The 133,220-nt window shown below is 33.1% G+C and overlaps 5 protein-coding genes and 3 long non-coding RNA genes across 10 annotated transcripts in view; 7 read left to right on the top strand and 1 right to left on the bottom strand.

The window, feature by feature from the left end:
- LOC127157491 (uncharacterized) overlaps positions 1–2,138 on the top strand; it is a 4,800-nt gene extending 2,662 nt beyond the window's left edge. Inside the window, exon 2 of the long non-coding RNA XR_007825922.1 lies at positions 1,654–2,138. This is a non-coding gene — a long non-coding RNA (uncharacterized LOC127157491). The remainder of the gene's footprint in view (positions 1–1,653) is intronic.
- Positions 2,139–31,306: 29,168 nt separating this feature from the next.
- On the bottom strand, positions 31,307–33,366 carry gpx9 (glutathione peroxidase 9). Its single transcript, XM_051100753.1, has 5 exons — positions 33,216–33,366; positions 32,955–33,048; positions 31,876–32,006; positions 31,659–31,789; positions 31,307–31,484 (listed from the first exon to the last, which is right to left on the bottom strand). The coding sequence occupies exons 2-5, from the start codon at positions 33,037–33,039 to the stop codon at positions 31,409–31,411; spliced, it is 423 nt and encodes a 140-aa protein (XP_050956710.1). The 5' UTR covers positions 33,040–33,048; positions 33,216–33,366; the 3' UTR covers positions 31,307–31,408.
- Positions 33,367–34,163: 797 nt separating this feature from the next.
- On the top strand, positions 34,164–40,249 carry fbxl15 (F-box and leucine-rich repeat protein 15). The gene is made up of 5 exons (XM_051100751.1): positions 34,164–34,270; positions 34,878–35,037; positions 36,511–37,013; positions 38,163–38,383; positions 38,565–40,249. The coding sequence occupies exons 1-4, from the start codon at positions 34,188–34,190 to the stop codon at positions 38,350–38,352; spliced, it is 936 nt and encodes a 311-aa protein (XP_050956708.1). The 5' UTR covers positions 34,164–34,187; the 3' UTR covers positions 38,353–38,383; positions 38,565–40,249.
- Positions 40,250–59,907: 19,658 nt separating this feature from the next.
- Positions 59,908–103,519, top strand: LOC127157484 (PH and SEC7 domain-containing protein 1). Its single transcript, XM_051100748.1, has 16 exons — positions 59,908–61,503; positions 61,664–61,781; positions 62,018–62,534; positions 62,617–63,063; positions 68,638–68,829; positions 71,125–71,205; positions 71,353–71,465; positions 71,552–71,610; positions 75,182–75,271; positions 84,941–84,984; positions 96,193–96,362; positions 96,651–96,721; positions 96,972–97,129; positions 99,049–99,193; positions 99,611–99,754; positions 101,000–103,519. Exons 1-16 carry the CDS (start codon positions 61,249–61,251, stop codon positions 101,330–101,332), a joined length of 2,937 nt encoding a protein of 978 aa, XP_050956705.1. The 5' UTR covers positions 59,908–61,248; the 3' UTR covers positions 101,333–103,519.
- A 2,128-nt stretch (positions 103,520–105,647) lies between these two features.
- LOC127157490 (uncharacterized) lies at positions 105,648–108,141 on the top strand. Its single transcript, XR_007825921.1, has 3 exons — positions 105,648–105,718; positions 107,428–107,718; positions 107,999–108,141. It is a non-coding gene; the product is annotated as an uncharacterized LOC127157490 (long non-coding RNA).
- A 2,044-nt stretch (positions 108,142–110,185) lies between these two features.
- Positions 110,186–112,342, top strand: LOC127157487 (uncharacterized). The gene is made up of 4 exons (XM_051100752.1): positions 110,186–110,482; positions 111,047–111,129; positions 111,387–111,668; positions 111,855–112,342. Exons 2-4 carry the CDS (start codon positions 111,057–111,059, stop codon positions 112,100–112,102), a joined length of 603 nt encoding a protein of 200 aa, XP_050956709.1. The 5' UTR covers positions 110,186–110,482; positions 111,047–111,056; the 3' UTR covers positions 112,103–112,342.
- A 1,912-nt stretch (positions 112,343–114,254) lies between these two features.
- LOC127157493 (uncharacterized) lies at positions 114,255–118,676 on the top strand. Its single transcript, XR_007825923.1, has 7 exons — positions 114,255–114,412; positions 115,105–115,188; positions 115,476–115,772; positions 115,849–115,884; positions 116,977–117,268; positions 117,368–117,403; positions 117,832–118,676. It is a non-coding gene; the product is annotated as an uncharacterized LOC127157493 (long non-coding RNA).
- A 6,006-nt stretch (positions 118,677–124,682) lies between these two features.
- On the top strand, positions 124,683–131,063 carry LOC127157483 (uncharacterized). Of its 3 annotated transcripts, none has more exons than XM_051100746.1 (5): positions 124,683–124,711; positions 129,624–129,706; positions 129,899–130,195; positions 130,292–130,336; positions 130,572–131,063. In XM_051100746.1, exons 2-5 carry the CDS (start codon positions 129,634–129,636, stop codon positions 130,781–130,783), a joined length of 627 nt encoding a protein of 208 aa, XP_050956703.1. In that variant the 5' UTR covers positions 124,683–124,711; positions 129,624–129,633; the 3' UTR covers positions 130,784–131,063. The 3 variants fall into 3 exon arrangements, with proteins under 3 accessions (XP_050956703.1, XP_050956701.1, XP_050956704.1); XM_051100744.1 differs by lacking the exon at positions 124,683–124,711 and adding an exon at positions 128,722–128,842; XM_051100747.1 differs by lacking the exon at positions 124,683–124,711 and adding an exon at positions 128,950–129,147.
- Positions 131,064–133,220: the final 2,157 nt, after the last annotated feature.

Below are 133,220 nucleotides of genomic sequence, written 5' to 3'. Positions count from 1 at the left end.
TGAATCCCAGGGCTCTGAGATGTTGTGAGGGTCACTGGAGGCGGATGATGTTCTGTCTATTACATCCAGACGAGCAGAGCTTTCAAACACACCTCAGGGCACAATGATTTCCTGATCACAATCAAAACGCTCTCCATTCGTTAATTTACATGCCCCATATTTGCCAGATTGGAAGAGTTTTCCAAGCCTGCGTCTCTGCTCTGGGCTGGAGGAAGAGAATAGAGGAAGTTGAAGAGGAGTTTTAGTTTACTATATTTTTCTACTGGTTTAAAAACAATTTTTGGATAAACTAGGCCTACTCCTTTAAAGAAAGAGATGAGATTGTAGATAGAGGTGATCCTGCAGTTAAAGACCTTTGAGACCTGTTTCTCTGAGAAAGACTCTGCTGAGGCCCATGGGACAATTAACTGAGATTTAATGAAGTCCCTTTTGTTTTCCCTCAGATTCCTCTTGCTTTTTTAGTTGACTTGCACTTGTCTTTTCGCCCACTTCTGCTTTGAGCTGAAAGCAGTTGGTTAATAGGCCCTGTGTGATTAGATTGGTCTATTAGGGGAATAATTTGAAAAAGGACTGAGAGAAAGAGACTCTGGAGTCAGTCTACAGGCTATTTAGGGTCAAATTTAAGCTTCACGTAACCGCCAGTGTAGGTCTGTAGCTTGATAGTCTTTTCAGATTTCATATCATATCTTCAGAATCAGAGTCTTTATGCAAAGAGAGACAATAGTAATGATGAAGCATTGGCTAATAACAATGAATCATGCTAAAATTTAGCCCTCTAATATAAAACACAACAGTGACAATTTTCATTTTTAGCACCTTTGATTCTGGAGTATTTTCCCAAAGCTTTGAAACAAATCAAAATAAACATTACAACACATTATTTGCAGCCAAAAAAAAAAATATAGATTTATATTTAATTATTATTTTAAATAATTTTCTGTATTAAAAAATATAAATATAAAAAATATTGCAAATAACATAGACATAACTGATTATATCTATAATATATTTTAATATTTTGCACACAATATACACATATATATACATATTATTATTATATGTATTAAATGAACTAAAACTATATAAACAATAAAAAAGGTAATATCAAAAAGAAAATTTTTAATATTTGTAATGAAAAACAAACAAAGTAAAAAATATACATAAAATAAAAATAAATAAATAAATAAAATAAGCATAATAAAATTAATAAAAATTATTATAAAACAACTTATTGAATTTTATTATTTTTTCATTTTTATTTGAAATTGAAGTATTAAATGAACAAAAACTATATAAAATAAATTAGAAAAAAACACTTATTTTAAACTAATAATTTTTCAGAATTTTTACTGGATAAATTGTAAAAACATTGAAACAAACATACAGTCCCCAAACTTTTATTTATAAATTTATTTATTTTAATTTTTAAGTGAAGTGTTGTCAAAAATTATCTCAATAAATTTTCCTTTTTTTTTTTTTTTTTTTTTTTCTTGTGGAGGAAAAAATACACCAGAATCGAGATCAAGTTCTAAGTGGGAAGATATTGTGGATATTTTTTTTTCTGTATATGGTCAATAAAGTACCATTCAACATGCCATTTGTGGGGGAATCTAATACAGCGCTTATAATAGTTTGTTTTGCTTTCTCACATAGTGGCAGAGCTGCAGAATAGATGATCGTGGTTCCCACAGTTGGCAAACGGCAGAGATTTGCTCCACTCCGTTCAGCCGCACACAGGGAAGCACCATTAGCCGCGATAGACGCCCTCCCTGCGCGAGAAATGAGCAATTGACCCCGGCTGCTACTCTCAAACTGGCGCCTTATCAGAACCTGGGGGAACGTGTTGTCATCTGAATGAGATAAGTTTATTTTCTTCCGTCCGGCATTTGTTCCGATATGCGGGGAGTCTGAACGGGGAGAGGAAGAGCAGCGGGGAACCCGTCACCGACACACGCTGCGAAAAACAAGACACGGCCGTGAAACGTTTGGCCATCACCCAAATCTCTGCCTCCACCTTCTGCGCGGGCTCCCAGCCTCGGAGAGAAACAGGAGGCGGCAATATTGTGGAACAAATTTCCGCTAATGTGAACCTGCTGGTGGGGACTCAAGGGAGGAAGGTGGACTCACATGACTATTCGCAGGCGCGCTTCAAATCCACTTCACTGCTTTTATCTCCGACTATGCGACGGTGGGTTGTTTCTGAGGGACAGAGTTTCTGGCCAATCGCAGCACTATATCTGATACACCAGTCAAACCCCTGCTGTCCATGCCGCATGTCTGGTGCACCTGGCCAAGAAAAGTGTCACACTGCCCTTCTTCCTTGCTTTATTTTGCCCTTGAGGTTTGATAACAAAACCCCACAAGTGTCTGTGTCCATATGCACTAATATTAATATGTTTTTGAAATTTGCATCAAAGCTTAAAGGACAGTTTACCCAAAAATGAAATTTGGTCATCATTTAGGCCTACACTGTAAAAAACAAAAAACACAATTTGTTGAGTCACCTTAAAATAATTTGTTACCCTGCTGCCTTAAAGTTTAAGTTCAGTCTTCAGTGGAGCACAAAATGATTTGCTAGGCATGTCCAAAATGGATGGGAAAAGCTATCTTAAAAGAGTTCATTTACAGTTGTCACAGAATTAACATTTTAATAAAACCTATCTAAGAGTTCATAAGCATTTTCAAAACATTCTGGCAAGGTCCTATCAATGTTATAAACATTTTCTGTTGTTTTTTTGTTTTGTTTTGTTTTGTTTTGTTTTGGGTTTTTTTTTTCCGCTCAGTAATGTTAATAAAAAGTTGTTCTAGAGTTATCTGGTCTTTACAAAAGTTACTAATATTCACAAAAATGGGATTTATAAATCGTTCATGGAACATTTTTTTCTCAAAAGTTTTAGAATGTTCATTTAACATTATTTTTTTTTAAATGTTACTAGTTCAAAGATTCCAGACAGAGAACATTCAAAAATAACATTCCCATAAGGTTTGCATGTTCCATTAACATTCATATAGGACAAAGTAAAAGATGTTTTTTTTAAGCATAAAAATAATAATTTAAAAAATGGACTTTTTTAACATCTGAACATTCAGAAATAAAGTTTTCAAACAATTTTGTTGGCTGGATTTACACAGCATTTTAAAACCCCAATGCTCATGGCAAGCAATAAGTAAATAATTAAATAAATATATCTAGCATGTTTAGATACAACTAATATCACAAAACTGTTCAGACAGATCCATGTTTTAAGAATGAACATATACAAATCATATACAGATTATTTATTTATTTTTATTTTTATTATTATTATTATTATTATTTATTTATTTTTATTTTATTTATTTTTTTGCCATATGGCATTGTTTTGACAATTATGCTCCTTACAATGATATGAAAATATTAAAATGATATAATATGATAATCATAATACAAAATGGCAGCAGTTGTATCATCTAATGCAAAACAAAATACATTTAAAAAAAAATGGTAATGCATCATGAAAATATAAATAAATTTAGCTTAGGCAAAGAAAGACTCTTTTCAATCTGCAATGGCATTGCAGTGCTGAAGAGTCCAAACACTTTCCTTTTAGCAGTAAAAACCTTATAAACACTCCAGACCCACAGTAAAAAGCAGACCTGTTAGCAGTAAAAGAGCCCATGGACCCTTGTGTGCTATTGTTACATGAGCAGGAAGGCGCATTATCAATCTGAAGTGTGTGCGTGTTTGTTTTGGGGGGAATGGAGTTGGCGAATGTCAGTGATTTCCATAGCAACAGTGGGGTCCCCAGCTGTCATGTCTGGGCAGAGATATGTGTCATGAGCCTGGGGACCACTTAACCTAAACGGGAGTTTAACTCCAGGAGTTCAGGGTCTGTCTGCGCAGATTTCTGCTTAAAATGCAAAGATGGAGACCCAAGGGGCCCCGCAGCACCAGGGCCTGTGTCAACCAAGAAACACGGGCGATGCGCACTTGCTCTTTAGATATAATTAAGCCTCAACGGCAGGGAACTGAACTGGAGAGGAAAGGGAAAACAATGAGTTAGAAGAGCATGTCAAAATCAAAAATGTGATTTCTTTAAAAAGTCTCAGCAAGTTGAGACTTTTAATATCAAGATACCAATCAAATCTTATAAAACTGATGAGTTTTAGGAGAAAAATCAGAGTCAATGTAGATTCATAAATAAAACATGAGCTTTTAAAGAGCAACTTTTGAGATATATCATTAAATGCTCACAAGGATTACATTTAAGCATTAACTTACTATCACTTAATAATAATAATAATAATAATTCCTTAAAACATATGAAAAGACACCAAAAGAGTATAAAGATATAAAATCAGGACTTTCTGTCTCACATAACTTGTCAAGAACATGTCCAGATTATATTTAACCACAAAAACAAAAGGAAAAAAAGCAATATTATTTTTTACTTTCAGAACACAGAATATTTTTTCCCAGTTTTTTATCATTTATAATAATAATAATTATTATTATTATTATTATTATTGACATATTATACAATATAAATCTATAAAATTAATTAGAAATATTTAGAAATATTATATATTTAGATTGAGGTCCGAGATTAACTGCATAAATCTGAGCACATTTTAGACCAGTAAAACCGTTTGCATTGACATTGTTGTGACAATTAAGCTCAATACATAAATAAATAAATAAACCTCAATTTCATTACTATAATATAAACAACAATTATTATTATTATTTTGAACATATATAATATAAAGCCATAAAATAAATCTAAACAGCAGCTCATGTCAGAAAAAAATATTTTATATTAATATTGAGATCAGATTTCATAGTGGCAGAAATCCGAGCACAGTTTGAGACCTACAGGAGACACATGAAAATATTTTTTTAGGAGAATAATCTTAATTTATGCAAGCTGATTTGAGCAGCAGTCTCCTTTTGTGCTCTAATTAATCTCACTGCTGTCTAGGAGGAACTATTGAGATATTAAAGAGATCTTATTTATCATTTTTCTTAGCGATGGTAAACGCTTACTAATTCTGATTGATGCTCATATCAATATCCTCTATGTTCCTCATCTCCACTGCTCTCAGATAGATCATTATAAACTTGTGAAAGTGATGTTCAGCTATGCATTATTAATCTGCCTTCATTCTAATTACCAGATCGATAATTTCTTGGATAAGTAGAGTGTTTGGTCGGGTCAGCGGAGGCAACCTCTCTTTGAATGCGCGGAGTGTATTTTTGCTTGACACATTGCCAGCGACAGCTTCGACATAAAGCCGCTGTTGTTTCTGAAAGGGAAAACGCCGCATTGTTCCGGACGGTCCCCTTCTGGACGGGAAGGGCTGGCTAATCAAATGCCTGTTTCTCGCTGCAGCTGGTTTTCAGGAGGTAAAAGAGAGCTGACCTCCACCTCCCCTCCATCCGTATGCTCCATCCCTCTCCCCCCCAGGGACCCTTCAGCCGGCTTTAGGGGCAAAATGAGGTGTAAGTCTATTAAAAGGGTGTTTGTGCCCTAGTCAATGTCCCAGCGGGAGTCCCTGCTTTCTCATTCAGGTGCAGCTAATTTCCCTTATTCTCCTCGTGGCCTGACATACGGCCGCCACGCAGAGACAAGGCATTAATAAACGATTATAGAGATTAGACAGCCAAAGGATGAAGGCCTAGGCCACACTTCAAAAGACGATCAGACAGAGTGCTAAAATCTGCTGATCACTGCTAAACACCCTACCAAGCACCTAAAATACCTTAGCAACTGCATAGCAATGTGCTAAAAACACTCAGAACATCAAAAAAATCCTTTAGTAACAGCATAGAAACCAAGCAACACCATAGCAGCGTGCTAAAACACTTAAAGCATTTAAGAAATCACTTCGCAAACAAGCAGCAGCATAGCAATGGGCTACAGAACATCCAAGCAACCACTTCTAAACAGCATAGCAACATGTTAAAACACTTAAAATTCACCACCTTAGCAACCATTATCCCCCACCAACCACCTTAAACAGTAACCATAATCCCCCATTGACTCCCAGAACACTCAATCAACAGTATAGCAACACATTAAAACAGTAAAAAAAAAAAAAAAAAAAAACAAACAAACAAAAAAAAAGTAATGATAATTCCCTGGCAACCACCAAGAACACCCAAGAAACAACATAGCAACAAATTAAAATCAATAAAAATACCATAGCAGCCACAATCCCCTGGCAACCACCTGGAACACATAAAAACACTGTAGCAACCATAATACCCTGGCATCCAATCATAACACCCAAGCAACACCATAGCAACACATTAAAAACACTCAAAATATCATAGCAACACTAATTCCCCTGCAACAATCAGTAATACACAAGCATTAACATAGCAACACATTAAAACACTCAAAATACCATAGTAACACTAATCCCCTGGCAACCAACTAGAACACCCAAGCAAACAAAACAGTAACATATTAAAACTCTCAAAATTCCACCAGCAACCACCAACAACACCCAAGTAACAACATAGCAACAAATTAAAATCAGTCAAAATGCTATAGCAGCCACAATCCCCTGGCAACCACCTGGAACACATAAAAAAAACTGTAGCAACCATAATACCCTGGCAACCAGTCAGAACATCCAAGCAACACCATAGCAACACATTAAAACACTTAAAATACCATAGCAACACTAATTCCCCCGCAACAATCAGAAATACACAAGCATTAACATAGCAACACATTAAGACACTCGAAATACCATAGCAACACTAACCCCCGGCAACAATCAAGAACACCCAAGCAACACATTAAAACACTCAAAATAGCAACACTAATCCCCCACAACAATCAATAATACACAAGCATTAACATAGCAGCACATTAAAACACTCAAACTATCATAGCAACACCAATCGCCTGGCAACCTAGAACACCCAAGTAACAACATAGCAACATATTAAAACAAAATTCCTTAGCAACCATAATCCTCCCGCAACCATCATAAACACAAAAACAACAACACAGGAAAACATTAAAAACACTCAAAATACTACAGCAATACTAATCCCCCGGCAACAACCAAGAACACCCAAGCAACACATTAAATCTCTCAAACTACCATAGCAACACTAATCCCCCAGGCAACAACCAAGAACACCCAAGCAACACGTTGAAACACTCGAACTACCATAGCATCACTAATCCCATGGCAACCACTTAGAACACCCAATAAACAACATACCAACACATTAAAACACTCCAAATACCATAGCAACACTAATCCCCTGGCAACAATCAGAACACCCAAGCAACAACATAGCACCAAATGAAAACACTCAAACTACCATAGCAACACTAATCCCCCGGCAACAATCAAGAACACGCAAGCAACACATTAAAACTCTCAAACTACCATAGCAACACTAATTCCCCAGCAACACCCAAGCAACACATTGAAACACGCGAACTACCATAGCATCACTAATCACATGGCAACCACTTAGAACACCCAATGAGCAACATACCAACACATTAAAACACTCCAAATACCATAGCAACACTAATCCCCTGGCAACAATCAAGAACACCCAAGCAACACACAAGCAACACATTAAAACACTCAAAGTACAATAGCAACACTAATCCCCCCACAACAATCAATAATACACAAGCATTAACATAGCAACACATGAAAACACTCAAACTATTATAGCAATCACCAATCGCCTGGCAACCTAGAACACCCAAGCAACACCATAGCGACATATTAAAACACTCAAAATACCATAGTAACACTAGTTCCTGACAACCAACTAAAATACCCAAGCAACAACATAGCAACATAATAAAACACTCAAAATTACTTAGCAACCATAATCCCCCCACGCCCCCCAACCACCATAAACACTTAAACAACAACACAGGTAAACATTAAAAACAGTAAAAATACTACAGCAACCATATTACACTAACAACCACCAAGAACACCCAAGTAACAACACAGCAACAAATTAAAATCACTCAAAGTACTATAGCAGCCACAATCTCTAACCACCTGGAACACATAAAAACACTGTAGCAACCATAATACCCTGCAACAATCAGAACACACAAGCAACATCACTGCAACACATTTAGAACATTTAAAACAATATAACAACCTTAATCCCCTGTAAGTGTTTTCTTTAACCTTTTTTTAATGCTGAATAAGTAGAGGAAATCTGGAGCACACTTTCAACTCATGCAATTAACTGTGATTATCGGACCAACATTTCAGACCAACAAATACACAGCAACGCAGCTAGAACAAGAATTTGAAAGAAACATTGAGAAAGCTTTTCTGCAAAGCACCAATATGACCAAAAAGAATTTCAGAGAGATCAGTGTACTTTTTCAGACTAACGTGGTTCTTTGGAAACCATCAATACACATCTTACTAATTCCTATCCATTAAACACTTCATCAGAGATGTGTGCAAGAAGCCAAAAATGGAGGTGAATGCATGCTCAAACCAACCAATATATTCAATAAATACTTGCAAATGACAGTCGCCTTGCTTAATATAAAGATAGTCCTAAAGTAACCAACGTTTCTTTGCTCAAGAACACAACAAAACTCCCATAACTTCTGGATAACTAGTCCAGATCTTTACGCATAACATTAAAAGTTAGTCACGCTCACTCTCTCAAATGAACATGAATGTTACGCACAAGGGCAAACCCACAATTCAGCAGAGCATGTGAAACGTGAGGCTCAAACATACTGATAATATCATTCCATCACTGGTGAAAGGAAGCGGGGGGGGGAGAAAAAAGCGCATTTATCAAGGCGAAAAAGTGTAAATGGAGGCGGTCCTCATTCAGCCTTCGCCCTGAAATGGGATCCTGCTTTATCAAAATGAAACGGCTGCCAAGATTGGGAAAGTAACAATTGCATTCATGGACTCTCTTCTTCACGAAAAGAGCTAATTAAGGGCGGGCAATTTTAGCGTCGCACATTCAGACTCTTTAATTGAAAAGAAAATAAATACGACCAGGAAGGAGAACGTAAGTGACTGTGGAAGGAAGGGTGAATTCAGTTACGGAGGCAGATGGCAACAAATAGCTGAGAATTATAAAGTCAATGGCCGCTCCCAGCATTGTGCGCACTGATGACTTAAGGGCCGACTCCGTATGGTATCAAAAAGCCAATTGAACCTTTTTGAATTTGAGCTCCAATCTGGCAGAAGTTCAACTTTAATTGAAAAGTTTTCTGTAATTCTGGTTTTCAAAGACGTGTGAAGAAAGAATTGCAAAGCCGGTTATGGGCCTCCTTTCTAATGAACGGCAGAATGTTTTCACCCCATCTTTTTTGGCTCCGTCTCGACTGTGTAATTGTTTGATAATTCATCTCGGAGGTCTAATTTACCCCCCGTTGGGTGGGCTGTATGTTGCTCTGTGTTTTCCGCTGACTCTGATATGAACTAGCAGAGAGATGGCTGGGCTCTGTAGGTGGCCATCTATTTAAACACGTAACAGTTTGCATTTCATCCACGTTAACCCTTTAGGCGATCGCCATTTATATGCTAAACGTACAAAGAGTTAGAGGCGGCAGTTTGACAAAGTTTGGAAAACACGGCTTGTCTTTGCGCAACAGCGCATTTTAAAGCAAAATCGTCACTTTTTATGTCTTTTCATGTTGATGCAACTTTGTTTTTTTTCTCCAACAAAATACCAAAAGGGATTTAAAACAGAATATCTGAGCTTCTGTTTCCTCAAAAAACACAAAAAATAGGGGAACATAATCATTACATTTTCAAAAGAAAGGTTCTTAATTGATGAACATCCAGCCTTTCCAATGTGCAAAAGATTCTTTATTAAAAAAAAAAAAAAAAAAAAAAAAAATTATTATTATATTAAAATGTTTTCACAACAAGAAAAAATGGTTCTTTTAAGAACTGTTCACTGAAAGGTTCTTTGGGGAAAAAAGTAGTTCTTACAGCTGTGTAAAATCCACTTTTTATTTAAAGAGTATATAAAGTCCACTTCCAAAACAAAGATTCACATACTCACCCCCCTTGTCGTCCAAGATGTTCATGACTTTCTTTCTTCAGTCATAAAGAAATTATGTTTTTTGAGGAAAACATTTCAGCATTTTTCCCCATATAATGGTCTGATATGGTGCCCTGATTTTGAACTTTCAAAATGCAGTTTAAACACGGCTTCAAACAATCCCAGCCAAGAAAGAAGGGTCTTATCTAGCAAAACGATTGGTTATTTTCATAAAAATTATTATACACTTTTTAATGTCAAACGCTCATCTTGTCTTACTCTGCTTTTTTTCCCGGTTCATGACAGTTAGGGTATGTCAAAAAGTTCTCCCTCAACTTTAAAATCGTCCTATATCGCTGTTTTACCTTTTTTGTTAGGCATGTTTGATCTTCTTTGCATGTTCACTTTGCAAAGACTGGATCGGAACCTCTGCAGCTACATAGGATGAGTTTAAAATGATTTTTGAAGTTGAGGGAGAAAATATGATTGGAGTTTTTCATCATACCCTAACTGCCTTGAGCCAGAACATACAGAGTTCAGGCAGCGCAAAGCAAGACGAGCATTTGAGATTAAAAAGTATTTAAATTGTATTATTTTCATGAAAATAATAATAAATTGTTTCGCTAGATATGACCCTTCTTCCTCAGCTGGGATCGTTTACAACCACATTTGGGATAATTTGAAGCTGCATTTAAACTGCATTTTGGAAGTTCAAACTCAGGGCACCATATCAGTCCATTATATGGAGAAAAATCCTAAAACATTTTCCTCAAAAAACAATTTTTTTACGACTAAAGAAAGGAAAACAAACATCTTGGATGACAAGGGGGTGAGTACATTATATGTGAATCTTTGTTTTGGAAGTGGACTTCTCCTTTAAATTACTTAAAGAAGACATATGATGAAGAAAGAAAACACACAAGATGCATGGACTAATTTAGGATAGTTTTGTGCCATTTGGAGCTTTTCTATAAATCTCTAACCAGTTTAAGTTGCTTTGACATTCTGCCTCAAATCTCATTGTGTTGCACAGAAGATAGTAAACAATTCTGGATCAGAAAAAAATATTTTCCCTTTAAAACAAATTGAAAACACTTCCTACAATAAAAAATTGTCAGATGACATGGCATTTTTACCACTGATTAATTGCATGTTTGGTTTTAGGATTCAGTGTTGCCATTTCACGTTCTAAATTGTCTCTTTTGACTGTAGAACCCTGCTGTTTGCTTTCTTTTACCTGTCAATCAAACTATCACAAATAGGCCACACCCACATTTCCCTTTTTGTCTGAACCACAGGAGGCCTATTAAAGTGAACTGAAGACAACATCATACACTCAAATCACATTCAGCTCTACTGTTAACACTCATTTGATCAATATTATGTCGGTTTTTCTCTGATTCAACAGATAAATTTAGTGTCCACACACACAGGCGCACAGATTGAGGGCATTTCCTCAGCTGGTTCAGTTTGTTAATGATTTCACAGTCAAAATCCAGAATCAACACTGCATGCTGACACTTCTAAGCAAAGATTAGTCTAACTAGGTTTTTAAATTTCATGGATGTTTTATCATCTACCAGGCAAAATGTAACATTTATTTTGATGGAAACACTAAGTGTGCACAAATTGAAATAGCAAGCAGCTAACATGGAGGGATCAAAGCAGCCCGTTTCCTCTTGCAGCCGCTGGCAGATGGGTAAAATCACTCAGCCAAAGTAACAGCTGCCATTTCCTGTAAAGTACTGATTGCTTCAGTAGTTGAGTTTTCAACAGACTCCGATAATGAGAGCATCTCACCAGCTATACGATTGCATACACTTGTCAAAATAGCATTGTGTTATCTGGAATTTACATTATAGGACAATGTAGAGAACATTTCAACAGCTTGTGTCTTGATAAAAATGTGTAATATAATTTCAACAACTGCTAAAACAGGCCATACTGTTGATTTGAGGGAATTAAGTGAACCCATGAAAAATGCATGAAATAAGTATTTTTAGCTTGTGGTAATAACTTCGACCAGTAGGGGCACCATCTGAAACCTGACATTTTGCAATAGTTCTGGGAAAAAATATTTAATTATTTTATATAAAAATGTATATGTCTTTAATCAACATAATCAACAGGCAGAAGTATGGTGAAATCTGTTATTTAATTTTTACCATATTCACTCTATTAAGTTATTTTAATATAACAATTCTGAGTATTTGATTAAATTATATAATATTTTAACAAATGGCAGGTTCTATTTCCTCATAATCAGCACTAGGCCTGTGATCTCTGTGAAAATGGCACTTAGACTCTATCAAAGTGCTTGTGTGGCAAGATGTTGAGCTGAAACATCCTCTCAGGAGGCTTTTCTATGAGCATCAGGCTGCGTCTGTGATGTGACGCTGTATCCGCTAGATTTTCCTCTCAGACAGACATGCAGCGTGTGTGGAGGAACCGGGCAGATTTTCCCATGAGTCTCTTTCACACAGCTCTTCCCATTACAGCCGAGAGGATGAATTCTGAACTCAGTGGAAATGTAACAGGAAGATTCAGTTAATGGAAGTACCATGCTGGGAATAAACTCACATTCACACACAGAGAAATGTGTTTAGTGTTACTATAAACCTGATAATGTAAAGTCAGTTTCAGTATGAAATCTTTTAAAAGGGCCATGTCAGGGAAAACAGGACAATGTGAATCAATGGACAACCTGTCACAATGCAAAATGGTCTTGACTTTATAAGTTGAACCACACAAAAAAAAATAATGCTACATAAAGTGTACTATGTGAAAAACACAGTGATTTTAGGGTCAAAAGGTCAAAGCATGATGTGTCAAAGGAAACACGCAGCCTTGAGTGCCTTATTAAAACTTTTGGAACATTATAAATGTCTTTACTGTCATTTAGAATTATTTATGTGTGTTTTTGAATAAAATAATACATTTATTAAAAAAAAAAAAAAAAAAAATACTGATTCCAAACTTTTGAACATTACTCCCTTTAAGATTTTAGAATCACCAAAATCAAATAATTGATTGGTTTACTTATTTTAAGTCAAAGTCAAACTCTTGAGTTTTTTATTAGTCTCTGTTACCAATAGCATATAGTGAAACCAAACACACTGTCAGTGAAAAACAACAGAAGAGACATCAATCTATTTGGAAAGTGATACAATTCTAATGCCCCCTTGATGAGCATGAAATGGCACCACCTGAAGATGAACTGTGGCTGGAATAAAAGCGTGCGAGTCCCAGAGGGGTGTCCCGTTCGGGCAGCTGTGTGACATTAAACCTGATGTGTTGCTGATCAGCTGCCACTATCAGCATATCTGCGCCTTTTCTACAGAGTAAAAGGGGTCTGGGGCTCAACCTGGGGTTATTGATCCCTCACCAGTTCATTTCAACTTAATTGTGCTTGAAATGAGGTGCACACACACATCTACCTGCATCAGAAACCTTGATGGATGGATTGATTGATTGTTTGTTTTTGTTTTTGGGGTTTTTTTTATCTGCTAATTCATTCATTCATTCAGTCCAAACAGAAATGTGTGGAGCAACTACAGATATTTTCACATGGAAATTAATGCAATTATGCCACAAAAAAAAAATCAAACCAAAACAGAAAAGAACAAGGTACTAACAAGAACACAACAATTCACAGAAGCCTGGAGTTAAAGGAACGGTTCACACAAAGAGAAAATCTTACTAACATCCATGTCATTTCTAGCCATTTTTATTGTATTTTATTTCCTTATTAGATGTTAGGCATTATGTCTGAGCTTCAGTTTTCCATAGAAGCAAAGTGGACACTCCAAAAAGGCCAAAAAGGTACCATAAAAGTGGAACTCATTGAGCTTTGGAATAACAAGGAATAATTATTTTATATTACAGCTGTATATTTTGTGATTTTTCTCAATGCTTTGTAAATGGCTTCAGCCTTGGAAATACAATGCATAAGTAGTAATAAATATAATGGCATAAATTTTCATTTCCATTTAGATGTATTAAAAAACAGAAACTTGGACATCTAATTTTGCATTCATCAGAAGAAATACAGGGTTGGGTCAACAAGATGGTGATAGTGTTGTAAAATGTATTTAGCATTGTCACTAAAAATAAAATAAAAAATGAAAAATTAGAAAACTAAAATGAGAAAGTAACAAAAAAATAAAAAAAAGAAAAATATGAAAATTTTAACAAATAAAAAATATTTTGAAAAATGAAAAAATTTTAAAAAAAAAACTATATGAAATATATAAAAAAAACAAAACAATAAAAACTAATTAAAATGACAAAAGCACACAAAAATATTACAACGAAAATTAAAATGAAAACTAAAAATACAAAACATATTAAAATAAAAGCTAATTCAAAATATGAATAAATACTACAATGTTATATAAATAACAAAACATATCACCGGTAAATTATGGCCAAATTGTCATATTTTAAATATTCCTGTACAGAACAAAATATGGACAGAGTCTGATGTCACAATGACCCACATCTCTTATCTAATCAAACCAACCACATATTCTGTCAAATCTCAGCACTAAACATGTTTCCAACAGCTCAAATATACAAACAAGCAGAAGCAGATACAAACAAACTACAAAGCAACACTTCTCTCTTTCTTCCACATTAGCAGTTCACAATTACATATTGTGAACGTACGTTTTGTGTGATTACGTACACAATCACACATAATTAGGCTAACTACCAGGAACATGACAAGTAGGATATGTTTAAAAGAATGTAAATGAAGCCATTTCTCAGTGATTTTATCAATCAAGATGAAATAGTGTGACCCGATAAAACCACAGAATACATAATATCAATCGCAAACACTTACTGAAGTTTGTGCTGTTTGTGTGTTGCCTCCAAAATGATGTCACTTCCTGGTTCACGATGTCACTAAGGAACTTTAAAGGAATAGGAACTTTGTGTTTCAAAGTAGAATGGATTTCATAATCATTTATTTTCAAAGGTCTAATTGCAGATTGAAAAAAAAAAAAAGTTTCTTTTGATTAGGAAAATAATTATTTAAGATGTTACTCTATGAATATGATGTTAAATCATGGCCTTTCTAACCAAACACACCACTTTTGTATGCCAGGGGCCACATGTACCGCAATAACAGACATAAATAAGTCAAAACGTGTAATAGGGAAATGTTAACACACACTTTACACACACAAGGGGAAAGATTTAATTTGCATGGCAGATTAGGGGCCTTGTGGTGAGTCAGTGCCGCAGGCCGTCCTCTGAAGTAATAGGATCTAGTCTCCTAAAATCCGTTAAAACAATTGAGTAAAACCAAATACGATCTCACAACGTTTGACTGGTATCCCACTGCGTCTCTGGAGAGAGAAACACACACACACACACCGTAATGCCTGAGGTGGTGCACACACACACACAATACTAGACGATTGTGAGGAAAGAGGATGGAAAGACAGAGAAAGAGGGAAGACACACAAGACTGATTAACTACAGACAAAGGTCACATTTCAATATTTTTGAACATTTGTCACATTTCTGATGCCGTTTGACAAGACAAAGTCAAAGTCATCCATATTTACAAGACTAGAGATTGTGCTGTATCTTGTATTATTGGTTTGTTTTGGCAATTGCATGTTTAAAATACCAAGTTCATCTTTAATTTATGTTGAATATGAATATATTTTGGCCTCAAAATGTATTTGGACATTCAAGAAGTTACAAAAAATGTCATTGTATTGGGATGTGATGTTTTCTGTAATGTTCACAGAACCAATTTAAAACAAAAATGGAAATAAATAAATAAATAAAGACTTTTTTTAAAATCAGAATAATAGTCATTGGTTTAAACAGATAGCTCCGCCCAAAAAAATTTTAAAATTAATTTGAAATAAAATGCACTGTATCTACAAACATGTGAAGAAATATAATCTACTATTTAAATAGAATTTTAAATAATTTAAAGAATACATACTTATATTACGTGACATCACATTAAATCTTTTTTACTGTTTAATCTCTACAGTGACCAGTGAATTCAAAAAACACACACACACATCTCTCTGGCTCTTACAGTAGATGGCTGGGATTTAATTTGTAAAAACACCTTCCTCTGAAACTCCACAGCGGGAAGTAATTAGCGAGTTTTCTTTAGCTAGCCGCTAATGCTTCACAATCTCTGTGGGGCCTCCCTTTCAAAAGCAACCAAAAAATCCCTTTCAGAGGATTTAGCCATTTATGTAACTCTCCAATTATCAAAGTTTTCTGACCAGCCTGTGTTTATATGACTCATAAAGATCTGGCACAGAGAAAAGAATAACACCAGCCTCCCCACATGACACACACACACTCACCCAACTGCTTTCTGCACCACTGCGTTGCTTTTGTGGTAGTAGAGAAAGCTGAAAATGTTAGGAAAGGCCAGACTAACAAAGTTTAAAAAAACTGAGAAGCAGAGACAGAGATAAAACGAGAGAAAACTCTTAAATTATGAATTTTAAAAGTTTATTCACTTGAATCTTGAATTTCTCCCCTCCAAAGAATAACTATATGTATGGTTATGGTTAAAATCAAACTGCTGAAAACAGTTGTGCTTCAAGATGTGTTGTGTTGGTGTAAAAAGCCTGTGTAAATGGCAAAAAGTGTGTTTGTGTGTGTAAAACACTTGATCCACCTTCTGTGACTTTCGAATGCCAGACATTCAGCTGTTCCCCACAGAGACATGAGTTACAAAGCTGTGTGTGTGTGTGTGTATATCTACCTGTTTCTGGGTGGTCTAAGATCTCAACTTCTTTGTGTCCTGTAGACTTTAGAGTCTCTAAAGCTGAATATAAGAGGTTCTGCATTACCTTTGAGATACGTGAGGAACACATATCTCCCTCCATCTCTCTTCCTTCCCATTTTCATCTCTCTCATTTTTTAAAAATTAATTTAGTTGAGTTAATTTATTTACAGGACAAATACATTAATGAACATTACTGAACATGACTGTAAAACACTGTAAAATCTTCATAAAAGATGCTTAAAACTCATATGTCTCCATTTCAACCTGTATTCTGTTGATTTATTTATTTATTTATTGTTTGTATAAACAACATTTAAATTGCAAAATTTTCATTAGATTATAGCAAAAATTTTTGTACACTATGGATATTGTTGAATCTGTGACCAATTTCTGATGTTCCTCTCTTGTAATTTGCTTTGGATAAAATCATCCATTAAATAAATGTCAAAAGTATAAATGCATAAATGTGTGTGTGTGTGTGTGTGTGTGTATCTAAATTCATGTTTTGTTTATTGTTATCATGTTTTTATTGTGTTTTATTGTGTTAGTTAGCTGTATTTTTTATTTTTTTATTTTTTTGTTATAAATAACAAAATAACAAAATAACCCAACAGCAGTTTGATTGAGATTAATTGAAAGGCACAATGAAAAACACAACAAACACAATAAAAACATGATAACATAATAAAAAAAAACATGATTTTTGAAAACTGTTACAAATGGAGTTATTATATATATATATATGAAGAAATTAATTCTTCATTATATATATGTATATATATATATATATATATATATGCATATATATATATATATATACACACACACACACACACATATACACGCAACATATATAAAAGCATGTAGTATTCTTATAAGTAAATAAATACATAAATACATAAATAAATGACACAGCAACCTGTGGTTATTTATTTGTTTATTTATTTATTTATTTAGTGCTGTCAAATGATTAATTGCAATTAATCGTATCCAAAAAAAGTTTTTGTTTACATAATATTTGTATGTACTGTGTATATTTATTATGTATATATAAATACACACACATACAGTATATATTTTGAAAATATCTGCATGTATTTACATGTATATTTTTTTATTCATATAATTCAAATTATATGTAAATATATTCAATATATTAACATAACATATTTTTCTATGTCTTAAATTTCTTAATTCCATGCATGTGTGTGTGTATCTATCTATCTATCTATATATATATATATATATACACACACACACACACACACATGCATGTATATATACAGTACACACACATATATTATGAAAACTTTTGTTTTGGATGCGATTAATCTGGATTAATCGTTAGACAACAATCACTACACATTTATTTATTAATTTATTTATTACAATACATAAATATTATTAATTACAAAATATTATTAACAATTATCATACATTTTTTGTAAAAAAAAAAAAAAAAAAAAGTGACTGAATGAAACTTAAGCAGGGGACTTGTGAAATGTTCATGCTTGTGTTTTATTGGATGAATTTCTCTAATGTCCTCATATCTGTACTCATCCTGAGGAAAGCATGTCCTCAACTGGCCACTGTGTGAACTGCATCCTCTTCATACATGGATCACATTCATCTGTTCCTCTTGTTCTATATGTGCAAACAAAACAGACGAAAGTGAAAAAGCTAAAGTATATCATGTCTCAGATCACTGGGATGTTTTACACAGGAACCCAAAGGCCTCAGCTGGAGCCGAATGGAGCCATATGGCAGCGTCCCTGGACAGATCAGATCAGCTGGTGTGGCTATGTGTGTGTGTGTGTGTGTGTGTTGTGCATTCAGACCCTCCTCCAGCCGGAGTCTTTCATATAAAGGATGAATGGGCCCTCTTTTCTGAAGGGCCGCTTCCTGAGAGCCGTTTAGTGTTTTTAATGACTCAACCAGGGTGAGTGTTAAATCTCCTCTCGCTCGGTGTTTGTGAGTAAACCTGTTTGCTTGACTCCTCTCAGCTTGTCGTTGGGATTTTCAGCAGGAAGTTTCAATCCTAATCCGCTGACGTGAGTGCACTCGCTTTGTGTGCTCAAGACAACAAAATATTTAAAGCTAGAGTCACAAAACCCATTCATAATGAAACAAACCCTAAACTGACAGAAGCCAAAGACCACAGTGAGAGAGAAATGTGTGCTTTTAAACAGACTCATAGCTGGGATTCCTCACACAGCGTGATGCCGGGCCGCGTTTTCTGTTTTCACCAACTCAATGATCCCTGTCAGCCTCATTTAAAAGTCAGGTAGATCTTTATCGGACACCTGTCTGCCTGCAAACACATTTAAATAAGAGAGAAGTTACAAAGGACTTACATTTGTAGTTTTTACCACATGCACCTGTGCAGCAAATAATGACATAATCAGTCTTTTGAGTTTTAATGAACCTGTTCACATTTATTTTATTTTATTATTATTTTTTTTTTATTTGCATGTTCAATTTGTAAAAAGAATGTCTGAGAACATGTGATGACAAAAATATTGTGACTTATTGAACTGGTTTATTTAAACAAACTGGGTAATACTTTACAGTAAGTTCCTATTCATTGTTTTTTTTTTTTTTATTATGTACATAATAAATCCTACACCAAATATCTTTCCATTTACAGTATCAGCTGTTCATTATAAGTTCATGTAAGCTCTGATTTTAATAATTTATTAGTAAATGTTAACTTTAAGATTAACTAAGATTAATAAAGGCATTAGAAGTATTTTTTGTTAGTTCATGTTACTAATGTTAGCAAACTGATTCACTGGAATGAGCCGTGATTTTGCAGGTTAATGAAGCCTGGCGTGTTCAGCTTAACACGGATACGGTCATGTGACTTTCCACATGGTCACCTCGGTCGACCTCAAAACTCACCTCTGAGAGAACTTCATAACTCACATCATGACTGAACACCACCACAACATTTAATGTTAGTGGCATACATTGAAAACAACAAATATATAATCATATTTATGTTTTATAAAGTAAAGTCATTTTTGTTTATATTTCGCATACTAATATGTGCATCAGCATACAAAGGTGAGCAATTGTTGGTTAGTGATTTATATTTTTGTGTTGCATTTTTATTTTTATTCAATTATTAATTTATTTCACCTGAGATGCAGAGGCATTTTGCATTTTATAATAAAGATGCAGTTCATCATTGTGTTTTGGACTTATTTTATTTTATTTTATTTTTTATTTTATTATTCCTGTTTTTATTAATTATATATATCATAAATTTCAAGTTAAGTTAAATTACAAGTTAAGTTCTGTCATACAGTATGGGAGTCATATTGTATTTGTGCCAGATAAGCATGGCTTTAATACAATAAAATAAATTTAAAAAAATAATAATAATAAAAAAATAAAATAAAATAAAATAAAATAAAACTATTTTTTTCTCCACATATTTGTATATTTTTGTATGTAGCAATACTATCTTTTGTCTTGTATAGACTAGTGAAAAAAAATTTAATTTTATTTCCATTATACTTCGTACACAGTTCTTGCACGTGCATACATACACACATACATACATACAAATATACAAAATAAGTAACTTGTCCAAGTTTTCTAACCATAAATAAATTCTGAAATATAATTCTAGAAATAACATCAACTGAGGACATGCAAGTAAAATTCAGTGAACCTTAAATAACAAGAAATGTACAGTATCACTGTATTACTGTGAGAATTGCATGCACACACATTGTGCCTGTTTGACTCAATCTCTCTCACACACACACAGTGCTGAGGACAGATGCTTTGGCAGTTGTTGACAGAATTCAGTCGTGTCTGTGTGATTACTGGACTATCACGCTGTACACGCATCACTGTGTATGAATTAATGAGAGAAACTGCCGCCACAGAGACGGTGTGTGTATGTGTAACTCTGCACGTCAGTCTTATATGTGCACAATTTACACATATACACAAACCTATTTATATTAAACCACACAGCTCAGATTATTGTGGGTGTTGAGATTGTGTGTATTTACTTCAGATGAGGGTCAGATTGTGAAGGCAGTGAGTGTAGCATGTAGGTGTGTTGGTTAAACTGCTGGCCCTAATTAAACCAGCATTAATCTGTCATTAACCCAAAGATCAGAATCATTAGCCATTGTGTGCTGGACCTTCATAGTTCACATGCACACAAACACACAAGCAAAATCACAATAGAGATCACACTGAGATACTGTTATAGTTTTTATTAATATTTTGTATTAGTTTTTATTTTTATATAAATATAGAATTTATATAGTTTTTGTTTTAATTTTAGTTAAAGTTTTGCTAAAGTTTTAATTAATGCTTTGTCTATTTTTGTCAGTTTTTCTCATTTTTTGTAATGTCTATATAGTATGTTATTTATTATTTATATACTGTATATATATATATATATATATATTTTTTTTTTTTTTTTTTTTTTTTTCAGATTTAGTTTTAGTACATCAAGGTACACTAAATGAAAGTGAGAACTGTTGCTTTGGCAACTAGCTGAAATAAAACGAGTGTATATACTTTGTTTAATTTTATTAAGAGTTTATTTTAAATAACTTTATTCCTTATCAATAAGGAATTAACAATACTCCTTGTTATAAATATGTTGAGAATAATGGTGGAAATGCCTTTTTATTAGAACACAAAGTGTGACAAATTATCTCTATAATTTTGGAAAGAAAGAAAACGTGTGAAATCGCACTGGAGCCTGCTGCTGACCTTTGACCTTTGCTTGCTGGAGGACACAAGTTCAGGCTAAAACATAAAAGTTGAGGGAATTTGTGACTGGATCACCAAAAAAATATATGTTTCCTGTTCTAAATTTTAGATACTGGACACTAAAGCAAAATGTGGGTGTTTGCATTCTCACATTTACTCATCCTTACTTGCACTGACTGATTTATTTATCAATCAAAGTTTATGTTCCCTTAAACGCATTGAATGTGGATTTTTTCAGAGGTTGTGCTCTGACTGGTGTCATTGATTCCCACTCTGAAAACACACAGTTTTAAGCGTGTCTGAAGCCTGAGGGTTCTTGTTCACACACTTCTAAATGTCAAAATGTTTTGTGCTACTGAACTGCTCTCAAGTGCCATTTACCCAACAGCCCTAAAAGAGAGAGAGAGAGAGAAGAGAGAGAGAGAGAGAGAGAGAGAGAGAGAGAGAGAGAGAGCAGTGTCATGTGAACAACACTAATCCACTTCACAGCCAAAGCCAAACACTGAAATTAAAACAAAAAATTTTGGAATAGTTTATTCACTGTTGCAAAATAAACTGCAGATTTTAGTTTTTTAGACTGATTTAATTATTAGAACCCTGGTCGAAAATAATTAAATAGCCTGCCTTAGAGAAAATAACTTCATCAGAAAGATTAATTAGTTCAACAGAAATAAAATTGCAATCATAATTTCAATCATAAATAAGTATGCATTGTCATTACTGCGTGTTGCATTTTTGGTCAAGTTACCCTGATTGCATTAATATTTAATTAAATTATAAAGTCTTGTAGGATTTAGGTCAGATGTGTTTTTGCAAAATAAGATATTGATTTTGATTAAACTAACATACCAAGAACACAAAGGGCTGAAATGCATCTTGCATTCTGATTACAAAACAAATGAAAAATCTAAAAAGAAAGAAAAATCATAAAAGTATGTGACAGTAGTAGATATAATTTTGCAAAATGAAACAATGTATTTTCTCATTTTTTTGTCCTGATTCTGATGATTTTGCTTAAAGATTAAACACAAAAGACAGGGATGAATCTCATAAAAGCTGTCAAAAACGTACAAAACAATTACTTTTTAAAAATTGCATAAAGAATGGAAATTATAAAAAAAAGCAATTTTGTATTGTGACATTATTTTCATAAGAAAAAAATTACTGTCAATTCTCATGCAAAATTCATCATGCAAAAAATTCTTATTACTGTGCTAAAAATTATATTTTTATATTTGTAATTAATAAATATAATAAAAATATTTTTAGTAAATGTATACATATTCTTCTAAATGTATACATGTATATAGTGATATATATAAAAAAAGAACACTAACACTTAAATGAAAGAACGTAAAATAAATTAAAACAAAATGTATCAAATGCATTACAGTAACAAAAAAATGTTTTACTGTCATTAAAATAAAATTGCAAAAAAGACTCTTTTTTTCTTCTTAGTTTCCTTATGCAAAATAAAATTCTATATATTTTTCATATAATTTTGGGGGTGGATTATAACCTGGACATGTTTTTGTGAGACTCACTCAAAGTTTTACTAAAAGATGGTTTAGGAAAGTTTCTTTTGTGTGTAGACTGACCCCAGACCTGCATGAATCTCATTGCTTAAATAGACCTGCACTAAACACATCATTAGACACTTCAGACAGACAAACGAATGTCACTTTAATTAGACAGAACTGACTGGAGGAGGGTTTGTGTCCCAGTGTCAAACACTTGCTCAAAACCTCTTTATACCAGAAAGACAAAGAGACACAGAAAAAGAAAGAGAGGGAGAGAAGGTCACATGAGGGAAAGCGGACTGCTGTGAGCTCTGTAGATTAAACAAATCACTGATTTAATGAGTAGGACACTTGCTTGAGTTCCTCTTCATCTTCAGAGCCACAAAGGGCAGGATCGTGTCCAAAAAGAGAAAAGGAAACACATTTTGGGGTGAAAACTAAACATTTAAAAAGCCCATGTGCTCATTCACGCATACTGTAGAATCCTAGATTATTTCTTGCTTGGTTAATCCATATCCGGTGGCCTCGTACACAAAGGCGGACTAATGTTGTCATTAGTTCTGCTTCTCTGGTGGCCAAAAGCTGAATCGGAGCGGCGTCCGCTCCTCCCCCGGACTGCAGCGGGTCTGAGCGAGTGCTGTCTGAAGATAAAAACACATCATATGAGCTGCCCATCGACTGAAGACGCTTAGAGGCAGTTAATTAGAAATATGAAAATGGAACAAGCACCTGTGACATTGATCAGTGTGACGGGAGATTTGCTCCTGCACAGTCCTGTGAGCTGCTCAGATTGGATTGGAAACGTTCAACACAACCAGAAGCAAAGCTTCTGGGATTCTGTTTGAAAAACTCTTTGACGTTGTGGATTAAAACACATCTAATACGTGCGGATCTGTGTGTTTTGCATGGGAAAAACTGTAAAACAAATGATGAAAGTAGTTAAACACATCTAAAGCTAGAAAAGTATGTGCAGTGCATACTTTTGTCTTATAAATTGTCAGTTAATGTTTAAACTATCTATCTATCTGTCTGTCTATCTATCTATCTATCTATCTATTCTGATCTGATACTTTTTAGTGAACCAGAAACCTACAGCACAATCAGCATAATCCAGTTTAATCATTAAAAGTCTCACAAACTATTCATCCATCCATCCATCCATCCATGTGTCCATTTATCTATCCATTCACCCATCCTTCCATCCATCCATTCTTAAGACCGTCATCCATCTGTCCATCCACCCATCCATATATCCATCCATATCCATCCTTCTGTCCGTCCATCCATCCTTCTTTAAGTCTGCTATCTGTCCATCCATCCATTCATCCATCCATCAATCCTTCTGTTCATCCATCCATTCTTCTGTTTGTGCATCTATCCATCCTTAAGTCCGTTGTCCATCTATCCATGCATCCATCCATCCTTAAGCCTGTCATCCGTCCATCCATCCATCCATTCATCCATTCATCCATCTACATATATATCCATCAATTCTTCCATCAATTTGACCATCCATCCTTCCATCCTTAGGTCCGTCATCCATCCATCCATGCATCCATCCATTCATCCATATATCCATCCTTCTGTCCGTCCATCCATCCATCAATCCCTCTGTTCATCATCCATCCACGCATCCATCCATCCGTCCACTTATTTATCCATCCATCCATCTATCCATCCATACTTCTGTCCATCAATTCATCCATCCATCCTTAGGTCCGTCGTCTGTCCATCCATCCATTCTTCTGTCCATCCATCCATCCTTAAGTCTGTTGTCCATCCATCCATCTATCCATGCATCCATCCTTCCTTAAGTCTGTCGTCCATCCGTCCATCTATCCATGCATCCATCCATCCTTAAGTCCGTCATCCATCTATCCATCCATCCTTTTGTCGTCCATCCATCCATCCTTAAGTCCGTTGTCCATCCATCCATTCTTCTTTCTGTCCATCCATCCATCCTTAAATCTTTCATCGATCCATCCATCCATCCGTCCATCCTTAAGGCCGTTGTCCATACATCCATCCATTCTTCTGTCTGTCCATCTATCCATCCATCCATTCATCCATCCATCCATCCATTGTCCGTCCATCCATACATTCAACCTTCCTTCTCTCCATCCATTCATCCGTCTACCTTCCATCCGTCTGTCCATCCATCTATCCTTCCATCCATCCATTCATCTATCCAGATGGGGTCTTTCTCATTTCAGACACTAATGTTTTATGCAGATGGAAAATCACAGAGAGATTTGAACTGACAGAAGACAAATGACCGCATGACCTGGGAATGACAGAGAGAGAGAGGGAATATGGTGAGGGAAGATACTCTGGACTCCCTAAAATAATTTATTTAATTATATTTAATAACTTTTCTCATTATTTAAAAAAAAAAAAAAAAAAAACCTGATGTGGATGAATTAGATTTCCGTCTTGAGTTCATATACTGAGATCTCTGACTTTAAATGCTAACTTTGGTATCTTGGCCAGACTAAAAAAAGTTTGAGACATTATTGACCTTGTAAAAGTTTACATTAAATAACAGCCAGAAAAAAAATAAATGGCACAGTTTACTGAAACTTTAGACAAAATATCTTTCTAAAAATCTAAAGAACAATTTTTTTTTGTTGAGTATCATATTTGATCCATCAGGCTTTAATGGCTCATATAGTCTGATATAGTGAGAGGAAAAACAGATCAGTTTAACTCAAAGGCCCAAACTAAACAAAAATATATAATTTGGTGCCAATGCAGATATTTATATAATCAAAAGATGAAATTCTGATGCTTTTTATGCATTTAAGAAATCATTTTTTACTCCTAATAAGTGTAAAATCCAGCTGATTTTGTCAAAGTTTCTGTGACAATGAATGTAAAAACAAGCCTCACAGAAATTATAAAAACATTAGCATCGCTACAGTATGTAAGCTGTGCTTAACAGCCGAAATAAAATGAAAACAAATTAGTCTACACAAACACAGACTGATTAATTTGCACCAAATAAATAATTAAATTATTAAATACACTCAGTCGAGAGCTGACGGCCCACATGCACGCCAGATGTTTCTTCTCATCTGACAGGAATCGCTCCGTGCTTTTCTTCCCAACAGTCACACACTTCAGTGAAAGTTAAAAAAATCAACAAAATTAAACCATTAAATATGACATGGAATAATCACATATATGACTGTTTCAGAAAATGAAAAGTGTCATTTCTACCACATCTCTAATTATGCATTGTGATTGATGACATTCTATGCTTAAAACTATGTGCAAAAATGATTTTTTTTTAAAGATTATTGGAGTATCTTTTATAAGAACTTTTTTTTTTGAAAATTCCATTCAATATGTTTATTTAAATATGTTACTTAGCATTTCTTTATAATTGTGAAATTTACTAGCAACTTATTTTATTTTTTTTTCAGATTGTAAATATTTTAAAGAACATTTTGTAAGTTAAATATAAAAATTATATGATCAAAAATCATTACTTTCATTACTTAAAACTCATCAAAATAATTTTTTTTCTTTTTTTTTTCTAATTATATAAAATTCAACTAGACAAGGTTTTTAAAAAACATTTGATTAAACCTAACATTTACCTAACATTTAAGGCAACTGAACCTAATTTTCAAGTTGAATATAGAAATTGATTACAGTATATCATACATACAATTAAATATTATTTGACAAAATAAAAAAAAAAAAATAAAATAAATAAATAAATAAATAAAAAACTGTTTAAGTGCCATAAAAATATTCTACTGTTTATCCTACATTAAATCATTTGCACACAACAAAAATTGATGCTCACACCCTTTGTTAATATTAGAATAGTTACAACTGCAGTAAGAAATTAACAAATCATATTATTTTATGCAAATAAAAAGCAACTGGAGTCCAAATATCATCTTTAGGGGTCGACTGCATTATGTTCCCAGCTAAAGATCAGTCGTGATTGATCCGTGATTTGCACAAGTGCCATGTTATTGACAGGAAGACGGACTGCGAGCGTGTGACCGCGGCAGGGCAGATGGAGCCTGTACTCCATCACCCCAAAGAAATTGCTTGCTGGGATATAACAATAACAGCATGTTATTTTTATCCTGAGTGTAGATCAATGGTAATGTAAGGAGGAGCGCGGATGATGGATGAACTTCACTGGGTTTTTAGCTCTGGCAGAGATTTGCCTTTACAGGGCCCTTCGGTTTCTGCTGCAGGACTCTTTTAATATGTGTAACGCATTACATGCACATCTACAAATGAGTCTGCAAAACAAATCACTGCAAAATACAACATTTAGATCCTGGAGTCACATTTTTAAAAGTCTGAATGTCATTATATTAAAGTCCCTTATGCAAAGAAAATATTTCTCAACAATCTGCATATTAAAATTATTTATTGTATATGGTAAATATTGAATAATATATATTGAAACACACAATAGTAACAGAACTGGCAGCTGTGGATTCATAAATCCCATGTCAGGCGTGAGGATTGATCATTGGCTGGTGTGTGTGTGTCAGATGTGGTTATAACTCTTTGTAGTGTGTGTTGATGATACAGTGAGGAGCAGGGCTGATGTCCACAACATAAATCTGTCTCCCATCACTGGAACTCAGATAAATTGAGCCTGCTATTGTGGTCACTACAGCCGCTCTGATGGCTTGATAACAGTCTTCCTCCCATGTTTTATTTACTACCTCAGATGACAAATGAAGCACAAAACTGGTAAATAATTGCTAGCAAATTAGTAAGAAAGCATATTTCAGACATGAGGTTAAAGCACAGAAAATAATTTCAATTTATCCCTCAGTTTGTCATGATGAAATATACTTAATAAATGTTCAAATACATACTGTTTTGAATATATAACCACAGGATTTATGTTTAATGTAATAACAGGAGACAAGTGTGTTTTGCACAACTCAAAATAAAATTTTTGTTCACAATAATGAAAATAAGCTTTAAATTTTGCATTTTAATATGTGCAGCACTTTAGTTTTTTGATACACTGATAAACAAATCACAATTATCTGTGGTAATCAACAGCATGTTTTAATTGTATAAAAATGAAAATAATTTATCATAATGAAATAATTGAGTTTAAAATAAATTAATTATAATATATGATCATTTGATTTATATATTCCAATTATTATTTGTGGATTTTACTGCAGTGTTATTTTAATATCACTGATATACTTTTATAGTTTTTGTCAATATTTTGCATTATATTTAATTTTTGAATTTTATTTTAGTTTTAGTTCAAGTTTTAATAATTTTGTTGTGTGTTTTTGTCATTTTTATTAATTTCTAGCTGGAATAAAATTCATTTTTTATTTGTTTTTAATTTATGTCATTAAATTTTATAGATTTTTATTTATTAGTTTTAGTTTACTGTAATACTGCAAATTAAACTGAACAAAAATGAAAAGTTTAAAATGAAAAAAATTAGTCTTTCAGTTTATTTCTTTCTGTTTAATTTAGTACTTAAATGAAATAATGACAACTAGCTGAATTTATATGTATATATATATATATATATATATATATATATTTTATTTTCATTTAACATTTATTGTATTTCAGATATACAAACAAACATTTATTTTTGTGGGTTTTTTTATTTTTAGTTAACTGTTTTACTGCACATCTATAATCTATAATCCCATATTCTAACTAAACACCCAGTTTGACCCTAATGAGCCACTGCCAGATTTCAAAAGCCTTAATTATAAAGGCAGAAATGATGACAGCCCACAAGTTCAGGCCCAATATTCAGATCTGTCTGACCTGCATGATGGCTTATGAAGCAATTACAGCCGTTTCAGTTCAATTGAGATATTTCACCAAAGAGAACAATTACATTTAATGCAATTCCACACATTTCCCTGCCAGAAACATGCAAATGCTCCTGTAGTGACAGCAGAAACATCTAAAACATGTGCTGTAGTGAGCGCCTCATTATAAGCGGCTCAAATCGACAGTCAGATGCAATTAAGAAAGCAGGAAATCAGGCATCTGTCTCTACAGAGAGCAGCAGCCCGAGCAAAGGCCACACAGCAGATTTCATGCTTCACATGCAGTATGAATTCTACAGTCTGTAATCACACACATCTAACTGTATTTTACAGTCTATAATTAAGAGATGGCTGTATTCTGCACACCTGCTCCTACACAGTTTTAATGATTTACTTCTAGCTGCCATTATAAATGTTTTTAGACTTTAAGTTCTGATTTGAGAAGCACATGTCTACTCTTTTTTTGCATCAGTGTCTGTTTAAATAAATGAATGTTAGTTAATCTGTTTAAAGCAGAGCTGTAGTCTGACTGTACAACACTGACATCTAGTGGAGAAAAAATGCCATTACCGGCTAAACTCACAATGAGGATTTTATTTACCTTTTCTTATTTATTTAGAAATTCAGAATTCAGATCCTATTTAATAAATCTGGCTTATTCAATATTTGAAAATAATGTCAGAATGCAGAAAACATTAATGTTCCTAAATTTAAAAAAATTTTATATATTTTCTTATCCAATTTAGGACTTTATCTCCTAAATGAATTGTTCACCTAAAAATTATATTTCTATTTTATTACCATTCATGTATTTATTTCTAATGATACAAAATTAGAAAATATTAATGAATAGTTCATTTAAAATGTATTGATTGATTGATTGATTGATTGATTAAAATTCTCAATTTTGTGCATAATTAAGGTCCAATTTAATGATTCTGGCTGTGGAGTGATAAGGAGAGAGAATGTATTCATTTATCTATTTATTGAAAAATATGTTAAAATTGTAATGTTTTTTTTTCAATTGGACAGGCCTCAATTTAATGATTTGTTTTAGTTTTACATTTACACTTTCTTTTAATTGTGCTGAGAAAATGTATTTATTCATTAAAAAATATTTTAATAATTAATTTTAAGATTAAATTAAATTATTAAATTAAATTAAATTTTAAATTAAATGAAATTACTAAATTAGTTATTTGCTATTGGACAGGCTTCAATTGAATAATTTATTTTAGTTTCACATTTAAACTTTCTTTTTGATTTTGCCATATGAATGAGTTTTTTCCTCTTTCAGCATCCAAATAAAGCAGCGGTACACCTTTAAAGTTAAAATCATCTTTACTGTTACTGCAGGTGTCATGGTAAAAGCTTTCTGCAGGTCTCCTGTCTCAGCGGGCGTCTTGGGTCAGGAGGGGATCTGAGTGAATGCACTAAAGATCAGATCCACTCTTCCCTATCAAATCCAGCTCAGCTGCCGGACGGCATTTCCTGAGGGATCGTCACTGTGCCGCCACACTGAAGAAGAGATGCTTTGGAGAAAAAAAAAACGGACGGTATGGATTTGTCCAGAATCACAACCTAAGCCCTTTCTGTAGACACATAATGCAGCTGAAGAGATGGAACTCTAAGAGGTATAGAATTTTGAATTCTGTGCAGAATTCAGATTCAGTTTCATAAGTCTGCTGTGAATGGGATGAATCATGAAACAAAAAAAAAAAAAAAAGAAAAAAAAAAAGAAAAGAAAATTCCAGTATTTTTGAATTACAATAAAATTAATTAAATTTAATTTGAATTTAAAAAAAAAAAAAAAACATTTCATAATATTTCACCCACATTCTTCCATTTTTTGTAAAAAAAAAAAACAAAAGAAAATTAAATTAAATAGAATTTTAAGAAAGAAAATTAAGTCAATGTTAGAATTATTATTTTTATTTGTTTATTTATTTATTTATTTATTTATATTCATGACCATTGCACACATTCTTCCATTTTTTGTATATTTTTAATATTTTAAAAATATTTTTTAAATAAATCAGCATAAATGTAACAAATAACACAATTTCTTTGTGTGTGTAAATAATATATCATTATTTTTGAATTACAATAAAATGAATTAAATTTAATTTGAATTAAAAAAAAACATAAAGCCTATTTTAAGAATATAAACATTTATTTTCATGACAATTACACATATTCTGCCAAATATTTTATTTATTTATTTATTTATTAAATTAGAACAAATAATAGCACAAAAAAATTAATTATCATTTTAGAAAAAAAAATAAAGACAATTTTAGGAATAATGTTTGTGCAATTTATTTTTATTACATTATTATTATTATTATTATTTTTTTTATATATTTAATTTTTTATTTTTTCAAATGATTTTGAAGTGAAATATGTTTGAGACATTTTCATGAGATTCACTCATAGAAAATGTCAGAAAAATGACTGAATTAATCTGATTGGATCTAGGAAAGAGGAAAAATTAGAATCTGAATGAATCCAGAGATGAATCATAATCAGAGAGCTGGTTATGGATGCATTATGATAAATGTCTTCCTTGCAGAAGTGTTGCAATGTCTCGCTCCACATCTTCAAATTGGCAGTGAGGATCATACCTGAAATAGACAATTCAATGGAGTTACAAATCCCAATTATTTGCATTTATTACATCGCTCTGTAAAATACTTGATTCTGATTGGTCAATCATGGTATTATATTTTTGTAGAGTCACTCTAAACTTCTTCTTCTTTATTTAGGACATAAAATGCTAATTACACTGAATTTGGTACCTTTTGTAAGGAATTCCCTCTGGGGTGATGAGAAACTTCTCAAAGTTCCAGCGGATGTCATTGGCCTTAATGGGAGACCAGTAGAGCTTCCTGATGTCTCCGATGACTGGGTTAACAAATGGAAGAGCTTCCTACAAAAAAGAAAAGTCTAAGTCCTAAAACAGACTTCATTTTGTTTATGCAAATTATAATTTCCAATCTGTGGCACTTTCAGTACCTTCAGGTAGGCGTACAGAGGATGTTCATCAGAGCCGTTCACCTCGATCTTGCTGAAGATGGGGAACTTTGGGAGGAAACCTCGTCCTGGTCTCACATACTGCAAAACATTCAGGGTTTCGTGGTTCTCCTCTGGGGAAGAGTAGGTGAAATGTGTTACAGACAATCTTTAAATTTTAAAGTAATTCCTCTAAAGTAAAGCAGAAAGTACATCAGTGGTCAAAAGTTTTTTGTTGGCAAAAAAGTTTTTTCAAGGCTGTATTTATTTGATAAAAAAAATGCAGTAAAAACAGTAATATTGTGAAATATTTTTATAATTTCAAAAAACTGTTTTCTATTTGAATATATTTAAAAATATAATTTATTCCTGTGATGCAAAGCTGAATTTTCAGCATCATTTCTCCAGTCTTCAGTGTCACACGATCCTTCAGAAATCAGTCTAATATGCTGATTTGCTGCTTAAGTCACAGTTATAATTATTATCAGTGTGAAACCATTTGTGGTTAGTGCGTCGACATATTGCGCTATGGGTGACCTGAGTTCGAATCCTGTCCATTTACACTTGTCCTATCCAAATAAAGGCATAAAAACACCAAAAATAAATCTTAAAAAAAAAAAAAAATGTTGAAAACATTTGTGCTGATTCATATTTTTGTGGAAATGTGATACATGCATTTATTTGTTTATTTATTTACCTTTTTTTCAGGATTCTTTGATTATTAGAAGTTTAAAAGAACAGCATTTATTTGAAATAGAAATATTTGCAATTTAGAAATAATGAGAAATAATGAAATAATATAGAAATAATGCATTTTAATGCATCCTTGCTGAATTAAAGTATTTAAAAAATATTCATTTCTTTTTAAAAAATTAAACACATTTGGTACATTTGGGAAAAAAAAAATTTTTTTTTTTTAATTAGGTGTTCAAAACCATCATACAGATGTTACAGCTTCCTCATTTGACAACTAGCCCCAGTCTCACTTATATAATAAATAAACTGTACAATTCAATAGATTTTATGGACCCTGACATCTGTTCTGTGTACACTGAACCAATAAATAAGTCAGTAGATCTTACCAGGTGACTGTAGGCCAAACTGATTGCAGGGAAATCCAAGCACAGTGAATTTCAGGCCTCCATACATGTCCATGAGTGCATTCATCCTGTGATACTGTACAGATTATTAACATTTTACATATTAATTTTATTTTATTTCTTATTTTACAAATATTTTAAAAGTTAAATGATTTTTAATTGATGGTTCCACCACATAAAAAAATTTTAAAAAGTTGAAAAAAAATGGTTGAAAAATATTAAATTTTTCAACAGTTACAATACCTCTTCAATAGTGGACCCTCAGAAGGTTGCCACATTGACAATGAGAAGAATTTTTCCTCTGAAGTTGCTGAGTGGAGCAGCCTTTCTCTCCAAGGTATCCATTGTGAAATCATAAACTGAATTTACAGCCATATTTACTGTAAATTCTCAGTTTCTTTGTGTCAGAGTAACTGTATGCAGTAACCTGTGGCTCTTGGCTGTGTTTCATTCACTGTTCTGTATCTCTTGGCTCAGCAGAGCTTCTGCATGGATGACTCTATTGTTGTGGAGCCGGTCATTTTTTGTCCCACGTTTGCAAAGGTATGCTGACCTGATGGTCATGTGAGTCTTCTCATTTCAATGCTCTGGTAATTGTAATTGTGTCATTGGTCAACAGAAGCCCTCCAGCACAGCAGTTGATGAATCAGGTTTGTTTTTCTTTGTTTTATAATGTCTCATCTAGAAATTACATGTGCCATATAAATAAAACAATAAATAATGCATTTACTGGTTGCAGATAATAAAAAAAACAGTATGCTGTATTTGAGGTTGGATAGGCACGCCATGATTGGTCGATTATGAACAATGCCTGCACGCTATTGGTCAATCTACTTGTCAGTCATTACCTTCAGCAAGTAAAACCAAAATTTTGGGCAATTTATAGAACAAGAGGACGTATTGTCACCCTAAACTTTATTTTGTAGTACTTTTACTCATGTAGATGTTTAAAGAGCTGTTTGTTGGTATGTATTTATCACACATACACACACATCGATCGGTCTGTCTGTAAGTGTTTGCCTGTCAATAGATCGTTATGCCTGTTATTTTCTGTCTGTCTATTCTAGACGTATATCCAAACATATATTTAGCTATTCTGAAGTCTAAAAGCACCCTTTCTTCTTCCAGGTCGTTAGATGGCAGCAGTGAGTCATCGACGTATTATTGAATCCGTAGCAGCAGAACCCGGATGAGCCGGTCAGCTGTTTATCAATCATGATAAATAATGAGCGCGGAGCGGAGGACAGTAACAGCATGGATCAAAAATCTGATGATCGCACGCAAAGCCAAAGCCACAGGTATATTTTATAAAGAAAGATGCTGGCATTTGCGCACGGATTCAGAAAAACACGCGTTTCCTTGACAGACGTTTGCATTCAGAGATGCGTTAAGTCAATGCATGCAAGCAGGAATCAAAAAACATGGTGTTTTGTTCTTCTCTCTGTACTGTCTATATAAACACTGATTTTCTAAGACAGTGGTTGCGTTTGCATGTTAAAAACAGGAAGTCTTTGACTTGTGTATCACTGGTTGTCATGTTTATAGCAGTGTATCATAATACAACTGCTGTGTTGTTTTGTGTGCATGTATGTTAAAGGAATAGTTCACCCAAAAATGAACATTTGCTGACAATTTACTCACAATGACTTTGTTTCTACATCAAAACAGATTTGTATAACTGTAGCATTGCATCACTTGCTCACCAATGGATCCTCTGCAGTGAATGGGTGCCGTCAGAATGAGTGTCCAAACTGATAAAAACATCACAGTGAACTGGAGTGGTGTGGAATACTTGTCGATTATTGTGGTGTTTTTATCAGCTGTTTGGACTCTCATTCTGACGGCACCCATTCACATGTGGCATTGTGACGCAAATTTGTGATTGAGGTGTGTGTTTTATGACAGATGTCAGCTGCTGGACCTGCCGTGGGAGGATGTGTTAGTTACACACGTGTTCTGCTACCTGCCACTGCGTCACCTGGTCAGCCTGCAGTGCGTCAGCAAGAGCTTTCGTTCTCTCATCCAGGTGTATTTGGCCAACTGCCATAAGTTTGACCCTGCACAGGTGAGGAAAAACACTTTTATACCTATAGTATTTACTTTCAGATAAAATGCACAAGTATTCTTGCTGTATAGACAGGGGTTGGACAATAAAACTGAAACACCTGTTTTTTTTTAAAAACAATTAGTACGTTGTTGAGCCTTTTTGTGCCCAATGCAGCATCATTTCATCCTGGGAATGACAAATATAAGTCCTGCACAGTAGCCAGAAGGATTTTAAGCTATTCTCCTCTTGCAAAAAAAAAAAAAAAAAAAAAGTGGCCAGGTCACTACGTGATGCTGGCGTAGGAAAACTTTTCCTAACTCGCTCTTCCAAAACATCCCTCAATAATATTCAGATCTGGTGACTGTGCAGGCCATGGGAGATGTTCATCTTCACTTTCATGTTCATCAAACCACTCTGTCACCAGCCTTGTTGTGTGTATTGGTGCATTATCATCCTGATACAAGGCACTACTTTCAGGGTACAATGTTTGATCCATTGGGTGCACATAGTCAACCTTCACTCTCTGCTCTTACTGGTGCAGTGTGCAATCAGTGAAGATAGGCCACCAGGCTGTGCAAACATATCCATGAAACCTCCAACACTATATTGGCCAGTGTTTCAGTTTCATTGTCCAACCCCTGTAAGTCTGTTTGACAGTTTAAAGTGCTCCCTGCTCTCTCAAACAAATTGTATATTTGTAGTTTAATTATATTATTATGATATAATTATATTTGTAATTTATTCTTGTGATTTTCATTGTAAATGTTTTTACTGTTACTTTTGATGAATTTAACATGTCCTTGCTGAATAAAATAATATTTTTAATAAAAAAAAATCTTTCTTACTCCAAACATTAGAATGATATATTTTTAATTAATGGAGATTTTTAATTTATCAGTGTCGGTTGATATTGGATATTAATTGTGCGTCAAATTTGCTATCATCCAACAGTCCTTTAAAGTAATTCTTTAAAAACACTGTTAAAATTTATATCAATTTTTCATACTGTACATTATCATTTTGTGATGCCTAAATTCACTTGTAGCAATCGAAATAACTTTTTATTTATTTATTTATTTATTTTTAGTGTTATTTTTAGTTTATTTGAGAAAATACTCTACAATTTTAATACTGGCTATTTATTGATTATTAAAATAATGATACAAAACAATACAGCAAAAATAGTAATATTGTACATTTTTACTGTTTAAAAGCACTGTTACTTTTTTAATATATTGTAAAATATAATTTATTCCTGTGATGCTAAGCTGAATTTTCAGCTTCATAACTCTTAATCAGTCTTAATCAATTTAATGCATCCTTGCTAAATAAAAGTATTTATTTTTTAAAAATAAACTTTTTGTGAGACGTGTTTATTAGTAGTTTTACATCGTACCAGTGTTTCAGATTCAAGGCTGCTGAAATATTGTGTGAATATTCAAATTATTCTATTTCATTAATTTGCATGCTATCATTGCTGTTTCTCCTCAGACAGGGCCTCACATTCCTAAGGAAGCCTTTTGCTCGATGCTTCGCCACAATCAAGTTCTCCACCACCTCTGTGTCACCAACTGCTCCGAATGGATCACAGACAAAGAGCTGCTGCCTGTGATTGGTCAAAACCAGCACCTGCTGCGCGTGGACATGCGCGGCTGTGTTCACCTGAGCCGTCACGCGCTGGTGGCCGTGTCTCTGAGCTGCCCGCGGCTGCAGCACCTGAGCCTGGCGCACTGCGAGTGGGTGGACAGTCTCGCGCTCCGCAGCTTGGCCGATCACTGCTCGGACCTGCGCTCGCTGGACGTCACGGCCTGCAGACAGCTGAAGGACGAGGCTGTGTGCTACGTGGCGGGGAAGTGTCCAGCGCTGCGCTCGCTCTCCGTGGCTGTTAATGCTAACATCACAGACACGGCGGTGGAGGAAGTGGCCAAAAAGTGCAGAGAGCTGGAGAGGCTGGACCTCACGGGGTGCCTGCGAGTGAGAAATGAAGCTATCAGGTGTGTCGGGTGTTTGTGCATAAGATGCAGCCGGTTGCAAGGGTTTGTTTTAAAGTGCATATCTGATTATTTCTGCTTGACTGAAGGAAAAAATTTAACTGATGAAAAAACCTAATTGTGATTTTTATTATTAATTATAAAAAAAGTTATGATTTCATTTGATAGAAAAACTTTTGTATATTAATAAATGATTGCTATTGTTAATTTAATATTAATTATTATAATTATTGCTATTTATTATTATTATTGTTGTTGTTGTTATTATTATTATTATTATTATTATTATTATTATTATTATTATTATTATTATTATTATTATTATTATTATTATAGGTCCTGACAAAATTTGGCTAAAAATGTTGATTATTTATATATGACTGTAAAATAATAGTAGTAGAAATTGTTTTTGTTATTATTTCAAAATAAGTACTAAAAATACTAATGTCATAGCAATAATAATAATCACTATCATTATTTATTGTGTATTTATTGTCATTATTATTATTATTATTATTGTTGTTGTTGTTACTCAATGTAAGTACTAATTTAGCAATTTTTTATAATTATTATTATTACTATCATTATTTATGTATTTTTATTATTTTTTATTACTAAATTAAAATACCAGAAAATAAAAAATATTACTATTGTAATACTTTACTGTAAAAAAAAAAAAAAAAAGAATTATTTTTAACAAATTCATTAAGAAAAAACATTAAATGACTATAAAATAATAATTTTGTTCAAATTTTATTACTAAACAATTATTACTGCTTGTAATAATTTGTATTTATTGCATATTTTTATTATTATTACTAAATGAAAATATTAAAACTAGAAATATTGCTATTGTAATATTTAACTGTAAAAAAAAAAAATATTTAAGACAAAAAATTGATTTTATTTACCTGTACAACTGTAAAAATTACAACACTAAGAGTTATTATGCCTGTGTTAATTTCTTAATTTTCCGTCAAGTGTTTATTTTAGCAGTAAAACACAAACAAGTCTTAAACTTCTCTTTAGCTGACAAGAGTCTATTTATAAACACTTCTTATTACAAGTGTGGGAAGTCGGTTGGCAGATGTTGCATGTGTTGCATTTACTGCAAACCAAGCTTTTCAGTAACTTGTGTTTATCTGTGTTTAGGACATTAGCAGAGTATTGCCCCAAACTGCAGTCTCTCAAAGTGAACCACTGTCACAACGTAACCGAGTCCAGTCTGGGCATTTTGCGCCGGCGTAATGTGGAGATCGATGTGGAGCCTCCCCTGCAGAGGGCACTAGTGCTGCTGCAGGATGTTGTGGGATTCGCTCCGTTCATTAACCTGCAGATTTAGCACATCTGGACTATTCTGGAGTCCAGTAGAGGTGAGGAACCAGATCAGAACCAGTTTTTGGTCTTACTGTGTATGATTAGTGCAGTGTATTGCAAAAACCATTTTGTATTTGTAACCTTTCATAAAAAATGTAGTACCTCTGGTTAGTCTGTTTGCTTTTAATGCAGTCAAGTTAGTGGAAGCTTGTGTGAAATGTTTGTTTTGTTTCATAGGTTCTCTCATCCATGATCTTTCTCTGGAAGGCTGACTTTTGAAACATTTTTACACCACTTTTACACCAATGCAATATCACAGAAGACACAACAATACATCTACATTTCAAGTGCTTGTTAGTTTTAGTGTATTTTAGCATTTAAAAAGAAACTTTCTTGCTACAGGCTTTAAAAATGAGGACTTGAACAAATCCGGTCCTATTGTTAATGGTATTTATGATAAGCATTAGAAGGGAGTTGGTCAAAATATAATATTTATTGAAACAGCTTTCTGTTTCCATGCAGGAATCAAATGTTGTATCATTTTGCACTCATGAAAAACTGAAATATTTGCACTTTTTTCAGTACAGTCCCTCAGCTTTACTGGACCATCAGATTTTTTTCTCAGCTTCATTAGACAAATCTGTAAATGGAAACACAGATATTCTTTGAAATCATCCAGGGAGCAATCAAGTCATGTTTCACAGAACATGTGTTGATTTTATTCCCATTAATCTAATAATAGAAATTAATGGCATCATTATGTTTAGGAGCTAAACAATACAGATTCTTATTAACATGTGATTCATATGAATATTGATTCATATGCACTTTGAAACCTCAGTTTGAAGGCTGGAAAATCAGTAATGGTTCAGGTTTACTTCACAGGTTTGTATTGTTTAAATAAGACAAATCGTATAGTATGTTTAATATTGGACTTTGCTGGTGTTTCACTATATGTTGCATTCATAATATTTCATCAATTTACAGAACTGAAATGTATTTATCAAGTGTATTCAGGTCATCTGTTCAGCTAAAATTTTCCTATCATAAAGTGCGCTGGAAGAATTTTAGGAGCTGTATATTTGTTGCTTTATGAGTATTTCAAGTGTATCAAGATACTATAAAATGACAGTTTTATCTTTTTTTTTTTTTTTTCTTGGATAATTATTCAACATTTTAATATGAAAATGGAATATGATTTTTGCACATGCACTGTGCTTTAATGTGTTTTGCTTTTGTATATTTCTGTAAATGTGTGGTTGTAAATTAAGTGCATAAATGTTTTATGCAAATTGCTGAGAAAGTATAAAGTCTTATGCAATACGATGCTTTGAAATGTTATTTAGTCTCACTTGATCACATTTGTGGTAATGCAGCAGTTCACCCAAAAATTACATTTACTGCAATGTGCTTACCCTCAAAGAGATGTAAATGAGTTTGTTTCTCAATGGGAACAGACTTGGAGAAATTCAGGATTACATGACTTGCTCAGCAACAGATCCTCAGTGAATGGGTGCCGTCAGAATGGATTTTCTTCCATTTGTTTCACAAGCCATTAATTGATGGAATGCCATTGCATGGATTACTTGTGGATTATAGTGATGCTTTTTTCAGTTGTTTGAACTCTCATTCTGCACCCATTTACTTCATTGGTGAGCAAGTGATGAAATGCTACATTTCTCCAAATCACATCCAAAACTTTAAACATGCTATTTAACCAGCAGAGGGCGGTGTAACCTATGCTTTCAAATGGATGAATGTCTTTTATCAATTGCGGGATGGAAGTAGAAATTTGCACTGATTTACAAACATTGTTATAAAGCATAGGTTAAAACTTGAAGAGTCTTTATTTTTGTGGTGTTAATGGGTTTGGATCATAGTTATAATTACAGAGAAGTCAAGGTTTTTGACTTGAAATCCTGCACAGGTTCAAATGCTCAAGAAAAGGAGGTCTGATTTATACATGGACTTCAACCCTGAGACTCCATGTGTCTAGTCTTTACTAAAAGTAACTTGTACTCTACATGAATAGAGGGAAGGTGGAGTCCCAATGACCTGAATAACATAATTATTAGTCATACAGCTTTATTATCCCTAATGAGCCCTAAAACTCAAACTGGTTCTGGATTGTGAAACTTTTTGTGAATAAAGGTCAGATTTAATTGATATGCATCTGAAAAGGCAACTGTCATTTAGCACGTTTCATAAGTACCATATTTAACATTTAGCATGTTTCACAAACAGTGTGTGTTAGGACAAAAGGGGAATAAAAAATTGTCATTTAAAATAAGAATAATAATAATATATAATATGCTGCAATATTATTTTTTTTAGCAGGTTTGTTTGTTTGTTTTTTTTTTTTTTTGTTTGTTTTATAAATATATAAAAAATATTTATTTGTGCATATTCTGTATTTAAGGTAAAACATATGCCTTTTCCTGCAAAAAAAAAAAAGATTTTCAGCTCTTCAATAAACATTAGAAACAAATCGCTTACTTATGATTAACAGTGTTAAACCTCTTTACCCTTTATTTTCATAGACTCGCTTTATTAATTTGGGATCACAACGGTTGGTTGAGGTTTGTCTCCTGAGACGACCTGAAAAACTCGTCACACCTGTCAGTAATTTCAGCACGGGAACACTGAGCATGCGCGCTGCGTCTGTACTGAAGTACTAACGCTGCTGCATACTACATAGAAATAGAGTGAGCAGGTAGAAGGGCGATTAACATGAAGACTGGTTATGAAAACGGGCGGGGCTTAGCTGACCAGACGTTCTCTAATTGGTCAAGGACCAAATAATCATGATATATAATAATTAATTTTAATCAGTGTCAAGGGAAAATTATTTTTTATAATTAAATAAAATAAATTATAATAATTAAATAATTTTACAGGATCTTGTAGGCATATGTTCGTTGCTACATTTTTATTAATAAGATAAATAATTGTATATTTATGCAAATTGTAGAATTAATTTTTATATATAATTTTTAAGTATTAGGTACATTTTTGTAATCGATTTTATTAAGATAACCAGAATTAATGTAAATGAATGCCGCATAATATGTTTATAAATTAATATGTTTAAACAATTATAATATTTAAATATACAAATGACATTTCAAAAAAATTAAAATGCAGCTCAAAGGAAACTTCATCTTTTTGAGCCACCACGCGCCCCCTGGAGGAAGAACTTCCAAATGTAACAGACAACAGCAGCGCTGTCCACCCCCCGTGCGTACTGCACTACTAGTAGGAGTAGTATGGAAGAGCGCGATTGAGAACACACCTCGTGCTCTTACCGGCGGGGCTGATGTCTGACTCTATTAGTTAGACACACTCAGTTCTCCGCTGTCCTTCTCATTCCCCCGTGTAAAACACGAATGCAAGACAGAGTCGAGGAGCTGTCCACTTCAGCACCGCCAGCGGGACAGTCCAGACAAACCCAGACCGAGCCTCGAGGATGATGATGATGAAGATGAAGAAGATGATGATGATGCTGAGTGCATGCGGACTGCAGTAACACACCAGCAGCAGTCAGCAGCACCACAGACCCGCATTCCTCCATCCATACAGCCACCTGAACCTCCGGTAAGAGTTTCTCCTGTTTCATGCGTGTTTTACATGGAGCTGATGTCCTGATGCATTGGCATGCTGTTGCATGCAACATGCAGAAACATTGCAGTCAGTCTTGGGAAAATGTCATAGTCAAACACATGCTGGATCAGTGTTGATTTCCACAAGATGTGGCCTGAGATTCCTTGTCCTAAAGGACACCGGTCAGGCGACCTTTAAATGCTCAGATAAAGCTGGAATATGTATGTTTTGAGGGTTTTATCTTTTAATAGTGCAATAATTGTGCAAGTTCTTCATTGGAATCAACCAGTTGATCATTCTAGGACGTTGAGGTCACTCTGATGCTCTGCATCTATATTAATATGAATGATTTGATGTGGCTCAGTGCTGATTGATTGTATTTAAGGCTTAGTAGATGTTCTTTTCTCTCCTTGATTTGCTGCTTGTGTTTGGATATAAAACCCTACATAAGTTTTTATGATATCAGCAGTTTGTTTTTGCATGCTGGTTGAGAGGTGAAGTGTGTTAGTGCTGTTGTAATGGATGATAATGCAGATATATACACAGTATGACTTAATAATGAGCCAAAAAAGGCTAAGATTAAATATTTTGCACATTATTTCCACATGTATATAAACTAGGCCAGTTAATCAGGCAGTATTTGGCTCTTTTGAGATTATGGCAACAACTGTGGCTAATGTATACAAGTTGTCAGTGGATAATAAACATGTCATTTTTTTTTTAGTTCATTTAATTTAAGCAGTTATGTGTGCATTATATGTGCTCTCATTAAAGAAATAGTTCATGATAAAATGAAAAATTAGCTTAACTTTTTTCACCCTCAGGCCATTCAAGATGTAGATGAGTTTGGTTCTTCATCTGAACAGATTTGGAGAAATTTAGCATCATGTCACTTGCTCACCAATGCAAGTGAATGGGTGCCGTCAGAATGTCGGAGACAATTGCACATCTTTTGGCTTCGCAAGACATTAACTGATGGACTGGAGTGGTGTGGATTACTTGTGGATTATTGTGATGTTTTTATCAACTGTTTGGACTCTCATTCTGACGGCACCCATTCACTGCAGAGGATCCGTTGGTGAGCAACTGATGGAATGCTACTTTTCTTCAAATATGATGAAGAAACAAACCCATCTACATCTTGGAAAGCCTAAGAGTGTGGACATTTTCCTGTTCCTTTAAGTTGTCTTGCCAGTATATCCAGTAATTTAATTTATTAAGATGCAAAACATAATAAGGACAAATGAAACGTATACAAGATTTTGAATGTTATATTTCAAAATATTCACTTAAAATGCACTTAAAAACACCAAACAAGAAATGCTTATTATTCACTGGCAGCACTGCTGGTATATTTCACAGTTTAGCGCAAGGAGATACTAACACTTCTGTTAATCGGTCAAACCTGTGCAGTTAACAGCTGATGCGATAACCTCAAATTGTCCAGGAAATTGCCTGATTAATCAGCCTGGCCAATACAGTGGTGTATCATTTGCTGTTAGGTCTCTGTTGAAAGAGCCGTGTTTCTCACTGTCTGCTTTTGGCGGTTACAGCTGATGCTGTCCTGAGAAAGACGTGTGACTCCTTAAGGATGATGAATTATAGTGTCTGACACAAAGCTGCAGGTGCCGCGATTGTTCGGGATACAAATGGCACGTCCTTTACCATGGCGAAGGAAAGCGCGAGAAAGCAAATAGATAAAGAGGTAAACAGACTATCAGATGGTGAAATTATGAGTCATGGCTTGTGTCGTCTGTCTGAGGGTCAGCTCTGATATTTTGTCTTTATCTATTGATGTGGCACAGAGGATTTCAGACAGCATGAAGAAAAAGAGATGTTATCCTGGATTGATGATACCTCTCACTATTTGTTCTGTTTGACCTCCAAAACCCCCCTTATTGTCAAATTTGCTCCTTTTTATCATAACATATTTATCGTATTTTATATGTTCATGCTTTTAAAGTCAGTTTTGACTTCATTTCCAGTTTGTATGCTCTACAGCTGATGAAATATAGTTATCTGCATATTGTGATGCTCTGTTATCCTCTGCTGGAAATGCACACTGATGCATTGTTAGTAATTCCCAAATGGTAATATAATCAAGTTTTTATTTTTCATGAATGTCCTTAAAGCTGAAGTGTGCAATTGTTATTTTAAATGCTAAAATAATTTGGGACACTTTTTGAGAGTAAACCATTTGTGGTTATTTTCCCTGAAAAGCATAAGCTTTGTGGCACAATCAAATCATTGCTTTTATTTGTTTTAGCAGACTGATGCACCAAAATTTTCTCAAACACTTGTCTGTTTTGTCCATCTAATGTAAGACAGAATAAGTCATTGGGAAGCTTGTTTGAAAAGTTATTATTTTTGCAATTTTCTTTTAGTGATGAATATGGCACTAAAAGTACACATTTAAGTTTAAAAAAAAAAACCAGACAAGAGTGCAGTGATTGCAAAGTGTGCACCTTTATATTGCTTTCACTCAAAAGCTTGTGATCAGTAGGATTGTTTTTTTGAAAGAAATCAATACATTTATTCAACAAAGATGCGTTAAATCAATACTCAACTCTTTCTCAGCTTCCCTGCAGAGTTTAACTCCCATCAAACCCACACAAACAAGCTAATTAAGGTTTTCAGGGTTACTAGAAAGTTACTGGCAGGTGAGTTTGATCAAGGTTGGAGGTAAACTCTGCAACAAAGTGGATTTCAAAGGCCAGAGTTGAGAATCCTTGCATTAAATGGATCAAAAGTGACAATTAAGACATTTATAATGATACAAAGGATTTTAAATAAATGCTGTTCTTTTGAACTTTCTATTCTTCAAAGAATCCTGAAAAATAAAATGTATCACAGTTTCCACAAAAATATTGGGCAGCACAGCTGTTTTCATCATTGATGATAATCAGAAATGTTTCTTGAGCAGCAAATTAGCATATAAGAATGATTTCTGAAGGTTCATGTGACACTGAAGACTGGAGTAATGATGCTGAAAATTCAGCTTTGCATCACAGAAATAAATTATATTTTAAAATATATTAAAATAAAAATAATTTATTTTAAATTATAATAATATTTCACAGTATTACTGATTTTACTGTATTTTTGATCAAGTAAATGCAGCCTTGGTGAGCAGAAGAAACTTCAAAAACAATCTTAGCGACTCCAAATTTTTAAATGGCTGTATTTGTTTCTTTACTTTTCATCAATTGTATTTGTGCATCATCAAGAATTTCTTTCTTTTTAAATATGTGGATTAAATTAATATTTAGTTATATTAGAAAGTCTGAATAATGTCTTTACATTTACTAAGATACAGTGGCATGCAAAAGTTTGGGAACCCCTTGCAGAATCTGTGAAAATGTAAATAATTTTAACAAATAAGAGTTATTTATTATTTAGTACTGTCCTGAGTAGGATATTTTACATAAAAGATGTTTACATATAGTCCACAAGACAAAAAATAGCTGAAATTATTAAAATAACCCACTTCAAAAGTTTGGAAACCCTTGGTTCTTAATACTGTGTGTGGTTACCTGGATGATCTATGACTGTTTTTATGTTTAGTGATGGTTGTTCATGAGTCCCTTGTTTGTTTTGAACAGTTAAACTGAGCACTGTTCTTCAGAAAAATGCTCCAAGTCCTGTTGATCCTTCAGTTTTCCAGCATCTTTTTGCATATTTAAACCCTTTCCAGCAGTGACTGTATGATTTTGAGATCCAGCTTTTTACCCCGAGGACAATTGAGGACTCACAACTATCAAAAAAGGTTCAAACATTCACTGATGCTCCAAAAGGGAACATGATGCATTAAGAGCCAGGGGGTGAAAACTTTTGAACAGGATGAAGATGTCCAAATTTTTCTTATTTTGTTGAAATATCTTTTTTTTTTTTTTCCATTTAGTACTGCCCTTCAGAAGCAACAGAAGATACTTGCATGTTTCCCAGAAGACACATTATGTACAATTTACCTTAAACTTCAAATTCAAAAGTTTTCACCCCCTGGCTCTTAATGCATCATGTTTTCTTCCGAAGCATCAGTGAATGCTTAAACCTTTTTTAATAGTTGTGTTTAATAGTAGTCCCTCAAGTGTCCTCAGTGTGAAAAGATGGATTTAAAAAACAAACAGTCACTGCTGGAAAGGGTTCAAATATGCAAAAGATGCTGGAAAACTGAAAAATCTGCAGGACGTGGAGGATTTTTCTGAAGAACAGTGATCAGTTTAACTGTTCACACTCTTAAAAATAAAGGTGCTTTAAAAGGTTCTTCACAGCGATGCCAAAGAAGAACCATTTTTGGTTCCACAAAGAACCATTCAGTCAAAGGTTCTTTAAAGAACCATCTCTTTCTTATCTTTTTATAATCTGAAGAACCTTCTTTCACCACAAAGAACATTTTGTGAAACAGAAAGGTTCTTCAGATGTTAAAGGTTCTTTATGGAACCATTTAGACAAAAAAGAACCTTCTATGGCATCGTGAAGCACCTTTATTTTTAAGAGTGCAGAACAAACAAGGGACTCATGAACAACCATCACAAAAAAAAAAAAAAAAAAACAGTCGTAGATCATCCAGGTAACCACACACAGGTTTAAGAACACAGGGTTCTCAATTAATAATTTCAGCAATTTTTTTGTCTTGTGGACTATATGTAAACACCTTTTATGTAAAATATCTTACTCAGGACAGTACTAAAAAAAAATAACATGCATTTTGTATGATCTCTCTTATTTTGTTAAAATCATTCACATTTTCAAAGATTCTATAAGGGGTTCCCAAACTTTCGCATGCCACTATATTGACGTATCCGGTAGGACATTCAGTTGCCCAGTATTTGACTATTTTGCAATTATTAGCTAAGAAAAGGTTCCCGCTTGGATGATTTATACAGAGGGGTTTTGTATCAGTGCAACATTTACCAGTGGCCTTGAAGGAGAAGTCAACTTCCAGAATAAAAATGTACAGATAATGTACTCACCCCCTTGTCATCCAAGATGTCTTTCTTTCTTCAGTCATAAAGAAATCTTTTGAGAAAAACATTTCAGCTTTTTTCTCCATATAGCAGACTATGGTGGTTTAAATGCAGGGTCTTATCCAGCCAAGGAAGAAGGGTCTTTTCATTAAAAAATACTATCGGTTATTTTCTTTAAAATAAAACTATTTATCTTGAACCTGAACTCTGTTTTTTCTGGTTCATGACAGTTAGGGTATGTTGAAAAACTCCCATCTCTGTTCTCCTTCAACTTCAAAATCGCCTTATATCACAGTTTTATCTTTTTTGTTAAAGGTGTTTGATCTTCTTTGCATGTTCACTTTTCAAAGACTGTGTCTGTACTTCTGCAGCAATGTAGGGTGATTTTGAAATGATTTTTTAAGTAAATACGATTGGAGTTTTTCGACATACCCTAACTGTCTTGAGTCAAAATACACAGTTCAAGCAGAGCAAGACAAGACGAGCATTTGAGATTAAGATGTATTTAATTTATCATTTCGCAAGATAAGACCCTTCTTCCTCAACTGGGATCGTTTACAACCACATTTGGGATAATTTGAAGCCGCATTTAAACTGCATTTTGGAAGTTCAAACTCAGGGCATATCAGTCCATTATATGGAGAAAAATGCTGAAATGTTTCCCTCAAAAAACATAATTTCTTTATGACTGAAAGAAAAACATCTTGGATGATAAGGGGGTGAGTACATTATCTGTACATTTTTGTTCAAGTGGACTTTTCCCTTGATAATGGATACTGCACATTTTTTGTTTTTAATTTTCTTTTTGAGTAAGCATTTGTAAAATATCTCCATTTACATTCAGCAAAAAAGAGAGAATGTTATTTGTCATCATTAAGCATTATGTGAGTCATCAGCCACAATGTTCTATAGGCATCTGCCTAAACTCTAATTTGCATTACCTAAAAATTTTGCATGTAAGCATGGCATACAGTGACACTGCATTCTTCAATTCTGATCTCTTCTAGCATCTTTTTCTCAGTCTCTTTCTCAGTCTCTTTCTGTCTCTCTGATTAGTATTTTCCGGCTGTCGTCCTCTCATGTAACAAGCTTCTTATGAGGCCCGAGAAACTGTGAGAAACTCTTTCATCTCTCCGCCTTCTGCCCACACATGCTTTCTGCTTCCTACAGTCTCTTTCTTCTTTACACCCTCAATAACCTTTCATACGTTTCCTTTTGCACGCTCCTGTCTTCTCCCACTCTCTCCATCTGTCTCGAAATCACATGAATCAGTGCTTCACATGTTAACTCTAATTCAGCTCTGAAATGCATTCGATGTGCACGTCATGAGATCCAGCTAATGATGCACTGACCACAGTAATATGCTTGCACTCAGCTTGTTGGTGTTTTCAGTCCACCAGGTGACTTCATCTCAAGATATACTTAACAAAATGCGCTGTGCGTGTGTCTTAAGTTGGTTTGAGACCATTAGTGAGCTCGTACCATGAAAATCCTGCCTGTCTAATTCGATTCAGACTCCATCTCTTGAGTTTGAAATGTGATTCATCCTGAATGTTATTTAATACCAAGTCTGAGATTGCCAGTCATGCAGGGCGACCAGCCATTAACGTCAACCGTATGATCAAAAACTCATGGATTCTCATCCCCAATTCAAATAATTGGCTCTGAAAGGGTTTGCGTGGAAATGGCCTTTGTCGGACTGTTATGCATCACGGCGTCCAGCTAAGTGGATGATTGTGTTCATCTGTGTAGATGATGGTTGAAGTGATTAGTGTGCATCATGAGGATTGAATTACAGTAATGTTGTTTGTGTGTGTGTGTGTGTGTTCACGAGGTTAGAAAGGGTGATGGCTTTAAGGCAAGTGCAATGCTGTGTAAAGGAAGGTCATATGTTGTCATGTTTTTGTTCATTTTTGTTTTGGAATGATTTATAATTTTCACTCACTTTATCACTATAAGACTCCAACATCCTGAGGGAGATGCAGTTTATTTAATATGTGTAATGTAGTGTTTTATGTGTGAACACATAATGAGATTTGAGTGAGTCGAAACCTGTCAAAAACATGTCTGGGTCAAAGTTCACCTCAAAATTAACACAAACAAATAAGAGACTTATAATACTATAAATATTTTACTTTCACTTTTAATCAATTTAATGCAACCTTAATAAATAAAAGTATTATTTTCAGGAAAAGAAATCATAAATTAAGTTATGCTGTCTAATATTTTTGTTAAAACAATAATTTTCTTTCTTTCTTAGGATTTTTTTTGATGAATAAAAGTTAAAAAGAATAACATTTCTTTGAAATAGAATATTTTAATATTATAAATATTTTATTGTCACTTTTGGTCAGCTTAATGCAACCTTGATGAATAAAAGTATTAATTTTGAAAAAAAAAAAAATGTTATTCTGACTAATGTTTTTGTTAAAACCATGATTTTTTCTTTCTTTTTTTTTAGGATTTTTTTGATAAATAGAAGTTCAAAAGAACAGCATTTCTTTTAAATAGAATATTATAATATTATATTTTACTGTGAATTATGATCAATTTAAAGTAACCTTCATAAATAAAAGTGTTAATTTCTGGGGAGAAAAAAAAAAACAATAAATCCATGTTATGCTACTTAATATTTTTGTTAAAACCATAATTTCCTTTTTTTTTTTTTAGGATTTTTTGATGAATAGAATTTAAAACAGCATTTATTTGAAATGGATCATTCTAATATTATAATTATTTTACTGTCACTTTTGATCAATTTAATGCAACCTTCATGAATAAAAGTAGTTATTTCGGTGAAAAAAAAAATTATGCTGCCTAATATTTTTGTTAAAACTATGATCTTTTTTTAGGATTTTTTTGATGAATATAAGTTCAAAATAACATAATTTCTTTGAAATATTTACAATATTAAAATATTCTATTTTACTGTCACTTTTGATCAATTTAATGCAAACTTGATGAATAAAAGTATTAATTTTGAAAAAAAAAAAAATGTTATTCTGACTAATGTTTTTGTTAAAACCATGATTTTTTCTTTCTTTTTTTTTTAGATTTTTTTGATAAATAGAAGTTCAAAAGAACAGCATTTCTTTTAAATAGAATATTATAATATTATATTTTACTGTGAATTATGATCAATTTAAAGTAACCTTCATAAATAAAAGTGTTAATTTCTGGGGAGAAAAAAAAAACAATAAATCCATGTTATGCTACTTAATATTTTTGTTAAAACCATAATTTCCTTTTTTTTTTTTTGTTTTTTGATGAATAGAATTTATAAAAAACAGCATTTATTTGAAATGGATCATTCTAATATTATAATTATTTTACTGTCACTTTTGATCAATTTAATGCAACCTTCATGAATAAAAGTAGTTAGAAAAAAAAAATTATGCTGCCTAATATTTTTGTTAAAACTATGATCTTTTTTTATTTTTTGATGAATATAAGTTCAAAATAACATAATTTCTTTGAAATATTTACAATATTAAAATATTCTATTTTACTGTCACTTTTGATCAATTTAATGCAAACTTGATGAATAAAAGTATTAATTTTGAAAAAAAAAAAAATGTTATTCTGACTAATGTTTTTGTTAAAACCATGATTAATTTTTTTGATAAATAGAAGTTCAAAAGACCAGCATTTATTTTAAATAGAATATTCTAATATTATATTTTACTGTGAATTATGATCAATTTAAAGTAATTCATAAATAAAAGTGTTAATTTCAGGGGAGAAAAAAAACAATAAATCCATGTTATGCTACTTAATATTTTTGTTAAAACCATAATTTCCTTTTTTTTTTTTTTTTTAGGATTTTTTGATGAATAGAATTTAAAACAGCATTTATTTGAAATGGATCATTCTAATATTATAATTATTTTACTGTCACTTTTGATCAATTTAATGCAACCTTCATGAATAAAAGTAGTTATTTCGGTGAAAAAAAAAATTATCTGCCTAATATTTTTGTTAAAACTATGATCTTTTTTTAGGATTTTTTTGATGAATATAGTTCAAAATAACATAATTTCTTTGAAATATTTACAATATTAAAATATTCTATTTTACTGTCACTTTTGATCAATTTAATGCAAACTTGATGAATAAAAGTATTAATTATAAATTAAATTAAATGTAATTAAATTTAATTTAATTTAAAAAATGACCATAAACTTTTGAACAGTATATTTATATATAACTTCACCTTTATAAATCATGGTAGTAGTATTAAATTAAATTATTTGTAATTTATAATTTGTAATGAGTTTTGTTGAATATTAAAAAAAAGTTGGATATTTTAAATATTAATATAAATAAAATATAAATTAAATGTGTTTAACTGTCACAATGAGTTCACAATTAAAATTTAATAGTCCTAAAAATAAACTTTACTTTGTTTGTGCAAAAGACAGCTTCTCATGTTTTTCTTTTGGTTTCAAGGAACACTGAGATCTGGGCGTGTTTTCATGAGAATTACTCAATTATACGGATCTGTAGGTGTAGAAAAGGGTTCACGCACTCCCTGAAGGTCTCCGATTAGCCGTGTTAATGGAAGGCCTGGGCTCAGGACTGCAGGTGTGTGTTTGTGTTTCACAAACTGAAGCTGATAAATCCTATTAAGTAGAGAAGGAGAAAGTAGGTCTGTAGGAACTCAGTGTGTGTGTGAGAGTGAGAGCGAGAGCTAATAAGATACATTGGACCACATCAGCACATGCTATTTTTGGCTCTTTCAGTGGTGTTTGCTAAGGCAGGCTTCACTATTACTATCACTCATGCTTAGTGTGAGGGATTTAAACAAACTCCTGACACAAAGTACTAAACTTTGGCACAAAATGTTGATTCCTTAAGTCATGTTGCGTATTTGAAAAACAATTTACATGCTTGTAAATGTAATGTTGGTCACAGATGATTTCAGACAGACGATGAGGTTTCTGGTTTATGCACTTTGGTATTATTATGGTAATTAGGATAGGTGTAATATGCAAGACTGAAAGTCACCTCAAGCGCCTGACTCATACTTCTTTTTGACAGCACAGAAATAGTGATGGAAAGAGCAATGAAATGACTCATTTTAGCTTATGAAACAGAAACTAAATTCTGATCAGATGAGCCACTACTATATATAAACAATATTGTCCATGCCTGTGTTTGAAAATTTTTTAAATGTTCCTAAAAGTTTTTAAACTTCTGTGTGAAACTCATCCCGCACCATATTGTGCTTTTCTTCAGAAAACAGTCGTTTTATAAATAGATGTGTCTGGAAATGTAAACATAAGGAGGACAGAAGTTGATTTTTCTGTAGTTTTCTGGACTTGTGTTTTTGGCATCTGTGTGTTCATGGAGAATATGACACAGCTGTTGCTGATCAATCTTTTCAGGAATGAAGACAAGTCACAGCACATTTACGATGTGAGGGCTTGAGCATCCCACGCACACTTTCCCCTTCTCCAGAGCAGGGGCTGTTGATGTGTTATGACCCTAGTTTGTGTTTGTTTACTTAATAACAAGACTTTAAATTAAAGCATATGGCAGTGTGCAATTCAGTGTATAATTCAGCATCTGTCACTATTAATTTTCAGCTTTGCTACACTGTAAAAATAAAAAATAAAAAACAGTGAATTTACAAAATGCAGCTGTGGTTGCCACAACTTTATCGTAAGTAACAGCATGTGACATATTATTTGGCAAAATATTGTCAAATATATTAATAAAGTCAAAATATTGAGGAAATCACCAAAAATATTTTTTTTTAAATTTGTTTTTATTTTATTTCCGTTGGGAATTTAAATGTTCCTAAAAGTTCTTAGCAATGCATGTTACTAATAAAAAATTAAGTTTTGATATACTGTATTTACGGTCGGAAATTTACAAAATATCTTCATGGAACATGATCTTTAATTCATTTCCTAATGTTTTTTTTTCCAAAAAGATTTGTGTGTGTCTATATAGTTTTTATTAGGTTTTTTTAAATTTAAGTTTTAAATAGTTTTATTATAGTACATCAAGTTCTTTTTCACTTCTGAAAACTGTAAATTTAACATTATTTTATTGTAAAATATGTGCCAATATGTGACCTTGGACCACAAAACCAGTCTTAATTAAGATGGGTATATTTGTCACAATAGGCAAAAATACATTGTATGGGTCAAAATTATTGATCTTTCTTTTATGCCAACAATAATTAGAATATTAAGTAAAGATAATGTTCCATGAAGATATTTTGTAAATTTCCTACTGTAAAAATATAAAAACTTAATTTTTGATTAGTAATATGCATTGTTAAAAACTTCATTTGGACAATTTTAAAGTTTTTCTTAATATTTTGAATTTTTGCACCCTCAGATTACAGATTTTAAAATAATTGTATCTCTGTCAGATATTATTCTACATTAATGGAAAGCTTATTTATCCCAATTTAAAAAAATAAAAAAATACTCTTATGACTGGTTTTGTGGTCCAGGGTCACATATGTCACATTATTTTTTTTTTTTCACCATAATATAGCAAGGGAATATACTATTAACTAGTTAACAGGTTTTTAACATAGCATTTTTACAACTAAAATAACAATCTTTTTTTTACAGTTTTTTTTGCAGTGAGTGTTTGTTTTGATTTTTTTTTTTTTTTTTTTTTTAAACAAGTCATATAATTAATTTTGCATATTGTTGAACTTTTGGAGTTCATGCTCATTTTAATAAATTTCATTGTTCAATGAATGGGTTCTCGAGACAACAATTTTCCAAAAACTGAAGTCAAGTGTGCACTAGATGTTAAATTCCTCCCACACTACCTGTAGAGGCCTGTCCTATTCACAGAAAGCATTTGACATTTAGTGGCCTGCTTCATATACTTGTTCTCTGTCACTGTGACAGGTGTGCCTCTGGACAGGAACCAGTGTGAATTATTTTAAATGTCGTGAGAAAATGAGTGAGTGACAGACAGGAAGGGAAGGAGAGATGGAGCCATTCGACACGAGGCCCGTCTCTATGGCTACAGCTTTCACCTCTCTGTGCTCGACAGAACGGCATTCTTATCATTCAGGGCAAATGTATTCATCAGTCCATAGAAAGGTGCTAAATCCACGCAGATCAGTTTGATCAGAAGGAGCTTTGCTGTTCCGGCTGTCTTCAGTTTGTATTCGCTCTTTTGTTCTGGTTGTCATTCTCATAGGCGGTTTTCCTCCTTTATTTAATGGAAAGAAAAGGCTGTCACTGTAATTTGCATAATTTTGAAGTCTTTAACAGATTAGTCCACAGAAAAATTGCAGTTCTGTCATTTTCTCACACTCATGTATATGTCTGCTAAAACTGTATTTTGTCAAATTTTAGCATATAAATCATCTTGTAAAAAATAATTTTATAAACCAACTCTAAATTATATAAATAATAAAAAATTATTGAAGACTTTTTGGATTTTTGAGACTTATCTGTTACACTGTAAACACTGTAAAACAAGATTTTTGAAGCTGTAAATAAAACAAAAAATATTGTTTATATTTTATAATTAAAATTTTGTAATATATGTTATAGGAAAATACTATTTCAGGGTTTTTACTTTAAAAAGGCATGTTTAATTCATTATTTTTAATGTGTTATTTGCTGTTTCTTTAAACATTTTTTACATTTTCTAGAAATTTCTGTGTGAAAAGTAATTTTTACACACAAACACACACAAAACAGTTTTCACTCACAAATTGCTAGTAAAACCAGTTTTCAAAGAAACTAACATTGACAAAAAATCACTAGTAAATTTGACCATTCATTTTAAAAATTGCTTGTTTTATTCATTATTTTTAATGTGTTATTTGCCATTTCTTTAAATATTTTTGAAATTTTTACACACAAACAAACTTAATTTGACAATTAATTTCAAAGATATGGCAAGTAGCATTGACAAAATAATGTCATGTTTATATGGCAATAAAAGAAAACTAAAAGAAAAAAATTAAAAACCTGATATATATGTATACCATATTTTATAAGAAAATACTGTATGTCTTTTTACTTCAAAATTATTTTTTTATTAATTATTTTTTTAATGTTTTATTCACCATTTCTTTTAAAATATTTTAGAAATTTTATGTATATGTATATGTATATGTATATGTTACTTGCACTGCGAATTAAACTTTTTTTTTTTAAGTGGAAAGACTGATTTTTTTTTTCTCGTAAAAAATATACATTTTAATTTATACATTTCATTTTTTAAGAATTTTTTCAAGTTTTTAACATTATTTATTTCATTTTTCTTTCCTTGACACATGCCACGTAAGTCCAGTTTTGAGTCTTCAAGACAGTAAATATCATGTTGTCTTAAATAGTCAGCTGGCTGTCCTCTGAAGTAGAATCTCAGGACTGCGGTCAGATAGTCATGCAGCGGCTAATATTAGCTCAGATCCGGCTCTATGCCTGTTGACATTAGAGGCGGTTTCTGTGACGCTGTTTAATAAGCCTGTGATTCTGCCTGTAAACATGCAGAATAGACACCTAGGGGCCGCTGATACCCGCGAGGGGCCATCACAGCTCTTGAAGTGTCTCATTCTTTCCTCTGTGGCTGTTATGTAAAGTGTTTTTATTACAGGTGGTTCTGTTGTTAAGGTGACCCAAAACACTCTCAGGTGCAATTAAAAATAAAATAAATCTCACGAAACCTCTCAACATGCATTTTCCTTTCATATATTTTGAATGAACTGCACAGGGATATTTGGACAATAAAAAAGTGCAGCCGCATATGATATTTAGGCCTTTAATGAGAGCGGTTATAATAGACAGAGTGAGTGAGCTGGTGATAAAGGTGTGAAGGTGTCTGTTTAAATGGCTCCAGCGGCGCAGATGGTTTTCAGTGAATTAGCTGAGATGGCCTGTAATTCTCCTGCAGTGCAGACGGATGAGTGAGTATTTTTGGAGAAAGAAAGTCCAGGGAGAAAATGAGTGAAGGAGAGAGGGATGATATTGAGAGCAGAGTTGTATTGTAAGAATCGGCACAGATATGTGTGTGTGTGTGTGTGTGTGTGTGTGTGTGTGTGTGTTTTGATACAGAGACTGTGACGCTGCAACACATTTTTAATATGGAAGCTGTAATGGACTCACTTAACTCATGAATATTAATCAGGTCAACAATTTAACACCAAATTATGATTTAAATTAATGTGTAAAATTGCTTAAACAATTAAAGCAATATTTAACCGCAAAAAAATAAAATGTATCTGGCATTTACTCCTCATTTCATGTTAGCATTTCATTGTAAAGTGTTTTTTGGTTGGTTGTTGGTTTGGTTTTATTTAAAGGTTTGTTATATTTGCTTATTTGAACACCTTTTTCCCTAACCTAAACATTATATTTAAAGCCTGTTTCCACCACAGAATAAAAAAGGTAAAGTTTTCATCACACAGTACTACTTTTTTTTTTTTTTTTTTTTTTTCACAATTATGAGAATAAAGTAGAAATTGAGTAATACAAAATCTGAATTGCGAGATATAAAAAAACATCTCAATTGTAAGATGAAAATGTTAGTGGCAGAAACAAACAAACAGGGAAAAAAAACAGTATTGTGAGATGTAAACTCAGAATTCAGAAGAAAAATCTGAATTCTGAGTTTATATCTCTCAATTCTTTTCATATCTTGCGATTCTGACTTATTTGTCTCAGATTCGCAAAGAAACAAAGTCCAAATTGTGAAATATGAACTTCAGATTTGGTGTGTGTGTGTGTGTGTGTGTGTGCTAGATTGCTTGTACACAAGTGTGTTTTAATACAGAGACTGTGACACTGCAACACATTTTTAATATGGAGGCTGTAATGGCCTCATGGATATTAAATAATGAATATTAATCAGGTCAACAATTTAACACCAAATTATGATTCAAATAAATGTGCAAAATTGCTTAAACAATTTAAAGCAATATTTAACCCAAAAAGTAAAATACATCTGGCATTTAATCCTTATTTCATGTTGGCTCAAAAAAATGAGATAAAGTGTTTATTTTTGGTTGGTTGGTATTATAGGTTAGTTTTCCTTAAATTTAAATGAGTAATTGTTATGTTTGCTCAAATCAATTGCACACATGAACACCAAACACTACAACTTCTAGAAAGTGTAGTCGGATGTAAAGTTTGCTTTTATATGTTTGTTGCTTTGATATTGATTTGTTATGGAAGCCTGTTTCCACCACAGATTCACACAATTCAGCTTTTTCAGAATTACATTTAGAAATTGTGAGACATATAAAATCTGAATTGCAAAAAAAAAAAATCTCAGTTATAAGATGAAAATGTCAGTGGCAGAAACAAACAAACAAACAAAAAATAGTATTGTGAGATATAAAGGAAAAATCTGAATTCTAAGTTTATATCTCTCAAATGTCTTGCGATTCTAACTTATTTGTCTCAGATTTGCAAAAAGTAAAGTCCAAATTGTGAAATATACACTTCAGTTGTAGGGAAAAAAAGTCAGATTTGTGAGATTTGTGATAACCTTTTTCAGAATCTGAAATAATTTGTTTTCATTTTACATCATATTTTTTCGTTGTTTAAACCCTTTTAATATCCTGAAAATTCAGCTTATTTATAAGTTTAAATTACAGAAATCAGACTTTTGAATACTTTTGAATGTGCACAGGTCATGCCTTTAAAATAAAATCATCTGATTGAAAGTCTGTAGAAAATTAGTTTTCAGGTAGCTCAGCTGGATCATATTGATGAAAATGCACATATAGCTTAAATGCAGAAATGATGTAACTTTTAATAGCTCATAATCAATGGAAAAGATGTTTTTGTGTCCAGATGGTTTTATTACGGCATCTACCAGCAGGGGCTAACTGGGGCATGCTTACCATTAAAACCTTGACCTGGTCCAGATACCAGGCATGTACTTTTAATGCGAGCCAGCTGAAGTACATTACTTTCGGTTGTGTGGATTTTCACTTTTCAGTTATAGTGGTTCCAGCTTCCCTCTAAAGAGCCTTTATCTGAGTAAATGGTGTCAGTAGAGGTTTTCATTTTGGGAAAATAAAAGGTTGTGAGCATGCATGCCCTGTTTCACAGAGTCTCGCTGATTGATTGTTGACATGAGTGGCTTTCATTTATCCTTCACTTGTGCTGCAGCAGCAATGTCATTGACATGCACCTGCACTTTCAGCAGAGCATCTTAGTGTATATGTGTGTGACACATGAAAGATCCTTCAGTCAATCACCGGGCGTCTCAAAGGCTACAGGAAGCACTTTTCCAGGAGAGCATCATGTTTCCACGTAAAATAATACACAATTGCTTATTTGCACAGAAGCATGTGTGAAAATGTATGGAGCACTTGAATCTGATTGGTCAATCATGGCATTCTGCAAAGCATGCCCGATTCATGTCGATTTATTTCCTTTATATGAAATTTCCCCTACATGGTTTAGGGGAAGGTGTATCAGTATTCTCTTCTAAATACACACTGCTAGTGCTAATATTTGCAGGCCTGAATGGGAGTTTACTGTATGACTCACTAAGGTTTAGCACATGATGTAAATCTGTGTGTGCGTGTGTGTGTGTGTGTGTGTGTGTGTGTAACTACATAGGATTTTAGGGATTAATTTCTCTGCTACGCAGTAAATAAGCCTGTCCTTCATGCAGATGGTCAATTTGGCATTTCTCAAACAGAATGGCTTTGTTAAAAATAAATATTGTGAAAAAAGGTAAAACACAGGCAGTCGATTTTTTTTTTTAAAAAAGTATGACAATGAAATGCAGTCTGGAAGTCTCTTTTCAAGTGTATTTAGTCTCTGCTGGAGAACATTCTGTCTGTTTGTTTAATATTAGAGTGCACTGGTTAAATAGATGGGTGAATGATAGAGTCAGTATGTCATCAGTGAAAAAAAAATGAGTCAAATGACCGCTGCTGATATAATCGGGTTGCTGCTTCTCTATAATTGTATTTCTACTGATATGTCATGACTGAGAAATGTACTGTACTTCTCTGCCACATTGCTTTGTTTTGCACGTTTTGGATCTTGGAGGAATTTTAGCTGTCCTTACAGGCCTTGTTTTAGCAGTTAATGTTAACATGAAATGACACTTGCAACCCATGACGTACCTGTGACACTGAATATTTAGGTCATTTTTGTTCACATAACTCTTCAAAAGTTGTTTCAAAGCAGCTTTACACAAATGCATTAGTGACATCAGTTTAAAAAGCTTGAGAAAACCAGGGCTGACTGTGGCAAGGAAGAGCATCTCAATATGTACATGTAGCATTTGAACAATTGCACTTTATTAATTGTCTGTCTTTCTTCATGTGCTAGGTGTAATGGTCCATGCCATCTCCGTCTGTAGTAGCTGGTCTGGCAGGAGAGGGTATCTGAAAAACGGCAGCTCCAAGAACTAAAAATACACTCGCAGACAAGTCACAGGAATTCACAAACCAACCAGAACGCTCTCTGTTCATCTCTTCTTCAGTCTTCATCACAGGGTCTCTTTGTGTTGTACTGTTATGACGCCATGTCTCAAACTGGGAAAGTCCTTCATTTGTATGTGGAGGTGAGATCCCCACCAGAGCAAGATGGGAAAGGTAGTTCCTGTGAGACGACAGTGGAGCAAGATGGTCCCGTTGAAGCTTTGACCAAATTAGCACAGGCAGCATCTGGGTTTCCCGCACCTCCCAGCAGCACATTCAAACCAAATGTTAGCTTCAGACTGCAGCCTTCACACAGTTCTCTAGATTCCCCTCAAAGATGCAGCATTCCCCAGCAGGAGCCTTTCCAACAGGTGTCCTCTGGCCTCAATAACAACATTGACAGTAAACAATTAAAACATGCCTACTCGTCATATTCCGGACGGACATCTGGTCCCGGAACGCCTTGTCGAGCCTGCAGCCATCATAAGAACTCTAAACCAGAGCTCGGACAGAGGTCCGTAGTCACTTTCAGCTACATTGAGAAGGCCCAGATCAAAACCGTAGAGAGTCCTTGTAATAGTCCTGGTGGAATAAAAGGTAAGGTTTGCCCACGTAAGAGGTGTAGTGATCCGGTGTGGTCACGACCTGCGGAATCTTCTTGCAATAATAGTCCCTTTCACCAGCACATTGGTTCTGCTTTGGATCCTATCGGTCAAGCTGCAACACAGCGAGCCTTGAAGGAATTTGGGTCTCCCCAGTTGAGGTGTAAGTTTTCTCGTTGCTCAGACTGGAGTCCGGAGTTTCATCAACGGCACAGAGAACGATGCCAGTCTTGGGCAGGTCCACCAGTGCCAAACTGCAGTGCCTACCGCCATGATCCTGACCCAGGCAGGGTAGGAGCTGCATGTGGTGTCCCCAAAAGCCCAGCATCAGATGCTCTCTCATCCCACACAGGGCACAACAACCAGCAGAAATCCACCTCCAGGTCCCAAGGATGCCCTAATCAGAACCTCAGTTCAAAACAAGATTGCTCTGCTCCAGTCGGTCAAAGTTGGGGAAGCCGGGGTGAAGACAGGCCTCTGTCAGGGCAAAGGACCAGCCTCACAAATACACCCACTCATGGTTTAAACCAGCTGAGTGGAAGCAATAACTCCTCAGCTCTGAACAGTCCTGAGATAGCCCGCAAGATTGCAGAAGAGGCCACCAAGGTGTCAACAATTTTCAATGAGGTCCGAAGTTCGCCACCTCCTGTTGTTTTCGGGGGTTCGTCTACTCCAAGCAGCACAAACTATGGGTATCCTTCTAGAGAAAACCAGTCCTTACAGCAGAGTCCAGTGCAGCATTCGGCTGTCAAGATGAACATACCAGTGCATGAAGACCATTCTACGACAAATGGGGTGCATAAAGCCCCAGCTACAAAGAGCTCAGATTTAAGAGATGACCTGGCCAATCATCAATCTGTTCTGTCCCAGTGGGAGGAGACCCTGATTCCCCAGCCCTCCCGTCTCGTCTTCTTCGTCCAAGTCTGTCCAAAGCAGACGTGTGTTCTCCACTCCGAGATCCTCGTCAGCTTAGAGCTGACTTGCCAGTCTCTGACAGCCCCACTTTACACCGTCACAAGCCTCCGCAGTACACCGGAGAGGAGTGGACATCTGTGGAACCCTGGTTCCTGGACGATGAGGACTGGGATGACCATGTCGTTGCAGAAAGCGTGGAGATCTCCAGGCGGTTGTTTATTGGTCAGAGTGTGGACGATTCTCCGGTCAGCTGGACATCTAGACAGCAGTGGAAAGAGCAGGCAAAGAAAGAGGAAGGCAAGTTCAGTTTGTCTGAAAAACTTGAAGGTAATCTCAAGAGCAGCAGTCCAGTGTACAGAAAAAGTGATAGGGTTGAGGTCGTAGGACGAAGAGAGGAGAATGTGACCAATTCGGTATGTGGAGCAAATCACAGCCCTGGGGAAAGTGTAGAGGAGATGACCAGGCTAACACAGCAACAGAGACAGGCAGAATGGAGGAGAAGACAGGCTTTGCTTCTAGGGCCGGTGGTATTAGAAGAGGGAGATGGGGAGAGAGGAGAGTTCGAACAGGGGTTTGGAGATCACCAGGGTTTGGTTGGGTCATCCCCAAGCTCTAGTGGAGTAACGGGAAGCCTGGGAGACAGAGACTGCATCTCACCTGAGTCCAGCCAAAACAGCAACCAATCAGATCACCCATCATCAGGAATACAGGTAAGACTTCATAAAAGCATTTTGCATTAATGGTTGAATTCTAACAGTGTTCATTACAGTGCTTTAAGAACTTTAAGATAAATGAGGCCCTTTGTTTGCAAGTACATCGAGTTCACTTTTTATTATAAGCTAATGTGTTTATATTGTGTGGGTGTTGCAGTCTGATGGCGGTTCTTTAGTGCCAGGTCCATCTCTGCACTGTCAGAAAATTGCTCGTGCCAAGTGGGAGTTTCTGTTTGGCACTCCAGCAGAAAACACTGCCAGCGAACGAGAGAAGAGTGAGTAGTCTGTTGACCTCTGTAATATCAGTTTTAATGATTACTTTGATTCCATCAGTAGCAATTAAGTGTTGATTTCATGGTTTTATTTTAAAGCAGAAGATTGTTTAGATGGTTTCAAGTGAATCAAAGTGTTTGACTTACCGCAGTGAGTGTTCTCACATGAAAATATTCTGTGTCAGTGGCACAAAATTTATTTCTCATCCCACCTGAATGAATATTGATTATCTTCCCAGATGTTCCAGAATCCTCCACAGCACCACCAAGTGGCCACTCCACCCCAATCCCGCCTTCTTATCTGCCATTGGAGGAGCTTGCTCTCAGAGCTAATCATGATGTCCAACACGTGGTGGTGGAGCTAGTGACTCCTCCCCCTGCTGCCCCAGGCACCTCCCCCAAAACAGGCATAATTCGGCGAACTTTGAAATACTCTGAGACTGATCTGGACGCTGTTCCGTTACGATGTTACCGGGAGACTGACATAGATGAGGTGCTGTTAGCAGAGCAAGAGGATGCTGACTCAGCATTTGGAAGTAACCGAAGTGTCATGGGAACTTCCTGTGCTGGGAGCAGCCCGCTAGGAGAGATGCCCAATGAAAGAACAGATGGACAGGAGGATGGGGAGGAGGAGGAGGAGGAAGAGGAGGATGTTGCGAGCTGGGTCACTGTCAGGATGCAGGGTGATGTGAGGAGGTTGTTGGCCGATCAGGAGCGAGATGAGGAAGAGGAGTTTTACAGCATGATGCTAAAGAGGTGGGAAGTAGCAAACACACATTTATTTAAACTATTAAAAGATGGTTCAGAATATCGGAAATAACAACCCTATTTTTTCTAGGGCCCACGATCATTTCATTAACGACCACCCAGCTCTAAAATCACCCATCCTGGTTCGTGGTCCTCGCAGAAGGTCTGGAGACAGTTTGGACACATTTAGTCGGCATTTCGAGAACATCATGGAGTCACACCGTGCCAAAGGCACCTCCTACAGCAGTCTGGACAGTCTCGACCCTCTGACCTCTAGCACTCAAACTGTCCTAACCTTTGACCTCCCCACACTGACTCCACAGGTGCAGGGTCAGATCTACCAGAGTGCCCGGCAAATCGTGGAGCTCAGCTTCGCCCCATTGGCTCACGTAGAGATGCCCAGCCTCTCAGAGTCAGCGCTGACTATAACAGGGGACACCGATGCCACACGGGCGCCATCCAGCGAACGTCTCAGCAGCGGGTCCGATGATCGCAATGGACAGAGCTGGCAAAGCAACCCACCGCTTTCACTGCCCAGGTTTGTGTAATTTTACTTCTAAGAACTTAGTAGTGTGCTCTAGTTATAGAAGGTCATCTGTTTAGTAAGTATGCTTTTCTGAGGGCTTGTCCAAATGCCCACACTTGCGGCCTCAGCCGCTTGAGAGTGTGTGCATGCAGCAGGAAGTAAGTGACAAAGACTGTCCCAGGACTTGGAAAAGCTCAGTGCCCTTAATGCACACTAATACCACAGCAATAATGCATATGAATACCGCTCTGGAAGCTAAGTGTGTTCCATCATGCATCATGTTCTGGAAATAGATTGTGAGACTTTTTGCAGAGATATTGAAAGTTTTGTAAACCTTTCCCAGTGTACATTAAACATTAAAAATAATTAGATACAGTATTACATATAACTTAGTAGTAAAACAAAGTGTTGCACATTTTATTGGTGCAAAGATAGGTTTATTTTGTACATTTGCAACTGCTTTTTATCACTTAATTAAAAGTTGTCTGTAGTAGAGACTACTGAACAGACATTTAGAAGTTTATTTTAAAATGCAAAGTATTGAAAATCTAAAGCTCTGTAAACACTTGCATTTTTACAACACTGTAAGTGTGTCCCATCAAGTAATGAAAAGTTGTGGTCTTCATGCCCACTTGAACACTTAGTGGAAATCCGTCATGTAAGTAGACAAGTGTAGGTATTTGGACAAGCCCCGAGTACACCTGTCCTGCTAAAATGTTCCTTGCAATGGCTCAGTTTCTCCACCAGAGGGAGTATGCAAGCAATAGTTTCTTGTGAAGTAAAACACTGCAGTTTCTGTTTACTACTTGAATCTTGGTAGATCTTAAGAAAATGCCAAGATGTTCAGGTTATATTTCCAAAAACAAGATAACACTCTAAACCTGGGTTCCTACAATCAGTAAATAATAGGGCATTTTTTAATATTGTGATTAGTAAATAAAATATGTCATGTTTAATGTATTTTATTTATCATATAATATATGCACATTTCATTTTTGACTTGGTTTGACAGGTTAGGGGTGAATTGCTTGGGGTGGATTTTAAGCAATATTTTCTTTATCTATCCAAGTGTAGCTAATTTACTGTGTAATGATTCTGAATGACCTATTAGTCTGTCGGTTTAACCTTTTCCATCTGCCGTGCCTGTGACTTGACTGCAGGCTGAGTTTAGACAGGAGTGTGTGTGCGTGAAGGACAGATGAAAGGCAAAGCCGATCGCTGGCAGAGAACAGAAGTTACTGCCACATAGATCACCTTGAGACACAGAAACCCATGAGGCTGGAAATAGTTTGAAAAATATATTTATTTTCACAGTCAGAGGAATGTTGCTCCACAAATCCTTATTTATAGGATGAATATTGTGATGATTTATATGTGTCCCATCTATTTGTGTCTTATAGAAAAGTTAGCACCTGTTGTAAATGTTAAATGTATTAAGACTCAGTGCAGCACTGCATTGTTACATTACCATCCTGTAGTAGCTAAAGTAAACCACTAGGTGGTGACAGTCATTCATTAATGCTATTAGAAAAGACGTCACTATTAGAATCAAAGCACACCATTACTATTGCCATTATTGATCAAATCACACGTTTCATCAGAAATGATTGTATTGAAAATCCCCAAGCTAAATATGCATGAGTTGAAACAGCTTGGATACAATGACATAATGACATCATGGATTTACACTGTTTGTTAGCCAATGTGTGAACCAATCAAATCCCTAGTTGTCTGTAATGAGTGCTCATTTGTTATGCCAATTAAAATGTGTCTGTTGTTCATTTAGCATGGCAGGAACAGTAGCAGCATTGTGGAGGTGCTTAGCCAAACGTTAAGCTCAGTGACACAGAAAAACCAATCTGAACTCTTTCTTCAGCTCTTTCCCTTTCTTTCATTCTGGGTTTTAACTGTTTCCACTACATAGGAAAGAGGAACAGAGAAAATAATATAAGGTTAATCATCAAGTGGACTGTATGTGTATATACACTACCATTTAAAAATTTGGAATTGGTAAGATTTTTATTTAAATGCTTTTCAGGGAAGGCTTTTATGTTTGCCAATGCTGCATTTATTTGATTAAAAATGTAATAAAAACAGTAAAATTTTGAAATATTTTTACAATTTAAAATAACTGTTTTATATTTGAATATCTGTTAAAATGTAATTTATTCCTGTGATGCAAAAATTTTCAGCATCTTTATTCCAGTCTTCAGTGTCACATGATGCTTCAGAAATCATGACTTGCTGCTTAAAAAACATTTTGATTATTATCAATGTTGAAAACACTTGTCCTGCCCAATATTTTTGTGAAAACCATGATATATTTTTTTCTGGCTCATTGACTGTTTACTGCAAATCTGTACTGCAAAGTTTTATGACTGACAACCACACTTACTGTAAATGCAGAAGTAACTGCTTTTAATTATAATTCATTGTGAATTTTAGATGAGAATGTGGTTGTCACACTGGTAAATAACTAAACTGTGTGTACAGAGTTTCGTTAGCAGCATGTATGTCATCAAATGACTCATTATTTAGCTGATCAATATTATATAGAAACTCATGGGAAAGAAAGCAAGAGGTTTGTACGTTTTAAAGTGCGTGTGAACTGAGGAGTCACTATAGAGGGAGAGATTGAGAGATGTTACATGCCACACTGAACTGAGACGGTCATTAGAGCGTCAACAACATTCACAAAGAGAGAGAAAGCAGTGGGAAACTCATTGGGAAGGAAATATCCACCAAGTTTGTGAGCTAAACGATTCAAAGATGGATTGAAACTTTAGGATCATCTAAAGATGGATTCGTTCAGTCACAAAGAGTTTGAAATGGCAGAAATACCACAAACACCTAAGAAGATACTGAGAGTCACTGGACAAACAGCTCAGGTGGATTGCAAAAAGCTAAGCATTAATACAAACATGGCTCAGGGCCACAGAGTCACATCAGAGAGGCGTTTTGGCAAAAATGGTCTGAGAAAAAAAGCCCACTCTGTGTTTTGCTGGCATTGCTCTGCGCTGAAGGAGAGGAGCGTCCTGGCCCACTGCCACATGCAGTACAGGTAGAAACTATTTGGAAAGAATGGAAATCATCAGTGTATTGCTGTGTTAATCTGTCATTGACCTAATAAATGTAATATAGGAGTATTAAGCAGAAAAGGCAAGCATAACTGTTATTATGCATAACCCAGGACACCTAGGGTAGGCAAACAATGCTCATATTTTAGTTTTACAAAGTTACTTCTGACCATTAAATGTGTTAACCTCTAAATAATCCATCCAGAAATAAGAAGTAGCTGTCTTTACTTATCTTTTTAGTTTCTTAAAAAACTTTTTTTTTTATTAAGTTTTATTTACATTTTTAGTGTTTTCATTTTAAATTATTTATTTTTTAATTATTAGTTTAAGTTTGTCTCTGTGGTTTTGAATAAGAGTTAGTTTATTACGTTTTACTTGTTTTAGTGTTTCAACTTAAACTTAATTATTAATATATATATATATATATATATATATATATATATATATATATATATATATATATATATATATATATAATTTTTTTTTCAGTTAATATATATTTTATTTCAAGTTATAAAAAATATATATTTTTAGTTTTAGTTTATGATAATGTTTCTGATATGGAGTAAATACTTCTTTGTCATGCTTGTCTCTTTAAAAAGTGTTTCTGTGCTTCCAGATGTCTTTGTTTGCCTTTCACACATTTCTGCCCATGGTTTGTTTTTCGTGTGGATTTGTGAGAAATTTATGTTGGATTTATGAGAATTGTTCTATGCAAGTAGCCAAAATAAAATGTTTAATTTTTTAAAATGTATGTTTTTAATTTATTTCAGTTTATGCTTTTTTATGGTCTTAGTTTCAGTTAATGCTAATAACCCAGATATAGACTAAGTACTCATTTGTTGTGCTTGTCTCTTTAAGAAGTACGTCTGTGCTTCCAGACGTCTTTGTTTGAGTTTCACACATTTCTGCCCATGGTTTGTTTTTAGTGTGGATTTAGTGTGAGTCACTGATAAGAAGGGGTGAGATGAGGACTTCTGTCCCACGTTCATTTATAGAAACCAGGGGAAATCGGATCAGTAGAGCACAGTAACGATTTAACACAATTGCAAAATGGAAATGGTCTCTGACTGTAAAGTTGTTTGTGGTTCTTATTTATCTTTGCAACTGATTTATCCAACAGACACCACGTCATTGTTACTAATGTAAAATCACTAAGAAGCTTTCTGAATATGTCATTGAATGTGTTTAAAGAACATTCATTATTTAGTTTAACATGTTTTTGGGCACTACCTAATTCTTCAATTATGACTTTATTATTGAAAAACATGGAAAGGAGGATGTGTTCCCTCGCTAATGAGTCTCGCTCGCTAAATAATGAGTCTGAATTCAGTGGTAAACACACAAGACTCGGTTTATAGCCAGATGAAAAAGCACTGACAAACAGGAGAAACACTGTGCACAACGATATAGCCAGGGGGCTTTTAAATCTACAAATCACCATCATTTACTATAGATTTACTGTAGTAGAACTAACTGGACAGTGGTATTGTGTTGTAAATGTGGGTATGTTTGTGTCAAATTTTATTATTTTATTACTGTAGACATATTAAATGTATTGAAAGAAGTAATGGAACATAATTACAGTTTTGTTTTTTTTTTTTTTTATTTAAGCTATAGCATTTATGCATTTATACAAAATATATTTAGACTACTGTTTTTCATACAAATATAATCATATTACATTTTTACCATGGTATCAAGGTGCTATATTTGTGATTTTAAATGTTATTAGTATGATCTATGAATGATACTATGAAAGAGCAATGGTTAATTAAAATAAAAAATAAATAAAACCCCAAACAGTCAGAATAATTAAATTTCACCATATTAAAATGAGGTTGCTACCATTTTTACAGATTTTGATAATGAACATCTATCTATATTTTCATCCTAACTCAAGCTACTATCAAATGTGTATTTTTAAGAGACAAAAAATGTTATATTATTGTTAATATTATCAGGTAACACAAACATGTTTCTTGGAACAATATTGCTCATTAAAACAAGTTTTTTTAATTAATAAAACAAATTATTTTTTTCTATTTAGATATTTATTTTGTTAAGGAAAAAAGACTGGAAAAAGTGTGAAGAATTTAAAAAACATGAAGTGATTGTCATGTTCTGACCATAAAGAATATTTTAAAGCCACATTTAACCATCTGTTTTTTTGTTTGTTTGTTTGTTTGTTTGTTTGTTTGTTTGTTTGTTTTTTGCAACTTCTACATTGTAGCAAAAATCAGCCTTTAAGCTTGAAAGAAATAAAAATTGGACATCATATCGACTGATATGAAAAAAAGTTTTTTTTATGCTTTTTATAGGAAAGTATGAAGGTTCATCTTAGATGAAATGGTGATTCCTAATCCGTTTGTGTTTTTAACACTTAAAAAATACTAAAGTAGTGCAATGGTTCTGTGATGATGTACTGAATGTCATTGTAATGAATGAGAACCATGTTTATAAACAAGCAGCAGGATGATCTTATTTGTGTGTTTGTGTGTTTGGTCAGAGAGAAATCTCCTCGCTTTGCTGCGGACCCAGATTTGGATCAGGAGCTGAGCGAGCGTTTGGGTTTGGGTAGTAATGACACCCTCAGTAACGGCAACCGTGCCGATCTAGACTCTGCCAAACGTCTGGCCAAACGCCTCTTCAACCTTGACGGATTCAGGAAGTGCGACGTTGCGCGCCATTTGAGTAAAAAGTGAGTGAATTCTCTTCAAGTGTGTTATTTTAGTGTTATTGAGTGGTATTGTTTGTGTTGTTACTTTATATATATGGTAACACTTTACAATAAAACTTCATTTGTTAACATTACACTCTTAAAAATAAAGGTTCTTCATTGGCATTGATGGTTCCATGAAGAACCTTGAACATCTATGAAACCTTTCAAATGCAGAAATGGTTCTTTGGGAACCCAACATGGTTCTTCTATGGCATAACTGCAAAACACCCCTTTGGAGCCCTTATTTTTGAGAGTGTAGTTAATGCATTATCTTACAATGAGCAATATTTACAGCATTTTGAACCTTCGTTAATGTTAGTTAATAAAAATGTTTATATTCATATCACAGCACATTAACTAATGTTAATAGATATAACTTTTGATCTTAATAAATGCTGTAGACATATTGTTTGTTAGTTAATTTTAAGTAATGCAGGTAACTGATGTTAACCTTATTGTAGTGTCACCAGACTGTACTGAATATGTAAATAAATTGTGTGTGTGTGTGTGTGTGTATAATATATATATTTTATATACTTTAGTTATTTTGATATGTGCTTTCATTATTTTATTAGTTTTTGTTGTTTTTCTATTTAGGTTTAATTTATTTTAATTTCATTCAGTCTTTGCGGTACTTAAACGTATTTCAGTCAGTTGACAAGGCAACATTTTTAATTTTTTATTTAGGTTTTTCATCAGAAAAAAAAAAAAATCTAATATTAACCCATTTAATCACAATTTTTTTCCCAGACATGAAAATATCCAAATGATGTGTCATTAGTAACCCTTTGAAATAATCAATAATTATTTTTTTAGTGTGTGAAAATTGTGACCGGTGGGATAATGCGTGTAATGTATTAACATATTTCTGCAGTCATAAAATTGTTATATATCTTAGCCGAGCTGTTTTAAACTCTTCGTTCACATTCTAGGGTTACCATTATGCTTAAAAAAACCTTATACACTATTGATAGGAACACTGAGATAAAACACAAACAATACAACCATCAATGTATTTTAAAATTGTTATTTTTTTGTAAAATATAACATCAGATTTTTATATTAGTACTACTTGAATATTGTGAATTTTTTGTAACATAGGAATTTTTTATTTAGTGCAATATGTTGTTGTTGCAAAATTTTACTGTAATAACAGCTGCAATTGGCTTTTTACTGTATACCTAAGTTCACTGTTATCCCACCGGTCACTATTGTGACCATCAACAGGTTTACTAATTCTATCACCACACTCAATGAAACTGAATATATGTTAATTCATATATTGATACTAGACACCTTCAAGATAATGTGTACCAAAAACCTTTGTCATATCTTTATGCTAACACACATTACTAGCCTATCGTTTTGGAGCTTTGATGCAGACATCATCTTCTCAAGATACAATACAGGAAATAAACTGCTCTGGTCATGTGACAATTTGCAGGAAGTGCACTAAAACATCAGTCAGTAAGGTTTTAGAGCTTTATAAATAAAAACCCTTTTTACGGTCACTATTGTGACTGGTGTGATTAAATGGGTTAATATATTGTTTCAGCTTGTTTTTATATTTTATATATTTAGATTTTTTATGCATTTTTATATTTTTTTGTTCTAATTTTATTTAGTGCTGGGTTGGTTAATCCTGATTAATCACATCCAAAATAAAAGGGTTTTTTTTTGTACATTTAATATATATATATATATATATATATATATATATAGAACCTTTTACTTTGAATGCAGTTGAATGCAGTTAATTGTGATTGTTCTATGCCCAGCACATTTTATTTTATTTTATTTTATGTTAGCAGTGGAGCAAGTTATTACTTTTTTTTTTTTTTTTTTCAACACAACAATTATTTTTCTTAGAAATAGCATGCACTTCTTAATTTTTCACAGCAAAACCAGAAACATGTTAAAGTTTTTTTTTTTTTTTTTTTTTTTTTAAATTCATTTTTATTTTTTATATGAGCATCTTCTTTCTGACCTTGTGGTTTGTCCATCTCTGTCCGTCCTGTGCCGGTCTCTGTGCCGCTGTTATATAAAGCAGGGTTTCATGCAGCTTTTATTCTCTGGCTCTGCTTTTATTGCTCACAGCATCTGTACTCTAAGAGCTCTTCTCTCTCTGACAGGTGCATCATGGGAATGTTCATCCAGCGGTGTATCTCTGACAGGCCCTGGTCGTGTCTGTCACCCTTCCTCCGGTGTCTCCCTTGTTTGTTCTTGCATTGTCATCCTCTCTGATTGTCTTTTTCATATCTGACTCCTTTTTAGCAATGACTTCAGTCGCCTGGTGGCAGAGGAATATCTGCGTTACTTCAATTTTACTGAAATGACTTTGGACCATGCATTAAGGTCAGCACATTAAATATGTGAATGAAAAAAAAAAAGGTTTTTGCTTAACCACACAGACAGAACAGAAATACTAGACTCCTATAGTGTTTTTTTTATCAGTGTGTGTTGCTGTCAGGGCATTTGTTTATTATTGTTTGTTTATTTCAGGGCATTTCTACTAGAGTTTGCTCTGACGGGCGAGACACAAGAGAGAGAGCGAATCTTAGCACATTTTTCTCGTCGATATGTGCAGTGCAATTCATCTCTCACACTATCTGAAGGTACAGCTCTCTCTCTCTCAGTGTCATGTATGATGAAGAGGCTGTACATGTGTAAATATGTATTTATGTGTGGTTGTGTTTCACAGACAGTGTCCACACGCTGACCTGCGCCCTTATGCTGCTCAACACAGACCTGCACGGCCACGTGAGTGAACGCATGGATGAACTGCTTTATAACTTCACCATACAGACAAGAGTAATGGGGGGTCAAATCTTCATCTCAACAACAATGCAGCAGTGTAGTTGCACACATTCAAGAACATGCATTAGCTTTCAAAAGACTGAAACCACACATTTTTCAGTTTAATGCATTTTTATTGCCACCATTACAATTTGAGTAAAAAGTTTAATTTAAAAATGTGCATGAATTTGTATCCTCAACACACAGGCAGCAACAGGAGACTTAAATCACTATAGATAGTAATTTTATGTACTTTTACACAATTTTATGTCTTGTTTTTTTTTCTGCTATTTGTTCAGTTTAGATATTTTAGCATTTCAAATGAAACTTTTTTTCAGTTAGCTGTGAAGACATTATTTCTAATTTTCATTTAGGTTTGTTTGTTTGTTTTTAGTGTAATAATTGTTTTATTTTTTTTAATATTTGAAACATTTTTGTTTCATTTTACATATTTTTTTTATATTTCTGTTTAGCTTTATTTTAGTTTTAGTAGTTTTAGTACTTCAACTGTGCCAAACATATTTTTTCCAGTTTCTAATTTTCATTTAAGTGTTTTTAAGTTTGTTTTACATCTAATATTTTTTTTATTTTTATATTTAATTTTATTTCCGCTTAATTTCAGTTAGCAAACCAAGTAGTTTTAGTATTAATTAATCAAATTACAAGGGGTTTTTTTGGCATTAAATGAAATATAAGATTAGTTTCTAATGTTAAGCAGATTTTTTTTTTTTTTTGTGGTTCTCCTCTGAAATTGCGTTTTATTTTATATAATTTTTATATTTCTATTTACCTTTATTTTTATTTTACTTTTAGTAATTGTAGTACTTCAACTTTGCTAAACTTATTTAATGTTTTTTTTTTTTTTTCAGTTTCTAATTTTCATTTAAGTGTTTTTAAGTTTGTTTTACACCTAATTTTTATTTTTATGTTATTATTTTATTTCAGCTTCATTTCTGTTGCCAAAAACAAATCAAACAGTTTTAGTATTAGTTTTTAATTAACCAAATTTACCAGATTTTTTATTTTTATGTATTCATTTATTTATTTATTGGATAAAATTAGTTGTAATTGCCAAAAAGTGGGAAAATAAATATTTTAAATTAAAAAAAAAAAAAATAAATAAATCTCTCTTTTTGTGAAAAAAAAAAAAAATTATTTTAAGAGCAGCAATTAGTAAAATAAGTTGCTACCAAATTGCATTATAATGACTAATATGATTGTCTGGCTTTTAAAGCACAAACTCATGTAATAGTTTTATGTCACATCTTATGTTTTTAAAGGGTTTGATAGCTCATGTTTGACGTGTGTATGTTACAGAACAAAACATGAAAGTCTGTTAACTGCTAATCTAAAAACCTATTTGAAATTCTCAAGGGGTCTTGTAGCGAATTAGCCTTCCGGCTGGCCTACAAATTGACGTCAACAGCTCTGTATGCTCAGAAATATGATTGCAAACAATCATCCTGACTCTTGATTCAGTTTGTCCGAACAAAACAAATAATAAAAAAAAAACAGAGGCTCCTAATGGAAGTGGTGGAAGCATTGGGTTTAACCCCCCAACACTGGAAAAGGCAGTGAGATGGACGTCCGGAAGGATCTGTGCTTTGTCAATCACTGCTGATGTCTGTCTGCTGGCAGGATATTTAGCGCAGCTCCTGTGCTTTTGTTGAAGGGTTTAGGGCCGTCAGCGAACACACAACGCCTGTTATAGGCCAGACTCGCTGTCGCCATGGTAACGGGTTTATGGTCCTGATGAGAACTGTGAGCGATTTCAGCTTTCCTCTGATGAAACTCCTCAGTCCACAATATCAGATGATGTATTCCAGAGCCTTTCTGCAGCTCAAGACATTTATATATTCATGCACTTGCAGCTTAAATGTAGGACATCTCATGCTGATTTTCAGAGGCGGAAAATGCCAGACTCTGACAGCTCATCTGAAAATGCACAATAAGTTACAAACTTACACTCTTTTTGAGCATCTTTAAATGCATTGTATGCCAAATCTGGTGATGAAATGTCCTGGAAATATTTTATTACAAGAATCGAAGGAAAAAATGAAAGAATTTTGGAATTCCATAAATAAAATTAGGAATGTTTAGGTCCATTAAAGTTTTTCTGCTTTGACATTGTGTTCTATAACTATTAATCAAATTTTCTCCCAATTTCTTATTGCCAAAATGTAAAGAAAATCACCCTGTCCAGTTTTAAAATGTTTTACATTCTTTACAAATACACAATAACAAATAATAATAAATCACTGCAAATTATAATTGTTATAAATTGTAATTATAATTAAATTGGCAATTATAGCATTAAGTATAAATATAAAATGGTCATATAAGCAAAGTATTTCAAAATTTTCAATATAAATGTTTTTATATTTCTTTTTAGTTTTATTTTATTTTTTAATTGTAGTCATTTTAATATTTTAACTTTAACAACTAACTTTTTATACTGTAAGCATATTATTTTTGTTATTTCTGTTTAGAAATATATTTCAGTTTTAGTCATTTTAGTACTTCAGCTTAAACATTTTACATTTAGTACTTAACATTTAACAATGTACAAAGTTTTTGAGTAATTATATTTTATTTTATTATATTTTATTTCTGTTTAGCTTTATTTTTATTTCAGTTTGTCATTTTACCATTTAAAAAATTACAAAACTTTAAGTTATAAAGTGGATGTTTTTGTTTTTCATTTGTTTTCTTTTTTTCATCTAAAATTTTTATTTTTTTTTTTTTTAATATTTCTATATATTCGTGATTTTACTACTTCAACTTTTGTTTGCTTTTATTTTTCACATAACATTTTTATTTTATTAAATTTTTTTAAATATTTCTCTTTAGCTTTATTTTTATTTTAATAAAGATAAAGTAATTTTAGTAATTTTTACTACTTTAATAATTTTAGTACTTCAGCTTTATTAAATTTTTCTTTATTGCATTTTTTTCCAAGTGTTTTTAAATGTAAGTTTTACATGTAATATTTATTTTATTATTTTATTATATTATATTTTATTTAATTTCAGCTTCATTTCAATTACAAAAATATTTTAAATAGGTTCAGAATTACAAAAATGTCAAATTAAATAAAAAAAAATCACAAATTTTGTCTTTGCAACTAGCTGAAAGTATTTAAAGTATATTTTATTTAATATATATATAATATTTTTAATATAATATATTTTTAAAAGTGTTTAATATTTATATATTTTTTATGTGAGTGTGGGTATTTAAAAATTTAATTAGTATTATTATTGTTGTTGTTGTTGTTGTTGTTGCTGCTTTATAGGAGTAAGAATGTGTTTTTCACAATACAGTGGAAAATACTGGAAAATGTTAATTGCATTTTAAATTCACTTACATATTATGCAAACAAATGGGTGTAATATATATATTATTCCCAAACACAATGCAATATATATATATTTTTTTCTGTGTGATTTAAATGTGTAAAAGTCAGTCAGAACGCTGCTGATTTCTCTATTAACAGCTCATTAATCAGGTGTGTGTTGGTCTTTTCTGTTGGCAGAATGTTGGCAAGCGAATGTCCTGCACTCAGTTCATTGGGAATCTAGAAGGACTAAACAGCGGTCATGACTTTCCCAAAGAACTCCTCAAGGTGATGTACTTCATAAATATTCTGCACTAAAGCAGCATTTTGAAACTGGATTGTGTCATTATTTAATATTGATGGTACATTTTCCACAGAGAAGATGTGCATGTCAATAGACTGTCTTCAGTAGATGATTTAAGATGTTCAGCAGGTGTGTTGGTCATACCTGTGTGTGTGTGTGTGTGTGTGTGTGTGTGTGTGTGTACGGGTTGTGTGGTCATGTGACAGCTGTGCTATTCTAACGTTCAGTGCTGCAGTGTGTGATTCTGAAGCAGGAGAGATCTGTGTCCCAGTGGGAAGCAATGCCTCTTTAGTAGGTCATTTATTGGTTTATATTATTAGATTAGTGCTGTAATGTCATTGGTAGAAAACGGGAGATGTTTTGCTTCCATTCATTAACCCTGCAGGCACGTTCTGAACTAATCAGATGATTCTTGAGTTAATACTAATGAGGTAAACGAGGTTTAGATTGGTTTCAAGGCCGAGAGCGGCCGCGTCGTGTGTGTTATCTGGCAAGATGATGTTTTGAAGATGCTGCAGGACTGTATTAAAGAAATGTTTTTAAATAACAAAAAATAAAAAAATTTAGAGTAAAAATATTTTTACATTGCATTGGGCTACTGGGAAGGGGAATTTAAATGTGCTTAAGTGTCATAAAATAAGGTCATAATGCAAAAATATAATTATAAAATAAAGTGTGTGTGTGTATATATATTTTTGCAATATCACTATTTATTTATTTATTTATTTATTTATTTATTTATTTTATTTAAATTTTATTGGGGAAAGTAGTTAACTGGAAAAAATACTGGGGAAAATGTTAACTAAGAAAAACTGGTGCAAAAATTAAAAGCATAATGTATATTAACAGTTGTTAGCTTCAAATGTGCAATTTTAATATTAAATACTAATTAATATATATATATATATATATATATATATATATATATATATATATATTATTATTTATGAAATCCAACAATGTGACAATTTCTAATTTAACAAGCCTTTAAGAAAAGGAAAAGTGATTAAGAACTTCATTTTTATACATTATTAATTTTAAAGCCCATTTTTAATGTTAGTGAAGGTTTCTTACAGCAAAAATGAAATCATTTAGTTGTTTATGGCCATTTTGCACTCTCTGATCCTTGCTTTTTAACAATATTTTGTAAAATATGACACTAATAATTTTTTTGTTTTGTTTTGTTTTTCAAAATAGTAGTATGCTTGATTATTTTCATATGTCTTCATGGAGTTTGTATGTTTTAATTATTTTTTTTTTTTTTTTTTTTGATTGAACATTTATTTATGTATTGTTTTTGTTTGCTTGTTTTTTCTTTACAAATGTACATTTATGGTTAAAATATTAATTACTTTTTTATATTATTATTATTTTTGTTTTAAGGAGAGACACTGCAGGCAAGGGCTTTTTGGTTTTTTTATGAAGTGTTTTTTTTTTTTTTTTCAGACTAGTGGAAAGAAAACATCTAAAAGACACTGTTAAGTGTTTCTTTTATAGCACTTTATCTATTTGTGTCAATAGATTTCAATTACACACAAAAACAATACATATTTTTAAAGCCCGTTTTCTTAAAATTATTTTTTTCTGTTCTAAGACAAAATGTGACAAAATGAGATGACTTCCCTTTGTAAAAACATTTTACTCTAATATGTCAAAAAATGCACAAGAATTTTCAAACTGACTTCATCCAGTCTTTAGATTTTTGTACTAGAAATGTATGCAAATTAACACATATTTCATTAAATAATGCCTCATTTGCATATTTAAACCTAACATTTTAGAAAATTTTAATTCAAAAAAATGTTTGCAATTATGAATGTATTCAATCAACTGGTTAAGTAAAGTGATAACTACTAGGGTTTTTTTTGTTTGTTTTGTTTTGTTTTGTTTTGTTTTTTTGTTTTGTTTTTTACCCTTTTCACCTGTAGTATCTCGCCATAAAATGTTAATTTTGTCTCTTTAAAACATGCTTAATTGCATTTTAAATGTGCTTGTGCATGTATATGTGCAGTTTTATCACTTTCATGGTTTATTTTTCAAATAGGAAGTGGAAGGTCAGGTTGAAAGCATTGCATTGTGGGATACTTTTTGTGCATTTTGCAAATTCTGTGCAGAAAATGTTAATGCACATCACATCTACTACTGACTACAGTAGAAAGAGATTTATAATAGTATGCTATGCTGAACATAGCAAACAAATCGTGGTTTTTCTGTTGGTTCAGTCTGGTTTGCACTGACCCATCCTTCAATAATGGCCTCTTTGCAAAGCCGCGTCGCATTGTGACTGGAAAAAAGCAGAGAAAATCCTGTTTTCCGTGGCATGAATCCTTTGAAATCTCAGTGCTCTGTTAAAGCTGCAGCAGTGAGCTTTATCTGAGGAGCTGCGTTGTGTTTTAGTCCTTCATCTTGTTGATGAAAACACTGACTCTCGCTGGGACAGCGATAGATATAGCGAGGGAGAGCCGATGGAGACAAGTCTGCGTTCTTGCTGTTCATGCCAAGCGTTTTAAATCAGTCTCTATAGCTTTTATGACGACCTCTCTCACTTCTCTTTCCCTCCGGCGATCCTTTTCTCTGTCCCTCGCAACATCAGTTCTCACATTGTTGCCTCCTACTCGTTCTGGTTCTCTCATTTAAACTCAACAGCTGAGCAGGGCAGCTTACATAAGCACATTTCACTCGCACATTGTCATATAAAGCAAAGCTGTTATTGTGGGGTGCTAATTATTGGACGAGCAGGGTTATTGTTTAATATAACATGGATCGTTTTGGCTCTCAAATCTGATTGGGTGAGCTACTTTCAAAGATGATTTACATACACCAGTGAGGCACAGCAAGACAGTTATATATTGATGGGTCCTTATTGATCGATTGATTCATTGATTCATTGATTAATTGACTAAATAGCCTACAGTTAAAAAACAGTAAATTAAAAATGGGTTCTTATTGAATGATTGATTGATTGATTGATTGATTGATTTATAAAGCCACAGTAAGTTTAAAAAAGGGTAAATAATAAATAAATAAATAAATAATAAATATATGTTGAATGAAACTTGCTTGCTTATTTATTTATTTATTTATTGCCAATGTTTATAATATAACCAATGATTTTATAGTTAAAAATGAAAATTAAAATGAAAGAATAAAAATATAACAATTCTGTTTATTTATAAAAATTATAATTGTACTTCAATATATTGTTATTTTGTTTGCTGCTTATTTTGTTTATAATGCATCAGAATAAATAAATAAATAAATAAATTCCATTCTCAAGCATATATTCTTGTGGCTTGCTTTATTTATTTATTTATTTATTTATTTATTTATTTAATTATTATTTTTTTTATTATTCCACTTAACTGTGTTACGCTACTATATAATATATGTAATGTACAATTGCTTTTTTATTTGTAAAAAAAATTAGAAATAATATTTGTATTTTTTTGTTTTTTTTTACATTTTTAAATTTAAATTTAAAATGTATTTGTTTATATATAGTTAAAATAGTTTTTTATCAAAATGCATACATTATTTGTGTTCCCATTAAATTGAGTTTTTTTTTTATTAATATTTAAAAAAGTATAAATATTAATATTATAAAAAAGTATGTTTTATTATATTAATATCATAGTATTCTTAATATTAGATTATTATTATTATTATTATTATTATTATTATTATTATTATAGTATAATTAATTATAATTATTGTTATATATATAGTTAAAACTAACCAAAATTAAAATGAAAGCAAAACAAAATAACATTTCTGTTTATTAATAAAAACTACAACTGTACTATAATGATACTAAAATAAAACTGGATTTGTGTAGTTATAGTTATAGTTTGATTTTGAGTTAATTGATTTTTGTTCTTACTTTATTGCAAGGCTATTTGATTTGTTTATTCATAAAATAATTTCTAATATTTATATTTTTGTTTTATAAATCATTTTGTATAAAAATAATGGTCACTGCAGCATCTGAAGTTTAAAGCAAGCAGAGTGTTTGTGCACATGCATTTATTTAGTAAAAATTACTTTCTGTGTTTACATTGAATCACATCTGTGATGTAGAAATGAGGTCAAATGCAAAGATTTTATGTCTGTGTGCCCCGCAGGAGGCATTTATTTAGTGCAGCAGTGAACGACGATGGATTTGTGCCTGTGTCTCTCACACGTGGGTTGCTTGTGGGCTTTTGCACACACTGGTGAAGAGTGCTTGAAGTGCGTCGTCGTCATGGAGACGCAGGGGCGGGACCGAGGCTGTGGCACTGATGGGGTGGTCACGGGCTGACGGCGACCCATTTTAATGCGAGTTAGTCTGTGTGTGGAGATAACGACAGACGGAGGGTGAAAACAATTAGCTCTTTCCTATTGAGCAAACTCACTCAACTCAGACTGAGCGGCTAATCGCTCCGTCCAAACGAGACGGCCGTGCAGGTGACATTCATTCAGTCCCTGCTCAGTGTGCCATGCTATTCTACCGATAGACGGATATATCATCCAAGCCAAAGCTTGGAGGCCCAGCAGTCATGCTTTTTGAGTTTTGAGTAAAGGTTGTGCAAGGCAATTAAATCAAAATGGAGACAAATGAGATGGTTTGTCTTCTTAGTCTTTGCTATTGAATATATATTTTAAGATATTAAAACTATTCATTTCTGCCCAAGATAGGTTTTGAATGTTACAGTATGATGAATAATAAATGATCCATATTTAAATGCATTTGCAGTTAAAGTGCAAGCTGTAGGGCTGATCATTAAAGTCATCATTGTAAATCAAAATGTGTCCTTATTTATACTTTACTGATTAAGAAATTTACTATATATATATATATGGCATTTTATTACATAAATGTGTATTTTATATGCTACTTAATAAAAATGTAATATTTAATAATAAATGTGAATGTTATAAAACATACATTTACTGTTTAATTTTGTTAAAGAAAAAGAAAATTATTATGCTTGGAAAATTATATGGATATTTTTATTTTATTATTTAATTTAATTTTAATTTTTAATTTTATTTATTTTTTTGTTATTGTATTTTATTTTATTTTATTTTATTTTAACTTAATCCATTAAGAATTAACTAAAAATATTTGAAGTAAAATAGGTTGAAAACCTTTCAAGAAGGTTATATTGTATTTTACTGAAAAAATCTAATATGCCATTATTGTATTAAAAAAAGAAAATATAATATTGATCATAAATACATCAAAATTATCAAAATAAAATTATAAAATTGTTTTAAGTGAATGCACATCTGTGCTGGACTTACAAACCTGTTTCAAAAAGGACATGTTACACTTATTTTTTTTTTCATCAATCTATCCAAAAATATGAATTTTCCCTTATTTTTGAGCCATTTTTTGTCTTTGGAGTTACCTCATCTATTAACATAAGAAATGTTAAGCCATGTTAGGTTATTTTTATTTATTTTATTTTATTTTATTTTTTTATTTTGACTTAATCCATTAGGAATTAACAAGAAATATATAAAGTAAAAAAAATAAATAAATAAACCATACACATTAGTAGTAATTATGCACAGCAAAATAATTATAAATCTAATAAAATCTGTCAGGAATGCCATACTGTATTTCATCCCCAAAATCAAACGGAAAAAAAAAACTGCCATTATTGCAATGTAAATAAATAAATAAATACATAAATAAATAAAAATATAAATTAAATTCATTTATTTTGATTATGGTGTGAAATATGAGCTGGATTTGATTTAATGAGCTTCACCCCATCTCATCTCACTGCTTTTTTATAGACAGAATTTTTATAGACTATTCGCCAGTCACACTTGTAGTTTTATGATGTTCTTTGTGTTCATCTCTCTCCCATAATAATTCCATAATTCCATGTTCTCCCCTCTCGCTGTCCCACCTCTGAGCACAAGTGCTGAATGTTAATCAGCATTCAAAGCGAAGCAAGCCGTGTGTGTGTGTGTGTGTGTGTGTTTGAGGGAGCTGGATTGCTGTGATTGGCTGCCTGAAACCTGAAAGAGAGAGAGCGAGCAAAAGAGAGAGAGAGAGAGCTTGCAGCCTCCTTCGAGTCTCTCTGAGATTTAGAGACTTTCCATCTGCGGAGCCTGAAAGATAAAACAGAACTGCAACGACGACACAGGACGACGTGAGGCATTGGGCACATTCAGATCGTACATGGACACATATCTGTGACTCATTTTGGAGGCCGTATGCACACGCACATCCTAAAATATCCATCAGACCTATCATGGATCCCAGATGGATTGACGGATAAAAAAGGAGTGATGCACACCTTCTGAAAGCACTTGGTCCTTCTAGAAGACAGAAACCAGCTGAAGCTCAGAAGCAACAGGCTTCCATCCGTCTTCATCTCGGATTGTTTTGCATAGATTTTTTTTTGATTGCATCCTGAATTTGGCTTGTCATTCGGACCTGGGTCAGGTGTGGGGATCCCTGTATGCCGCGCTGACCGCCTCTGTTTGTGTCTTTTGTGAGGGCGTCGTGTGTGTGTTACATGTTTTCTCCCGGTTTCCGTTCGCCTCATTCCATCTGTCGGATCCCGGCTGTTCTTTCACACTTCTGAAAGCTTTACTTGCCATCTGTGGCATCACTGTGTGTGTGTGCATGTGTGTTTGGCCACTCACTGGTTGCAATGTTTAGCTTGTAGAAGTTGGTGTTTGTAAGCGACCGTTACATGTGTTCAGAGTCCGCGAGGGGAAATATCAATTTTGTCTTATATTTTGGTCTGAATTGCTTAATTCTCCACTTTTAGCATCTCAAACATAACGTTTACAATGTGTTGTGATATTGTCCTACAGATGGTCATAGACTCCCTGTTGTGTTGCTAAACACGTTTTCATGTTTAAGATTAGATGCCTAATGAGCCTAATATAGTTTTAAATGATCGTAAAGACCACAAATCTGTGCTGGACTTGCAAGCCTGATTCAAAAAAGGACCCATAATACTTATTTTTCTCATCAGTCTATCTAAACCTGGATTTTCCTTCCTTTTTTTGAGCTGGATTTGGAGTTACCTCATCTAAACGGAGGAAGCCATGTTGGTTTTTTAATGTGTTTCTCATATTGAAGATTCACATTTATGCATTTGGCAGATGCTTTTATTCAAAACAACTAACGTTGCATCTAAACTCAGTTCTTGCTTTCCCTTGGAATCAAACCTGTGACCTACAGGAAGCTTTTTTAGTTGAAAAACATTCTTCTGAAGATCTAAAACCCACCTGGAGTTGATTATTTCCCATAGTGCACTACAGTTTCAAACATGATCGGAGTGAACAGTTTGCACTCGGCCGGGCGCTTGCGCTCCCGTTCGCTTTGCTCGGTTCGTTACGGACGAGATTTCCGCATGATGGACCCGTTCCGTTACCCACGAACGCCCAGATCCCGATCTCTTAAACCTCTGGTGTTTCCGGACCTCCTGGGAAAAGCTCAAGATGGACAGAACCACCCGCAGGCCCGCAAGAGGAAGAGGGTAACCTTGTCTCGTATCACTTACCTGTTCATCACTCACCTGGTCATCTGTACCTGTCTGTGGCCCAAAAAGGCCAAAAAAAAAAATAGATGGACCATGCAAATATCATTCTCCACTTTTAAACAGATACAGTTCACTCTTAAAAATAAAGGTGCTTTCTTGGTATTAATGGTTACATAATGAAACATTTAACAACCATAGAATCTTTCCATTGAGTTCTTTATAGTGGAAAAAAGGTTTTTTACACTCTTAAAAAGGTTCATTATTGGCATTGATGGTTCCATAAAGAACCTTGAACATCCATGGAAATTTTCAAATTCAAAAAGGTTCTTTAGATTTTTAAAATGTTCTTCAAAATGGTTCTTTTAAGAACTATTCACTGAAAGGTTCTTTGGGGAACCAAAAATGGTTCTTCTATGGCATCACTGCAAAAACACCCTTTTGGAATCTTTCTTGTTAAGAGCGTAGAGCTTTAAAATGTTCTTTGCACTAAGGAAAAAAACATCTTAACTTTTTACCGGAAGTTCTTTGTTGAACCCAAAATTGCTGCTAATTCCATAATTTGGAATACTTATTTTTAAGAGTTTATAAAAGCGTAGTGTACTTTTACCCCAAAATCTAAAGAGAAAAAAACACTGTCATTATTGCAGTGTCTATTTATTTATTTCTAGTTTTAAGTGATCACAAAGACTGCAAATTTGTGCTGGACTTACAAACCTAAAAGTTTATGAAGTGTAGTGTACTTTTAGGAGTACAGTATCTTGTCTTGCCTTCAAGCTAATAGGCATAAACTAAAAGAGAAAGAAACTTTCTGTCTCTAGCTGAATTGGTTTTGTTTGAAATGAGCATTGGTGGGGAGATGCTGTTTGTTTTGCCCTGAGGGACTGAGAGGGTAAATTTGCTCTCTGTTGCTGCTGAATTTCTAGTACACATTGAGATTATTAGCTGTTCATGCTGAGGTTTCTTTTTTCTAGATGAAAGAACGTGTGGAGGGAATAATATGCTTATTAAAGTCCTTCTCTCATGCATATTTAGTTTGGCATCTAAATTAGACTGCTGCTTTTATATACATCTTATAACGATATCTAACCCAAACCATACACCTATGCATTTTAGTTATTTAATGTATTAATCGCATGTGATCCTGGACCACAAAACCAGTCATGCATTGTATGGGTCAATATTGTTTTTCTTCTTTAAAGCCCAAAATAATTTGGATATTAAGTAAAGATCATGTTCCATGGATTGTGCATTGCTAAAAACTTAATTTGGACAACTTTAAATGCGATTTTCTCAGTATTTTGATTGTTTTGCACCCTCAGATTCCAGATTTTCAAATAGTTGCATCTCAGCCAAATATTGTTCTATCCTAAAACAATACATCAATAAAAAGTTTATTTATTCTTATTTATTTATTATACTTATAACCGGATTTATGGTCCACATTCACATATTTATCTTCAAGGATGTTCTCAAATGGATGTTTTGTCAAATAAATGAACTCAGTCAGGGAATCAGTGCAGATAATTCATTTGCAAAGACAGGATTCCACTGTGACGCAGGTGTTTCATGACTGACGTCTACATAGACTCGTCATTTACACCAAGGATGTGTCAATTAAGTGCTAATGTTCAGTAAGAGACCGTGCCCACAACAGCTAACAGCCATCTGTGATCATTTTGTTTTATTTGGCTCTTTATTAAAAGAAAGGTATTTGATTGCATTTTTTTATTTTAATTAATATTTTTAATTTTATTATTTTATTTTATAATTTCCTATATCTTATATTTATATTTAATTATAATTATATGTATTAATAATTTAGCTTTTTCTCATTGTGTACTGCCATTTAGAACCCGAACATGCTTAAACATGATCTATTCTGTAAATTTATGGTTGGAAAGGTTTCGATTCTTGTTGTAGAGTTAAACTGATTCTGATTGTTAGGTATTGATGTCCAGAATGACGTTTATTTGTGCAGACATTGTGACTACTGAATCAGATGTTTATTTCGAGGTTTGTCATCTGTCACAGTCTGATTATGATGTTACTTACAGCGGAATATATATATGATGCAACTCATACGCCAGTCTGTGAAACCAAACACAGCTCAGGTGTGACTTACTGACTGTGCCGTGTGTCTCTCTCTCTCCGTTTCCGCAGGCCCTGTACAACTCTATTAAAAATGAAAAGCTGCAGTGGACAATGTAAGTGTGTTTTCTTCCTGCTTTCACTGTTTAATGACTGTAAGGTTTTACAGTAGATGCAATGTGCTACTACTGAGCTACCCACTTAGAAACACGAGTCAACTAATTTTATCATTCTGATCGGCCTTAAAGAACGCATTACCATGGTAACCATAGTTTCCTCAAAAATAGAGTTACTACAGTTACTGTCACTGTTGTAAAATCTATAACTACGTTCTGAAAGTATGAGTGATTGTTTGCTTTCGGCAAAAACAAGGTGTTGTTTTTCATGTGTTGCATTGCGTGTTGTCTCAAAAAAAAAAATTAGGCCTAACTTTAAGATTTATGTGTTTGAAATGCATTTAAAATTTCCACAGTTTCAACATGAACAGACTAAGAAACTTAATGTGATGAATAATTGTCGGTCATACATAAATGGAATGGGTACAAGACGGGTAAGATTTCTGCACTCAAAAAAGCAATTATTAAAAGTTTTATTAATATTTAAGTAAAAGTGTTGTTAAATATTTGCATCAGTTTAAATTTAAATAAATGCATTTATTAAAATTGATTAGAATCAACATGTCATTATGAGAAGAATTCAGTTTATGTAAAAAAGTATAAATATAGTTAAATATGGCTATATTGTGTTTTTTAAATGTGTGTGTGTGTGTGTGTGTGTTGTGTATCCATTTTATTTATTTTTATTTATTTTTATTTAGTTTTATGTTTACATATTTTAATACATCGTTAAATTTAATGAAAATGAGGCTTATTACCTTAAAATAAAATGTGAAATAAAATAGATTGTTTTTTTATTTAATAAAATATTTCATTTTTTTAAGTTAACTATAATATATTAAAAGTTTTATTATTATTTAATTAAAAGTATTATTAAATATTTGCATCAGTTTAAATTTATTTAAATAAATGCATTTATTTAAATTGAATAGAATCATAAAGTCAGTTCATTATGATAAGAATTCAGTTTATTAAGTAAAAAAGTATAAATATAGTTACATATGGCTATATTGTGTTATATATTGTTTGTATATATGTATGTTTATTCATTTATATCAAAACTATTTTATCCAAATGGATGGACATGTTTTAAACACAAATATATACCAGTGTTATTTTAGTATATTTGAGATACTATTATAGTTTCAATTTATATTTAGAATTAGTTTGTATTTATATATGTTCTGTTTTGATTTTAGTTACAGTTTTAGGAATTTTGTTGTGTATTTTTTTTTTTTTTCTAACACATCCATTTTATTTATTTTTATTTCAGTTTTACATTTAGATATTTTAATACATCATTAAATTATATGAAAATAAAACTTGTTACCTTAAAATGAAATGTGAAATAAAATAAGATTAAGTTTTTTTTATTTTAGTTCAGTTAAAATTTATTTTATTTTATTTTAATAAAATATTTTTAAAGTTAATTATAATATATTATTAAAAGTTTTATTATTATTTAATTAAAAGTTATTATTAAATATTTGCATCAGTTTAAATTTATTTGGATCTTTAAATTTAATTAGAATCAGCATGAGTCAGTTCATTTTGTTAAGAATTCAGTTTATTAAGTTAAACAGTATGAATATAGTTAAATATGGCAAGCAATAAAGTTTATTTTATTTACTAAAATATTTATTTTTTTAAGTTAACTATAATATATAAATCTTGAATTTATTGCTTAATTGTTTTTTGAGTATAGGTTATCCAATTCAGGTCTCTGTACTTTTGCAGTGTCTCTTATTTTTGCCTATTTTATCATCTAGTGGGATGAAATTGCATGTTCAATCACTTGGAAAGTAATTTCTTTGTTTAATAATGATGCTTTATAACTGTAATAATAATGAAATGATTGCCATAGTAAATTTTCACAAGGCTAAAAGATACAAGAGTGATTTCATGGGGGGGCGGAAATGCTCGATGATCATAAATAGTGAAATTAAAGCAGGTTTTAGTGTTTCAGGCAATGGGATACGTGTGTTGTTTGCTAGAAACAATAGTGTGTGAGTGCAGGCTATTCTCTCTCTATATTCACACACACACACCAATTAAAGACCCTGGCTTTCCGAGCGCCGTTGCTATGGTTACGGCTCCATGGATACCGCTGCATAGTTACGGTTCGGCTGCGTTCTGTCGATATGAATTCACCCCCTCTCTCTCGCACACGGAGCCCTAACCTCGTTCTCATGTTCAACACTCATCCGTGCGCCCACACACGCCACAGCGCTCTTTAAAGGGTCCCGCTCGCATCCTGAGCAAAGGTGAACCCACAGACTCCTACTGCAGCTCCCAAAATAGCCTCATCTGTCCCTCCCTGAGCTCTTGAACAAGATCGCAGCCGAGAAACGCCGGCCCGTCCGCATCGAGAGGATGAAACTTAGATTCTCAGATGTTGTACATGTGCTTTTATGATTTAAGTGAAATATTAGGATTTGAATTCTGCTGATTTTAATGAGTCACCAAGGTAGATAGATGAGGTTTTTGTTGACATTTTGAGAACGCCTAGTGATGCATTGATTAGAATTAATCTGAAAAGGTAAACAAATCTGTATGTTTGCATTGGATTGGTGCATTGATTGTTCATAGCTGTCATTATAGCTGGAATACGTGGTTCTGAGCTGGTCAGTCATGTGTTTGAGCAGTAAAATATCTTCATATAGTGTGCTTTTCATATTTATTTCATATAAGTGCAATTTAATTTGAGTTACTGCAGTAAAAAGTTACTTTGATCGCATATGCACAACTATTCAAAATTTTGGGGTGGGAAAGATGTTCTTAAATCAGTCTTTTCTGCTCATCAAAGCTGCATTTATTTGATTGGAAATACAATAAAATCAGCAAAAATGTGAAATATTATTACAATTTAAAATAGCTGTTTTATGTTTGAAAATAATTTTTAAAATGTAATTTATTTTTTTATCCAAATTGAAATTTCAGCATCATTACTCCTGTCTTTTCACATAGAACACAGCTATTTTAAATTGCAATAATATTTTGTAATTTTGCTGTTGTACAGTATTTTTGATTAAAAACAAAAAGATCATTTATCATGATATATTGTTAAAAATCCCAAAATCTTGAAATTAGTGTCACATGATCCTTCAGAAATTACTTGAATATGTTGATTTGCCACTCAAAAATATGTTGATTTGCCACTCAGTAAAAAAAAAAAAAAACATTTTTGTTTTTACTGTTAAAAAAAACTGTTGTGCAGCTTCATATTTTTGTGGAAACTGTAATTTAGGATTCTTTGATGAATAGAAAGTTCCAAAGGAACAGCATTGTTTTTTAAATATAACTTTTTTTTTAAGCATTATAAATGTATTTTACTAACATGTTTAATCAATTTAATGCATTTTGATTAACTAAATATTAATTACAACAAGCTTTTGAACAGTCATGTTCATGCTTTCCAGGTATTATTATTCTTGGTTCAATGTAAGGTTTGTTTGTTTGTTTGTTTTTTGTGGGAATGTTGCCAGGTCAAGTAAAAATCTGCAGTACTGGCCTGAATATATCTTGCTGTTCATCAGCCAGGAGTGTTAATGAACCACTATTACCGGCACAACAGTCTCATGCACTGCATTCATCACAATGTCACATACTGATCAATACTCAAGTCGTTTTACCACGTCTGAGAGGGAGAAAAAGACGAGAGACTGGGACAGATAGAGACAGATTCTAGAGGGATGGAAAGGGCTGTATTGATGGAAGTGCTGGAATGAAGCAGTTCACGGACAATGAGGAGAAAAACCAGGGAACAAAAGACAGTAGACACATGCAGTATGTTCAGATACGCTCCTATCTGCTGTAGAGCTCACTTACAGAAAGAATACAAAGGATGCAGTGCTGGAAAACAGAGAGATGGACATTTGCATTGTGTGAGGATGAGAGTTACAGTATGTTAGAGAGCTGGTAATGTTACTGTATGTGTGTGTGTGTGTGTCAGTATACAGATGATCAGTCTATACATGAGAATCGTTCTGTCCTCAACAGGCGCTCCTGTTTTCCCAGCATGCTGCTCTCTGAATCTAATCATTCTGCCCTTTCCTGATTACATGTTTCACCATGGTCTCTTCCCTTCTTCCCTTCCTCAGCTCTCTATTTCTGTCTTCTAGAGCTGGACGATATATTGAATATTCTCTATATATAGAGATCTTTTAACAGCTCTCTCTCTGTCTGTCTATCTCTCTCTCGCTCTATATATATATACATATATATAACAAAGATATTTTAATAGTGTCACTGATTTAAATCTCTTTAGGAAATACGGCAGAGGTTTCATTTCTTTGCATCAGTTCAAACTGTCTGATACAATGAATCTAATCAGTTACTTTGATTCAAACATTTGTTTGTAACATTTCAAACTCTTCATGTGGCATTTTTCAAATGTTACATTGTAAATGTTTGAGACTGTTAGAAAACTGTAGTGTTACAATTACAAATGTTACATTTTTTTTTTTTTTACATTTTGGAATGTTAAAGTGTAGAAACCTGTTGATATGCATTATTCTCATCCATGAGTTTTCAACTTTAACTTTTTTAGCTTTTTTTAAAGTGATCAATTTATTAAATGTATTAATATATAGTAATAATAATAATAATAATTAAATTAAATTATTTTTAAATAAATGTAAATTTAAATTTAATTTGCTGTAAATTAATTTATTAAATTAAATTACTTTAAAATAAATGTACATTTAATTTAAATTTTACAAATTATTGTAATTACATTTTAATTGTATTTTTTTTGATTGAACAGTTTTTAATAAACTGCAAATTACTTGTTGAAGTGGAAGCAATAAATAATTATCAAAAGCAAAAATATTCAGATTTGAGATGTATATTGAATATCGCAAAAGATTAAAAATTATATCAATTTAATTGAAAATTAAAAAGGTTGAAATATTGCACATCCCTGCCATCTAACACTTTTTTCCTTCATGATACTAAAATAACATTGTTTTATAGTAAGTTGATTTAATTTTGTTTTTATTATTTTTATCTCTCTAAAGTAGTTTTTTAGTTTCATTAATATACATTAATATAGTTATTATTTTTTTTAATTTTATCATTCTTTGTTTTTTTTTAAATGTTTATAGTATTTAATCATTTTAATTTGGATTTTAGATCATTAAAATGCATAGGTTTTAGTAAAAGCTTTATCTTTAGAATTTTTAATAATGTTTATTTTTGTTTTAGTGAAATTAAATTTAAAACTAATTAAAAAGTTTATTTTATTTTATTTCAGTTACAAGTAACAAAATGTTTTAAAAAATTTTGTTTAACTTTTAGTGCTTTGAAACTAATTTAAAATATTAGACAAGGTTTCGTGCACTAAAACATTTGAATATTTCATGGCCATCTTCACCTGTTTTTGCAACTGTTCCTTTAAGATTTCTAGATGTAAATGACCTCTGTTTTGATTTAGCTCATTCATCACTGTCATTCATCATGCAGCATGCGAAATATGCCTTGATATGTAAATGCATGCTGTCATATGTTCAAATCAATGTGAAGTGGCATTTGTAGCCCAATTTACTTCCATAATGAGTCACATTTCCAAATAAAAAGGATGTTTAACTAAAAGGTAGGGTAGGACCTGACTTTTTTTTCCATGTGCAATTGACATTAATGTGCTCATGGTTGAAATATTGCTCATCCCTGCCATCTTACACTTTTTTCCATCATGCATTGTGTGTGATGTGAGGTGCTGAACTGATCTGGAGTCAGCTGTGTGATTAGTGTCATTAGTCTCTCTGTGTTTCATAAAACCACGTCTGCAGTCGGGCCGCGAGCGTCTCGCGAGCACCATCAGTCCTGCTGTAATGGCTCTGGCTAAATTTATTCTTAAGGTTGCGTTTTTTTTTTTTTTTTTTTTTTTTTTTTCCATCAGTCCTCCGACCATTTCTCTCTCTCTTTCTCTGTCTCTCTCTCTCTCTTCCTTTTGTGCCGACAGTTACCAGGCAACAGGCTTTAAGTTTCCCGCACATGCTCAGTGTGAGAGTGATTGACCGATGTTTTTCACCCATTTTAGAGCAGCGCACACATAATCAGTCTGCTTTCAGATCATTTGTTTCATCTTCTGTCATTTGAGTGCAGTGTTGTCATGTGGTTATTCAGTGATGACATCAGAAATTGGATCAAGAAGGCCATTTTGACATCTGACAGATTCAATATTGGAATAAATTAACACATTAAACAGACTTTATATGTGACCCTGGACCACAAAACCAGTCATAAGGGTCAATTTGTTGAAATTGAGATTTACACATCATCTGAAAGCTGAATAAATAAGCTTTCCACTGATGTATGGGGTTGTTAGGATAGGACATTATTTGGCTGAGATGCAACTATTTGAAAATTTGGAATCTGAGGGTGCAAAAAAATCTAAATATTGAGAAAATCGGCTTTAAAGTTTTCCAAATGAAGTTCTTAGCAATGCATATTACTAATCAAAAATTTTGATATATTTATGAATTATTATTCATATTTATATTTATATTTATAAATTTACAAAATATCTTCATGGAAAATGGTCTTTACTCAATATTCTAATGATTTTTGGCATAATTTTGACCCATACAGTGTATTTTTAGCTATTTCTACAAATATACTCATGCTACTTTTGTGGTCCAGGGTCACATATAAGAATTTAATTACATTTATTTATTTATTTATTTATTACTCACAAAGTAAATGTAAATGATGTTTGCATGGGACAAATATCACCACCATACTACTACATATACACTATTATAGTTTTTATTAATATTTTGACTTTTTATTTATTTTTATTATTTTTAGCATTTATTTATTTTATTTTTTAGCATTTTTTTTTAGTTATTTTTTTTGTCATTTTTATGATTTAAAAAACTTTTTTGTTTTTAAATATGTATATATAGTTTTTAATTATTTTTATTCCAGATTCATTTTAGTACTTTAACTTAAAAGGAAAAGTAGAAAAATAAAAAATGTTTACATCAGTCTTAAAATAGTTACTGCCTGTTTGCATTTATTTATGGTTTTATGTACAAGCTAAAAAAAAAAAATAATTAAAAAAAAAATACTTAAACTTCTGTGTCTTTGGAATATAAATGATTAATAACTAAAATTATTTACATTTCTGAAATAATTTGATTGACTTTTTTGTACTTCTGTTTACTTATACTTTTATTTATCTGTTGAAAAGTAATTTAGAATTTTAGATTTTGTTTCTGAATAAAAAAATAATTAAAATCACTGAACTTGCATATTATGTTGACCTAAATATTGCAATATACCATAGTATGTGTATTATTTCTATACAAACTTTTAAATACATTTTGTGTTGTGTGAACCTAGAAAATTATGAAATGTATGCAAGAATGAAGTTAAAAATATTTTTGTTATTTAAGAAAAAAAAAGAAAGAACTCATGAAAAGTTAGAATTTAAAACCATACAGTACAGTTTATATCTTCTAGATAAAAATATAAAAATATTTTTTTTAGATGAATTTAAGTAAAATGTTTTTCATTGGCTCATAGGGTTGAATGTTCAATGGAGCTCTTATAATTTAGAAAACATTTTGAGGAAGCAACTGTTTTTGTCTCTCTATTTTTGTGGTAATAGTGGCTAGGAAAGCTGCTGGTTTTCTCCTGGTTTGTGGAGGTGATCTGAAGGTTTTTGGGCTCTTTGTGTCGCCGTGTCTCGTGATTTCAGGTTGGCTTCTTAGCAGGGACTCGTCGAGCGTCTCTCCCCTGAGAAACATCACGCGGACGGGACGGCAGTGTGATGTGTGTCCTTTCTCTGAGAAAGACACCATTAAAGGGGTCTCTTCACGACTCTTCTTCGACCTCAGACAATCGATGTGCGTGTTCACGAGAAAAATTACACCTCTGAGTGTACAGAATGTGGCGAGAGACCTCATAAAACAGCCGAGAAAGACAGGAACATTCACACATCCACACTCCTGCTTTAAAGGGCGCACATTTCATGCGTACATTCGTGCCAAGGTGATTATAGAGAACTAAAATTAAAACCATAAAAATGACTTGAAATAAAATAACTTAAACTGAAATCAGATAAAATATAAAAACTTTAACTTATTTTATTTCAACTAGTTGCCAAGGTGACATTTCTCTTTTTTTATTTTATTTTTAACTTAATGTACTAAATTAACTAACACTAAAATAAATAAATAAATAAATAAATAAAAACTCTATAGACATGTTTTTAAAAATGGATAAAAAAAACTAAAATTAAAATAAAATATAAAAATAAAAATTTATTTAAAATATTAAAAACTATAATAGTATCTTAATGATAATAAAGTAATTAGTATTAAACAACAAATAAAACATTTAGTTATTTTATTTTTGTTTTTATTATTTTTATTTCTTTAAAGTAGTCTTTTGTATCATTATTATACTATTAAAACTAATTTAAAATATTAAAAACTGTAATAGTATCTTAATGATGCTAAAGTAACACTGATTAAAAAAAAACAAAACAAATAAAACAACATTGTTGTTTTATTTTTTTTTTTTTATTTTTATTTCTCTAAAGTAAACATTTAGTTGTTTTATTGTTTTTTTATTATTTTTATTAAAAACTAAAGTAGTATTTTAAGTATCATTAAAAAATAAAACATTATTTTATTGTTTTTTTATTATTTTTAAATTTGCGTTTTTTTGTTATTTACTATTTTATTCATTTTTAAAATGTTTTTATTTTAGTTTTAAATTTTTAAAAATTTAAAATTTTAGTAAAATTAAAATGCATCATTTTTATAATTTTTAATCATGTTAACTCCATTTTAGTGAAAAAAAAATTTAATTAAAAAAAAAAAAAAAAAAATTCAAAAGTTTGATTTTATTTCAGTTAATGTTTATTTCAAGTATCAAAAATGTTTTAAAAGTTTTAGTTGCATAATCACTCTGCTTTGAAATTCATATGAAATGTTAGTCAAGTTTCTTGCATTAAAACAAAACTGTTCCTTTAAGACTTCTAGTTTTGATTTGGCTCATTCATCACTGTCATTCATCACGCAGCATACAAAATATGCCTTGAGATGTAAATGCATGCTGTCATATATTCAAATCAACATGAAGTGGCATTTCTCCCCCAATTTGCTTCCATAAAGTATTGCATTTCCAAATTAAAAGTGACGTTTAACCAATAGGTAGGGTGCATGGGACCTGATTTTATTTCAGTGTGCAATTGACTTGAATGTGCTCATGGTTGGGAAAGTGACGTTAAAGCAAGCCATTGAACACTTCGGTTTCCAAAAATACAAGGAGAATTGATTTTTCACGGTATGGCGGCTTTGAAACAACCATCCATTTAACCCACGGTCGTCTCGCAGTGGTATACGATAATAGTTTGGCCTGCGCGATCGAGTCTTTGATTTGATTTCTGCTGTGGAGAGCATCGGCCGCCGGTGGCAGATGTGAGAGAGAAACCCGCTGGGAAGAGCACTTTACTTCAACACGCACTCGATCGATTGCGTCTGCTGCACTCGGGGGGTTTATGATCACGGGAGTGAAGTGGAGAGCGAAAACTGTTGGGAAAAGACTTTTATTCACTCTAGGTGGGACGCGCAGCAAGACAGGCCCAGAATATCACACAGAGTCTGACAGAGGGTCTGAATCCAGACTCCTGTAGACTTTAAACACGCTGGTTTTTTTCTCCAATAGTTGAAACATAAAGAACACTAGATGTGCATTTCCAAAAAGCAATAGCAGTGCTTTCAGAATGGTGTAAGATGTAGTTTTGGTTAGAATATCTGGAAAAGGAATTGTTTAAGAATTTGTCTTCTTAACAAAAGATGCATGATTTGAGGACTCATTCATGTCTGTAACACCAACAATACAGGATGAATTCTGTTATTGTGTTTAATAATCAGTGTGAGTTACTGGAATAGACTCCAAACACTAAAAAAAAAAAAGATAAAAACAGGAAAAAAATAACTAAAACTAATATTAAAATGAAATGATATTAAACTAAAATGAATATTAACTATAACTAATATTAAAGTAAAATATAAAATTAAAAATTATCTTAATAAAAACACTCATTCTTACTCAGTAATGTCATTTTTTTTATCTAAAATGTTATTTATATCTAAAATATCATTAATTTATTATTGTAGTTTTATTAATATTTTGAATTCATTTATAATTTTGCATTTTTGTAATTTTGTGTTTTTGTCTTTTTAAAAAAAAGTATTTATATATCTGAATGAATTTATATGAATATGTAAATGTTATATAAAAAATATATTTATGAATATTATATATTTATATTAATTAAAATGTGTAGTTTAATTAAAAGCTATAATTTTTTTAATTGTAATCATGTTTATTATGAGTTAAATAAATGTATTGAAATATAAATGTTTGTATAATAAAATGGAAATATTTAAAAATATTTAAAAATAAAAAAAATTGTGTAAGAATTTAATATATTGAATTTATCATTTAGATTTTTTTTCTTATTTTGTTGTTTTTGACTTGATTATTTTTGTTTTTTAATATGTCTGAATTAAATCATTTATATGAATATGTAAATATTATATTAAAAATATATTTATGAATATTAAATATTTATATGAATTAAAATGTATAGCTTTTAAAAAAGCTATAGTTTTTATAAATTTAATAAGGTTTATTTTAGTTTTTATTAAATAAGTTTATTGAAATAAATATAAATACTAGTATAATAAAATAATATTTAAAAATAAATATTAAAAAAAAAAAAAAAAACTTTTTTCATTTTTTTATATTTCAGTTCAAGTAGTAGCTTCTACTCAAATTATTTAGGAAAAGAAAAAAAGGAATTAGCTAAGATTCTGATTTCAGTAGTAATTAACATGTTGTGTTAGTTATTGGAACAGACCCCTAGTGTAAATAATATTAATTATTAATTATGCTCAGTGTAAATAATATTAATAGAAACTGAAAAGAGAACATGAATTATATTTCAACTATCTCAGACTTTTTGCTTTAAAATTTCATGTTTAATATGTTTAATGTGTAAATTACACAATTCTAAACAATTTCTGAGTGAAAGTTGTTTGTTCATTAAATAATTTTTGGTAATAAATCAAATAACATATTCACATCAGTTGTTTGTTTCAAATTATTTTCATATAGTATTTCAGTCTCATTTAATGCACTTCCTCTTTGTTAGAACCTCATTTTCTCTGTGTTTTCTACCCTCAGCGATGAAGAAGAGTTGCGCAAGTCATTTTCAGAGCTGGGCGAGCAGAGAGGAGAGTCGAACTCCAGAGTCAAGCAGATGGCCAGCGGCTTCGTTCCTCCGTCCGGAGCTCTGCTCTACAAAACGGGTTTTCTGGTGAGGAAGGTCCACGCAGACTGTGACGGCAAGAGAAGTGAGTGTTAAAGACAGACACAACCATCGATTCATGATTATCTCACATCCCAAATATTTATAATGAATCATCTCATGTAGAAATTCATATATAGGACATTAGCAAAACTATTTTTTAGTTTTTAACAGAAGTTTCTTTTACTTTTGATGATTTTTGTTCCATTTTAGTTTATAATAATCTATATTCAGTACACCTGACATTTGCAAATGAAATGATATATTCGATCCATTTCCCTGCATAATAAAAGGCTGTTTGCATGTGTGTTGTTATTTTTCATGTGTAATGCAGCGCCGCGTGGAAAAAGAGGATGGAAAACATTTTATGCTGTTCTTAAGGGACTCATCCTTTACCTGCAGAAAGTGAGTTGGCGTATTTCACATTCTTTTTTACATAAAAAAATGTCTGAATAACTTTCTAAAGATATTTAGTGCCTTTCAGGCAAATAAATTTTTTTGCCTTATATACTGGTAATATATGCACAGTTTGTTGGTAAAATATACGTACTGAGTAGAATGACAATATGATCAATAAATCTGTAATTATGAGAGGGCACTATGGGATCATCATCAGATGCTTGTTTTGAATAATAACCAGATAATTGTTTTCCAGGGCGAGTATCGGCCGGATAAACAGTTATCGGATGAGGACTTGAAGAATGCCGTGTCTATTCATCATTCCCTGGCCATCAGAGCCACAGATTACAGCAAACGGCCAAACGTGTTTTACCTCCGGACCGCTGACTGGAGAGTCTACCTCTTTCAGGCCCCGTGAGTTTACACACCAGTTTAGGAAAACATGCCATAGTCATCAGAATGTGATAATTCCACTTCTAAAATGATTTTCATTTTCATTTGATGCCATTAAGCTTATTTTTGATTTGCTTATCTCTAACCTCCTCTCATCTGGAGATATCACAACATATTTACCATCCAATCATTTCACTCAGATAAAATCAAGCTCGTCCTACATTTTATGATCTAGCTGAATATTCTGTTTAACAAGGAAATGCATTGTGTGAATCAATGTTATTTTAGTATCACTAAGATACTATTATAGTTTTTAGTAATATTTTGAATTAGTGTTTATTTTTATATTTTGTTTTCATTTTATATTTTAGTTAAATTGTTAATAATGTTGTTGTCTCTTTTTAGATTTTTTTTTTTTTTTTTTAATGCCTATATTTGTTTTTCTGTTCATTTTATTTGTAAACTTTTAGTGTATATATGACACACATACTGTATATATTTTGAAAATATTTATATGTATTTACATGTATATATTTATATTCTTATCATTTATTTTAGATATATTTAATATATAAACATAACATATTTATCTTATTTTGAAAATATTTATATGTATTTACATGTATATACTTATATTCTTATAATTTATTTTATATATAAATATATTTAATATATGAACTTAACATATTTTTATTTAAATATTTTATGTGTATTTTTATGCAAATTTTAAATATTTTATAATTTTGTTCTGTTTTTATCATTTTTATTGTTTTTTTTGTTTGTTTTTTTTTATGTGTATATATAGTTTTTATTCATTTTCATTTCAGTTCATTTTACATTTAAATTATTTATTTGTTGTGTGTTTCTGCTTTTTTTTTCTGTGTAGTGCTTTTTACATTTTTATTTCAGTTTTATTTTATTTCAGTTTCAGTTCTTTTTTTATTGTGTTTTTTTGGTTATTTTTTTAATTTGTGTATATATAGTTTTTATTCATTTTTATTTTAGTTCATTTTAATTTAAAAATGTAAAATTTGAATTATTTTGTTGTGTGTTTCTGCCTTTTTTCTGTTTATTTTTCTGTGCTTTTTAAATTTTTATTTCAGTTTTAATTGTTTTAATCAGGTTAAATTAAATGAAAATGAGAAATGTTGCTTTGGCAGCTAGCTGAAAAAAAAAGTTTAATTGTTTTTATATTTTAATTTATTTCAGTTAAGGTTTACTTTATTTCAAGGTTTACTCTTTTTATGGGTTTTAGTTTTAGTAAATAACCCTGGTGCAACATACTGTAGCATTGCAAAATCATCTTAGTAGATAAATGAGCATTCAGTAGTACAATCTGTATCACACAGTTGTAAAAATTGCTTGCTAACCACATGTGCATATGCTTCTATACAAAAAAACAAAAACCTTAAACTTTAACTGGAATAAATGAGTGGAATAAATCATCTGTACAGCATGAGGCTCAGCATGTGATGTCTTTCCTGTCCAATTTATGACGAAACACTCATGCAGTCCCGTCAGCCGTGTTTCTTTCTATTGTGTGTGTGTGTGTGTTCACACACATTCCCATTCCCCAGGAGAACTCGCTCTGCTCTAGTTGAAGTTTGCCCCAGTTTCAGCTCTCATTGCTTGTGCTGGAAAATCCACTTTTTTGTCAGTATATTTGTTCATGTTTGCATTTATACATATAAAAACTCCATCTGCTTTATTCCATGAATTCTCAGATTGTTAGAGATGTCTTAGGATGATATATAGTGTAGTAATGAAACATTTTTGTAAAAATGTCTATCACACTGCATTCCACATCTGTCTTCAAAGGTTTATGTGTTTATACATAAAAATCTTTAATGAGATTTGTAGTTGTAGAACCTGTCTGATGCAGTCTGGTAATTGTTTTAGATGTTTTCTATTATTAACACAGATTTGGTTTGTTCATGTAGGAATGCTGAACAAATGCAGTCTTGGATCACACGCATCAACACAGTGGCAGCCATGTTTTCAGCCCCGCCCCTCCCTGCTGCCATTGGCTCACAGAAGAAATTCAGTCGACCGCTGCTACCTGGCTCCGCCTCCAAGCTGTCACAGGTCAGTTGAGCTGATTTGCATAAAAGTTCTCAAATGTTATCATTATCATATCATTATAATTATGAATTAGATAACCTTTCTTAATGTTAGTTAATAAAAATACAATTTCATGTTAGTTCAGAGTGCATAAACTAATGTTAACAGATGCAACTTTTGCAGTTTACAGCAAATGTTTTAATGTTAACAAATGAAACTTATTGTAAAGTTTTACCAGATATTTAATTAACCTATTTGCATGACATGCATCACTTATTGAATTCTGTTAGGATGCTTCTTTAAAAGACAGCTAACTCTGTAGGCAGTAGAGAGCAAGGAGGCTTGTTATGTTTTATAAGAGTGACTGTGCAAGTACTGTACGTGTGCTTGTATCTGGGTTTATATAAACTGCACTGTTATAAAGTGTGTTTCTGTGTGTAGGAGGAGCAGGTACAGGCTCATGAAGCTCGATTTCGCTCCATCTCCACTGAGCTCGCACAACTGCGCTCTTATCCACCTGACAGAAAGGTTAAAGGTCGTGAACTTGAGGAGTACCGACTGAGGGAGGAATATCTAGAGTTTGAGGTAAAAAAGTACTGCTAGTTTACTGCATACTGTGCAGTATGTAGCAAGTATGAACCAAAAGTTTGGGGTCTGTTAGATTTGTTCACCAAGGATGCAATTATTTCACCAAAAACATACAGTAAAAACAGTCATATTGTGAAAATATTGCAATTTAAAAAGAACTGTTTTGTATTGTAATATATTTTAAAATGTAATTTATTTCTGTGATCAAAGCTGAATTTTCAGCATCATTACTGCAGTCTTCATTGTCACATGATCCTTCAGAAATCAGTCAATATGCTGATTTGCTGCTCAAGAAACATTTTGTGTTTTTTGTGGAAACAGTGACACATTTTTTCAGGATTCTTGGATAATTAGAAAGTTTAAAGGAACAGCATTTATTTAAAAAAACAAATGTTTTTACTGTCATTTTTGATCATTTTAGTGCATTGATTACCTAATTTATTCTTAAAGTAATAGTTCACCCTAAAATGAAAATTTGCTTAATTTTCTCACCCTCAGGCCATCAATGATGTAGGAGAGTTTGTTCTTCATTTGAACAGATTTGGAGAAAAATAGGATTACATCACTTGCTTACCAGTGAACCCTCTGCAGTGAATGGGTGCCGTCAGAATGAAAGTCCAAACAGCTGATAAAAACATCACAATAATCCTCATGTGATCCACAATACTCCAGTCCATCAATTAACATCTTGAAAATCCAAAAGCTGTCTATTTGTAAGAAACAAATCAGTAATTAAGGCATTTTAACTTCTCACTTCTGGCCAAAATATAAGTCCATAATCCATAAATCCATAATCTCTCACATCAAAAATCAGCCACATATTTGTTTAGAACTGTATCGGGTGTTTTGGCTTGTAAAAGGTGTTTGATCTGTGCACATTGCTCTCCTAATATTGTTTTTTTTATTAGAAAAAAGCAATATTATGGATAATGACTCATATTTTAGCTAGAAGCAAAGTTTAAAGTTAAAATACCTTAATGGTGGATTTGTTTCTTACAAACACACAGCTTTTCACTTTACAAGACATTAATTGATATACTGGAGTGGTTACTTGAGGATTGTGATGTTTTTATCAGCTGTTTGGACTCTCATTCTGATGGCACCCATTCACATCCATTGGTGAGCAAGTGATGCAATGCTACATTTCTCCAAATCTGATGAAGAAACAAACTCATCTACATCTTGGATGGCCTGAAGGTGATTACATTTTCATCACATTAATAAAACATCCCTCTCTCGTAGAAAACGCGCTATGAGACGTACAGCATGCTCCTGCGGGCAAAGCAGCGTTGCGGCGACGATGATCTGTCAGTGTTCGAAGCCATGCTCCTGGAGGAAGGTGCGCTACAGAGAGCTCAATCCAGCCCCACGCTTCAGGACAGCAGTATGACCTGCAGCACCAGAGACGGCGCGAGCCAAAGCAGCGCCGCCGCCGCGCACAAGAACCGTCCGGAAACGGCAACAACAACGGCTGCTCCCGCGGTCAGGGCCAGAGACACAGCTACCGGCAGGCCGTCCGCAAATGAACCCGCCGCCGCCACCCACAGGAAGCTCGCTGTACTGGAGAGGAAGTGAGGTCTCTCTCTTTCCTGTGTGCGCCCTCCTGCTCTGTGTGCCATCAGGAAGGGGTGTTGATTCCAAAAGAATCTGACTCTGTGATTGGCTGATGGCTGGGTGATGTCACAACACAAGGTGCTATGGGATCTGGACAGGAGAACGTGATTGGAATCCGGAGGAACGTAAATATGAAACGCGTAACCTTCCTTTGCCTTCTAGTTCTCGGTTTCTTCTGCGACTTCTCGCCCGAAGCCATTTCATCGCACACTAACAAGTCAAATCTGGGCCTAAACGTCTTCGAACCTTTAAAATATGACCTTTAGTTTTCACATTTCTAGAAACAACTCATTTGTTTACAACGCATAGTAAAATTCACCAGTTCTGCTCAAAATGGACATGAAAAGTATGGCTCAATCTCGGATCTGTGCATTTTGCACGGTGAAACACGATGCTTGTTATTTGTCATATGGGCTTCTCATTTTGTCGTGTTTAGGAGCGGTAGGTGAGCAGAAAACTGACTAGCCCGTATGCAACTAGTTATTTCTTCATGTTGTTCTCAGCATTAGCGATCTGTACTTGTACAATAATGCACAGAGACATCAGTCACTAAATACACCATCCGTTTGCTCCGCAAAACCCCGTTTTGCCCTAAAACGTCTTTTGCACTGAACACTAAGTATTATTAAACTGCAAAACTCATTTTCTCAATCAGTTTTTTTGTCTTTTTCTGTAAAAAAAAAAATGTAAACATCCTTAAAATGACACATTTATTTGAAAAACAAATTCTGAATTAAGTTTTTCTTACCTCATTGTATTTTTTTCCTAGTTTTTAAGCACATCTTGTTAGATTTATGCTTAAAATGGGGGAAAAAAAAAACATTTGCGACATAACCTTAATTCAAGATATATTTCATATTTCAGCATGCAAACGTACATTTACGTAAGAATGCTTATTGTTAGTGGGAAAAAAGTTTTTCTCACACCATTGAAATTTTTCTTGTTTTTAGGCACAAATCTCAACATTTTGTTAGGACTTGTTTAGATTAAAAAAGGAATGCATTATTTATGAATAAGTAAGAAAAATAAACTTAATTCAAGATATATTTTTAAAAGCAAGTTTCAAGATGCAAACATGCATTTTTTTTTTTTTTTTTTTTTTTTTTTTGGTGAAAATTAAAATTATATCCATTTAGTTGAGAAAGCATTGTTTTCATGTCTTGAATTAAGTTGAATTTTTTAAGCACAAACCTTTAAATTTTGTTACATTTTCACACTTAAAACAAGAAAAAGTATTTACAAGTGAGTTCTAATAAACTTAATTTAAGATCTATTCTTTGAAAACAAGTTCTAGTATGCAAAAGTTAAATTTATGGATGTTTAAATATTTTTGGTGAAAATCAGTGTTGTAACAAATTTAATTAAGCTTATTAGCATTTTTTTCTAGTTTTTAAGCACAGATCTCACTAAATTGTTAATTTATGCTTAAAACAGGAAAAACTATTTGTTAATAAGTTAAGAAAAATAAACTTGATTCAAGATGTTTTCTCTGAAAAACAACCCAGTTTTTAGGCAGAAACCTGACAAAATTATTAGATTTATGCCTGAAACAGGAGAAAAAAAAAAATTAGAAAAATCCAAGATGGATTTTTAAGGATGTTTAGATATTTTAGCACAAGAAACAAGGCAAAAAACAGTTTGAGAAAATGATTTCTGCAGTGAACGGAACAGAGACGCGTATCTTTGTCTGTATAGTTGATTTCTTGAATATGCTCTATTTTAGCTTCTCGTCCTTGTCTTTCTGCATTATTCTCTTGGCTGAATGTTGTCCGCTGTGTACGGCATGGCTGACTAGTGACAATCTATCGTGTTTGTTCGGTTCAACAGAAGCTGAAGTCGGTAGGAGGCTCGCAGTGTGTAGTTCATGAGTCAAACAGACCTGTTACCCACGCAGCACACTGAATGTCATCTTTTTCCTGTTAAACGCAGTTAGTCAGTGTTTAAGACGCACTTCCCCTTATTGCTTTCTTATGTAATCGATGAGAGAGAGTGTGTGTATATGCGCAAAAATATATCACCTATTTAAGGAATGTTTTAAAACTTCTTATAATGAATGTGGTGTGTCCAAATCAAAAACTGCCACATGCAATATTCAGCATAGGCCTGTTTGTGTGATCAACGCATATGTGGATGTTTAATTACACAGCACGCGGCTTCCTGTGACACGATCGATCGGGTGCTCGAAACCGTTGAATGTACCATGTTTTTCAGCATGGTGACGAGATTCTGGCATCGCATTTCATTCTCAAGCATTGTCCTTTTTCTTCGATGGATCATTTTGCAGATAATCGTGGTGTTTCAGTGGGTAAATATGGTGTAAAATAACATTTCCTCAAACTCTCTGAGTCGAAATGGACGCATCTTACAGTGTTACAGTGAGTCTAAAGGGCAAAAGAAATATAAGAGGTCTAAAAGTGTTTTAAAAACCTGTTTATGAAATTTGTGAAGTGGCTTGAGGGAATATTGCAAGAAAGTCACATTTCACTCCAAAATCAAAAGGAAAAAATGTTTTAGAATTATTAAAAGTTTCTTTGTTTATTTTTGATATTGATGTTATATTTATATTTAATTTTGATGCACAATTAAAGCATGCATTCATTTTGCAATTCCCATAATGTTGTGTTAGACTAACAAAAAAATACTGTAATTATAATAATATTTTTACTGAAATTGGCATTATTTAAAATACTAAAAAAAACTTTGATTTATAAATATAATAAATAATAAATATATAATAAATAATACTTTAATTGTCCTAAAATGGGTTTGAATATATTTATTTTTTTTTTTCTTTTTTTTTAATATTGACATTGTAACATTAGACATTATTTTCAAGACAATTAAGCACACCTTTTATATCCCGTTGCTGTAGTGAAAATATTTTTGTGTTGATTTTGGTGTGAAATCATGACCTGGATCTGCTTTTGCGAGATTCACTCAATTCGTTCACCGCCAGTGTTGATTTCACTGCTGAAATCTGCTGTTGTACCTATAATATAGTCCACCTTAACGATACAGCGCTGTATATGAAGAGAGCATGTTGTTGAACAGTCTTGTGTGATTTTAGGTGAATATAAAGTGGGAAAGCCATTCTCTGCTCAGGTGTCATTTGAATATAACTGTTGCAATGCATTCTTCTACCAGCAGAGAGTACTGTCTTCAGCCATACATATGAAACCAGAGTGAAAGTGGAAAGATCCACTGATGCGTTGCTCGGTTTGTGTCTTTTCATGTTTAATGTTGATTTAACGTCCTATGTCTGTCACACATGCGGTGTGTCGATATACGGCTCTATATGCACATACAAACACGCATCACGTCTGACTGACTGACTGCTGAGCGTCTGTTGTGTCCTGCTATGATGAAATCAATCATCTATGACCAATATGATTATCATATGAAACTATATTTTTAATTAAGCAGCACCTGAATGTACATAAATGGCATGAACTACTGCTCTCATTTGCATCTTGTGTCTTGTTCTGAGGTGAATATATGCATCGTTTTGTTGTTGTTCGAGTGTCATTTGATGACTCTTGGTGGAGGATTGCTGCTTGTTTAAGCTTGTTATAATGTAAATGAGGACAAAACTGATGTTGTTATCGACTGAAAGTGAAGGAAGCACTATAATGTTTTGTTTACTTTTTTTATTTCTTTCAACTTTCTTTCTTTCACTTTGTTCTTGGTCTTTCATATGTGGTTCGCTTGTATAAAGTTCTGTAAGGACCGTGTTTGTACAGCCTCTCTTTATGATGGCCTAGAATACAGAAATAAATAACAAACTGTAATGAAACACACCAAACTTCCCAAGTGTACTTCTTTTGTGAGTTCTATTAAAAACGTTTTTGAGAGGTCAGATTTTGTAAAGAAGATTTTAAAAGGTTATTTTCAGGGTGTTTAGTTAATGCACTGATGCTACAGACTACATTTACGTTGTATAGTTTTTTTATTTTGCATGTAAATGTATTAAAACTAACACACATCATACACTTATGCATGCAATAATCATTGAATGATATTTTTTTTTTTCCCCCCCCTCAAACATCCGATTTTAAAAATAAACATGGTCAAAAACCACAAGATCAAAACAGGTAGTTGAGTCATTCTGAAACTTATTTATGCTTATGTAAAATTTACTCATACATTGTGAAGACCCACAGACCGTAAGTGCACAAAAAGCTTTCAGTAAATCATCTTTAAAGATCTAGTATCTAATATCTGGTACTTCATTATTACAATTGCACATTTTGTATTTTTTTTTTTTTTTTTATTACAGAATCACAACCATGAATGCTGTATATGTTGCGCAACTATTCATTCTGCTTTCTACTGCTGTCTGTCAAGTTGGTAAGAAAGTAAACTCTGTGAGATTTTTGGAGAAAGACTACATATAAGATAATGTCATTCCACAACAGTAAGGGAAATACATTATGGTCAGGGAGTAATGTGTGTAATTTAATGTGTTTATCCACCTTTTTCCTCAATACGGAAGTAAGCCTATTGGTGAGACTTAAGATTCATTATCTGCCATATGATAAAATAAGAAGAAAAATAACAACATGCAGTAAATGGTTAAACAGTTTGCATTAAAATAATACAATAAGACACACCAATTTGCAATTCAAACAGCAAAATGAGCAAAATGTTTTTATCTTTTTAGATAACTTGTTTCTATCTCAGACAGGTTTGCTAAATAATTTGCCAAGTCTTCTTGGGTAAATTGAAAACCACCTTAAATTGGTCATCGGATGCTAAGTTCACTTTTATGTTATTTATGTTATTTGACCATTAATGTGTTGTCAGTGTATGTACAAATCTACCCTATAATGATAAAAATCCATGCAGTGGTTTTTAATTAATCTGTAAAAATAACATTCCCTTTTTCAAATCGAACCATTCTCAGATGCCTTGTTTTACACAACTATTGAGAATTTTTAAACAAAGTATATTATAGGCTTTTCATTAAGACCCTAAAGAATCATATCAACTTGTGAAAAATAAGTATCCGATGACCCCTTTAAGAGGTTGTTCCAAATTATTGAGCAAGTCACAGATTTCATAGAGTATGGAAAGGAAGAAAGATCTTTTAGAAGGTGAGATGCATGAAACAAAGTACTTTTTTTTTTTTTTTTTTTTTTTACATAAAGGTTCCATTTTACCTTAAAGGTACAGATTCGGTATCTAAAGTGTACATATTAGTACCTAAAAACTGCAAAAGCATACCTTGTGACTCCTATTTGTACCCAGAGTGTCACACCAAATAATGGCATGTATGAAAAAAAGAGAGACCGAGAAATAGAGTAGAGAAATCAGCCAGGAAGGATAAATAGAGAGCAATTGTCTGTAGCCACCACCTGCAAAACTATTAACTTTTTGGGGTTGTCTTGCTGTCGTCTCTCCAGTGCACCTGTTGTTACTTTCATTTGCAAGAAAAACTGATTTGCAATCTCCTTGGCTTCCTACATGGACAGACTGAAATTCCTGAAGTGTAACTGACTGTGATGATTAAGTGTTTTTGCAGAAAAACATACACTGTAAAAAATAAAAAACACAATTTGTTGAGTCAGCTTAAAATAATTTGTTACCCTGCTGCCTTAAAATTTTAAGTTTAGTCAACTAAAATAAGTTTATTCAACTTGAAATGTTAAGTTGTACTAAGTAACAACTTAGATATTTGTGTTTGCTAAACTTAACAGATGGGTAAGTAACCCAGCTGCCTTCAAATTTTAAGTTGATTCAACTCAAATATCTAAGTTGTCACTTAGTATAATTTAACATTTCAAGTTGAATAAACTTTTTTTGAGTTGACTGAAGTTCAAATTTTAAGGCAGCCATGTTACAAATTATTTTAAGTTGATTCAACAAATAGTTTTTTACAGTGTAGGCATTTGATGTTTAATGTTGTATTGAAGATTTACTGTATAATTAACTCTTGCCAGCAAGAAGCAAGGAGTAAAAATGGTTCTACAGATAAAAACAAGCAACAGTCAAACATTAAGTGTTTACTACTGACATTTGCCACTGTATTATATAAAAATAAACAGTGTTATTTTCAGATATCAGTGTAAGCTGTGATGATGTGACTGGATCTGTGGGGAAAGAAGTAACTCTCACCTGCAGAGTTTTTCAGCAGAGCACTGATTGCTGCATTAGAAATTACAAGATTCAATACCCTGAGATCTATGGCGACCCGATCTGTGAACAAGTGCTTCCGGTGAACTCCTGCAAAAACAGTAATAGCCTCACATGCCGCTACACTCCAACTACAGCAATAACACAACAATTCAGATTCTTTGTGCAAACAAGGTGTGGAATAGAAAAAACAAAATTCACAGTGAACATAACAGGTACCATATATTATGTTGTTTATAATTCTGTACATTTATGTTTAATCTACTAACAGTTTAAAATCTTTAACCTAAAACTTATTTTAGTGTTTAAAGTTTAGGAAGCAAATTCATTTTATGATTGTGGTCTTTGGACACTTACACGGATTGGAATGAAAAAAGAAATCAGATTTTCAACAGAAGAATCATATTGTGATGTATCTGTGCAGAATCTCACTGTCTGCTGCCTGAAACTGTGTTTATGGTTTAACAGTCTAAGTTTAACCCACTTTTTTTTCAGAGAAATTCAACCAGAACGTTTCAAAAACATCTCAACAAGAGACAGCAGAAGAAGATTGGACTTTTAAGGGATGTCTTCTGTAATTTTTTTGCATTTACAAAGTAATAATATAGCATATTCAAATTTTACTGCTAGTATTCTTTTGTAATTTGTAAACACTGGTATATTTTACAGATGTCTTGTTCTTGTAAAGTAATGAAATGAATAAAGACTTGTGATACTCTCTAAGATTTTTTTTTTTTTTAATCACATGGTGATGGATAAGTTATAGGCCTGTCAGTGAAACTAGTAAAGTTAGTTAAGAGCCACACAGAGCTGATCAGTATGTAAACCTTATTTGTGTGTTTTCTTTTTCTCAGGATTTCTGCGATCTGAGGAATGAGTTACTGTGTTTACTGTATAATTAACTCTTTAAAAATAAAAATATAGATGAAAGATAAAAGCAGACAAAAGCAAGCAACAGTCAAATATTTAGAGCTCATTATGACAAACCAAGAGTAGAGATTGGTTTATTAATAATAGCATTTGTAAATAATGATTGTAAATAAATGGGAAATACATTACATGCTTTATTTTAACTGTAGAACTCACACACGACAATGATATACCAATATATCAGCTAACCCGATTAATCAGACGTTATTTGACCATGTTAACATAATAATTCAGTTCCAAAATCTACAAGTGGCCCTAAAAGTGCAAATAGTTTGAGTAAACATTGTGTAAAGTAAGATAAATAATTCAGTTCAAACAAAATATTTTTAAAAATAGGCTGCATTTATATACTGTAAAATGCAGTTTGAATTTTGTAAATATTTGCTTCTCTTTTTTTTTACAGTCATTTAAAGACATGTCTTTAATTGTGATTTTGCATTAGCTTATAGGCTGAGTGTTTTTATTTATTTGCTCTCTTCAGCCATGTGTTGGAATGTTGGAAGTTTACTAGTCTCTTTTTATGTGGTCGTGTGAGCAGCAGAGAGAGTCAGAGTGGAAAAGACATGTCTTCAGTTGTGGTTTTGTATATGGCATCCAGATATCATAGCTTAGGCCGTTTTATTTATTTGTCTTCAGCCAAACATACATGAAACGAGAACAAGACTGCAGATTAGTGCAAATTTAAACTATATATTGACTGCCAACTGCAGCTGTGTGGCTGGTTAAGTTGTGTTTGTAGCAACTGGATTGAACGGTATTGCCACAGCCATATCACCCTGCAGCCCAAGGCTGGTTGCCCATTGAAACTAACCAGGGCTGAGCCTGGTCAGTACCTGGATGGAAGGCCTCCTGGGAAAACTATAGGTTGCTGTTAGAAGAGGGGTTAGTAAGGCCAGCAGGGGGTGCTAACCCTGTGGTCGATGTGGGTCCTATGCCCCAGAATTGTGACGGGGACACTATACTGTAAAAAGCACGCAACACACACACACAACAAAAAAACCCAATGATTCATATTTTTGTCTTGTCCTTGTTATCATTGAGAAAACCCAATTCTACAATAAAAGCTTATTTTATGATGATCAGCGAATTAGGTACAAAATACAAAATAATCAAGTGAAATATCTAGCTGAGTAAATTAATATTTTCAAACAAGTTTAAAGTGATTTTTACCTTTTTTGACCTTTTGTGGGCATTTTTTAAACCTTTGTAAAGCCATTCCTTTTTCTGAAAGTGTGCATTATCTAAAATTCATCCAATTATCATCAAATTCTTATATTTAATCAATAAAATCACTTAGAATAATAAGACATTTTAGGCTGTTATCACACAATTGGTTATGATTGGTTATAATGCGCAACGCTGCAAAAACGCTTAAAAATAAAATATGAATGTGAGCAGGTCTAAATTTAATACAGCTAATTGAATCTTTTTATTTCATTTTCATTTTCACTAGTTTTATGTTTGAAGTATTATATTTTTTTGAAAAACCAGGTAGATTTTTTGGGTGTTATGGTTATGGGAGGCAGAGCCCCCCTCAATTCAAACACTGGTTGTGAAGTCAGCAGGGTGTCGACTGGAATTTGAGCTGAGTGTTATTTTTTTTTTCTCAGTTAGGGATTAAACGATTTGGGATGTTGATTGGTCTCGGATATTTTGATTATTGAGCCAATTTTTAGGACGTTGAATCAGTGGATATATGACGACATTAAATTGAGTTTATCTGATGTTAGGAGATTGAACAGTAGTTGACGACATTAAAGTGAGTTTAGCTGATGTAGATTACATTAGTTGTGTTGCGATGTTTTCTGTGTAGCTCAGTTGTCGTCGGCCATGTATTGGAATGATGTTTGGTCTGTCATCATCATTTTGGCATGAAGGGAAAATTTCTGGGTAAATACCACCGACTGCAGATCAGATCTGACGAGATGGCTGGACGAGTCATGTTGAAAGTGAAAGTTTAGTAGTAGTGTAGTATTTACAGGTTTGTGTGAGCAGAAGAGATAGTCAAGAGTTGAATGAACCGAGACGGTGAAGACATACAGACACCAGGTGAGCAATTACTCTCTCTGAACATGATATAATTCTCTTTTTATCTTTTTACTTACTCATCCATAACACTACTGGACAATCATTAATACATGCATGGTGTTTTTATAATATGATTTACACATTTTGCAGCTATTTCAAAATGCCTACAGAAAACTTATACTCTCAGACTTGAAGTATAATGTAAGAACTGTAATTATCATATTCTATATTAGATGAAATCATCTAAAGCTGCATTAGATTTTGGTGTTTCTTGAAGCATAAAGAAACAAAATAAAAAAAAAAAAAAAAAAAGAAAAGAAATTCTGTCATCATTTAATCATGGGAAATTTGGGTCATTTTAAACATGTTTAAAAAACATAGAAAATGTCCATTGTTGTTTTTCCTAAAATATTCCTATTGAACTGGTTTAATTCAAACATTTGCTGATAAATGCTGACATTTGTGCTGAGGTTTTTAGTAAATTGTCCTCTGTAAACTCTCTATCTATTCTCTAGCTCTAGTCCTTCCTTATTAGTCCTAACTTTATTTCTGATGCACATTTCTGTCATTTTTTATCTATTGCAGAATCACAACCATGAATGCTGTAAATGCTGTGCAACTGTTCATTCTGGTTTGGACCTTTACTGCTGTCTGTCAAGCTGATGATGGTAAGAGAATAAACTGTGAGAATTTTGAAGAGGAACTAAATCTGAAATCTGATTCATAGATATATGAAACTTTTATTTTGCCTCTTGTATGATTCAAAATATATTCTTTGTATTTCTTAAATTATCTATATAAATTATAATACTGACATGGCTACAAACACAAGACTGTTTTAAAATAGAGTTTCAAAAGATATCAAAACCATATTTTAAACAGATTTTTATTGTTGTGCATTATGATTTACATTGTTATTTTTCAGATATCAGTGTAAGCTGTGATGATGTGACTGGATCTGTGAAGAAAGAAGTCACTCTCACCTGCAGTGTCTCACTACAGAAAAATAAATGTTGCATTAAAAACAATAAGTTTCAATATAAAAACTCAACAATGTGTCCACAAGTGCTTCCTGAGCACTCCTGTGAACAGAGGAAAATCTTCACATGCAGCTACACTCCACCTACAGCAATGACAGAAAAATTCACTTTCTTTGTGCAAGCATCCTGTGGATGGAAGAAACCGGAGTTCACTGTGAACACAACAGGTACTTCATACACTGTAACATTTTTGTTTATAATGAAGTAAAATCTTTGCAAATGTACATTTATGTTTAATCTGCTAACAGTGATTTAAATACTATTAACAGAGGCAATTTAACTTGACAATAATAGTAAAACTCCTGATAAGAAATTTGTTATATATTTAATAAAACTATTTATTATTTCTTCAGTTTACTTAAGACATATGAACCCAGAAAACCCATCAAGAACATCTCCACCAGAGACAGCAGCGGGTCTTGAATTCGAGAAGGCTGTCACGCTTATGAGTGGTTTCGCAATCATCCTCATCATCATCATAATGACTATCATTTACAAAACCAAACCAAACTTCACCAAACATTCTGGATCCAAGAACAAGATGTTTGTGGTTGTCAGACATGATGAGTACAACAGCAATCATCCAGAAGATGTGATATAATAGTATTGACTCAGCAGTATGAAACTAAGAGTTTTATTTGTTTTTCCATGTGGTGCTCACAAAAGACACAAGCTTTTTTTATTTCACAAGCTGGCTGTATGTTTTTAAACAAATAATGTTGTATGTTTGATCAGTGTATCAGTATATACAGTATATAACTGAACATTCAGAGGCATTAAGAGGCACAAAAAGTGTCAACATAGTAAAACCAAAACCATTTTTTACTGACTCTCAAGGAAAGTCTATAATAAATGTCAATTTTGTACTTGGTAAATGTTAATATAACTTCTATATGGAAATTATTTTTACTTGTATTATTCCGCAGATGGAATTTTCTAATAGTTTGAACAGTGTGGTTTTATACAGCACCTTATTAAAATAAAAACACTGAAATGAATAAAGAATTGTGGTAGTTCTGTTTATATTTTAAGATGTTTTCCTGTAAGCATTATATAGTTTGTGTTTCTGGCGTAGAGCCAAACTTTTTTTATCTGAAGTATTGAGCAGCGGATGATGTTAAATCCATATTAAAGATATCTAAGGAAAAATGCATTCATCTTAATTGTTGGAGAAACTGGTTAATTTTGAGCTTTTTTGCTCTATTTTCTACATTTTGCTGATGATTTTTGCTTCAGACTTGACAGATCTTCAGCCCACTTTTACAGAATTTTTCTAAACTATAGTGAGAACTAACCAGTGCTGAAACAGGGGGGTGTCTTTAAAGATGAATATCTGGATCCATCATCACATGTTGATGGGTAAGTTTCACCAGTTTAAAAATTAAAACTCTAAAGATTGCCTGAAATCTCATATTCATTTAAATCAACTTTGTCATCAGTAAAGTTTAAGTTATCCTAGTGAAAATGGTGGAAAGTTAATTTGTGGAATGAAGTCAGAAACTCATATTTGCTCAAGTCGTATCAATATAATGCAACAGTTGCAATTCAGTTTTCTACCAACAGAGAGCGTGTCCTGATGAAATCAGCTGCATTTGACCAATGATTATCATATAAAACTTTAAGCAGCACCTTAAATAGCATTAACTATTCTGCTTTCATTTGCATTGTGTGTTTTGTTCTGAGGTGAATATATGCATCATTTTGTTGTTGATTGTCGTTTGATGACTCTTGCTCTTATTGAGCCTAGTGAATGTAAACAAGTGGAAAAAGATGGGTGAGATCCTGACAGATTAACCCTTCCATATGAAAAAAACAATGACAAAAGGCTCCCTAAGGCAGCATGGAAACACGTCACTCGAGGCTTAACAGTGGAGGCTTGTATTGTTTGAGATGATGGAAAATTTTCGACAAGCTGCATTTATATTTTGACATGCGCAATCCATTAAAAATCTGTAACCTGTTTACCTGTGATGAGGGATAGATTTTTTACAATGACATAGCTGTAGTACTCATTAATATATGTCTGCACATTTCCCTGACATTTCCCCCATTTCAACGCGGAAGAGCTCACGGGTGATTCTAATTGGTTGATTGGAATGTTGAACCAGGGTCAACAAGGATGTTGCTCCAGGAACATGTTGTACCTATGTCAAAATCTAAAAATAGTAAAGCGATTAAAACTATTAATATATGCTCATCCCTTAACATTTTCACATAAAATAAGGTTATTTAATGACGCTAATCTGCAAAGTATATTTCTGTATTAACATTTCATTGTAATATCATATGGAATGTAAATATTTGTGTAAGATATATTTGTTGGTAAACGCTTTTTTTTGTTTTGTTTTGTTTTGTTTTGTTTTGTTTTCCTCTCCTTGTTACTTGTTCCTATATTCTGAGGCATGTGAAATGTGTTTTGTTATACAGTGAGCTATGGCATTGTACATGCTATTTGTAGTTAATAAAGCATTTGAAAAAAAAAAAAGGAACATGTTGTACTTGGTGAAATCACGTTTACCACTGACCATGAGCTTTGGGGCTCTGCTCACACTGAGCATATTTATTTATATAGCATATTTTATTTTATTTTAGCTTAACTAGAAACAATGTTTAATGTATAAAGTTTTATATTGAAATGTAAGTCAATAACAATTGTCAGAGCCAATGGTGAAAGTTGTGAGCGACGAGACCCCGCCCCATTTTGGAGGTTCTGCCCACTTTTGGAGTTCACGCCCCATTGTGGAGATCTCTGGTCTGCAGTTACTTGTAGCGAGTATGGAATACAGTGAATGTCCATTTTCTCTTCCCTCGAGAGGCCTCCGTTTCAACAAACAAAACATTGCAATTTCAACTTAGACTGTTGGAAATGAGTAATTTAAGAAGCAGAGTCGGTGGGCATAACGCTATTCAAGTAAGTATAGATAATGTTTATTATATTTGTTCTGTGTCGAATCGCGAACGGAGCGATATTGTTTTATGTAACGTTAGTGTAGTTCAGATGTCCATGTTTGTGACTATAATACTAACAATACAAGCATATGAAAGCGATAAAACTGATCAGTTTCCTACACGTGACGCTTATTGATCCGTTTCTGCTGTTTAAACATCAAATAAGAAAGAGAAAACAGCACTGAATCTGAGTGATACTGAAAGTGAAAGTACGGTTTAGCAGTTCACAGTTGAAAACGCACAGACAGTAAATATGGAGTACAAGCATATTTACATAGAGGGCAATATTATATCAAACTTTATTCGGTAGTACCTTAAATGAGATATGTACAATATTAAAGTATGAAGAGCAGTATACCTGTCTGAACAGGGCCACGTAAAGACAAAACACGATTTGAGTTCAGTTTTTACTAGGGACTGTAATAAAGAATATGTAAGGCATTTAAAAAGCAAGCATGACTGTGGGCAAAAAAACACTGACGCATTGTTTTATAATAGGCTATCCACTTTTATTTTTCACAGAAGAAAGTAAGTCATACTTGAAATGACAAAGTGATGGCTGAGTTAAAATTTTTGTATAAACTACTAATGTCTCTAGCCATGGTTGGTTACGTTTCACTTTACATCTAAATATTTTCCTTTTATTTTTTGCAGAAACAGTCATGAGTGCTGATAATGTTGTGTCACTGTTCTTACTGGTTTGGACTTTCGTGGCTGTCTGTCAAGCATTTGATGATGGTAAGAGAATACACTATTCTCAAATTCTAGACTTTTTATGAAGATAATTTAACCTGCTGTATTATGCATATTATGACTGCAGTATGTGACCCAGAGTCACGTGGTAGATTAAGAATTGTACACAGTCTTTGGAAATCTGTTTGGAAGCAATCATTGTTTTTGCAATTTTGTTTGATGATGCTACCATAGAAATGACACACCTTAACTTGAAACTGATTGAATTTCATAATGTGTAAAATTACCCAAATTAGTTTTATTGTTTTTACTGACATAAACTTATTTTTCAGATTTTTACAGTCCAAGCTGTGATGATGTGACTGGATCTGTGGGAGAAGAAGTAACTTTCACCTGCAGAGTTTCTCGGCAGAGAAATGACTGCTGCATTGCAATGTACATATTTCTGTATCCCGAGATTTATAATGACTTACAAATCTGTAAACAAAAGCCTCCTGATGGCTCCTGTGGACAGATGAACAGCTTCACATGCCGCTACACTCCAAATACAGAAATGACAGGAAAATTCAGATTTGTTTTAGTAACAGAGTGTGGAGTAAAAAGAGCAGAATTCAGTGTAAACATAACAGGTACTGTATACAATACTGATGTTTATAATGCAATTTTTTTTTAATCTTCTAACAGTGGTTTAAAATCTGTTAACAGGGCCCATTAAACCTGAATTTGACATTGAAGCTCCTGGTAAGAAAGATGTTACATTATATTATATTTATTTTTGATTGAGGATTAAATGAGGATACCTCAGAATGGAAAACCTATTTCGAAGGAATCATTATATTGGCTTGAGAAAGGAACACTTGACCTTTTTTGAAAATAGGCTCATTTTCCAACTCCCCTAGAGTTAAACAGTTAAGTTTTACCGTTTTCATATCCATTCAGCCGATCTCTGGTGGTCTGGCGGTAGCACTTTTAGCATAACTTAGCATAGATCATTGAATCTGATTAGACCGTTAGCATCTCGCTTAAAAATGACCAAAGAGTTTCGATATTTGTCCTATTTAAAACTTGACTCTTCTGTAGTGGATTTCGCTTTCGCCAACCTAGGGAGGTGAAATAGGGTAGTGATGGGTATATCTTTTCTACAAGTTTGGATTTTCATAAAAATGACAAATACCCAAAAATCCCATAGACTTGCATTGGATAAGCGATGAAACTGTAATACTGTCTGCTAGAGGAGGCCACAGGATAAGAAATCTTTGAAGTCTATTACTTTCAGTTTCTATCAGTTTAAATGACAAGTAAATTTATGCATTTAATTTATACTGCCAAGCCAACATATTTGGGATCAGGGCTCGACAATAAGGGCCATCTGATGGCAGTTAGCGTATTTCATAGCATGAAAGGTGCTTGGGACAGTTGACGGATATGACACTGTCCTGGCTGGGCCACTACTCCATCATCACAAAATGTTTTTATTTACATGTGTTTGAAGCCCTGCCAATTTGAACATTCAACATTTAAATAAACAGATATGTGCTTTGGCTTTTTTGACTCAGCCATAGTGATGGGAAGTTTGAAATAAACAAATTCTGCACTGAGACAACTCAGTGTTCCTGAGTCATATTAAAAATTTGTTCAGATTTAACTGTTCATGAACGACAAATCACTACTCAGCCACATGTTTGTTCACAAACTTTAGCCTCTTTTTTTTCAGTGCTTTTAAGTGGTGATAATGTTGCATAAGTGTCACATTTCAACTTAAAATTAGTTTTTTGATGTGTAAAAAGTTTTCTGTTGATCTATTAAACTGGTATAAACTTTTTTTCCCCTCAGAATTCTGCAGTTTAAGCTGTGCAGATGTGTCTGGATCTGTAGGAAAAGAAGCAACTCTCAACTGCAGTGTCCCTCTGCTGTGCACTGAGTGCTGCATTACAAATTATATGTTTAAATACATCAATAATGATGTCTCCGTAATATGTAAACACGTGCTTCCTGAGAACTCCTGTGAGCAGAGAAGCAGCTTCACATGCCACTACACTCCAACTACAAAAATGACAAAAAATAATTTTCTTTGTGCAAACAAAGTGTGGATGGAAAAAAACTGAGTTCACTGTGGACACAAGAGGTACTATATATAATACTGTTGTTTATTATTATTAATACATTTTTGCAGCTGTACCATTTATTGTCAGTCTACTAACAGTGGTTTCAAATCTGTTAACAGAGACTGTTATACCTCTAATCGACACTGAAACTCCTGGTAAGAAAAATTATGTTTTGTTATTATTCTGTATTATTGATTGTTGAGTATGTAGTTATTGAGTATGAATATAGGTTACTGTTAAGTAGTTGTTATATATATTGTTGTTACTGTACATAACAAACAGTAGCAAGTTGTTACATAGCATGACCTGGCTGATGGTAATGTTAATACATTCAAATATAATCATGGATCTTTGTTTACTGTTTTGAATTACTCTAAAAACAGAAAAATGCTTTTACATCACTTTAGAAATATCCTTAAATGTCAAGCTGCAAGAATAAATTACATTTGACTGTGTGAAAAGTACAATAGCTCAGGTTGTTTTATGATTTAAACAAGTTGTGGCTGCATTTGAATGCACCTAAAGAGATTATAGACTTTTCTCAATTTTAAATCTTATTCATGAAACATGCTGTATCAAACAGGTCATGGATCTGAGGCCCTCGTCATTACTGGTGTAAGCTGTTTCATCATATTCATCATCATCGCTGTTATTGCAATCATTTATGTAAAGAGGTTTAAAAACAACAACTCTTCTGGGGTCCAGATAAATTATGAAAGAGGTGTTTGTGCAGAACAACCAATGATGACAACACATAATTAGTAAAAACAACATGAAGGCAATGTTTCACTTTTCATGATGTTCACTTTAACTACAGTTGCTATAGACACTAAAATGTTGGGTTAAAAACAACACAGACCTAGGTGAAATATGGACAAACCCTGTGATTGGGTTGTTTTTGACCTTCTGGTTATTTAACTTGCCTATTGTTACTTGCTTAAAATAAACCCAAAATAGGTTGGAAATAAACATTTCTTAATATGCTCAATAAATTACATTTATTAATAAGTTGAAATAATAATTTAAAAATAAACGTTTTTAATTGCTCAAGGTTCACCTTTTGATTATTGCTGATGCCTATGGTAATTGTGTGTCTGATTTACAACCTATTTTGGGGTTCATTTTAAGTCAGCCATATATTAACAAGTGTATAAATTAGTTAAATAAAACTACCCAGGTTTGTCTTTTTATGTGTGCACAGTGTGCACAGCAATGTTACACCAATATATTTGTCAAGCCAGTTAATCAGTGTGGCCATAAGTATCTGGATCAGATGATATTTTGCTTTTTTTTTTTCAAAGTCTTTTAATACAGTTATAGAGTAAATGTTGTGTAAGTATTGTATGTTTTTATGTCATATATCTGTTTTTATTAGCATAGTAATTGTATTGACAGACTGAAATGTTATTAAATGATTAAAACTCTAAAGATTGCCTGAAATCTCTTATTAATTTAAATCAGCTTTGTCATCAGTGAAGTTTAAGTTATCCTAGTGAAAATGGTGGAAAGTTAATTTGTGGAATGGTGAAGTCAGAAACTCAATATAATGCAACTGTTGCAATTCAGTTTTCTACCAACAGAGAGCGTGTCCTGATGAAATCAGCTGTATTTGACCAATGATTATCATATGAAACTTTAAGCAGCACCTGAATGTACATAAACAGCATGAACTATTGTGCTCTTATTTGCATTGTGTTTTTTTTTCTGAGGTGAATATATGCATCATTTTGTTGTTGATTGAGTGTTGTTTGATGACTTTTATTGAGCCTAGTGAATGTAAACAAGTGGAAAAAGATGGGTGAGATCCTGACAGATTAACCCTTCCATATGAAAAAACAATGATTACAAAACTATTTTAATGACATGTTTATCACAGCAAAGGGTCCCTAAGGCAGCATGGAAATACCTCGCTCGAGGCTTAACGGTGGAGGCTTATATTGTTTGAGATGGAAAATTTTCGACAAGCTGCATTTATATTTTGACACGTGCAATTACTCAGTGTGCATTTAGAGGTGATGCAATCCATTAATAACCTGTAACGTGTTTACCTGTGATGAGGGAGAGATTTTGCAGTGACAGGTTCTGTCATTCAATCAATTCAGTTTTATTAATATGTCACTCCTCACAATGCATGTTGTTCAAAAAGCAGCTTTACTAAAAAATATGTGCCATACAAAGAGGAAAATCTCCCTAATGTTTTTTTTTTTTTTTTTTCTGGCTCTCAAAGTCAGATGGGTAAGTTTTACCAGTTAAACTAGTAAGGTGAGGGGAAAAGTACAAAGATCTGACAAGGTAAGTTACATAAACAAGTTACATTGAAATCTTCACATTGTGTGAATTTATTTCATTTTTTAATAGGTCAGCTTTTTAAAATGAGCTTCTAAAGGTAATTTTCAAAATGTTTAGTTTATGCACTGACACCCCAAACTAGAGACAGATTATACTACCTAAAAAAATAGTTGTTTCAACTTAAAATATTTTGTTACCCCGCTGACTTAATTTTTAGTTTAGTATTTTAAGTTGAAACAGCTTTTTTTTTTTTTTTATAATGTATTTTATCATTAATATAGTTTATTATCCAATTATCATATTTATCATCCAACTAAGGCTTTTCACATGGACTGATTTCCTATCATGTGATTTCCAAACTGAAGGAACACTATAAACTATAACATGGAGGAGTACAGCCATTAAGTCTAGCTATTAAAAGTTCTTGACATATTAAAGTGTGGCGATTCTGGTAACCAAACAACCAAACCAAACAAGCGTATCTGTACACCAGTCAGACATAATATTATGTTCAGGGGAAGTGAATAACACCTCTTCATCACCGCACCTGTTAGTGTGTGGGATATATTAGACAGCAAGTAAACATTTTGTCCTCAAAGTTGAAGTGTTAGAATGTTTCAAGAGCATCTCCAAAAGCAGAGGTGGCCTGGCCTGTTTATCATCACAGAAAAATTGTCAGATTACACTGACACTTTATTGGCCGACAAAAGTGGGCGCTAATGCAATCTATTTTTGCTTGTAAGGCTCGTGACAGCAAAACGTGAAAGTAAAGAGTTTGGCAGAGGCTAAAAGAAAAAAGGTTACATCAGGTTACCTTTGCCCTGCCTCTCTCACATAGGGCATGCCTATAGCACTATCGTAAAATCCCAGCACACCCCTAGTCCTGATATAGAATTAGAGTAAATGTAAAGTGTTTTGTCTGATTAAAATGACACATACTGAGCCATAGGAATAGTGAAAATGAAGAATTCTGTTGTTTCAGGTTTCTAGATTTTATACATGCTTGCGTTCTGCTCTTTTTCTGTACATTTTAAGTATTTTAGTTTATACAGTCATAATTTATATTAATCCTGAAAAATAGAAACAGTCACAGAATTTTAATGGTTTTACTGGTTATAATTGTCATGGAATGACACCGGGAGAACAAAATAGATCCAAGTGCAGTTTAATAATAGTGGTCGGCAGGACGGGAGGCCAGGACAGGGCCGGCAGGCCTAGGTGGGACGGCCTCTGGGCCAGCAGCAAGCCCTAAAATGGTCTCTGAGGACTCCCAGACTGGAGCAGGTTCTGGAGTGGATTCTGAAGACTCCTGGACTGGAGCGGACTCTACAGCAGCCCATGCTTGTAGAACATCCAAGAGGTTAAAGGCAAAGACAGCCTTTTTGATTACCGCAGGTGCCATGGAATTGGGCAGCTCAGTAGCAACATCTGAAACAACCAGAGTCGGGTCCTCCGGGACTACCGGAGTAGAGACCACCGGAGTCGGGTCCAAAAGGTTTGAGCAAAGCCTCCTACCTCCATGCCCTGCTGACAGACCCGTAAGAGTATGGTGTCGAGCCATTCGCTCCTTCCTTGTGGCAGGAGGGGTAATCTGAATGTCCATAGTCCCAGTGAAGGAGGAAATAATTAAACAAAAATCAAAACTGCTGGATCTAGACCTGGCAATCCACCGAGACAGGGCAACAGAAACACAATGTAATGTCCAATACTGCAGCAACAAAAGACAAAGTGAGCATGGTGTAAATAGTGATGAGCTAATGAGTAAATTACCTAAATGATGATAGTCAGTACAGAGAAGACTGGACAAAGGACTGTGGGAAAAAGAGTTCATAGCATGTGTAGTGGAAATGGAGAGTGCCATCAAGTAGACAGTCTAAGGCACGACAACTAAACACTGTGACAATAATAGGAATTGTACTAGTTTTATTATAGTGTAGTAATGGTTTTTTGGCATTAGTATAGCCATAGTTTAACTACAAATAGTTTTATTACCAAATTAATGGTTAAACTATGGTTAGTTTAGCAAGACCATGGTTGATTGATGTTCATTTCACATACAACACTGGTATTCAACTGTCCGATTTGGTAAAGTTACTCCGCATTTAAGCATGAACCCTAAACCTCACAGTTTTGCCTTCAGTTAGATTAGGTTATCAAAACATTTGGGTGTGTGCTTCAGAAATAATAAATGTATTTTGACATAACTTGTTTTATTTGTGTCCGAAAAAAACAACTAACTTACCCACTAGAACCACCCCCCCGCCCCCTTAAAAAAAGAAAGGTTTGTCCCATTCTCACATAATTTGCACAGATATTTATTTTAGAAGCACATGGATGAAACACTAAAAGTTCTGGTCTCTCTCTTTCCCCTAATATTGGTTAAATTAGCAACCCTGTGTCAAGAGTGCATTAATTGACTGTCAACAGTGTTACACAAGTATTATTGCTGCAAATTTTAACAAGACAATTTAACTAAAACTTATGTTTTGTTTAAGAAAATATATTTCTAAACACACCAAATGCTCAGTAGTTCTAGGTTTCCATGTTGAGTATAGGCCCAAAACACTAAAAATGTCTACTAAGTTAAGTTAGTGGATACAACCTTTATTTATATAGCACTTTATACAACATTAGATTGTTTTAAAGCAGCTATGTAAGGTCACGTTTGGGTTTTTGGGAAAAAGGAAAACTTTTTTCTTAACATTATCACATTCTAAATGTACCCCTAAATATAGAATGACCCGGGTGCATATTAGGCAGAAAGTGAAATTTTTTTCCTCAAAGTTGAGAACATCAAAACTAGGTGGCCTGCTCTGATGAAACACATTTTCTTTTACATCATGTGGATGGCGGCTGCGTGCGAAAAGCCGGCAGAGGCAGTGATGCAATCTTCTGCTGGGAAACCTTACCATCGTACCACATACCTAAGTGGCCTTATTCATAATAATAATGCACCCTGCCATAAAGCAAAAATGGTTCATGAATGGTTTTGAGGAGCACAACAACAAGTGTTGACTTGGCCTCCAAATTCCCCGGACCTCAATCTCATCAAGCATCTGTGGGATGTACTGGTCCATGGTGGCTCCACCTTGCAAACAGGAACTACTGCTAACATCTTAGTGCCAGATAAAACAGCAGACCTTCAGGGATCTAGTGGAGTCTACACCTTGATGGGCCATGACTGTTTTGGCAGCAAAATGTGGACCAACATAATAATAGGAAGTTGGTCATAATGTTATGCCTGATTGGTGTAGGGGAGAGCGGGGACGAAAGTACCATTTTTCAGAAAAACATCATTTTAAAAGATAAAGTTGCAGACAAATATATTTTTGCTGTGGCATATGACTCAGAAGTGTGTCTATTAATACCAGGTGGCATTCTGTAAAAATTTACATGTTGCACATTGTTACTTTCGACCCCGTTGGTTGGAACGAAAGTAACACACAGGAGGGTCAAAAGTAACACAACAATACAAGCTAGATTTTTTTGTGTTACTCTTGTTTTTATTAAATACACTATGACCTTGCTAATATGTAACTGCAAATGTATTTTGTCCTTAATCTTTGCAAAAAAATGATTACATTTTCCCTTTAAATTTAAGTTTCATCAAATGTTTCAAAACCAGAGTGTACAAACTTGAATTGTTTAAATTATTTATTTATTTAACTTTTTTTAATAAAACCTTTTTTTAACAAAATGAACAATATGAAAATTAAATTAAATTAGCATAATATAAATTCTCAACATAATTTAACAGTAGACCTATTCATGTTTCTATCCAGTTTGTATGCATAAATTCAAAACGTGCATAAAAACATCTAACAAGTAACAAGTGTTACTTTTTTTGTTACTTTTTGTGTTTGTTGAGTCAACTTAAAATAATTTGTTACCTGGCTGCCTTAAAATTTTAAGTTCAGTCAACTCAAAAAAAGTTTAGTCAGCTTGAAATGTCAAGTTGTACTAAGTGACAACTTAGATATTTGACTTAATTCAACTAAACTTATTTGAGTTGCCTGAACTTAAAATTTTAAGGCAGCAGGGTAACAAAATATTTTAAGTTGACTCAACAATTTTTTTTTTTTTTTACAATGTATTTCAGCACTAAGTAACATGTAGCTTGATCATTACTGTGACACATGAAATGAGAAACACAAAGACAACTAATTACAAAAATATTACCGTTTTTTATAATTTACTTATTGTATTCGAAAATTGCTTTCCGGACTTAACCATGGGAAACAATGACGAAATCACATGATATTTCTCAGCTCCGTCAAGGGTTGTGGCCTGAATGTGCTGTCACAGTTTGGAAAGCAAATCAAAATGTCAAAATGTCAAAATGTCAAAAATGTTAGAACAAAAGAGCTGTAGTCCCCCCACAATAGTATGTTCCTGCACAACTGGAGGCTGCAGTTTCAGGACCACATTTCTAGGACCCTATTTTTTGTGACAGCACCATTTAGAGGAGACCTGATTCAAGCATAAAACAAAAATGATTCATTTTTTATCTTTCCATCTTATTTTTAATGTAAGAGGTGTGAACTTGTGTTTGAGGCGGTGTCAGCAATCTCCATTTAGCCTATTTAGCTGTGCAAAACAGTGCATTGTTCTGCTTAATGTTATAAACAAGCATCTGTATTCAAAGTATCTTACATTTATTAATGTACTAATAAACACACTAATTTAAAAACTGAAGTCTCGCAAAGATACAAGTCTTTATTTACAAGAAAACTGAATTTAAAACCAGAATATATATAGAACATACTGAAATAAATTAGGTTAAATATTTCAAACGGGTTACCAATGGATATGTTAATGGTTAGAAGTTGGCTAGGACAATAATTAAGTGTATACAATTAAACAACTACATGTTTCTTTAAAAAATAATAATATACATAATTGAATAGCAAGCGCTATTAAATAGTATGAGACGCTATATACATACATATATACAATAAATAAATAAAATAAAATAATACAAAAAAAACTATAGGGTCCTAGAAATGCGGTCCTAGAAACTGCAGGCTCCGGTTGTGCAGAAATCCCCTTCTCGTAGTCCCATGGTAGCAGAGTAATGATAATGGTGAAAGTAAAAACGTTTAGTAGCTTCTGTTTAAGCGCTCTTGAGGGTCAGATTTGGATAAACTCAGACGGTGAAGACATACAGACCGCAGGTGAGCAATAAAACTCTTTGAACACGACATAAATCTCTTTATATTTACTAAATCCATAACGTCAAACTGTAAAAAGTTTTTTTTTCATTGCCTTCAATTTTTGTCGTGGCGCTGTAGATTAAGCGGGTTTCATTTTGTGCTCGTTATCTGCGTTGTGTTGTGTCGAAAACGGTCTTAAATCACCAAAATTTCCTTCCACCATTTCCTTTAACTGCAACTGGGCAGCACATAACAGAAATTTGAGAACTTCAGCAGGAATGAACGATGCTGAGATAAGAAACACTCTCGGAAAAAAACGGTACAGTTCTGTCGCTGGAGCGGTACCCTAAGGTACAAAAGTGAAAAGGTACATCTTTGTACCATACCTACCCCTAAAGGTACATTTGAGTACTTTGAAAGTACATATTGGTGCCTTAAATGTATATTTTGGTACCTTAAAGGTACTTAATAGTACTTTTTTAAAAGTACATACTTTGCATTTTTTTCGGACAGTGTAAGATTATAATCGTTAAGCAAAACTGATTAAAGAAAGAAAAATAATCATTGAAACGTGTGGACATCCAAGAGGGAATATGATCACAATTATATAACTAGGGTATAGTGTGGGAAAACACCCTCCTTAAATCTGTTTTTTTTTTTCTTCTGTAAAGCAAAAGTTGTGTCAGAAAACCTATCATAGTTTTAGTGACAATGGCATAAAAAGATGTAAAATGTCTAGTTTTCATGTTATTAGATTTTTAACAAAAATTACATTTGTACCAAGGGGGCATTTTACCCCCCTACTCTGACAAAGCTATTTGCTTTAAACATTTACAGTGAAATCAGGCTGTTTTAGATTAAAATTAAAAAGAATATAATCAACAATTATGAATTACAAAGTTATAATAGCCTATTTGAAACATTTTGTTAGCTGATGCTAACTTGAGGTCATTTTTAAAAATAAAATCCAAATAAAACAAAGGATTTAATGTTTAGAACAGAGTAACTACAGTCATTTCCTATTGCTCCCTGGGGACATTTTACCCCACCCTACTGTTCTCATATCATTCAGAACATTTTTCTACAAAACAACAAGCTTTAAAACACTTTTTTTCTTACTGCTGAAAATGAGATCATTTACTATGAAATCCGGTTTCTCTCCAGTTTTGTCAACATACTCCATGGTTAAAATAAAAATAGATCTTGATTTCATCTTGTGGTTTGAAATTGTGTTAAATCATCTGTTATGTGAAATATTACAGTTCAAAATGAATCACCATTTGTGACATGCCGCTGTAAAATCTCATGCATACTGGGAAGAAGCTTAGAAGATGTTTCTTGAAGTATTAAGTAGTTCATGACACCATTATTCACCCTTGGGTCATTTCTACCCAAATGTCCCCACAAAGATACTAATACCAGTACATTTTGGCATTGTGAGGATATTTTTTGGTCCCCATGAGGAAACAAGCTTATAAATCATACAGAATTATCTTTTTTGAGAATCTAAAAATGCCTGTAGATTTGAGGGGTAGGGTTAGGGGATATAAAATATAATTTGTAGGTGTACAGAAGGCGTACAGAAACCAGTGTGTGTGTGTGTGTATGTGAATGTAAAATAGTAAAATGCAAGTTTCTGTCTTTTTTTTTTTTTCTAGAATCACAACCATGAATGCTGTGAATGCTGTGCAACTCTTCATTCTGGTTTGGACCTTTTCTGCTGTCTGTCAAGAGGATAAAGGTAAGAGAATAAACTTCTAACCTAGAATGTGAACAAGAATTTTATGAATAATATAAATAACAAAAAAATAGTCAAATATAACTATTACAAATCGGACAATGCAAACACGTGGCTCTTTTGGCTCTTATATAGCCTATTTACTGTTTGAACAGTTTACATCATGGAAAATCCATTAAGGTCAGGGAGCAATAAAAAATGTCCCACCAATTTTTATGTTTATACACTCTCTATTCTACGCTAAAACAATGTGTTAACACAGATAAGTACAAAATCACATTTTCAGTCAAGAATACAGGATCTTGTGTTTCAGCACTGATTATATCTGATGCACATGATTAAAAGAAACCGGATGAAGTTACACACAGGGACTGCTGTATTATTCACCTTTTAGAAAAGTTAAAATTCATAACAAAAATAAAATATCTGGCTCTCCCATGGCTATAGAGATCAGTTCATACTGAAAATCTAATGTACAAAACATAATGCAGTGTTTTTATTTATAAACAGGTTCTCTAATAAAAGAGTCACTGTATGTTTATTATAACATGTGTTATTTTATTTTTCAGATATCAGTGTAAGCTGTGATAATGTGACTGGAACTGTGGGGAAAGAAGTAAATCTCACCTGCTTCGTCTCACTGCTGATAAATAAATGCAGCATTAAAAAACAAAAGTTTGTATGTAATGGCGATACATTTTGTCGACATGAGTTTCATGATGACTCCTGTGAACACAAAAAAAGCTTCACATGCCCCTACACTCCAAATACAACGACAGCAAAATGTAGTTTTTTTGTGCAAGCTTCCTGTGGATGGAAAGAACTTTGTCCAATCACTGTGGACATAACAGGTACTTCAACTAGTATAATATTTTTGTTTAGAATTAAGCAAATCTTTGAAAATGTACATTTATGTTCAATCTACTAACAGCAGTTTAAAAACTATCAATATAGGCCATTAAACCTGAAAAAGATGGTAAAACTCTTGGTAAGAAATGTATTATATATTTAATATAATTATTGATTGTTTTTCAGATTACACAGAACATACACAGAACAATCAGGAGCATCTCCAGCAGCAGTGGATCTTAGATTCAAGGATACTGTCATCACTCTGGTTGTGAGCGGGTTAATCATCATACTCATCATCATCATGGCAGTCATTTACAAAACTAACCTTCAAAAACTACAAAATAGGAAATTAGCTTTCATTTGATTTTTTTTTCCATGTAATGCTCATGAAACACACAAGCTTTATTTGAACTCCACTAAACTAGATACTCTACTATCTGTTATATCACTAACTACTGAATGTATAACTAGGTTTTAACACTTTTTTTGTATTGATTTCTTTGATTTATAGATCTGTCTGATGGGTTTGTGAACATTTAGAGACATTAAGAGGCAACATAGCAAAACCCAAACTGGTTTTGGAAGTTATTTTTTACTAAGTATTCTGCACATGCATTTTCTACTAATGTGAACAGTGTGTTTTTGTAGTGTCTTATTTTTTAAAAAAGGACTTTGAAATGAATGAAGACTTGTGTTACTCTTTAAAGATGAATATCTGAATCCTCTTTTTATACAAGTTAAACGAGTAAAATGGGTGACGAGTACAAAGAGCTGATCTATTTGAGACTTATTTGTGTAAGGCAAGTTAAATAAATTTATTCTGCAGGAACTTTTTAGATATCTTTTATTTTTACAGCAACAAATAGTATGTGAGGCAATTAAAAACAAGCGTGACATACAGAATAATTAACACTTCTGCTGCATTATATGACAAAACATTGATCCCAAAACTGTTTTACATGCATGTTTATTACAGCAAAATCCACAAACTGTGTTCATATTTTGACACACTGTTTAACAAGTCATATGAGGAGAAAACAGAGATTTAATGAGGAAGAGATTTTGCAAAGACAGATTCTCTAATGGGTGGATAAGATGAATTAGTTTTATTAATGTACAATATGTGTGTGTGTGTTTTAATAAATAAAAGATTTATTTAACAAAATGTCTTAAGATATGTAATATTAAACTGAAGAAACAACCGCCTTCACTCTTTGGATTGCCGTCGTGCATAAACTGTAACTATAACATGGAGAGGTAGACCCATTTATTAAAAGTTCTTGACATAAACCATTTAATAATCAGATTCTGAACCAAACAAGAAGTGAGAAAATATATAGAAAATATATATACTGTATGTGATGGTGATGTAGCTGTCATCATCATTCTAGCATGGCTTGCATGTTAGTAACAGCACCTACTGCTGGTCAAAAATGTTATATCAATATAAACAACTGTGACCCATGTTGAAAGGAAAAGTTTGTATTCATAGCTCGTTTGAGAAGCAGAGAGAGAGAGTCCGGGTGGAATGTACTCAGACGGTGAAGACATACAGACCGCAGGTGAGCAATAACTCTCTCTAAACAGAAAATAATCGCCTTATATTTACAAATGCGTAACGCGCAACTGGAAAACCGCATGGAAAACGTGCATGGTGTTTACGCATTTTGCAGATATTTGAAAAAGAATGTGAATATAGAAAACGCTTTTGTGCTCATTTTGACTGATGAATGTTGCAGTGTTTCCGACAGAATTGTTATTATATTTTTTGCGTTCAGCCAGTAAAGATAATGCAATGAGAAGATTTGTGGTTCATGGCGTTTCCATTCCTGTCGGCGGCGCGGTAGATTCAGAGGACACGATACGGGTGTGTTTTATTGCGTGCTTTCAGTGATTTATCCTACTGTGAGAATTCTTGTGTTTTGTGGCAACCATTAGTCCCTTCAGCGCATCCAAATTAAACCATGAGTTATGTTGTGTGTAACTTCGCGGAATAATGAGACCCATATTAACGTATGTGCCATATATTATCAGGCTTTTAGTCAAGAAACGTTTAAACTGTGTAATCATCATATTTTGTAGCCTATTAAATCAAATGTAAGTAATCTAAAAAATTCAAACTAAACCACCGTAGTCAAATGGCTGGGACGCTATGTTAAAATGATGACAGAAGTTTTGTTTTTAGCTAAAATATTCCTAAAAGAACTAATCCACTGAAAGTTTTCTGAAAGTCACTTCCTCCTCTTTGAAGTCTGTATCTGCATTATAATCTCTAGTGCTTCTGGATCAGTCATGGTTAAGTTTCATTTCTGAGGTGAATATTTGTCATTCTTTCTATTGCAGAAACAAAAGCATGAATGCTGTAAATGCTGTGCATCTGTTCATTATGGTTTGGACCTTCACTGCTGTCTGTCAAGCTAATGATGGTAACTAAACTTTCCCACAGAAAGCCTGTGAGAATGGCAGGCCACTAAGATAAGGAGAAAACAAACAAAAACATGGTCAAATTTGATTAGATATACAAAAACTTCTGTGGAAGCGAATCTGAATTCTTGTTTATAAAAACAATACAGGTATTTTTTTTATTATTCTTAAACTTTATTGTTTTTATTTTTCAGATGGCTGCAGTGTAAAGTGTCAAAATGTGACTGGATTTGTGGGGAATGAAGCAACTTTCAAATGCAGTGTCTCATTGCAACGCACTGAATGCTGCATTAAACTGTATAAGTTTCAATACCCTAAGGGCTATGATGAGTCTGCAATCTGTAAAGAAGGGAATCTTGTGAACTACTGTGATCACAGTTACAGCTTCACATGCCGCTACACTCCAACTACAGCAATGACTGAAAAATTCAGATTCTTTGTGCAAACATTATGTGGAATGAAAACAGCTGAATTCCCTGTAGACATAACAGGTACAGTATATAATACTGATGTTTATAATTTAATAAACATTTGCAGCTGTATGTTTATATTTTGTCTGCTAACAGCAGTTTAAAATCTGTTTACAGAGCCTGTGAAACGTGAAATCGTCACTGAAGCTCCTGAAAAGAAAGGTATTCTAAGATAGTTATTGATTTTTGTGCTCTAGGTTACTTGGGAACACAGAAAACTGCTATTTAGTCTCTTGTCAGCATATTTATAGTTCTAAATCACATGATTTTAGTGATTTTAGAAATGATTATGGTTTCTAAATTGTGTCATGAAGTTGTAAACAGATTCTATGATTGAGTTGAAGTTGAGTTTACGATTTAAACAATGTCATAAAACATTGTAAACCGACCTTTCCAGAAGAACCTGTCTGGGTCATACCAGAAACGTCTGAACAGAAGAAAGCAGAAGGTCGTGGATTTAAGATCGCCGTCATCGCTGCTGTTATAAGCTGTTTCATCATCGTCATAATGCCAGCTATTTACAAAATTAAACAAAAACGCACCAGACAGAACAGGACGTTTCAGGTTATTAGACAAGAAGGCGGCAACAGCAGTCATCCAGATATGTGATATAATAGCATTGTTTGACCTATCATATAGTGCTCATGAAAGACACAAACTTTGATTGAACTCTCGTAAACTACTCTATCTTTTAGACTTCAGTCTACTAAACAATATAACTTTTATTATTTCTGTGAAATAATGGTATGTTATAGATTTGTTTGATCAGTGTATTTATTGTTAATATTCTGCACATGCAATTTGTAATGTGTGAACAGTAAGGTTTTGTACAGTGTGTTTTATTGGTTTAAAAAGGAAGGAGCCAAATAAACACTTCTCTAAAGATGAATATCTATGTTTTTATCATTGCATGGTGACCAGGAAACTGGGTGAAAAGCAGCTGCACAGAACTCATCTGTTGCTTATTTATTTGCAGAATGAGATTCCCTAGATCTTAAGATTCCTTTTATGATTTCTGCTGAATGAATTACTGTTCCGAGAAGCAGAAAAAAGAAAGTAAAATGATCCCGCCCCTGAGACAAAACACGTACTTATATCATTCAAATATGGTGTGCAGAAGTCATTTGAGTCCACAACAAGACCAATCCCAACTCGTCACATATTGGCGCTTGGTCAGGACTCTTTGGCGTCACTTTTGACGCACAGAGTAGCTTTTAGCGTCATTTTTCGATGTGTAGGGTCCTTTATTGCTTTAAAAAGAAACTCATAATGCTGAAGCAAAAGGCACTGGAAATTTTTATCGTCATAATTAAATTATACATTGGGCAATAATATTGCCATTATTGCATATATGTTGGGGTGTGATTTTTCAATGTAAACAGTCACATGTTTTATTTATATTTCATTATTTAGACATTTACGAGCAACTAACAATTAACTAACTAGCAAATTCGATCCCAGCCTAGGAAGAAGGGTCTTATCTATCGTAACGATTGGTTATTTTAATAAAAATAATACAATTTATATACTTTTTAATGCCAAACGCTCGTCTTGTTGTACTCTGCCTGGAATGTTTTTGTTTCTTTTCATGACAGTTAGTGTATGTCAAAAAACTCCCATCTCATGTTCTCCCTCAACTTCAAAATCCTCCTACATTGCTGTTTTACCTTTTTTGTTAAGTGTTTTTGATCTTCTTTGCATGTTCACTTTGAAAAGACTGGGTCGGGACTTCTGCAATGATGTAGGATGATTTTGAAATGGTTTTTGAAGTTGAGGGAGAAAGTATGGTCAGAGTCTTCCTCATACCCTTGAGTCTTGAGCAAGAATACACAGAGTTCAAAGACTGCAAGGCCAGATGAGCCTTTGAGGATAAAAATATTTAAATTGTATTTTTTATGCAAATAACTGATCGCTAGATAAGAGCCTTCTTACTCAGCTGGGATCATTTACAAACGCATTTGGGTTCGTTTGAAGTCGCATTTAAGTTGCATTTTGGGAATTCAAAATTGGGCCACCATGTCTGTCTGTTATATGGAGAAAAATGCTGAAATGTTTCCTCAAAAAACACAATTTCTTTCCGACTGAAGAAAGAAAGACATGAACATTGTGGATGAGTGAGTAAATTATTTGTAAATTGTCGTTCTGGAAGTGGACCTCTCTTTTAAATGTGTTTATTTGTGGTAACTGGTTAAAGCCATTCTCTGCTTAGGTGTCTTATGCACCTGTTGCAATGAATTCTTCTTCCAGCAGAGAGCATGTCCTCCTGATGAAATATGAATGTATAGAATGTATATGATGTATAGATCATATAAAACTAAGTTTTTAAAAAGCACCTTAATGTACATAATCATCTCACTTTCATCTTGTTCTGAGGTGAATATATGCGGCATTTTGTTGTTGATCACGTGTCGTTTCATGACTCTTGGTGGAGAATTGCTACTTGTTATTTCTAAATGAAGATAAAACGGATATTGTTTTGAACTGAAAGTGAAGGAAACAATACACTGTTTTGTTTCTTTATTCTTTCACTTTGTTCTTTATTCTTTCACTTTGTATGTGGTTCACTTGCGTGAAGTTCTGTACAGGCCACACACTGCTGTGAACATACTTGTATACCTCCATGCCAGATAATTAAGTTCCAGCCCCAGATGCCAGATCCTGTCGGAACATTTCATTTTTGTCTGGTAACAGAACAACTAGCCAGCAAAGAAGTTGACTCAGCAAAGCCATTGAAGAGCAGAAGCAGGAGATGAAGTCATAAGTAGCACTGGTATATTTGTAGCAATAGCCAAAATTACATTGTCAAAATGATCAATTTTATGTCTTTTATGCCAAAAATCATTAGGACATTAGGTAAAGATCATGTTCATGAAGATATTTTGTAAATTTCCTACCATAAATATATCAAAACTTAACATGCATTGCTAAGAACTTCATATGGACAATTTTAAAGGTGATTTTCTCAATATTTTGATTTTTTGCACTCCCAGATTGTATCTCGGATAAAATTGTCATATCCTAACAAACCATACATCAATGGAAACCT

Source organism: Labeo rohita, unplaced genomic scaffold (genome assembly GCF_022985175.1).
Source record: "Labeo rohita strain BAU-BD-2019 unplaced genomic scaffold, IGBB_LRoh.1.0 scaffold_109, whole genome shotgun sequence".
In the NCBI taxonomy this organism is placed as follows: Eukaryota; Metazoa; Chordata; class Actinopteri; order Cypriniformes; family Cyprinidae; genus Labeo; species Labeo rohita.
The sequence above is the reverse complement of the archived record's forward strand: the minus strand, read 5'-3'. Positions and strand labels throughout refer to the sequence as shown.

Bases quoted from the DNA above. Each gene is read 5' to 3' on its own strand.
- gpx9 (XM_051100753.1), bottom strand. From the start codon at position 33,039: ATGAATGCACTCATGGACATGTATGGAGGCCTGAAATTCACTGTGCTT. The intron at 31,790-31,875 runs GTACTGAAAGTG...TCTTTTTTGTAG, and splicing joins CTCTGTACGCCTACCTGAAG to GAAGCTCTTCCATTTGTTAA. The intron at 31,485-31,658 runs GTACCAAATTCA...TGTCTATTTCAG, and splicing joins GAGGGAATTCCTTACAAAAG to GTATGATCCTCACTGCCAAT.
- fbxl15 (XM_051100751.1), top strand. From the start codon at position 34,188: ATGATAAATAATGAGCGCGGAGCGGAGGACAGTAACAGCATGGATCAA. The intron at 35,038-36,510 runs GTGAGGAAAAAC...GTTTCTCCTCAG, and splicing joins ATAAGTTTGACCCTGCACAG to ACAGGGCCTCACATTCCTAA. The intron at 37,014-38,162 runs GTGTGTCGGGTG...ATCTGTGTTTAG, and splicing joins GTGAGAAATGAAGCTATCAG to GACATTAGCAGAGTATTGCC.
- LOC127157484 (XM_051100748.1), top strand. From the start codon at position 61,249: ATGACCAGGCTAACACAGCAACAGAGACAGGCAGAATGGAGGAGAAGA. The intron at 63,064-68,637 runs GTTTGTGTAATT...GTGTTTGGTCAG, and splicing joins CCACCGCTTTCACTGCCCAG to AGAGAAATCTCCTCGCTTTG. The intron at 96,363-96,650 runs GTGAGTGTTAAA...TGTGTAATGCAG, and splicing joins AGACTGTGACGGCAAGAGAA to CGCCGCGTGGAAAAAGAGGA.
- LOC127157487 (XM_051100752.1), top strand. From the start codon at position 111,057: ATGAATGCTGTAAATGCTGTGCAACTGTTCATTCTGGTTTGGACCTTT. The intron at 111,130-111,386 runs GTAAGAGAATAA...GTTATTTTTCAG, and splicing joins TGTCTGTCAAGCTGATGATG to ATATCAGTGTAAGCTGTGAT. The intron at 111,669-111,854 runs GTACTTCATACA...TTATTTCTTCAG, and splicing joins GTTCACTGTGAACACAACAG to TTTACTTAAGACATATGAAC.
- LOC127157483 (XM_051100746.1), top strand. From the start codon at position 129,634: ATGAATGCTGTAAATGCTGTGCATCTGTTCATTATGGTTTGGACCTTC. The intron at 129,707-129,898 runs GTAACTAAACTT...TTTATTTTTCAG, and splicing joins TGTCTGTCAAGCTAATGATG to ATGGCTGCAGTGTAAAGTGT. The intron at 130,196-130,291 runs GTACAGTATATA...ATCTGTTTACAG, and splicing joins ATTCCCTGTAGACATAACAG to AGCCTGTGAAACGTGAAATC.